A 109,248-nucleotide genomic window follows, 5' to 3' on the forward strand; every position below is an offset into this window, starting at 1 on the left:
ATATACTAACAAGTACGTGACTCACTTAGGTGTATTATTTGGACATGTTGGAAGCCGTATATATACGCGTCCGCTGATATATGGAAGCGTCCCTTGTGGTGTACTCACACGGGAAGTGTCCGTTTTAGTCAAAGACTCGAAGCCAAACGACTAAAACAAGGCAACGGTAAAAGCTGACCTCCCATCCTTGTCACGTGACCCACATGATTCCTCTGCATTTTTTTAATTTTGTCTAAATTATTGGGGATAATTACAGTTTGCTCCTCCTAAATTATTACCATTTCTATTTACCCATTACTAGTTCAAATAGTTGTGTAATTAATTTAAATTTATATTAGTAAAATTTAGAATCTACTGTCTGAATGCTTAGCATAATAAAGTTAAGTAAACAGGTCAGATGGTCCCTTCAGTAGAGGATAATTTTGAGGGTATTTTATCAAAATGATGCACGTCTTTTCTTATATTTCTGTTTTGGATTTTTTGTCTTTTAGAAATATTCAAAAGTTCACTGAAATTGACAAAAAAGTACGACATATTCATTTTATTTTACGAGTAAGTCCTTTTAAGAAGGTATACCTGATGCAGTATTAGTGATAGTTAACTAGAGAAAATATGGGGAACATGATATAAGAACTTAAAATTGGAGTACCAATTGTAAATTCGCAGAAGTATAAGAGGTGAAATGTAAATTTATACAAGAATTAAAACACAAAATCAAACAGTCATCCGAGTGTCAAACATAGTGCCAGAGCTCCAATTGACACGGACGAAAGACTGGTCGTCTGTCTTGTCATATTGCCAGCTTGGGATATATATTGTTCATTGTCTCCTTCTTCCCCCTGGATAACATCACCTAATGCAGTTGTCCATACATTAGTGAAGCATTTAATCAAACAGTTGTCGTACAACGCCCGAAAGCACCATTGCTGTCTCGTATATTCTTATCTCTATCGAGAGTGGCATCTTTGTCACACCCTACCCATCTCTTTCATGATTTGTTTACAAACCTAATGCTCCGAAATCTATACCTCCTTTGTGTGTGTGTGTATATATATAGATAGATAGATAGATTCTTGAGCTAGATACGGAGCATTAGGATGCACTAAAATTAACTTAATATTCAAGAATGCACATCAGCTGGCAAGTTAAGGTATCAAAGCAAGTTGGCAATAAGCCAATAGAGATGCAAAACTGATCTCATCAAGAAAAGTTGGCACTAACAAATGTATGAATGTCATTTTATTGATGAAGTCAAAACAATACAAGTATTCTCCAAAAAGGCCACCAAAAGCCTTTTGTTACAAAGAGAGACAGCCATTTCTTTAGGCTATTAAAGCCTGGAGTTTGATGAATAATACCACTCCAAGCTTTTGCAATTTACATGCATGTGCAAGCAAACACATGCATGATGACACTCCTAAATCACGCCAACTAAAGATAACAAAAATTAAATAGAGAAGATTTCCACCAAGCAAATCTTCCACAAGAGATGAAGAAAATTTTTGGAGACTCTGAGAGGGCCCTTGACCTACTGCTGGGAGGCGTATGGAACATCTTGATCCCCACATTTACAACCCACTTGAATGCAGGAAAAAGAAAAAAGAAAAAAGAAAAAAAGAAAAGAAAAGACCCACCATCACATCTCCTTCATTCATTCAGCATTCAATGCTTCTTTTGATTTGAATAGTCCCACACACTCTGCACAGACAAAGCATAGCAGCATCCCCCACCCTTGGGAATCTGCACATCTGGTGCCAATTGCCATGCCATCATCATCATCATCATCATCATCATCATCATGGCTTATATCAATATCAAAGCCCCCACTAAAATTAAAGAACTTCAGATAAGATGGAAAACAAATGAAAAAATCATCTTGGACACAACCCCACTGTACTAGACTCTCTAAAACTCTCTACTCAAATGCATTTGCTACTTATCTTCCTTCTCTTGGATGGAGGAGGACGAGAAGAGTTGGATGAGATCCCTGAACCCAAGTTAGATGTGGATGTCACTACTCTGAGCTCGGAAAGGATCATTGGATGCTTCCTCTGAGTGCCACCAACTTTAGCTACTCGTTGCATTAGTTGGTAGCAATTGGTGATTCCTTCCTGTGATCAAAAGAGAGGTAGAGAGAGAGACAGAGAGAGTGCGTGTGAGAGAGGAAGAGGGAGGAGGGAGAAAAGGCAAACTCGGGTCAATGGTGATGTGTGAATTTGATTGCTTACCTCTGTCAGCCCAGTGCACCATGAGACTGCTACCCCAGGAGCAATAGATGCCAGAGTTGGTGTCTTCTCTGCAGCACATAGTATTGCAGCAGCTGCCATTATTGATGGGCAGTGATCCAAGAAACCAATATCTGTCACATTATACTATATTCCTTCAGCTTGATATATCTAAAATGCAAAGAGTACCCAAAAAAGAAAATATATGACCTTTACAATTAAATTTGGATCATTTTTATTAGCATTTCAGATCTAATCTAATCGAGTTATACATCACCAGATCACTACTGCTTGTGTAAGAATTCCTTGTTTACTATCTATGAGTTCCGTACAAATGACCAAGTAAATCTCAAAATGTTCTTAGAAAAACATTGAAATTTAGAATTAATGAAACACAAGTCATTTTCTTTAAGAATATAAAGAATGATAGGTGGAGATAAAATCAAACAATACCATGGATTGCAGCTAAAATAAATTGGGTAGCTCTTGAGACAAGAGCTCTTGCATGTCCTCCGGAGGAATCAACCTTGTATGCAAAGAAATCAATAAAAGTAAATGGCGTCACAGATCGAAGCCTCCAATCCAATGCAGTGAGGAGAAGGAGCTCCATCCTCCTTATTGTTCTTGGCTCAAAAACAAATCTACTACCCTCAACCTAGTCATAGTTTACAATTTTACATTAGCTTGATACAAAATTTTCTCTTTTATTTTATTATTCAAGTATAGTATGAAGAAATAAAAAGTAGTAATAAGACTTAAAAGTAAGAGAATATTAATTGCCTGTAGATCCAAAAGAGATGGGACCAAGGTTTCCTCCATCTTGGCAGCTAGTGATAGGCAGGCCACGGATAACAGTTGCAATGCCCATTCATTTGCCTGTTATAAATAATAATAATAAATATAGATATGAAACTTTATTCAAATTTGTCACAAGTGTCCATATAGCATGATAAATGTATCATTCAAATACATCAAAAAATGGAGAGAATAAATTACAAGATCAAAGAGGTTAATATGCATGATTCCCCGTACGTATAAAGATTCACTGATGTACTATATGACTATATAGATAGCTTTATAGTACAATACATATAATACCACATTTGCCTTACATAACATTATAATATTAATAGGTTACTAGGATGAATGGTTTTAGAATTTAGGGTTTAAGGTATAAAATTTCTTAGAATAATTTCACTAAGACTATCCACACGGATGATGGTCTCCTAATTATTTTATACTCACTAACCTTCTAAACTATGAAAAATTAAAAGGAAAAAATATATCTTTATCCTCAAATTTCCTCTTTTTTTTTCCATAAAATAAAAGTAAAATAATAGAGGGTTTTAAAATTGATTAGGTGAGATTCACTTGATATATTTTGAAGGAATATTGTATAAGTTCTAGATACAATTATCTCAAAATTCTTTTTAAAAACGGATATGTAAAATAAAAAATATGTATAAAAAAATGCTTACCGGTAAACAGTGGGAGTAGAGAAACCGATCCATATAATTAACGGCGAGATAAGCGGTTAATGGAAGGAAACGGAAGTACGAGTGCACCTAAAAACCAAAATAATTAGCAAGAGCAAGATAGCGATAGCGAGTAATGCCAATCTAGCACGCGCCGTCCCTCACCTCAAGGATCCAGGCGACGGAATCGGCCCGGGCGAGCGGGTCGAGCAGCCGAGCCCGGAATCGCTCCGGGTAATCGAACCCGGGCGAGTACTCGCCCTCCGCGGCCACCAACTCGGCGATCGGCGGCTGGTCGGACTCGTCCGGCAGCTCGGCTTCGGTAACGTAGCCGGCGGAGTCCTCCTCTAGCGCCGCCGCGTCCTCGCCGCACAAGAGGTCCATCCTCCCCACACACCCCCCTAATCCGACCCCCGCCCTCTTCGCTTTCCCATCACCGCGGAGCACCGGTCCCCGGCCTATGCTCGCCAAATCGCTCTAGAGAGAGTGGAATGGAGTAGTGGGTGGGATGGATGGATGGATGAAGGGATGGAAGGAGGGAGGAATTGGGCGTGGGCGTAGTACTGCTTTGGTTTACGAAGTGGGTGCTTATAATATTAGCAGTAGTGATGAGGTTGAGGTATACAGTAGGGAGGATGGGTTATTAACGGTGACGTGGCGCGCGAAGCGCTTTGAGATTGGCGTCGATGAGTTTGATTCGCCAGGGTTGGAGGAATGCGTTTGGAGGGTGGTGGGATTTGGATTTGGATTTGGATTTACTTCGTTGGGTTTGTCTGGTCGAACCCACTTGCTAGATCGGACTGGACTGGACTAGACTACACGATGCCTTGATCTCCTGCAGTCTTGGATGTAGGGATTACTTTCCTCACTCGGCAGATCAATCCACGGGGTTATTGGTTGAACCGGTACTTCACCTGTCCAATCGCTGAATTTTTAATAATATTTAGATAATACATACATAGTTCCAAATAGTTTTAAAATTTTAAAATTATTTATTTAAGCAGTATAATTATATGTATAGCTCTCAAAACATATGTTATTTGTATAGATACTTTTTTTTGTTATTTCTTAAGCTAAGTCATTTAATAGAAAAATGATAAAAATACCCCTAAGGAATTTTTTTAAGGACATATGCGAAAAAAAAAATTAAAATATAAATATAATTAAATATTTTAAAAATGTTAGGTAACTTTGTAAAAAATAATTGACTTACTTATTTGTAAAAAAGAAAGAAAAAAGGCGATACAACCGTGGGTTCAATTATTTATCCGATGGGTAAGAAAATCGAATTCGTTTGACGATCAATTGAATGATTCACTAGTCTAATCGTCCGGTTCGGGTAAGTATGAGTCAAACTTGTTAGATCTCAACTCAGACCAAGTCCACGGCCAAGTACGTCTCTGCTGCTCCTCTGAATTATGTGACAGGTGCCATTAAAAGGAACCATGGCTGATCTGAGTCTTTAAGACCAGGCTCAGGCTCAGGCTCAGACCCAAATTGGCACAAATATTTATCCGGTCCAACCTGACACTATTGACCCAGTCAATTCTGACACATATCTAGATTTTGGACTGGGAGATTCGGGATCCCAAGGTTAAACTCCAACGTAAGAATGATAGTAACTAACTCATTGCACCACTTTGATCAGATTGGAGATTGGTCCAGTAGAGATTTGCAAATGTTAGCAGACACCATCCAAGAATGGTCCATTTTAAATTTTTGGTCTCTTGTGGCCAAACTTTTTAAACAAATAATTCCTTGCCATCTGCACTGTTTAGATCCATGCTCTCTCTCTCTCTCTCTCTCTCTCTCTCTCTCTCGCAGAAATCTGGGTGCAGTTGTTTTGCTCCTCTGCCAACCTTTGTCTTGTTTCAACTGGAAGACTGGAACAAAATTATTAATAAAGGACTGGGATTAAATAGTAAGAAAGGAGCAAGTGGTGGAAGGAAATGGGGGACTAATAAAAGTTTGGTGGGTTCGATCTACCACGTGAAGTCTCTTTACTCCATTCTTTTGGAGGCTCTCTTTGTTGGTGGTGATGTTTTTGGCAACTTCGATGGTAACTTCTCATCTCTGTGCCTCTGTGGAAGATTCTACCAGCAGCTGGGATGCCATTAGTCTTCAGGTTTACCAATGGGCTCTAAGTTTACAAACATGGGCTAAGATCTTACCTCTCGAAGTTGTGATATTGGGCCTCACTCCTCAACAGTTAAGAGAGATAGAGAAAGATATAAGCATATATCGAATAGTTGTCATTGCAAATGGCACTGTGTAAAGGATTTGTGGCTCCAAATTATGAGTATTTCCAGGCAGATCACTTAACACAATTGTTGCGTTTTACCACACTGCGAAAAAAGCTAACTACTCAGCAATCCATTCTCACTTGTGTTAAAAGAAAAGAACAAAAAACTTCGCCGCTGGAATAACAGGGTTAGCATGTCCAACATTTAAATTTTCATGAGTTTGTTACAATTTGATAGCATTTCTGGACAGAATCCAGACTTGATTTATCAGCCGACCTTGCAAGAATGTAAAGAAAGTAATATAGGCAAGTGATATACAAATTGTCGCTTCTATCTCTAAATCTAAGGTGTTAGTGGTTGGTTTCAAAGAGCCCTGTCGGCCGGAACAAGTTTTACCAGCTTTGCTAGATCATATGACTTGAAATCTTTCCCATAACATAAGCTGAGATCCAATGGTGTCCTCCCATCCTGTAATGCATATTAAACAATGAATTATCATGACAGGCAACACAGCAATCTGACAGTTCAGCAATTATCTGATTCGCAACAGCTATTTGAGATACCAAAAAGAAGCTTCAATTTTCCAAAAGAAGTTTTGAGTATCACAGAAGAAAATAATGATAGATGAGGAAACATATCTTCAGTCATTGAATAAATGCAATAGAAAACACTCACACGAAAACAAATATCTATTTTATTGATGATGCATGCGGCTTTTTTGACACTTGAAGCTTCTGTTATAAACTGCTAATCATAACTTTTAACTACTCTACTGCATTTCTGAGATAAACTCACAAATGCACTCATGTGGTTCAACTTGCTACTTCAAGTCGTGGACAACAACTAGAGGAATCACAGATTTGCATTACTAACAGCTCTAGTACGTAAAGCAGTTGATACAACTTGAGATTCCAGTACCTAGACGATTTACTTTTTGGTTTTGCTGTCGTTGTTATGCCTTTCAGTAAATTCATTCCATGAGAAGAACATGAGAGGCACAAGAACTCTTCTGATATATTGGTAATCTAACACTCAAACCAGAATTTCAGCTAACAATGTTTTCTTCAAGTTCAAATATATATTAATAGTTGCTCTGAAGTTCAACTCAAATGTTTCATGTTGGGTTTTATGCATAGATGTCTGGAGCAAAAGCATATATATTACTGAGTTGATCAAAATTCAAAAGAGAAGGTGACACACTCAAGCAGAAGCGACCGCCACAAAATCAGACAGTCAGAAAAATAAACAACTAGACTACCAATCAGAAGTTAGGAGAACCAGAAAATTATATGGGGTTCAGGATGCTCTCAATTGTCAAAGATAAATACATTCATCTAATCATCATTTTGAGTTTTTGACTGCACGAACAGCAATAGTCAATAAAATCAAGGTTTTAGTGGTTACCTTATTTCTTCTAGTTTTATCAGCACCATTTACTAACAACACCTTTGTTACGTCTCTACTTCTACTCTGTACTGCAACATGCAGTGGTGTCCAGCCATCCTGTATAATAATTGAAAATAAGAAGTAAAGCTACAGGGCCCATTACAGATTCACAAAATAATTCACATTTCACATGCCACTTACGTTATCTGCAACATTAACGTCAACTTTATACTTAATCAGTAACTTCACAGTTTGCATGGCTCCAACTTGAACTGCATAATGTAATGCTGTGGCGCCATCCTGCAACAAGGCTAATCATTGCAATCTACATCTCATTTTGAAGAACACCAAGAAATTATACAGAAGAATAACTTGCTCACTCTATCTCTGACATGAGGATTTGCACCTTTCCTTAAAAGATGGCTAATAACAGCCTCCTTTTTCCCAATCACTGCCTTATGAAGGGGAGCGAAACCATCCTGTGTCAGCAAAGCTAGTTAGTAATAATATCCAAATTCACAAAAAAGTGTTGGTAGAACTATATATTGGATTCGAGACATACTTTGTCAACAGAATCAATACCAGTGCCATTCTCCAGCAATTTGTCCATGAAAGGTATCTGCCCCGACAGTGCAAAACTATGAAGAGGATTCCACTTCAACTGCATCAAATCCCACATCACAACACTAAAAATTCAAACTTTGTTAGAATAAGGAAGGTTAAACAATGTTTACTGGCTTAACTGTTGATGTTTTGCTCAGATCAGGGGTCCCATTCTGATCCAAGATGGCCTTTTCTTCCGGTGTTAAGAGCAGCTCAACCTCTGCATAAAAAAGTTCACAGGTAAAGGAAAGATAATATTCTATTAATACGCAAAAATGTCTGTTTGTTCGCAAAACCTTTGACGAGGTCCTCCTCGTAATGGGCTGTCGTGGATTTGGCGACATGAGTAATGAAACGACTAGATTCTCTCGGGTCTCGTCGTCTTATTCCCTCCTCTTCCACCACCTCCTCCTCCTCCTCCTCTTCTGGACCAGACCCTTCGTACTCGCCGTCGTCCGGGTCTTCCCAAAACCCTTCGGATTCCCATTCGGAGCGGGTGGAAAAGGTGAGCGTCGTCGAATTCGGTGCAAGGGGACGAAGCTTTTGAAAGGGAAGAACGGATGGGTACCGGAGAAGGAGGGAAGTGGGGCTTCGTGGAGCTCGGAGGTGGAAGAGGAAGAGGGAGGGATGAGGGGATAAGGAGGTTCCTACCGTCATTTCCCTTCGCGCCGATCGAACGGAGACTGGAAAGAACCCTCGACTCGGTCTGCGAGTTAGGAAAACGGATCCGGTTTAAATCCAATAGACTTACAACTATACTCACTTTTAGTAAGCTTGAATCGTCCGGGTCGGATCCTAGTTAGATCCGATATCCGCAATTCCAGAGCCAATAAAGCGGCGACCATTTCCTCCGAAACGCAGGAAAGCTCGATTCTTCTCAGCTTATGCTATGATCGGAGAAGAGCAATAAAAGATGATACGAAGAAGCCTTCGCCATTTCCTCTATGCAGCGAGAGGAGCGAACTCTTCTCGCTTCTCTCCACCTCGAGCTCTCTCTCGATCCATCTCTGCCTTTCCTCGGGGTCGCTCGAGCTCGAGCTCCGCTGCCTCCGACGTGGCTGGAGAGGCCATCGTCTTCGGTGAGACTCCTCCTCCTCCTAAGATCGCCACCGTCCCCACCCTCCTCCAGCCACGTGTCCTCATCTACGACGGCGTTTGCCATCTCTGCCACCGAGGTCTTCCTCTACCTCGTTTCTTTGCCGCAAATACATGCTTTTGTGATGCTGGTGAAAAAGAAAACACCCAAATGGGGGCTTTTGTTTTTCTGGTTTTTATGTTTCCATTTATTTTTACATCTCTTATAGGATGATACAGTACTTTCGATTTAGTAACTGGTGGGTATTGGCATCATACAAATCTCATCTTATGCGTTAAGTGAAAGGATAATATATGTCGTAATCCAGGTGCATTCGTTGTTCATTAGGCATTGCTTACTTGTTTTACTAACACTTGATTTATGCTTTTATTTTATTGGTTTCTTTGTTGGATTTCTTCAGTTATTTATATGTATAATCAAAATCATACGATCAATTGGGTTAGTAATCTTACCAGTTTCATGCTTTATGTGATTGAGAGTTCTCCATGTTGCTTTTCTGCCTAGAAAGTTGATTTCCTCGTTTGTTCCTGTAGCATAATCTGTCGTATGTCTCGCAAGTACTTCGATATTTGAATCCTGGGTACGTCTTCATGTAAATGGTGCATATTTTCTCAAGACTGCATGCAAGATAACCAGGTTGCAGCTTGGGTTTGGTATTTGTTTGCTTCTAAATCATGTTTTATGATCATCTATCTCTCTTCCTAACAATTAGGGTCAGAATTCCCATGTCTTCGTTGTGTAACTTCAAAATTCTTGGTTGGAATCACCTGTCCTGCAGGGGTGAAGTGGGTGATCAAAGCTGACAAGTATGAAAAGATTAAGTTTTGCTGCCTCCAATCTAAGGCTGCTGAACCGTACCTAAGATTGGTGGGTGTTGATCGAGAAGACGTATTGCGACGTGTTCTCTTCATCGAAGGACCTGAAGCGTACTATGAAGGTTCCACAGGTTAGTATAATTTTTGTTCTGTGACATTGTGAACAAAATCAAGCAAGCATCATTCATGGATCTCCTATGTGAAATTTCATCCTATATTAAGTATTAGGGATTTAGTTCTTTCCTTCTTCAGCATTGCCAAAATATTTCGTATTGTTATATATTGATTTTACTATTTAAATTTGGTGATCGCTATTTGCATTGAAATGGTCTTCTATTTTGTATCTTTGCCTAGTCATGAAATGTGAAAACCTTACCATTGCATTCTCTATCTAGCATTCATGTCTATAGGAAAATTTGGAAGTTATTTCAAGTATCATTTTTCAAGCTTGTATGCATGTTTCCGGCACATTCTGCAGAGTTATTGTTTTTGCATTACAGGTAGTATGTAGGGAAAAGTGGTAAAACCTCATATTGTGAGAATTCATGGACACTAAAAGAACATTTTTGAATCAATTTTTTGTTGTGCTAAATCTATGGATTTGAGGTCAACCAGGCTTCTTGGTCCAACTTTTCCTCTTTGTCCACCCTCTGTCGTCAACCACCCTAAACAAGAAGATTGAGCTACTTGAATCCAATAGTGAGACGTCAAGACCATCCAAGATTCTTGACACAAGTGATCATCTGCTTCTGCAGATGTCAAGTTTCTTCGGTCTGTTTATTTCCTCTAGAGTAAGTGGCAGAGTCTGATTCTACTAAAAAGATTTTTTTTTAATTGCTAAATATATAGCTTCTTCCTGCAACTGAATGGAGAGCTCAGATCACTTTTTTTTCCATTAATTTGTCACGTAAGCAATCATTTCTTAAGATATCAGTGCTATCTTGATATACCATAAATGTACACATATAATGAGAACTTCCGTAGGATCTTTATTTGGCTCTTTTTGTAAGAAATTTGTCAATGTTTCTAACACTAATTCTTGTGATTGATCTGAGATAGCTGCTCTGAAAGTTGCATCATATTTGTCATTTCCCTACTCCGCGTTGAGCTCTTTGCTGATTATTCCTGTGCCGGCGAGGGATGCTATCTATGACTATATTGCAAAACATCGTTACAATTGGTTTGGGAAAGAAGATCAGTGTATTGTCATGCGAGACAAGGAACTTCTTGAGCGTTTTATAGACAGGGATGAATTGCTGGGAGATAAGGATGGCAGCCAATTCTTTTGATTCTTTGTTCATTTGCCTTTGAAAAGGTGCTGCAGATCAGGCATCTTAGTAATCTACCTCAGAAATTTGTGATCTGAAAACTACTCAAAGCCTTTTGGTTTCATTCCAATGGTGACATGTATTTAATGGAATATCAGCAACAGCAAATAGATTCAAAATATACATATATATACACATCTTTTTTAATCATCATATGTGTTTTCCATTTGATTTGAGTTTAAGTTGGCTTGTGAAATTTTAGTCCTGTGGCTTTATAGAGTGGAAATCTGTCTGATGAATAACATGAGGAAATAGGAAACACATAGGCAGGTCTAGGCTTTGGAATAAGAAACCTCTTCTCAGTTAAAGATATAATGCTTATTGGCATTATTGTAGACTTTGTACTGGATAAGTCCTGGCTGATAATGTTAATTAGAATCGAACTAATTCCGTGGAGAAGCTAATGTCATATTCGGTATTCCACCATTAAAGTTGTTCTGTTTTGATTCCATGAACAAGAGTAAAATTAGTATTAACATGCCATCTCTTCTCTACTCACAAAATACTCAGTAAGCTTATTGTCTAAGAAGCAAATACAACAATCAACTTTTCAGTTTCACAACCCAAATAATATTACACAAAAATCCAAGCAATCAATTTGGTCATCAAATGTTACACTACTACCAACTTATATCACTACTACAATTGGCAGCATCCAACCACAAAAGAAAGAATAACTCAGCACATCAAATGAACTCATGAAAATACTCAAGCACTTTCAGCACTGCCATTTGCTAATGGTTTATCAATGGCTGTATCATCTGGTGAGGGCTTCTTAGTTGTTGTCTCATCCACTAACTGGTCCTCAGTGGCTCCACCATTTGCTAGTGGCTTCTCAGTTGCCACTTTTACTTCTCCATTTCTCTCGTCGAGCTGACTGAAATCTCCTTTCACCATAAATAACTGATAGTGATGGTGTTTGCAATATAGCTTGCTTTCATGGGTTACATAGTTAGATGGTGTGATCACACAACCTCCGTGATGGCACTTGAAGCATGGTCTGTGGTACGAGGTGCCATCAACAGCAACCTGAGAAGATTAAATGAAGTGAAACTTTGAAACATTTGTCGACATATTAGGTTATATTTTCCATTAAGTACTTCAATTGCATTAACTATTAAAAGCAACCGAAATTATGCAGACCTTTTCTATAGGGTACACCGTCTTCTTGCACACCACGCACTTGTCTTGAGTACCGGTAAACATACTACAAACTCGGCTATTAGATTGGCCCTGTATAATAGCAGCATGACATTGCTTAAAAACAAATATATTCTGAATGACTTCCAAGTATCACATATATCTTACTTAATGATTAAGGATGAATCCTAGTAGTAGGGGAAACTGCAGATATCAAATATTTAGAGAATACCTCATCTCCATTGGCTCGCTCTGCTCTCACAGCTTTGGTAGCACCTACATTTACCAAATCTTTATAAGAATTATATACATCAAACAAGTGTTGATTATAAGCACGTTATCTACCTTCAAAACTTTTCTCCAAACTGCCAGTCATCTTAAATAGCTGGTCATAGTGAGGTTTGCAGTATAGAACACCCTCAATGGAGCTATAATTGCTGAACTGCATGATCAAGCATCAGAAACAACTCCATGTCACTTATTATAATTATGTATCCAAGTTCAGACAGATATGATTAGCTTGACCCACAATATTTGTCACTAATGTGTTTTGAGATGACATTTAGCATTTGAGTTAAGTTTGAGCTCTTAATAATACAAGATCCAGAGTTGTCCAACATAGTTTTTTCTTGTTCTTAGATCAAAGTATCTTCTTTTCCCTTTGTGTACCTAAAATCACATGAGACATAAAACACACTGAAATGTCTATACATGCAGTAGAACGTTATATTCTTAAAAACTGAAAGCATTAAAGCAGTTGTTTACTTGTAATCCACCCATAAGGTCCTCCTTGACTACATCAGAAAAGATTTGTCCTTTTGAGAATAAAGAATAAAATTTTCAACAGATTCACCACCAACAAAGAGATCCCTGAGATCCAACACATCATAAAGTAAAATTTCGCCCCATAGTAGTCTCGCAATAAAGGCCCAGAAGCGACTAAAAATTGCCCATATAGAATCAAAGAAACAAGAAGAAAAATTCACCTGGAGCGTTGCCTTGCAGTGATGACATCGAAAGCAAGCCTTGTGATAGACTTTATTATCGGCGGTGAGCTGATCCATCACATACACCGTCTTCTCGCACGCCTTGCACTTCTGGGTCGTTCCCCCATACGTCGCCATCTCTCCCTCCCTCCCTCTCTCTCACCGATAACAATACTAAGATAGCAGAGTAGAACAGAGAAGAGAAAAGAGATGGATCAAAAATTGGTCAAAGACAACGAGAGAGCACAGCTAAGGATTCAGAAAAGTAACGGCAGCACGAGGGAGGAGTTAGTGGTGGGACTCCGCCAGTTTATAGTGGGATAAGAAAGGAGTTATGCCTATTCTTTGTTCTTATTCTAGTATTCTTTATCCCCGACCCACTTTATCCAGCGCGCGAGGCCACCTTGCACAGGCGCTTTACTAGCTTGCACGTTTGCCTGCATACATGGTGGATGACGGCTCCAATCCACCGTTGATCACGGCATTGAGATTCGTGAGCGGGAGAGAGGATGGCGAGATGGGGGTGTTTTGGGTGGCCACTCAGCCATGTGGGTTGTTTTATTAGTTCTCATTAGTTGGCCTTATCAAATCCTACGCAATATTCTTTTTTACTATTATTATTATTATTATTTAGCTGTATAAATATATATAATGCTATACAGTACAGATACATATAGATTAGATGAATCCGTACAATACCGATCACAGTGAATTCAAATAACATATATATATATATATATATATATATATATATATAATGCTCTACTGAAAAATTCAGTATATATTACCTCTAATGTATGTCGGGCTGGGCCGGGACTAAATGGGGGCCATATCGAAGCCCGACAAGTTCCAAACTCCTCTAGAATGGGCGGGCAAACCTCTGTAGTGTAAAACACCAATCTTCGCCCATCCATCTCATCCGCGCCGTCCACTGACCCCTTCATCGTCTCTAATCACGGCTCTCGTGTTTCGATCAAAGCAATTGAAGCCATCGTCACTCTTTTTGGCCATCGCGCACCGCCCTCTCCATATTATTTCGATCCTCGCTCTTCCACTCCTCGTCGCTCTTGCACCATTCGAAAACCTAGGGTTCCTCGTCTTCTCGCGTATCACGAAAAATCTGAGGTTCGTCGTCTGTTTCCTCGTTTCGTATCCCTAGGGTTTCCCCCGTACCCGATCGCCGCCGGCTTCCCCGGCGATGCCGCTCTTCTTGACGGAGGAGGAATTCCGCCTCCTCGCCCATGACGCCTCCGCGGTTGCGGAGCGGGCGGACGCCGCCATCCGCGACCTTCGGCGGCAGCTCGACACCGTGCGCGCCGAGGCTGACGCCGCTGCCATCGCCGCGGAGCAGACCTGCGCCCTCCTCGAGCAGCGCTTCGATTCTCTCTCCGATGATTTCGACCGTGTCCAGTCTGAGAACGCGCAGCTCGCTGCCTCTGTCGACCAGCGGGTTGCCGAGCTCGCCGAGGCCCAGGCCGAGAAGCACCAGCTCCATCTCAAGGCTGTAAGTTCTCCATTTCCCTTTTGCCTTAATCTCTTATTCTTTTGATTCCAATTTCCTGATTCCTTCATTTTTTGGGGGCCTCGGGACACTGCAGATTGGGAAGGACGGAGAGATCGAGAGGTTCATGTTGGAGGTGTCAGAACTCCAGAAGTCCAAGCGGCAATCGTTGGAGTTGATAGAGCAGCGGGATGCTGAGATCCGGGAGAAGAATGTTACAATACAAAGCTATCTCGATAAGATTGTGAGTTTGATTCGAACTCTATTCTGTGTCCGGTTTGCAAGATGCGGTCATCTCCATCTTAATCACATAACGGGGATGGTGTTATGGGGGGAGGTTACCGAGAGTCTGCCATTATATCTTAAGACAAAAGAATCGATGGAATACTTAGAAGTCATGCTACTTCAATTTTAGTGAGGCTGGTATATTCCTACGGTTGTGCTGGTTAGCCTTGAAAGTACTATAAGCGGGATCCAATCTTTACCCAAACTTCTTGTTTGATTAACGTATCTCTGATATTTAGGATGAATAGATTCCTGCAGCCGTCTTTTCAGTCTGATTCGATTCAATGATCAACTGCTTATGAAATATAAGTTTCATATCCAATCTTACAGATATACCAACAGCTTTAATTTTTGTGGCTGGCGGATTGAATCTGTTCAATATGTAGAGATGCGTAGAGTTATTTTAGTCAAATCTGTCAAAGTTGTTGCTAAAGAATATTGCTAACAGTTCCAACTCCCAAGATTCTCTGTTATTTTATCTTTATAATTGCATTCTGTATTGCAATTTTTGCTTCTATTTGAACTATTGATACATGGACATTAGTGGTGGTTGTATCATGCACTAGTTGTATATGCTAGATACCACTCTGTTTTGGTCATCAGAGTTTTAATTGCTGTTAGCTTACATAAAAAGCATTTAGTTTCATCTCAATGTAGTTGAGATTGCATGGATAAAATTTGATGGTCATCCTTATTTTTTCCTGATAGGTGAATTTGACAGATAATGCTACTGCAAAGGAGGTTAGGTTGCATGAGATCGAAACAGAGTTGACTCGTTGTAATGCTACATGTAACCGTACTACTCAGGTACTTATGTAGCAATTTTGATGAATTGAAGAAGAATTTTAATTTGTATGCAGTACACAAGATTGGCAATTTCTTTGTCTTATATACATAATTTTTTTCAGTTAAACCTTGGCTTGCCTTAACTGTTACAATGAGCTAACTTTATGAGATTCTCTTGATGGGATCTGACTTGAGTTTACCTATCAAGTGTTGGACACCTTTTAAGTCAATTTTTAAATTTTTTATTGAATATTATGCAAAAACTTCAAGTAACATATAGTTTGAAAAGGGCAAATTACTTGAATAAGAGAATACTGGTTCTTAACTGGTCTAGATTGAGAAACAAGTTGTCATTAAATGCTGATTAACTTATTCGAAACTTGCAGTTGTCTTGGCTGCTTTGCTTTTCTAATTGATAATATCTAAAATATTAGAACTTTTCTCCCTAATTACGGTTATGAGATAATTGCGTGAGGGTTGAGAAACACACATCAAATTCAGATCAACCTAATCTGATTTGACATTAATTTATTTTGAATATTTTCTAATACATTGTTCTTTTAAGCAGGCCTCTAGAGGGGCCATATTTTACTTACTCTTTTATGAATTTGTTGCATATCTTGCTCTAGCTTTGTATGGTGTAGTGTATGCTGGGAGTCTGCAAAGGTCCTGATACAGGAATCTCAACTCCCTCAGCTTTGAAGACTTATTTTCCTTTTATGTGTATGCCAATTGGTAATAGTGCTGTTACTTCATTTGTTCAGAGTTCATGTGATCCACCTCATGTTAGGGTGGGAATCTGTTAAATTTTATCATAGCTTATTAATTTGTGCTCCTATCCTTGTTTTATATTAATTTGCTTTTTTTTTAAAAAAAATTTATTCCATTGTTTTCCCCTTTCTCCTTCCTGCGTTGTGTATGATAATGATGTTTTATATTTTTCTGGATACAAATGTGCATGACTAGGAGACAGAATTGCTTCAGAAGCATAACTTTTGGCTTGAAGAAGAGCTAAATGCAAAAGTTAACAGTCTCTTTGAGCTGCGGAAATCAAATATGGATGCTGAGGCCAGTATGTCTGCCAAAATAGCTGATGTGAGTCTTCTTCTAATTTTCGTATTGGAGTTAATAATGAAGTGTGGTTAGACAGACAGTCAATTTTCTGACTTATGTATTGCCTTACAGCTTGAAAGAGAGATCAGTGCATCTTCTAGTTCTTTGAAACGAAGTAAAGAAAGAGTAGTTGAGCTAGAGAACAGAGTCTCCTCGTTGGAGAAGGTATTACATTCCTCTTAAATAAGTTATAACTTAGTTTCTCTAAGCATCTGAAGTTTGTTATTTGGTAAAGGAATTACTTATATTTATATTTTGGCCATTTGAAGGAGTTACTGGCATCAAAGGATTCTGCTGCTGCCGCAGAGCAGCAGTTAGGTGCTGAACTGTCAACTGTATGTATAATCCTTAAAAAAATATTACTGGGACTTCTATTACAAGCTTGACCTTCTTGTTTAGACTTTAATAGTATACTTTTGAATATTTATCTTCATCTTGTTGATTTCTGGTTGTAAAATTATGATAATTTATTTGTAAAATTACCATCTTCTCTTAATCTAAAGAGTAAAGACTATGAACATCATTCCTATTTTTGCATTGGAAACAAATATTCCTCGTCATTTTCCTAACTCTGTGTTTGGGAGCAAAATAAGTCGGGGATAAGTATTCTATCCTTGCTTATTCCCCAAGTGACCATTTTAGATAGGGGATAATCTATTCTGGAAATTGTTATCCCTCATTTTTTTTCTAGCTTTTATACAAGGTGCTATGGTATTATACCTCTTCTCCAACCCTTCATACCCAATGGCTACATAATATTTCTTGATTATTTCAATTAGATTATAATTTATATAATATATCCAATATTCTAGAGTATTAAATATTAATGTAATCTAATTGATTACACTTTTGCGTGTAGTTTCCTGTTGAATAAGTATATTTTGATAACTATATTAAATAATCCAGTTACTCATTGAAGTAATTTGTTATTTTGTTATACCATACTAATTTTACAATTGAGTTTTTTTACTATACCACGTAATACTATTAAATAATCTAACTATTAGTTAGATACTTATCTTATTTATTTGTTAAATAACTTACTAATAGGTATTTATATTAAATGATCTAACTCTCATTTTAATTTTTAATATTAAATAGTCTAATTATTAAATATTACATACTTTTTATTGGACACACTAACCATCATTTTTGAATCAAAGAAAATTCTTGGATAGAAAGGCAAACTTGACATTTTATTCTATTTTTTCTGTTTGTATTCCACTGTTCAAGCTACTATGCCCAAAAAAGAAAGAAGATATCCCTGTTATTATCACCTAGTTCCATTTTTTTTTGACAAAACAATCTTTGAATGCTATCTTACTTTATCTCCAGGTAGGGAATTAGCCTATTAGTCTGTATAGTCTAGGTGAGAGCATGGACAATTCAAATATGTTATGTGACAGTAATACATCCTGGGACCCAAGTTTTGAATAGCTTAGTTGGTCTACATTTTTTTAATGTTTAATTTAGTCTATTAGCCTTTTTTGTTTCTATTTTGTTCGCTATCACAGTCTTGCCGTCTTGGTTTTCTTTTCTATATAGGTGAGAATAGATGGTGGAGATTGGAGCATTCTATTTTTTACTATTTATTTGGAGTATAACATTGCCTTTCGCAATATTTGACACAGTTGTTTTTGATGCTTGTGTTAATCATAAAAATTCAGGCAGTTTGTGTTTGTCTCGTGCAATTGAGTGGTTGGTTTGTCTTACTTTTAAATATCATTTTCCATTATTCTGCTGAATTCTTCCTGTCTAATGCTATAGTCTCGTTCTCTCTTTCACATATCTTTAAAGGTTTCAAAGCTTGCGGAGCTTTACAAGGAGAGCTCTGAAGAATGGTCCAAAAAAGCTGGAGAGCTTGAGGGTGTTATTAAAGCATTAGAGGTGATACTCTTGTCTAATACTCCAAATTGGCACATGAAATCATTTTGAATCCTGTAACTGTAATTTCTTAGTAGAGGGTTGTTGATGCATCTTGTGATTCTATTTCTTGCCTAACCAGACACATCTGACTCAAGCTGAAAATGAGTCTAAGGAGAAACTTGAAAAAGAAGCTTCACTCCGGAAGGAACTTGAGAAGGTATGCACTTTATGTTCTTATGGTAACATTTTTGTAAATTCTTTTCTCGTTTGTGGTGTCTTCTTCTCTTCTGTTTCCTTTTTTTTTTTTCTTGATCTACATATCACGGGCTATTTCACACTTCTCAGGTCTATCAGTGAGGCATTGTTGTTTTGGTTTTTTTCTTTTTTTCCCCCTTGAAGTTTTGAGTCTTTTCCAATGTTCGAAAAAAAGATTGAGGTGGTACTATATTTTCGTTCCTTTTTTCACATATTTTTTATTTTGTTTTCCAACATTCAGTGCAAAGACCGCAGAAATTCCTGTAGCAGGAATATCATGTAGTGGTTCTATTTTTCTTGAATATCTTGAAGCAGACAAACAATAAGATTTTTTTTTCTTGATTATTAATGATTTGTCAACTTTTAGTTAGGTTTGTTAAAGTGGTATGTGATAGACTTGTTTAATTACATAGTTTTGTGTCTTCCATGTTGGACTATATGGAAGCTAGATAGCTTAGGAAAAGTAAATTTATATCATATTTTAAGACCCCGTCTTGGGCACAGTCACCTGCCATCTGTCATGTGCTATGAAACCCCTTGACAGCTATGTACCTGCTGCACACTTTTTAGAACCTTTGTTTTTTTCTTTGTGTTTCTTTATCTGATGTGGATAATTGTTGGTGTGCAGGAAGCTGCTGACTTGAAAGATAAACTAGAAAAATATGAAGCTGAAATGGAGAATTCAAGGAAGACTAGTGAATTTAGCATCCTTCCAATGACTAGCTTTCAAACTGACTCAAATATGAAAGAACTGTATGCTCCTAAGCTCCTTTTACCCTATTAATTATTTTATCAACTATATATATGTTTTCTTGATTTGTTTACCTTGGGAAGTAGCACTCTATAGGAACTGTGTTACCTAAGTTTGGGAAATAGTTTGAATAGTGATCAGTTTGGTAAATATTTTATATTTTAGTAATATTTTGGTCAAAAATATAGAGTGGCTCTGATTAAGGTCAGATTGAAATTAATTTCGAGCTTGGCTCTTTGATCAAGCTTGAATTGAAATAATTTTAATTCGAGCCAATTTCGAGCTTGGCACTTTGATGAAGCTTGAATTGAAATAGTTTTAATTCGAGCCAATTTCAAGCTTATTTCAAACTCGAGCCGAGCTCGAGTTTAAATGAGCTGTTCAACTAGTAATTTCAAGTCTTATTAATTCAAGTCATTTTTGAGCCTAAGCAAGCTTGAATTGATTTAGGCTTGAATCTAGCTTGAAATAAAACCTAATTCAACTTTAAAGATATAAATGTTACCAAAATATAAATTTTAAGCAATAAATATAATTGTGTTAGAAAACTACAAACAACCCCCCCTCCCCCAACCAACAAAAAAATATATTAATTATTAATATATATATTTTTGAGCATACTCGGGATCAAGCTTGGCTCAAATTTAATTTCGAGCCTAGCTTCAAGATCAAGCTTGGCTCAGCCTATTTTCGAGCTTGACCCAAGCTCAAGCCGGCTTAATTATTTTGACAGCCCTAAAAAACTCTAGAAATTTATATTGTGTGAAATAAATGTGGACATTCTAATGTTGTAGGATTAAAATGAAAATACGGGCTCTTAGAGTTCAGCTGATCATTTAATAGGAGTGTGCGGGATCAAATTATAACCTTTTGACAGGTGGGTTTGGGTCTATCTCTGTACATCATGATACCCTATAGTGACACTTTTTAGTCAATGCAGCTGTAGCAATTACACTTGACATTCATTCTATTTACTTTTCCTACCTTTTCTTTATGTTGCCTAATTTGGTGGATTTGACATTTTTAACTCCCTTTTGAATAGTGAATAATATTAAAGGTGATAAACTAAAGTTACTGATGTCACAGTGCCTTGTTATTTTCTCCTTGTCTGCATGATTTCACATGATTTAACTGGTGAATTGCCTGCCTGAGTGACATATGTTTCAATAGTTTGTAAGTTTGAAGTGTTAATTTTCTACAAAATATTGATTGAGTCTAACATGAGATGCCTCGATTTGTTTTATAGAAAAAAAAAATTCTATTGGGTGTTCGTATTGGTTTTCTATGGTTCTTGATTTTTTAAGTCATGGTTAAAGTGTTGGTGTCTATCATGGTTGAAATTGTTGCAATGATAGGTTATGGACAAGTATATCTTTTGCATTTCATGGAATTTATGTGGTCGTTGATATTGTAGTATCAAAGAAGAAAGAAAAGACTCAAAATTAATCCTTTGGACAATCTTTTTCTATCAAATCAGATGGGTTCTGACATTGTTATGCTGTTGTGATAAGTTTGACCATGCATTTCTGAAGTTTCTTGTCTGCAATGTTGCTTCCTAAATCAACTTTTCACAACATTGAAATGTATAGAATTGATGACGACTGGTTTGTCCGATTTCTTCTGCACCTAAAGTAGTTCATTAAAAGTTCCATTTATAGATAAGGTGAAATATATTTATATTATCTCATATTTTGCTGATAATACTCTTCATACTATTCCACTTTCCAATTTCGCTTCTAAGCCACATTGTCCCAGTTATTTGTAATAAAATATAGCAGTTCGTAAATTCTCCTTCTCTTTTGGGTTTAATTTTGCAGATTAATTTGCGAAACTGAGAGTACCAAGATAGATGGGAATGGACAGATTATTGTCCCTAAATTTCCCGTTGGTATTTCCGGGACTGCATTAGCTACTTCTCTTATTCGGGATGGTTGGAGTGTAAGACATCCTTTAATATCTCCCTCTCTCATACATACAAAATCACCCCATGCACATGTATCTTGTGCATATATGTGGATATCTATTTATGTTAATGTACTATAATTCCTTCACTGTTGATTATTTGTGTTATTTTGTTTCACTGCAGCTCACTAAAATGTATGAAAAATATCAAGAAGCTGCTGATGCTCTACGACATGAGAGGTGGGGCCGGAGGCACGCAGAAGCTGTTTTGGAAAGGGTACTGCTTTTCTCCTTGTGATTGTGGCTTCTTAATGTAAAATATAAGTGTGAATCTGAAATCAGAATTTTGAATTCTTGAATGTACAAAATATGTGTCATGATTTCTTGTTTCACTGTGAGATTGGGGTTCTTTGCTGATGGTTTGCGACTTAGAGATTCACCTTACATTCTTCCTTAATTATGGTTTGGGACTTGTTATTGGGTAGAAAATGTTGACTTATTCATTCATAGACCTTCGATAGTTTTTCTGATATATTGGTCAACCTTTTGAGGTTGGTCTTCTCCTTGTTATTCTGGTATTGAATGTCAATTAAATATGAAGCCTGATATGTATGCTTTCATGATGTGCTCATTGCTCTTTGTTCATATGGTAATCTCTGTTTTGCTTTTTTCATCCTTGTCAAATAGGTAATTGTTTAATTGTTGACAAGCTACATGAAAAATTAAGTTGAGTTGGAAATGTCGGTCCTATATCGCTGATTCTACCCTTCCTCTTTTTCATTTTATCAAGTTGAAGAAACTACTTATAGCAGTATTCTAAAGCATTCCATATAAAATTGTAAAAAATTTAGATGAGAAATCATTCATAAAATCATGATGTTAAAACTTCATGACTTTAGATGCTATTACTTCAACATGCTTGGTTCTTAGCAACAACCATTGTTCGAAGTATTGGCGATACTGATATGTATTAGTATCGGCTGTGTTATCGATTTGAAGTCGGGGTTGAAACCAGTTTTTTGTTGGTTTCTGTGCAGTATTAGTCTGATATCAGCTATATCAACCGATGCATATTAGTTATATCGGCTGTAAATACAACATTTGATTTTCCTTTTTATGCAAACTTTATGCGGATCACATAATTAGTTGGATCTAACTTGAACCCTACTCAGGATATCAATTATTGGTGTCGTAATTTGTCAAGCTCTAGGTTTTACACTTCCTTCCCACTTTTTTTCTCTTTTCTTCTTTTTGATTCTATTTTTTTTTTTGGTCTCATAATTTACTCCACCCTTTATACCTTTCCTTTTAAATACCTCTTACGATCACTTTGTACGAAAGTTGTGATACAACTAGGGCTGGACCAAGTTGTATCGAAAGGAATAAATTTTATTTAAAGAGTAAAACTTTCTGTTGGAATGCATTTGAACGTCAAGGACTCGCGTTCGAACGCGTCATTTGAATGCCTACATGCGTTTGCACATACAGAGAACATGTTTTGTGCATTCGAATATCTGCATGTATTTGTAAATACGGAGAATGAGTTTTGCCCTTTCAAATGGCCTCAGGCTTGTTCAAACGCGTCGCGGCGATGATGCATTGTTTTAGGGTTTCTTTAATTGTTCTGGTCAATTGGGTAGCCTCTAAGTATTGTGGAGTGCACCCAAGTTAGACTAGTTTTGAATGAATCTTCTTTCTTTTTTTCTCCTTTCCTCTCCTCTTTTCCTCCTCACGCCCTAACCTTCCCGTCGACCCCTAGCCGACGCTAGCTAGACCCTTCTTCTGTTGCCACCCTACTTCTTCTAGGAGCGATCCCTTCTCCCCCCTCGTTCTATCTCTTCACTAACTCGAACGCCTCTCTATCTCCAAGGTCATTCACCCCACCTTCACCTCTTTCCACCACCATTGAAGAGATTTTTCAATCCAAACACCCAACATAATCCCCTTTTTTAATCCAAGAACGTAGCAGGTTGTTTTTAGCCTTAAGTGCAAATGGTTTCCTACCAGCTATTTTTCGAGATGATGACAACAATGAGCACACATATTTATTGGATCCCTCAGGAATTAGATAGTATTCTTAGTATTTCCACTATTTGTATTATGTTCTTACTATCCTATGTGAGTAAACTAAATTTTATATCTTTTTATAAGCATTTGGGATTTTGTATGTTTTATATCATTTTTTAGAATATAAGTAATTAAAAAATAGTCCAAAACCGATATGGCTGATACATGTCCTTTTTTTAAATGATTGATATTGGTACCAATATTTAGAACCTTGGTAACAACACAATTAGCCAAACAATTGTTTTGGATACTAAACTATGCAATCTTTCTTTCTTCAAGATCTTTGTCAAGGTCTGAGATATAAAGAAAATAAAATTGTAATCTGATTTGTTTTGGCTGGTATATTTTTTTCTTGGGTTCCTCCTTGCCATTGGTAATTTCTTTTTTCCATTTCAAATTTGCAGGTTCTGCATGAAATAGAAGAGAAAGCTGAGCTCATTTTAGATGAACGAGGTAATCCCATCTTTTTCTCTATCTTGAAAATCACTTTAATTTCCCTTCCGGCCCCTGCATAGGTGGGAGCCTCATGCAATAGGATGCCTTTGTTTTTGAGAAACCAATCTACTTTTACATAAATCCAAAGCAAATTTCATTTCCTTGCCAATTGATGTCAAAATTCTATCTATTGTTTCTTCCATATGAATGCTGATCTGACACATGGTTGTTATCATACAGTGACTATTTTTCACTATATGATGGTTAAATTATTGTACTATTATTTACAATGCATGTTCTTAATTGGTTGATGTTGATGGATTCTACTTGTATAATAGGTAGACAATGTTTCAAATAGTAAATTAGCCCATTTATTTTTCTAGTTATATTTTGTCCTTATAGTTGGTTCATTTTCCTGCAAACTCCATTTCTGGTCTGTCTGAGAAGTTGGAATGTTCTTAGGGCAGTTAAACTTTTTTGGATTATGTTAATTATTTTTAATATTGATCTAGTTTGAGAATATGTTAAATTTTTGTTGAGATATATTTTGATGAAGTGCAATGTGGCCTTTCGTCAGTTCGAATGTGTTATCGCCAATGTGAAAAATTGCTTTTTTTAATCCTTTTATACTGGTGTCAAATTAGGATTAGTTGTCGTTCCTCTCTGACTCAAATGCACCTTGGAGATGAAGACAAGTCCCTAAAATCAAAAGTTGTCATCTTTCTTTTTCGTATGGACCTTCTCTAGATTTATGGAAGGTTGCTCCTGGGATGCATGGCATTACGTTGCTACTCAGATAGCTGAATTCCTGTAGCTTTATTGGTAGCCTTCTGTTTCTTTATTTTGCTATGGCCTGAAATTTCAAACTAATCTTTTGTCGGTTGATTTTAGGCTGACAGCTGATTGTAGAAGTTTGTAAATTCTTGTGAAGACCATCTCATTTATGAGTTGTGCTCTAGCTGACCCATACTGTTGGGTGAAGGCTTAAGTTGGTTGGCATATTGGTATACATATTTTCTGTCATTGTTGTTTCTGAAACTCATCTGGCACCAAAATTGTCATTGTTGGATGAAGACAAAAGTAGTGACCCAGTTGACTCAAGCTGTTTATTTATCTATTCTTTTCTTCTACTTTTTACCTAAATTTGAAAGTTGTTTAGATATATAGAGTTATATGAGAGGTTTACATGAAATTCGCATGTGTGGTACGTCATATGTTCCTGGATGTTGCTTCCTCTTGAGCATATCACCAGTTATGAACTTCAGTAGAAGATCAATATGCTAAATTGCATAGCTCAATAGGAATGGTTTTCTATCATCTTTAACTTCACTCCACTTGTTTGGTCATAGTCTTATTGGGAATACTACAAGACTGTACAACTAGAGCTATTTGCTGTCAGCTATATGAATGAATGTATCAAGATCTGCACAGCCCCAAGTTACTCTCTTTGGAATCCAAAGAATATCTCCTTTTGCCTTGCATGCTATTTTTTGCCTTTAATTTTTGAGTATTATCTTATTGTGAGGCACTGTTTTGGCAGGCTATGGTATAATTAGGTCTAATCGATAATTCTGTAATTTCAAATTTCATGTTTCTTGCAATTCAGATGTTTGACTCTGCTACTTTATCTATCTCAGCTGAACATGAGAGAATGGCAGAATCATATTCCCTGATGAATCAAAAATTGCAGCAGGCTTTGTTGGAGCATGACAATTTTGAGAATACTATTCGGAATCTGAAGGTATATTGCTCTCAGAATATGTTACCAAAAATTTCTTCTTTAAGATGTATTGTTATGCTATTAGAATATCTTTCAGTCAGAGTTGAAAAGGCGTGAACGTGATTATAATGTTGCACAAAAGGAGATGAATGATCTTCAGAAACAAGTAAGTTGTTTGGCCTACAAATTATTTATATGGTTAATTGACTTAATTCTAGTGTAATTCTTTCTTTATGACCATCTCTACTAGACATAATTTTATTAGAATATTCTCTTAGATTTTATGATGTTTGCGAGTCATTTATTTTATCATGCCACTACCCTAATGGAACTACAGTTTGCCTTGCTGAATCTGTGTTTTATCTGACGGTAGGTAGCAGTTCTTTTGAAGGAATGCCAGGATATTCAACTCCGCTGTGGTGCTAGCCCATTGACAAATGTTGTCGGTTCTCTTTCTACAAGTTCAGTAGATCTTGAAAATGGTGTTGATGCTGGAAAAGAAGTTCACGAACAAGTTAGCTGTTCTTGTGCTAGCCCCTGTTAGTTTTTGTTTTGGACCTTCTCTTACACTTTTAGTGTTGCGTATATAATTTTCGGCAGATGAATTTTAAGGATATTAAGGGATTAGTTGAGCAGAATGTCCAACTACGAAGCCAAGTTCATAGGCTTTCTAATGAAGCTGAAAAGAGGGACGCAGAACTAAGGGTAAGTGCCATTTCCTTTTATTTTCATTTTCTCTGATAGTTATTCACAGGTATCTTATCTTTCACTATTAAGAGAACTGGAGAAGTTACTACACTTGCTAAGCAAGTTAGGCTTATATTTATTTATACTTTTGAGTTTGATTGTTCTTTTCTGATCCTGAAGTAATTAGATTTCTTGTTTTATGTTTGTTCTCTTTGAGTATTTTGTAGGACGGTTTCCAAATTGAGCTGCAGAAAGTCAGTGATCAGGCAGCATCGAAGGTTGAAGCAGTTTTGAGAAGATCAGAGGAGCAAGGGCGCATGATCGAATCACTCCACAGCTCTGTATGTGATGGCTGTGAATCAGTGGTTACTTATCTTAAATGAAAGCATGATTTTATCGTCCATTATCTGTTGACAGAGCAAATACCCATTGCATGATGTTTGATCCTTTCTTCTTGTTCCATTTCCAGGTTGCAATGTATAAGAGATTGTATGAAGAAGAACGTAAGATTCGTACTTCTAGGCCTACCCATGCTTTATCTGAAGCTATTCCAGGTTAGCGTACATTCATGGTTTCTTTTTGTTATGTCTTCTCCTGTGAAATTGTATCCTATCTGGTTCTCTTTTCTTCATTTTCGATTATTTTCTTGTGTCATATAGACATTACAAGATCTTTTGAGGTTGTGAAACTCTATTATATCGTATGGTGATAGTTTGAACAATTTTTTTTCAGATGGAAAGAAGGAGCTTATGCTTGCGTTTGAAGATTCCCAAGTATTTCTCTTAAGGATACTTATTAAATTTGATCATGCTTGTTAAGATCATTAGATATATTTTCTTTTTTCCAGGATGTTAATAATTTATTATAAACATTTCTCTCTCAGGAAGTTTCAAAGAAAGAATATGAGCTACTCGTCAGGCGTGCTAAAAATCTTGAGGAGGATTTGGTTAAACTAAGGTAGTTTTTGGACTTTGTCAGAATAACTTTTGATGCTTCGGTCTTTTTCACTTTGACTAATCCATGATGACGGAGTTATCATGCTATAAATAATTAGTAGGTTTGGAATGTTTGTTTAATCAAGTAGTTTGGTTAGGCAATAATGGCATACAGTACAGTAAAAGAATTTTCTATAGATTGGTTTGTTCTTCCCCCCCTTGGATGAGATAATAACTATCTAATATTGGTTAAACCAGAGTCTTTTCATGAATGCTGGTTCTTTATGATTGATTGTTTGTAGAAGGATAGCCTCTTCTGTGGTCATCTTTTCTTGTGCTAAGATTCTTTTAGGCAAGATGACTAAGTCAATTTTTGGAGGATAGTGGATTTGGTAATATCGGACCCAAGTTACATTCTTGGATCATGCTTATTCAATCATGTTTTGGATAATAGGCAAGCTCTCAGAAATAGTTGCTATTAATGAGGGACAACGGAATATATGTATTTTGAGTATAAAATATACAACAAGAACTTATGGAGGATTACTACTATTATTTATTCTTTGATCCAGGGACAACTGATCCTAGTGATGAATTTGTACTTCTATAAGGTATTTTTGTCTAGAAATATAACAAGACATTTTGTATGATATTTCTTTGAATTCCATGTAGGAGTTGCAGTTATTAGTAATAGAACAACCATAGTTTCAAAAAAGGGCGTTCCTGTGATGAGGCTTACCTCATCTTTTAGAGGCTCTTTTGACAACTAAAAACCTGTGACAATAAAGTATAGAAGTAAGAATACCAAATAGATTTTTGGTCGGCTATGATTCCTGGAACCAACAGTGGACATCCACTACTTGAAACAGATCAAATCCAAAATTTGAGTTAAATTCTAGTCGTAGTATAACATCTTGTATGATTGAGCTCAAATTGTGGGCTGGATGAGAGTGATACTTGGCAATCCAGAATGAGTAGGATGAGTGTAGTACTCAGCAATTTATTCTTCTTTCCTGCATATCCTTCTACTCATCTTCTGTAATTGTATTTCACTATTTATTTCTTTGTTTCTGCTTTATCCTTCTATTTGTCATCTGCAATAATATTTTCCTCAAATTCATTTAGGAGCGAGCTCACAATATCGAGGTCAGAGCGCGATAAGATGGCTCTAGAAGCGAGTTTTGCTAGAGAACGACTTGATAGTTTCATGGTGGAGCTTGAACATCAGGTGGATTGTCTCCTTTCTTATTGTAGCCATTGTTCACCATTTTCATGGTAGTTGTGCTTCATTATAGCTTGTTTATTGTTAGTGGATTTCCTTCAATGCGGAATAGTTCCTGGCTTCTTGTATGTCCACGTTCACCGAATAATTGTTTTGACCTTATTCTACTATGTTTTCTAGAGGAAGGAAGCTACTGCAGTTTCAGCTAGAAATATGGAGTTGACACATTTATTGGTTGATTACCAAAAGAGGCTCCGGGAAAGTTCCGAGTCTCTACAAGCTTCTGAGGAGAACTCACGAAAGCTATCTATGGAGGTAGAGGGAATACATTATTTGATAACAGGTGCATAATCTAAATGTTGGCACTGACACTTATTTGATTACTTTATAGGTGTCTATTGTGAAGCATGAAAAGGAGTTCTTGGTGAACTCGGAGAGAAGAGCTCTGGAAGAAATGCGCAGTTTGTCAGAGAGAGTGCATCGTCTTCAGGTGCTTGCTTATTTCCATTTTCCACTCTTACGTGTTTCAATTATGTTCCAGGGTTGTTGTCATATTTGGTTCAGATTTCTCATGTTTCATAATTCCATGGATTCCCCCTGCTTGTGGCATGTAGTCTCCTGATGGTTAGCTCGTTATGTCTCGCAAAAAAATAGATACTATATATATGTGCTCACTTGTCTTGTTCTTTTCAAATAGTATTATTTTAAGCATGGATATTTACATATAATAGTGGTCATATATGCTTTTGTACTTATCATATATAATCAGATTATCTTTTGTTATTATTCCAGTCGAGCCTTGACACAATACAGAGCACTGATGATGTTCGTGAGGTATGATTGTCATCAATCAACATGCATCTTATATTAATCTTCTCTTGAACTTCATTAGCATTTTGCCAAACACTTTGTGCATGCGTAACTCAGGAGGCAAGAGCTCTGGAAAGGAGAAAGCATGAAGAATATGTACAACGAGTCGAAGTAAGATTTCTTTCCTGCATTTATGGTGGTTTGGTATATCATATATTCCATTGTGGAACGTTCAGTTATTGTTTTGTACACTATAGTTGGCCCTAGGTTTTGAAAAGCTTCAATACGTTGTGTTTCGGCTTATTTTTATGTTGTGAACTTCAAGTCCACTAAATCAGAATGGGAAAGATTTACATAGATTCCAGGTTATTCCAACATTATATGGTCATTTGCTAATTGCTATCTAGCTCCTAGACACATACTACACACATTTTTTTATTTCATCGCACATGATGAATCCTTATCTTGTTATTTTGTGCATGATGTTTGGATTCTTTAACAAGAATTTGATCCATATTATTAATTTCTCCTTCACATATGGTATTGCTATTCGTTTGAAGATTTTTGTTTGATGGGAAATATATGATCCAAACACAATTCCTTCACATTGATATCCTAATTTCTTCCATATCTCATCAAACTCTTTGGGTTGGTTACATTTTAGTTTTTGATGAAACAAAATTATCAAAACCATATATCGATTACTTTTAATGTTAGCAAGGGTTCAATGTTACTGGAGTGATGTTAGTTCTCTCTTATCCCTTCATTATTTCCTACTTCGGGCACATAAGTTCTCTTCTCCTTTGCTATCTTTTTCTATACCACCTTTTCTATTACAATTGCTTATAGAAAATTTGACCAATTTATTCCCATCTTTTTTCTAATGATTCACTTTTGTATTTAATTTCATCGTGAAAAAAAGAAGGCTTCCTTGTGTGTGTGGAACCCCTCTAATTAAGGGTCTAAGGAGGGCAAGATATACACAACACTACTGCTATTTCCTGACGAGTTGTTTCCATGGTTCAAACTAGCCCTCTTGATCGTTCAATGTGATTGCTATCCGTCATGCTAATCGACACCCTCCAATTTTGGTGTATTATGAGCGTTTGGTATGTTTTTTGCAAGGTTCTAAAACTTGAGATTGGGTCAGGATTGGCCTGCCGAAAAAACGATACATATCGGTCTTATCAGTCTCCCATATCGAATTAGATTATTTTTTATTTTAGTAAAATTCTAAATATTATTTAAAAATACATGATTTTTTAAAAATATTTAGAAAAGTGATTGAAGAATATAAATAAGTAAAATTTATTCACATATGAAGCCTAAAAATAAAAAAAAATTCTCATTCAAAACCTTAATAAATTTGGGCTGAATTAGTAAATTTCTAAATCTTGTAAATCGCCGTTATAGAAGTGCAATGATGGCATTGTGACTAGCACAGGGCATGTCGATCGACACTTACCGTGTCGGTGGCGTATCAATACGTGGCATGAGGCATGCTGCATGGTACCCTTCCAAGCAGCGATTCACTCGTTGTTCACCTTCACCCTTTGACGCTTGATGGCAAGCTTGATGACAAACGATGAAAGGTGAATGCTAGAGTAAAAATTGAAAACTTTAAAAAAAAAAGGCAATTGAGATTATCAATTACTGATGTTCCCTAGATCGGATCTAAATATTTATGAAAACCCATTTCAACCCTTTTCAGCTGGATATGATCAAGATGGATTGTTTCGCGTCCCAGATCAAAATCAATCACAATACTAGTTTTAGGTTAGGATCGGGATTGGCTATGGCTGATACTAATCTGTTTTGGCTGTTCCATCTCGAGATCGGATAAAACCGGAATCCATGGTCTTTTAATGATGGTTGTATGTACATCTTTCATATCATTCTTGTGCATACATTTTCTTGTCAAGCTCATTGATGAGTCTCATTATTGTAGAGAGATTGGGCAGAAGCTAAGAAGGAGCTTCAGGAAGAGCGAGATCGTGTACGCTCGCTAACACTTGACAATGAAAAAGCAGTGCAGACTTCTATGCAACAAGTGGAGAAAATGAGAGAAGAATTAGCTGATGCTTGGCGAAAAGTTGCTTCTGCTGAATCAAGGGCTGCTGTTGCTGAGGTTTGTTTGATTAAATTTTACAGACAGCTATTAGTGGATGTTGTTTTCTCTTGTTCTTATTGTTGGATAATTAATGGTCTTGCAGGCTAGGTGCTCTGATTTGCAGGGAAGAGTTACCGGGAGAAAGGTAACATTTAAACCATTCCATATAGTTAAGCTATTTTCTTCTCTGTTTTCCTTTTTCTTCTAACAATCTCAAGCTATCTGGGAACTTCCTAAATATTCATTATTGTTGTTGTGTATTGTGCCTTCTAGAGTATGCCTAATATGTCATGCACATATAATACTATAATAGTCTCGAGTACCTGAAACATTTTTCTATTATGGTGCACAGTTGTTTGGTTGCTTGATTTATGTTCCTGTTGTTTAATATTTTTGTTGTCAGATTTTCAATTTTTTTTAACCATTTTGAATTTATGGAGAATTTCAGTAATTGTAAAATGCTAAAAATTGACTCGGGCAGTTTACTGGAAGTGAATTTTGAGATTAATTGCATATCCTTTATTGGATTAATTGTTATTGGACATTCATCCTGGAAACTTTATTGCATAACCTTGAACTTCCTCAAGAAAGGAACTTGAAATTCGATAAAGATGCACATATTATTGGGATGTTTCAAATATAAATTTGCAATGACTTCAAAACTTTCATAAACTCAGTCTACACCTACAGTTATTCATGAAAGTTCAATTTCACCTGAAGTAAGATATGACTGGCCATAATACAGTTAATTGGAAAATATGTGCTACTTCATTAGATTCCCTTTTTGGCTTAAGTAGTGTTCGTAGTAGGAAATTAAGAATTTAAATAGCCGATCACGATGCCATCTGAAAGTGCCCTTGACGCCTAATAAAAATTTGTGGTCTCTTCCACCTCAGTCTCCTTTACTCATGGTTTTATTGTTTAATAGCGATGAACTTTGAGATATTTTTTGCTCTACTTGAGTTTGGAGAGTGGTTGAGATATAATCCAAAAGCTTAAGTTGTTTGGTAGTAGATCAATAATGTATATAGTACCTTTTAAGTTGCCCCTTACGTGCATCTCTCATGCACTGCAAGTGGATGGATGAAACTAGCTCAAGTGCTATGTTGTGAGAGGAACAACTCTAGGTTAAACCGTTGGATAGATGAAACTAGCTCAATGCCATGTTATGAGAGGAACAACTCTAGGTTCTTTCTCATTATTAAAATGTATATATGCTACAATATCCCTTGAGTATATAAGAATATAGGTACATCAACAGTCACTATGGGTGATTTAAGAAAATGTAGATGTGCTTTTACTACATTTAGTGTTAATTCACTAATAATTATATGCCAACTTCTTTCTCCTTTTCTTGGATGGCTGTTTATTCTAGCTTAGATTGGTGAGATTCCACTTAGTTTTTCTTGTTTATATGCTTTCTTCGGTGCACGCATGTTGGAATTCACTATCAGTAAACTTATGAGACTAGCGGCTGCTTTATTGCAGGCTGCCAATTCGTTTGATCGGATAGGTGTCTTATAACTAACTAATTTTCCTGGTTTACTTTTTATTCCACCCTGATAGATCATTATGAAGGATATCGGCCGTGATGACTCAGGGTTGACTGCCGACGAGGTATGAATATTTCTCTGAGTTGGTTATATTCATTGTAAGATCTCTTGCTCGATTTTTTTTTGGGGGTCGGTTTTTTATACCATTTCTATAGAGGGTTGATGCAGCTTGACAACCAGTCGGACAAAATGTCAATTCTATTATGAGCCTTCTAAGAATTTGAGTTGTGTTCAAAAGAAGGCTTGAATAATGATAATGTTGATGATGTCACAATAATTTTCATCCTTTAAGATCTAACTCGTATGGTATTTTGCTAGATAGCTTTTATTATCTGGCTTTATGTTGATAGTTTTTATCTTCTACCCATGCCGGCACTAAAATGAAAAGAAAAGAAGAGGATTTCTTTCATTTCTCTTCATCACTTTCTTCATCAAAATTGCTATTATGTCACTTTTATCAGATGTGACCAGTCATAGTTTGTTCCCTACTATTGTCAACTTCCTATGAACAGAGAAGCAGAGTTGAACATTATCTTGGGCAAGGATTGCTGTGCCTGCAGCATAGCTTGCGCTGCCACACTTGTCTACTGTGCCGTAAGAATGGAGGCTCCATCGCAGTCCCCATGCAAGAGGGAGAGAAAAAGATAAGGATCCACCACCTGCCACGGAGCCTCCACCACTGACGACACTCTCCTCTTTGCTCTCACTGTCACGCTTTTCTCTCCTCTCTCTTCATAGCCCTAGAAAGGGTGGTTCGGATAAGATGGCTAAATGGGTTGAAATAAAAATGATCTGCTTTGCTGATCTAATTTAAAGTAGTGGATGAGGAGAGGGTGACGGCTTCATAACGTCATTCTCCGCCATTAATCGCCTCCTCTAGCTGCTTCACAATGATGATTCACTAGGAAGCGAGAGGAGGGGTGCCATGCGGTACCTCTCATGCCAGGTGCTGGTACTGAGCAGCATGGCAATCCTTGATCTTGGGAGTAAATGATGTTAGACACTGGAATTTATCATATGACACAGAAGTCTACCCTTTATCTGTTGTATGGTTCAGCTTGAATGTTTCTCTTTTATCTTTGTTTGGAGTTTGGAGATTTTCTTAGTCCTGTATATGATATGATCCTGTTTGTAATGTGTTGTTGACTCTTCCTGGTGGTTATTTCTAAGTTCTAACTATGTTTGTCCATCATCTTGTTCTCTCAAACATTTGGGAATTCTACTAGGTCACTGGGGAATTGTGGAAAGCTAAAGAGGAGATGGAGAAACTGAGAGATGAAGCTCGAGCAAACAAGGATTACATGCTGCAGGTGCCTTGACTCTTGTTGTGACTTCTATTAGTTTCTTTCTCTTAATTTGGCATGGTTCCTCTGATACTTGACATTTTCTTCTACAGTACAAAGAAATAGCACACACAAATGAAGTTGCATTAAAGCAGATTGAGTCTGCACATGAGGAGTACAAGGCTGAGGTAGTATGACTTTTTAGTGATTTCATTGATAGAAAAATGAAAAATCCAGCTGTTCATATTCATTGAATATTCAACAGAAACTTCTGCTTTGTTTCAGGCTGAAAAAATGAAGAGGAACTTGGAGGATGAAGTTCTGTCACTAAGAAATAAGTTGTCTGAACTAGAGAAGAACTATGAACTGAAGTTTGTTGAAGCCCGCTCAGCTGTTGAAGCTAAGGAAAAGGAACTCTGTGCTATCTTGGCTGAAAAGTCGACCTTACAGGATGAAGTTGCTAAGAAATTGTAAGTCTTCTGGTCTTGGGTAAGTTTGGGCAACAATCAGTGTCTATTAGTTTAATATACTCAACATTGTTTTATTTTCCCTCAGAACACAAATAGAGATGCTAGAAATCCAAGTATCGTCCTTAAAGGACGATCTTGATAGGGAGCAGAAACGCTGGAGAACTGCCCAGGATAACTATGAGAGACAGGTGTTATTTCTAAACACCCCTCTGTAGCTGATTTTGCCTGTGAAGATCTGTTATCTTTTTCTACTGTATTGTTGGATCTTCTTGCATAACATGGTCTAGTTGGCCTTAGGGTACTTCATGTTCATCTTCTCTAGTTCCATGCTGTAAAAGCTAACCATTTGGTCCTATAATCCTGTTGTGATCAAATTTGAATGAGTGACATTTTTTTTTTCAATTCCTCTTACAAAGGATCCCATATGAAGCCATCGGTAAGCTGTATAATAACTTGTTTCTTTTGATTGGTGAGCGATTATGCTGTAGTTTCCATGTTTGAGATGTCATTAGGTAGTGTTGCTTTTGATTGGATTCACCATGCTGCTGCTAGGATGCAGTTTGGCATTATGGATGCATTTTCCTTGCTTGGCAGTATGGTAATTTGAGCTTATCGGTCATACATTTGCTGATAAGTATTTTATGATGGATCTTGCTGTATGAGCTCAATTATTTTGATTTTGTTTTCCATACTCCTACATGAAAAGAAAGCAATAGGAGGACCTCCTTTCTTTTGAGACTTTCTGTTTTTAGGGAGTGATTGAAACTCTCTTGAGAGAAGTAATAGAACAAAATGGAGTCAGAAGAATATTCTTAATTTGCGAAACAATATTTTTGATCTTCTTTGATAGTTTTACTAGGGTCTCAACTGGTCAGGGTGCTAGGTTAATATATTACATTACATGTTGTGTCTTTTCATTTCATCCTTGTGGGCACTTGCATAGGTGTACAATTATATGTATTGGCAGCATCTCACTCATCTTGCTTAATGCAATTGATGCTTTCTTGTTGATAAATATCTTTTGAAGGACTTGTATTCGTATAATGACTTGTTATTGAGCTTGTGCCCTAGAACTGGAAATTCGTTAAATTGTATATTTTCACTTGAATGATGTTGATTGCCAAAGGAGCTCTCAGAGCAGGCACAATTAAATTTTTCGTTGCATTTAACTTTTATCTTTGAAAAGCTAATTGTCTATTTGTCATCCTGTAGGTTATTCTGCAATCTGAGACAATTCAGGAGTTGACAAGTACTTCTAAGGAGTTGTCTTTGTTTCAATGTGAAATAGCAAAGCTTCGAGACATTACAGAAACACAAAAGGCTGAAAATGTAATTCACTATTCTATCTACCGTCTTAAGTAAAGCCTTTTTTCTGTCTTCCCTTCAAAGACACTTTGTTAGATTCTCTAATTCTCTATTGGTGTAGTATTATGCTTTTGATCTGTTCACCAAGTTTTGTGCCAAACTAAGGTCCTTATCATGAAAGTTCTAATTGTTTACGTAAATCATTTCATTCCAATAGGAAAGGATTGATATAAGAATTGTTGTGGTTATGCGCAAATATGCTTAATTGTCATTTTGACATTTCTCTAGTTATATTTGTCTGTCCTAAAACATGAATAATCACTGTGATTTATTTTGTATTTTAAACATTACATTACCATTTTGTGGTTATGTTTCTTTGTGTTTGTCTTCTCATATCAATTTTTGTGGGGCATAATTTTGGCTAAGCATGGTGTCAGTTTGTAAGGATTTGATATTTCTACATAGACAGCACAATGAGTCTTGTTCTATCCTAAGGATGCTTGTACTTATGTGAAGGCCTTTTGTAGGTGCTTGGCGGGGTTTATTTTATTATTGTGCAATTGTCTTTTTTTTTTTCTTCTCACGTGTGTCTTAGCATTTACTCTAGTCCTTGCTGAATTCTTTTTCAGGTTGCTCTAAAAGCATCATGGGAGTGTGAGAAAATGGAATTACAGAAAGAAAGGGATGAAGCCCAGAGGAAGTACAGTGAAACAAATGAACAGGTTTGTATTTCATTTGGTTTTGTTTTTGCATAAAAAGTGAACAGAAGGCATGTCCTAATGGCTTGTATTCTGTCTCTTAATCTTTCTTACATCTTTCAGAACAAAATATTGCATGATCGGCTTGAGTCTTTGCACATTAGATTAGCTGACAAGGATCGAAGTTTTGCTGGGCATTCATCCCAAAATGCAGATTCACAAACAGAAGGCGATCTACAGAATGTTATTAGCTATATACGCAGATCAAAAGAAATAGTAAGTGTAATTTGCCAGCAATTTTGGGGTAAATGGAATTTTATTAGTATTCATGTCCACTTTGCTGTATTATTTCAGGCGGAGACCGAAATATGTTTGCTAAGGCAGGAGAAATTGCGGCTTCAGTCGCAGGTATGTTTCATAAGGTTTTCCCTCATTATTCATAAGCAATTTTATATTCCTGTATTAGCTCAGTCAGAACTGAATCTTTTTTTTTTTGGTTTGGGTGCTTTTGTGCTTCTAGTTGGAGAGCGCTTTAAAGGCATCTGAGGAAGCTCAAGCATTGCTTCATTCCCAGTCGGAGAATTCTAGAACAACAATGTTTAAAGATGAAGAGTTCAAGTCCCTTCAGCTTCAAGTAGGAATTTTCTTTTGTTTTTCCAGGATCCTGATTTATTTTTTCCCAATTTTTCTTTAGGGTACAATACCCGTTATTATGCTGGTGATGATACTTTTTCTACTCATTGTTGATGAAGGTAAGAGAAATTAATTTGCTTCGTGAAAGCAATATTCAGCTTCGAGAGGAGAACAAACACAACTTCGAAGAGTGTCAGGTACATATAATGATAAATATGTCACGTGCATATAATGATAAATATTTTTTCTTGGATGCGTCAATGTATCATTTGTCTTAGATAAGCATGAGGGCTAGTATTTGGTTGTGAAGCTTGGCATATCAGGATGGACAGAGGAAAAAAATGTGCAGTTCTTACTTGAATCTTTTGACTCATGAGAGATACTGTTGCTCTTTTTATAGAAACTCCGTGATAAAGCACAGAACGCTGTAATTGAAGCTGAAAAGTTGCGTAATCTCTTACTAGAGAAGCAAATAGAGACTGAGTCTTCCCAGAAGGAGGTTCAGACACTAAAATTGGAGATACAACATCTCAACAATAGGATTGCCGAGGTAGTCTTTAGCATAAATTTGAAGGAAGTTGGTTTGATTTTTTTTCCACTCTCTTAGTGGATATTATCTGTTTATGTTGCAGTTAGTTGAAAATTGTAAAAATATCGACCCCAAGGAACATGAGCTTATGAAAGATGAACTCCAGAAGAACAAGGTTAGTAGTTTTTTAAACTTTTTATGTTTTTAAGGTTATTTCGGTGGTGTATTCTTCTAATGGCACTCTAGATCATAGTCCTATGCCTGATGAACTTGGCTCATGGACCTGTTCTATTTATTAAATATTGTTAGTTGTACTTTTGACATGGATTGATGGTTTGTCCAAAACCGAGACATTTCAGTCCTATCTGATCTGAGACTGTACCCCAAAACCAGCATCCAACTAAAACGACTCTAATAACAATTTTTTGTAAAGCATATTTTAGATTCAAAGCTAGATTTGACTTGAATTCAACTTTTACTTAATTCAATATCAACCCTATGCCTTAAGTGCTATTAGATCTTGTATGATGCATTGAAAATAAGATACAGAGTGTTTTTTAAAGAAGGCGAAAACCAATAGTATTAAACTAGAATTGAAACATTTCATTTTTTTAACAGAGCCAAATTTTGAAACAATTTAAACATTTAAGTTTCTAATCTTCAGTGGAACTCTTCAGACCTTTCATTTAGATGCATATCCTTTGCAAATTAAGAAGTAGCATACTTTCTTTGTGAAATTTTTTTTTTTTCATGATGACGTGTGATGCACCTTTTCCAGGAGATTCCAAATGATGGTAATGCTGAGGCCATCAATTGTTCAATAGTTGCCAGTCTTGATTTTGGTATTTTTGATTTTCTTTGGTGTCCGATGTAGTAATTAATAATTTTCATGTGGTGTAGGCACTTCTGAGAGAGTATGGGGTCGAACTTGAGCAGGCAAAAAATCTTGTTTCAGAGAAGCAAGAAATTATTTCAAACTTGGAGCAAAACCTTGCCAGATATCAAGTAGAATTAGCTGAACGGGAACATAAGTTAAATGCTGCTCTTCAAGTTGAGGTGGAATTTATTTGGGTGCTTTTGAACAATATATTTTTTTCTCCATTTGATTTGGTATTAATCAAACAATTTGAACTTTCAGGCAAATCTTAAAATGGAAACTGAAAAGCAAAAGAAGGTTCTTACTGCTCTAAAGGTTGTAATTTCTCTATTCATCTTTTAATTTTTACCAGATTGGGCAGAAATTATGATATTTCACTTTTCTTTCCTAGATCTTAATTCAATAACTTGCTGTTATTTTTATTATTTTACTGTATTGAGTACTCCTATCTGATTAATTTACCTGTAAATACTACAGAAGAAATGTGATACAGTAGCAAAGGAGAAGGAGGAACTTAACAAGGAAAACCAAGGCCTTATGAAACAAATAGAAGATCTTAAATCAAGTACCAACTCATCTACACAGTTGAATTACTTTTTATTTTTCTTTTTCATGTTTAACTTAACCAATTTTGCAGGCAGGAAGACCTTAGCTGAAACTTCAGTTGACCATACAGCGAAGGAGAAGGACACCAGGATACAGGTTTGTCTTGTGCACCATTAATTAGTTGCTTTTTTCTTTTAACCTATGTGAATGTCGGTCTCAATGACATATGAAAGTCAGATATTGGAGAAAACTTTAGAGAGGGAGAGGGATGATAATCGGAAAGAGAAACTAAAGCGGCAAAAGACTGAGAAGACAGTGCTAGATCTTATTCAGACGGTTAACAAGGTTTATCCCTATTACTCAACCATATTTTTTCTGCTTGGCGATAGTTGTCCTTCTGTATCTCTGGCAGTTGCCTTTGTCCTTGTTCTTAATTTTGATGTTTGACTTTGAAATTTATGTTTCTAGTTTTCCTCTTTTCAGTGTAACCAATTATTTTGTTCAACAATCTTTCTATTCTTGTGAGGTGTCTTCTATTAGTCTTTGGTCTTTCCCACTGCACCTGCCACCTTTTTTTTTTCTTCTAACAATGTTTTGTTTAGCAACATCTCGATATTTTGTTACTGTTGCTACCAATTTTAAGGTGTGGTTTGATAATCTGATGAGCCGACTAAGTCATTACAGAAAAGTATCTCTGTTTCCATAACATGTTACTAGCCTGGTTAAAGTTATGATAGCTTGTAGAGGATAGTGAACTGCAATATGGGCTGTGAACTTCTCTTTGTGGTCTTTTTGACTGAGATAGCATCAGATCAACTAAAAGAAGAAAACACATGCTTAAGATGCACTAATTTAAGGAGTTCCAAGTGAAGGCTGTCAATTTTGCCTTTATGGAAACAGTTTATTACTTGATAGGATACTGATACTTCTTTGGTGGTCTATGAAATTAGTTGGCTCTTTTCAGTTTCTGGACTTCATCTTTTAACATGGCATTTTCTTCTAATTGGGTACTTTACTTATAAACAAATTATGGATTGTTCTTTTGTCAATTGTAAGAGATCTATAAGAAAATGTTGTGGCATGCATTTTATAGTTGTAGTCACATATGAACTGCTGTATCTTGATCATTATCAATTTTTCTTGGTTCACATAAGCAATGATATTCTGGTTGAATCTTTTTGTACTTGTTCTATCCTATTACCTTGTAGATTTTTAATGTACTGTTCACTCCGTTCAATGGCGTTCAATGTCAGTATCATGTAGTTGTTCATGATTCATGAAAAAGTGAATATGTTGTTTCTTCGTGTATTGTAGGACAAGAAGAAAGTTGAAGAAGAACTTGCAAAGCACAAGCAAGCCATAGTCACTATGTTGGAGGTATATTTATCCATGACATTTAGTGTTGCAGGTTTATCAATCCTTTTCTGTTCTCAGTTTTATGTTGTAATACAATGTCTTGCAATTATTATTGAAGCCATCTCTAATTTGGGGATAGAGGTGTACTGTGCCCATGCTTATATAGTAATATGCTCTGGTCTACCATATTCTTTGCATGTTACATTTTTTTTTGGAGAGAGAATTTGTTTGTTACATGTCAATTTTTAACACAATGTCCTATTTTTTGTCAGTTGCACAAGAGAAATTTGCCTTAAAAGAACTGAAATTAGTTGATGTGATGTGGGAGATACAGTTATGCATTATTGTTACATTTACATAAGGTTACTTGTATGTTACTTTTGCATTAAACTGTAAATATTCTAGTCAGTTAATATGTGGTATTACTTTAGTTATTCTTATTGGCTGGGTATTTTGTTTTTCAGAAATGCATGATTAGTCTATAATCAGGTTAGACATTGTGTTCAAAAGCATTATCAGCCAATTGTGGGACATATTACCTCCTTTATCTGAGTTTTTACTGCTGCAAAGTATATACTGTTAAGCAGAGAAAGATGTAGTCAGGAAAGCATGTTTCCATTGGAAACATAATGTAGTTATTGTTCCCAAGGGGCTTTCAAGTCTATTTTATTGGACCAGATGAACCACCATCTTTTTGTTAGTGTTTAGTAGGATCTTGCTTACATATGTTTTACCTATGTGGATATTTTTTTCTGGAGTTTCATGTTTGTTTGCCCATGTCTCCAGAGTGCAGGAATAACATCTTCTCAACTTCCATCCGGGAGCACACTTGATGAGCAAACCTTTGCTTACTTCTCATCTGTTGGTAACTTTGAAGAAGCAGCAAGCTCATTCCAAAATAATGGACAGGGACTTCAGCCCCTTCACCCTGAAAGTTCTACAATGGATACATCTGCATCTGCTACAGGTTCTCTTGAACTCTGGTTGAAATGCTGTTCTTGCAATAAAGATTCACTGTCTTAACAAGTCTACTTATGCTTTATGCAGGTAGGCAGGTTTCCACTCCACCATTAAGACCATCTGCGTCTCAGAGTAAAACATCAGAGGAAAGAGTTGGGACTGTAGTCAAATCAGTTACTGAAGCTCGCAAGTCTGGAAGACGCCTCGTACGTCCTCGTCTTGAACGGGCTGAAGAGCCTCAAGTCGATACAGAAATGCCAGCAGTTGAAGTGTCTACAACAGCAGAGGAGGGAAAAGCTGGCTCATCTCAGGAACCAGAACTTTCAGGTGGCTTATCTTCTGCACTTCCACCTTCTGCTCGCAAACGTTTAGCCTCATCATCAGTCTCAGAGCCAAAAGAAGAATCAGTTGCACGAGATGAGGCTGATATTGATGTTGCACCTCCACTAAAGAAGTCCAAGGATACAGACTTGGTGCAAGAGAGTTACGAAACCTTGCCATCTGCAGAGAATCCAGTCATAGCACAAGAGTTGATAGTTCCAGCTAATGTCATTTCTGATGCACAACCACCACCTGTGGAAGAAATGGATGCTGATCAGGCTCCTGTATCGGCAAGTGATGAGATTTTTGAGACAGCAAGGGAAGATGATGTTATTAGCAAGGGAGAAACAGAGGAGCATCAAAGCCCACCACCGGATGGCGCACATCAAGAAGATGATGTCCAATTCGAAAGTTATCCGACTACAGAGGAGTTGTCAGACAAATCGAAAGCATTAGTAGAAATGCTAGATGAATGCCCAAAAAGCGAGGATGTAAAGGAAATCATGCATAATCTAGGTGCTGATGGGGAAGATGATAGGGAGGAGGGGGAGTTGATGCCAGATGAACCTGAACAGCAGCAGGAAGATGCTGCATCTGGAGAACGCCACTGTGAGTCGACTCCTAGTGATGGGCTTGTTATTGGTGATGAAACTGGAGAGGACCTTGAATCTGCCTCTCCTGAAGCTCTAACTGAGAAAAGTGAGAATAATGAAGTTTCAGAGGAGATTGCAGAAGGTAATAATAGCACTGAACCTTGTGCTTCTGAAATTGAGCGAAGCCCTCAGAGAGTATCAGGTTTGCGGGAAGGTTCACCGAGTATGGTTCTTCAAACATCATCACATGTCCGGGAGGGTTCGCCAACTTCTCTTCTGCATAGTGCAGCCTCAGACCAGCCAAGTTCCAGCACCGGTACAGAGATGGAAGAATCACGGGTTGGTAGAACAATTACTATAGCTGAGAGAGCTAAACAGAATTCCCTTCTGAGACAAGCCCGGATGACGGCCCAAGCTTCTTCCAGAGGTCGGGGCAGAGCACCTGGTGGCTTCAGGGTAAGGTTTTCTCCTTTTGGTGAATTCTATGATTGCTACTTCCATGGCTCACTAGGATGTCAACTTTAATATTCCTTTGAATGAATATGCCTGATATGCTTTCTTTCCACTCTCACAACAGAGGGATGGCAATCGTGGGGCTCGAGGTCGAGGTGGGCGTGGTCAATCATAGTCGCTGTACCATGTTAGGCAATGACTGAAAGCTTTGGTGGAATTTTCAAGTATCTTCTTCAAGAGTGCTAACTTGCCATCCATATTTGTCTTACATATACTTCTCATATTTTATTTGTCAAATTCGTGGACCAGATATTCCTGTATATTTTGGTGTGCTGAAGGCACGCGAGGGAAGGAACAATCTTCATTTAGAACTAGTGCCCATTTGGTTAAGTTTGTAGATCGAATTACATTTTCTTTTTTAGTTGGCAACATATAATATCTTTTTCCTTTGTCGAGGACAGCAGAATTGTTTGTCAAGTAACTTATGCAGTGCGTGTACATGTCCATCTCGATGACTGCGGATCAGTTGATCATTTTACAATTGAAGATTTACAAGTGGCTTGTTGGAGATATGTTGAGAAAATATATGCAAGCAATGCAAAAATTGGCGCGAATAATTATTAAGCTTGTGTTCACTTTGTAGGATAAAGGTGGAATATGAATAATAATTATAAGCTTGTGTTCACTTTGTAGAATAATAATGATTTTTTAAGCTTGTGTTCACCTTGTAGAATAAAGGTGGAATATGAATAATTATTCTAATAATTAGTTCAATACTAGTATAAAAAATAATAATTATATTTGACGTGAAATAACTGTTGTTAAAGTATTAAAAAATAATGAAACTATATTAAAAATAAGTGATAGTTTAAATTGAACGATAAATTTTACTTTAATTATGGATTAGATGTATGGTGATCTCTTTTCAAATGGTGTTCATCCGAAGGCAAGATTTGAGAATGAAAAACCTCGAAACTTTGATATACCCTAGCTTTGTGAAACCTCATGATAAGATATGGGGTATATATAATATATATAACGACTGGCTTGAGCTTTTGTCACAAATTGCAAGCTCAAGCGCAATCAAATTTCAAAAATTAAGAAACCAATTTGAAGCAAATCACATACAATTTACAGTACAGCTGATTTCCCGATTGTATCGAGGAAATTGTTTGAACCTCGAAGTAAATTTCGAATCAAGCGGTTACTACAACTAGATTTATTCTGCATTAGAACCAAACGAGGCGAACAAACTGAACAGAAGAAGTGAAGGGAATGAGTCAGGTGATCATTCTTTTATTTGTACAAACTGGTTGACTGGTGCTGCCCCTAATTTTTTGCGGTTGCCACTGCATAAATCTCGTAGCTACATGCTGTGAAAAAGAACAGCCAAATGAAACATCTTACAGAAATTATATATTCTGTAATAAATCTGCAGATTAATTTGGGTTTAATGGGTATGGAAAATATACACAAATTATTTATAACACAATCTTGAAACATGTTAATTAAAGAACCACCTCACATGCAATAAATGAAATTTCAAGAATCAAAACATTGTTGACCGTACAATATCATTCCATTTATTGAAGTTGAGCCCTGATTGAACAAATGCAATTGAAGGTCAAAAAAGCATCTAGCTGTTCCTTAAATTTGACTTCTTTTTTCGCAAGAAAAGGAGAGGAGCCAGCAAAAACACTTGTATTGTATTACCTTTTAATTTTAACTTAGCCAAGCTTGATATACTGCAGAATCACATACCCTTCAGAGATATATAACTGCAAATCACCCATTTCAAAGAGCTGAATGCAGTACACACTGACTACCGTGAAAGGAGTACAAATCCGTGCTAACATATAAAAAGGGTCAATTTGATAGGAAGAACAAGCTAACAAAGTAACAATGTAAGAGGTTTACCAAACAAATATTTACTGCAAAGATGACAAAGCATCTTAATAGGAGAATCCTTTTCTGCTATCATGATAACCATTTGATTCTAATATAGCGATATCAGAACTTGATGCTAGAACATTTTATTAAAAAAATATCAGCCATACCAGCAACTACAAGAACTGTAAGGGCGGTCCCAATTTTTGTTGCCTGCTTCACATTATTCTTGTATGATTTGAACCTTTTTAAAGCAGGATCCTCTTCCAAGAGCTGTGATACAAAGTATTAACAACAAGATGACTAAGTTGTAAGCTGAGAGAGAAAGAAGGAGGTCGGAATTATATCCTAGCATCCCACAAATGTTACCTCAGTGAAATTTCTCAAGAAAGAAAATGCATATACCAAAATCTTTACCAAATCTTCTCATGGTATAACGATGTGATGAAGAAATATGTTATTTCACAGTATAAATATACATTAAGCTGAACAAGAAAGTGGTGACATTTTCAGTAGATACTCCATATTGCCAACTCCTCTTGATGAACATGGTGATCAGCTAAAGTACTGTCATTATATATATCTAAATTTAAACATGATAACTCATTTATTGTGTGCCAGTAATACAAGTGAAAATATTGGTCATTCTATGATTAAATGACAATTGCATGAACACTCCTCTAAGTTCCAAATCAGAAAGCATAAGTTCCCCAAAGGTCATAACAACATTTGAGACATAAGCATAAACAAAAATTAGATCATTTGAAGCAAGTTGAACTAGTGGAATAGTCAAGTCATATATCAACAAAGGACGACAAAATATTGTAGTAAAGGACAATTGGCTGGACCATTTCTTGTATTATCACTTCAAACTTGGTATACCGCAAGAAATTTTATAGCACAGTAGTACACTAGATTCTAAATTGAGATTCAAGCTAAACATATAAACAGGAGGACGTTTCATTATAAATGATGAATCCAGCTACTGTCTTCTAGAGTTGATAAGGAGAGACAAGTCACCAAGTAATACCAACTCAACATAGAAATCTGTTTCTTCAATGTGCACTCATGCCTTTATGTCACGCCATCAAAGGACATTTTGAGGAGGCCAGAACTAGTGGAGGAAAACGGTCAAAGGGTCGACAATAGATCTTGTGAAAAAGTATAAATTATAAAAGGGAAGCAGATATGGTGGTATAAAGAACTGAGATAAACAAAGGAGCAAGAAGTAATAAATTGGCATATCGAAAGTGATAGAATAATGTTCAGATGGAGGGTATTGTGCCAAATATAATTACCTGATGGGTTAATGAAAAGCTTAAACGTGTTGATTTTAAGGTTCTTCCTACCAAAGAATGCATGCAAAAGAAATATAGCCCCAATAACACCTTTCCACACCCTGCCTCTGAGTACTAGCGACATTCATTGCAGGTACATTCACAGAGTCAACGGTATAATTATTCATCCCTCTGCTCTATTTTTCCTAGTAATAGCCAATGAAAGCACTCTCCATAATGTAACAAAATATTATTAGTTTTGAAATGACAAGAAATTTTATGTCCAGCCAAGAGAGGAATCCAAGTCAAATAACAAATCGAAAGGAACAAGAAACTCCACCTACATGAGCACTGAGAAATAATTCAGAGCAAGAATATATTTGGCACACTGATCGAGATCACTCACAATCTAAATTGCGAAGAAAAAAGAAGGAAACACTAGTAGGAAACCAAGGTCGATTAAAGGAAAAAGATATTGAACTAAAAACTCTCGTAGAATGGAGATGGACCGAAACGCTGATTTCGATCCGAACGAAAGCAAGAAGTAGACAAAAAGAAGGCACAGGAGAAGTGAGCGCTGACCGCCTTCTCGCGAACTCCGAGCTCGATGTGGTAATCGCGGCGGGGGAGATTAGGAAGCGGCCGCTGCGAATTCTGCGACGAGAAAGTGATCGAAGGTTAGAATGATGGCGATCGATCCGAAGAAAGAGAAGAGGATAGAGATATAGAGATGGATTGACCTGAGAGTTTTGGCGTAAGATTGAGAAGAGGGTGGTTTTGGAGTACGAAACCGCCATTCTTGATCGGAAGAAGAAGAGGGTCGATTAGGGAAGAAGAAGATGGTCGATGTATTGAATCCTATGGGCGGCATTTTATAGAGAGGACTAACATGCATATTCTACAGAAAATGCAGGGGCGTAATTATGAATAAAAACATGACAGTGTTTAAACTGAAACTTTACATAAATTTTAGGGTCTCAAATGCAAATATTTTTCCCTCTTAGTGGTGTCCATGGCATTGGCACCATGAATAAAGCTCCAGTCTAAAACCATATCACCGACTCCGAGTCGAATCACCGCCGGTAAACTAGCCCCGCGCACCAAGATGCACCATCTCCGCCACGCGCCTCTCCTTCACCACCTTCGCGGCCACCTCTCCTTCCACTCTCTCTCCTCCTCCTCATTCTCTCACTGCTTTCTCATTCTTCCTAACTCACCGTCACTTCGAAGACGTTTCTCTCTCCGTTCTCTTTCGCCATCGAAGACCCTATCGAGAATCGATGCGAGGTTGCGTTCGAGAACTCTCGGCTCGGCCGCGGTGGCAGTAGAAGACGGCGGGGAAGGTAAAGACGGCGGCGGCGGCGGCGGCCATGACGACTTCTTTGCGCAGGAGGGGGTGTCGTGGAAGTCGCTGGGGGTATCCGACCGGCTTTGCGGAGCCCTCGAGAAGGCTTCGCTTTGTAAGCCTTCTCTCGTTCAGGTGGAACTTTTGCCTCTCAAAATGTTCGACGAAATGCCCCACCCCAGAACTTTGCTTTTTCTTTGTTGGAATTATTTGGAAGTTTGAAGCCTAGTATAGAATACTAAAAAATTTAAGCTAATTTAAGTTAACAAGGCATTATTTGCCTGAGGAATAAGTAGATAGACAATGTTATTCTGGTTGGGTAATCCTGCCAATTATGCCAAAAATTGGCGAGTGGCATGCAAAGTAAGCTGTTTGTGTACACCAAACAAGAGTTTTTTTTTTTTTTTGTCACTACTTATGGAGAATCCGATGAAATGAAAAATGTCTAAGACTTCTGCAGAGATATAACTACTGAACAATTAGTAATGGCTCTTTTTTTTGACATTTCTTTACTGCTCCTCTTTTGCATCATGACAGATTAACCTTGTTGAATTTTCCATTCTTATAGTCCTCCGTCCTTTTTGTTTATAAGTTGATGAACTTCTTTTAGTTCAATCGGGATTAGTGTTTCACACACCGCTTAGCCTTTCATGCCTACCAACTGAAACGGAAATACGCGACATTGATTAGCCAAACTGCTTCTTATGGGATAATTTGAACTAGGAGCCTGAAATACTCCAGAGAAGGCGGTAAATGAAACCTTCTTTCTCTTGCTTTCGGGTTTATGTCTCTCTCTCTCAGGGGTTCCAATTTCTTTGCTAGCTTTGGGCAAGACAGTACTGATACTCTGTCAATGTTGCTATAGCTACTTTCAGCTTAAGGGAAGGTCGACTTTTCCATTCCGTGAAGTTTTTGTTTGAGGCCTCCTTATTCAATGGACTTGAGAAATTACTCCATTTGTCGAATCTGTAATTTGAATCCATTTGACTTGCCTGATTATTGGGTGCATCCAGACCCAGTGTTGTCTATGATGTATCACATGCTTTATGTTAAATAAGTGGATGCCACATGATACATTTTCTTTATGGACTTTTTCAATCTTGATACTGTATCATGATTTTATTGATAATTGTTTTGATCTGAACTTACAGTTTGAGGATGCATAACATAGATTGTATTGCAGGCTGCTTGCATACCTCGTATTCTTACAGGGAAAGATGTGGTTATTGCTGCAGAGACAGGAAGCGGCAAAACATATGGGTATCTGGTGCCATTGATTGATAAGTTGTGTGGGATGCCCAATCCCTGTGAAGAAGCTAATGTTTCTTACAAGATTCCTGAATCGCATAGTATCTTTTTGGTCCTTTGCCCAAATGTGATGCTATGTGAACAAGTGGTTTACATGGCGAAGTCTCTACTGAATGAGTCCAGTGAACCACTTCTGAAAATTGCTGCAGTCTGTGGGCAAAAGGTGAGATAGTACTGTGCCTTTCACTAAATTTACATTAACTATTAGTCAATAATTCGTAGATGTTTTAGCTAGCCAATACTTACCAGAAATTACCATTTTAAGTAAGCTTCAAGTTATAGAAGCTAAATGGGAAAAATAATTCTCTGAACCTGGTAACTGACATCATGCGCTGTAAGGCCAGTATTTACCTTGGATTGCATTTGCTCCAAAGTAGGCAACACCTCTTGATAAATTGAAGCTTACCAACTAAGAGTTTTGTCGTCCAACGAACACATTATAAAGGTGAACAGACTCAATGAAATTATGATTTTAAGTTATGATCTCAAAATTTTGTAACATTGACAGGGATGGCCAGCTGCTCGGCCTGACATTGTTGTATCCACTCCAGCTGCTCTTTTGAATTATCTTTTTGAGTTCGATCCAGAAAAGAGGCATCGGGAGAGTTTCTTACGCGATGTTAAATTTGTGGTAATTATCTACATCTGAAATGTTATGATCTTATTTACTTACTTGATATTTCTCTTTAATTGACTTCTGTGGAAAATTTTTGTTCTGGCCAACATTTGTGTTATAGTCTTTCAGCCATGAAGAATTATCAAATGCTATTATCCAAGTATCTTTTTCATGGATAGGTTTATTTTTCTTTAGGGAGGATACACAATTTCACCTTTTATGTAGACACTAGACTGACATTTTCTACAAGATTATGGTTCTTTAGTTTATCTGTAAATAAAATTTATGGTTGCTCTCTATTGCAGGTTTTTGATGAAGCAGATATGTTACTATGTGGAAGCTTCCAAAACCAGATCATTCGTTTGATAGATATGTTCCGTTATGAAGAAAAGCTACTTTCTAGGAATGACGAATCTTCAAAAAGTAATTCAATTAATGAGGCCAGTGGATCTCATGCAGAGTTCCATTTTGATGAAGACAAACTTGTGAACTATAACCTGGAGGTTGAAGTTGACGATGCAGATGGTATAGAACCTTTAGCAACGGAAGACAACAGTATTGAGACAACTAGAACTAAGGACTGGAGGAGGGTTAGAAAAGTATATAGACGAAGTAAGCAATACATCTTTGTTGCTGCCACTCTTCCACAAAGTGGCAAAAAGACTGCTGGCGGACTACTGAAAAAAATGTTTCCTGATGCTGTTTTGGTCAGTGGGAGTTATCTCCATCGGCACAATCCTAGGTGTGCACCTGGTTTCTCCTATTATTTTCCATGGTTATATAGTTTGAAGCAAATGGATGACCTTCCAACCGAACATACAAATGTTATATGGCTACAAGATGTAATAAGCAAGGTTGTCGAGTTATAAATGTTCCCTGGCAAATAGATCCCAAAATGCCTTGGCACAACCTAGGAAGATTCTAAGGTGGTCCACTCTTGTTCGAATAATAATGTAGATTTAGAAATAGAAAAAAAACTAGTCTTTTCTTGCTCTGAGTCAACTATTTAGTTTACTCGAGTACAACAAAAGATGTCATCTTATTGGCCCAAACACCTGTCTCTTTTAGATGATCCTTGTTGAAAGTATAAGTTTGATTTCTTCGACGGTCTCTCTTCTTTAATCAGTTGTCTTGTATTGTTCTTTTAAACATCTTCAAGCTTTTCAAATATTTCTTTATTGCGGAAAGATCATTCTTTAGCGCATCACTGTCCAAGTTCTGGAACTTTTTGAATCTCATTTATGACGACTTGGTCTGTTACCCGATAAACTCATGCTATTGTTCTGTCACCTTCTTAAATAGGACTTTATGAGTATTCCTGAGCTGTTGTAGAGATTGTCGGTAACATGATAATTTGTAGTTGCTTGATGCCTCTTGTTAAAATTTAGATTTTCTTTTTCTTAATCTTTTGTTTAGCAGCTTTCGTTGAATTCTTTTTCGATGCTTTTATAGGTATCACTTGCCAGAAATCTTTCTTTTTACATCCATTTGCCTTATTGAATGTACTTAAAATATAAATCTGGTGTTTCTTAGATTGGAACAGAGATGGATAGAGGTTACAGCTGACACACAAGTAGATGCTCTTCTAGATGCTGTAGAGTCCAGCTATAAAAATAAACTGCAAGATTTTGATGTCAGTCCAAGTCGTACAATGGTGTTCACAAATACTGTTGATGCCGCTGAATCAGTGGCCACGATATTGCAAAGAGTTGGCACTCAGTGCATTTTGTACCATAGTGAAAGTTCTCTAGAGGAACGAATGAATAATCTACATCTTTTTCGAGCAAATGGTGGAGTGCTTGTCTGTACAGATGCTGCTGCTCGGGGATTGGACATACCTAATGTTTCACATGTTATTCAGGTACTAGTTCCTTATTAATGGGCTCTGCCTTCTAGTCATGCTGCACGCTTGCATGTCATTCTGTTGAAGACATTTCTAATTAAGGAAATTGCTCAACTCTATTATCTGACATAATCTTTCCTGCTTTTCCTTAAGGCGGAGTTTGCAACTTCTGCTGTAGATTTCTTGCACAGGGTTGGACGCACAGCAAGAGCTGGCCAGTCTGGAACTGTCACAAGCTTGTATACGAAATCAAATCGTGATCTTGTGAACGCAGTCCGCCAGGCAGAATCATTGGGTCAACCTGTGGTAATTTCATCTCATTTTTTTACTGATTATGTCTCAAAGATGAATTTCTTGCACTTTTTACTCCTTACTCCTAAGATCAGAGAAATGATTTTTAGGATTGTCTTAGATATTCTGAGAATGCTGTACTAGTTATTGATCAGATAGTATACCTTAATTACCCTTGGGATTATATGTTAGAGTATTAACATATTCTTGCTTACAGGAGAGTGCATTTAGCAGGAAAAGAAGCTTTCGAAATAAGCTAAAGAAGAAAGGTATGCTTTTGATGCATGCATATGTTATAGAGCAAATCTCAGTAGTCTTCAGTGTTACTTTTTGGCTACTTACAATTCTGTCTGGCGAAACTGCTGTTCCATATTGTTGAGAAATCTAATATGCCATCAACATAACAATGTAAGTATAGATATCACTTTCATTTATTAACAGCTTTTATTGTCCTACTTTCGCAGGTCGGGCTGTGGCTGAACATAAATCTAGAGCTCTAGCATAACTTGTACAAAGATAAGAGTGACTCAATTTCTCGATCTGACTGTTGGTTTTGAAGTTTAATATCTGTAACAACAGTTGTATTTCCTCTCATGCAGAAGATATCAACCATATAAAGCATTCTGCATTTTGTTATATTAATCTCCTTTATGTCTCATATTTACATGTTAAATGGAACTTGTGCGTTATCTTGGCCATAAATCATTTAGAAAGAAACACTTGGGATTTCAATCTTTCTGAATGTGTAAGAGAAACCACAGCTTATGTTCTTCTTTTGGGCTCTCACTATCTGACTACAGCTGAAAGATTTGTGATATTCTCTGGTGCTGTTCATCTTTTGTCTTCTTTTCTTTTTCCTTCTCTTGATCAAAGTCCGTAGACACTGCTCATCTTTTGTCACTTACCTTCAGAGAGGTCAGATCCAAAACTTTTTTTCTTGAGAATTTGCATCTATGAGTGGGTGGGGCACACAATTTATTAGTAGTATACTACTTCAGCAGGTAATTATTGCAGTCTGATCCAAAACTAGTTTTTTTTTTTTTTTTTTTTTCTGTGTGGAAAATTTATGCATTTTCGTTTTATAGTTGTCTAAATGGATGCAATAATTTAAATATGACCCAAGGTCCAAGGAGGGTCGAATTAAAATAGTTGGGTGAACTGTAAACAATAATAATAAAATCATTGAGGGGCTAAGATAAAAAATTTCCCAGTATCTTTGTGCAGTTTTCTCTAGGCAGGAGGAGGGCGCGACATCGAGGGAGATAAGGGCGAAACGAGGCGGAGAGGAAGAAGCTACTAGAGAAGGTCTCAAATTGGATGGATGGATGGATGAAATGCTTTTTGAGCTCGTCCGACATGGCCTCGGGCAGTGTAATACTTCCAGACACGCATGCACATGCATCACTTACTGCTCTCAATGGGATGCAGCTCAGCATTAGTACCACCACCAACCCCCTCCCCTCCCCATCCCCATCCCCTTCCCCTCTCTCTTCTCTCATCCCAACACTGGTCAAACTTCCCCAGACGACAATGGGACAGAGCAACTTGACCCATTTTGTATTAACAGAATTTTGCAAATACCACCCTTAAACTCTTTTAATTTTCACCAGATAGAGATGGAAAGTAGAGAGAGGTTAGTGTAAATTAAAGATGAGCTGGTGATTATAAGGGGGTGGGTGTTTTTTTTTGAAAATTTCCATTGAGTAGAAAGTAGAAACCCCTCCCCGAGGGGGGCAAATGCCAGATTGTCATGTGTTTATCGTATTAATTAGGTGGGGGCCATGGCAGAGAAGACAAGGAGATTGGAAGCAGCAGTGAGTAGCTAGTGAGATTAGAGAAGCAGGGTCATGTGCTTACTTGTCCTTTTGACAACAATGCTCACCCTCCCCACTTACCCTCTCTTTTACTTGCTCCCTTCACTCCCCTCTATATAAAGCCACTACCAGCTCTACAAGTGTTGCTCACCAACACACCACTACCAAAATCACTTCCCAAGTTCCACTCCCAGTTTCCACAATAATATGGCTATCAAGGTGGCAATCTTCCTACTGGCATCCTTCATCTTAGTCACTACCAGAGTAAGACATACACTCATCTATACTTCCCTCGTCTGTACTCCTCATAAACCTTTGCTAGCTCTAAGCCTTGCAAGTGGTTCTTAACTCACTGAGTGCTCTTCAGGTGTCATCGGATCTTGAGGAAGCTCTGGCACAGGTAGCTGTGGATGTCTGTAAGCTTTCACCAGAGTTCAAAGTGTTAGTATAGTTGCCTGCTAATCTTAAAGTCCGATTCCTTTTGCATGCAGGCTGCTCCAGTTGCCGGTCACCCTGGCGTCGCCCCTGCCCATGCTCCTGCCCAAGCTCCGCCGCCTCACAAAATAGTGGACACTAAAGGTTCGCAGTTCGTACTTATATTCCATGGAGTATCTAACACTATTAACACCTCCTTATTAACACTATTAACACGGTTTAACGTAGTTAAAAGAGGATTTTTTTAAATAAAATAAAATGTATATATATATATATATATATATTTGATTGGGTGGAAGTATTGCAGAGTGCTTTGGAGTATGCAAGGGGAGGTGCAGCCTTCACTCGAGGCCCAACTTGTGTGGAAGGGCGTGCATGACGTGCTGCAGCGTATGCAAGTGCGTCCCAGCGGGCACGGCGGGCAACCGGGAGACTTGCGGCACGTGCTACACCGATTGGCAAACCCACGGCAATAGAACCAACAAGTGCCCTTAAATTTAATTAATTATGTAATTAGGCTTCTTAATTAGCCCCAGCTTTAGCTAATATTTGTTTGTTTGGCTTTGGACTCTCTTCCTAGTTGTTTCGCATGAGATGATGGTGTTGGTTTTGATCTTCGATGTAACGTCGGATCTTTGTTTATCTGATCGGAAGAATAAATAAAAAAATTTTGTCCCCGGTTTTTGTCCATGTAATGATGAATAGAATACCACCCAAAGACTGGTAGTGGTGGGTGGGGTTTTAGTCCATTTCAATAAATACTACTGTTTGTCTTCTAGCTGATTTAGAGATATTGTCTCCCTAATTAAAGCTCCTCCGGCCTTAGATCTAAATATAAGGGACACAAATGCTATTGCTCGTACGAAGAATAGTAATACTTGCACCTGGCATCTATAAATTCTAGTTGTTTAGTGGCATTCGAATTGTGCATAAGATAAATCACTTTATATCAAACACCAGATTTTCTTTCAGTCATAATTATTTGCCACGTGCTAATTCTAAGAGATTACTACAGTAATGCATAACCACTAGGTTGCATTAATTACGAGAATACCAAGTACCATCTTAGTGGATGCGCTACAGCCGAAGTAGTACGAGTACAAGCTAGCAGACAGTAGTCATTCCTATACGTAGATACATACGTAGCAAAAAGTAGAGCACGATCGTCCTCGAGATTCGGGCAGAGCACTCGATTAATCTAGGGGCACTTGGATCGGTTACCGTGGGTGGTCATGGTAGTATAGCACGCGCCGCACACGTGCCGGTTGCCCGAGGTGCCCGGGGGCACACACTTGCACCGGTAGCAGCACGTCCCGCACGCTCGCATGCACACGTTTGGCCTCGAGTGTTTGCTGCACCGCTCTCCGCATCGTCCCGGGCAGTCTGATCATAGATATTAGAACACACCATCACTTGCATTGCTGTCTAATATACTAAAGATTAAAACTCAAGAGAATAGTTAAGAGAGAAAGCCCACCTAGCACAGGGGCTGGCTGCTTCCCGTTCCCATATCTTGCATCCAACTGCAGTTTTGAAGAAAAGGTTGAACACTAGGCATATAAAGAGAAGGAACAAAATAATTCCATCATCTCGATCTTCTATATATATATATATTTATGGCCTTACCAAGTGAGCATCCACCGCCACTACCTCATGGAACGAATCCTACATGTATGCAAGAGAGAGATCTATATATGGTCAGTAGAAACTCGAGCTTGAAGACTACGTAGAAAGAGAGATGAAACCTTTGCGAGGATGCAGAGAAGAACCACTGTGAAGAAGAGAAGTCTAAGAGCCATGCCGAGTTGGTAGGGGAAGTGAAAGTGGAAGCGACTAGCGAGAGGCGCTTTTGTAGTGGCAGTGGGAAGTAGCGGACGAAAATTTAATTACCCGTGACCCCTTTGTCGCTTTCCTTTCACTAATCCTCGTCCTTTAAGAATTTTAATCTCAACATTGAGACGAGTCGTTAATTAATATTTCAACTCAGGCCTATTGTTACTCACTATCACATTACATTTACGAACATGTTTAAAAAAAGTAAAACGTACAATTTACCCACTTATTACCTATTTAAACAAAACGTTACTGTGATGCATGCCCACTACACCACTTTCTTGAAGTAATCCCCAATGTCAGTAATATGACAGCTAGATACCCATTGCCACAGGAAGTGGGGCAGTTTTCTCTACTTTCTCGCGGCAACTGTGTGGAAATTAATAGTTTCGACCTTGCTCCCCTTATCACAATACCTCTATAGTATCAATAATTTATTTTTCTTATGTAAATATGAATCTTTTTAAGATGATTGCATTTCTTTTATTCTATCATGATATATTTAAAATGACGGACAGTGTGAGAATTAGATAATAACTAAAATTTAAGACTCGTAATTAATAGAAGAAGATAAAAGAGATTAAAAGTATATATTATTTTAAGTTTGAAGACTTTTTGTAATCGTGAAATTTAATTCATATTATCTTTCTTTTTTTTAAAAAGAAAGAAAACTTGATAGGTTGATTTCAGTAATATACCCTTCAGGTATTACTAATCCGTAATTTCAAAATTCCACGTCATCTGCTCTTTCTTCTTCAGCCGTCGGATCTCAATCATACGGTGGGATGCCTCCACAGGTGGGTCCAGCTCTTTTATCTGCCAACGAACGTCTACGACCCTTTGCACTAACCCGACGTTTCGAAATGTGCACCGCTAGATGGAGCGCCAAAGTAAATCGAGATATAGGATGTTGCCACGTCACCTTCGTAGACTCCGTCGTTGGAATAGGAAAGGGAATGGGATTCCTAATTGCGAGTGCTGTACACAGTACGGCTCTCTTTTTAACGCTCACCTTTCCATTTTAAATGCTCTTTATTGCATCCCTTTGTGTCTCTCTCCATCTTTCCCCTCTGTCAAGGTAAACCCTCGCTAAACCCCAAATCCCCACGATTTTCTCGTTTATTCTAGCACTCTTACGATTTCCCGACCGAAGTTTGTGTAGTAGATGCCGACATGATGCTTGGCACTAGATTTGCTGATGATTTCCTTGATTAGGGCATCGTCTCTGTTTATTGATGATATAGTGATGTTGTGATGATCGTAATGATCGATCGATCTTCTACATCATGATGAGCAATGCCGGTCGTTGGATCGTATGCTTTGCTCTTCGTCTTTTCGATTTGGTTAGATGATGGTTGTAGCTACAACTGTACTAGTAGATTCTAGCACAATCTTCTATCCGATGGAATGCATTTCATTAATATTGTAGATTTTGAGCAATGGTCTCTATGTTTTTGTTTTGCCGTCATGTGATTCGGTTAGATAATTATTGTAGCTTCAAGTGCATTAGTATACTTTAGTTCAATTTTATGAATTTTAATGGTGGATTTTGTCTCTTGCATTGTGTGATGTTCAAAAGGATTTTATTGGCATTATAACCATCAATTTCTATACAAATGGTAAGTCCCTCGATGCCTTAATTGAGCCAAAATGACCCCTGGAAAGGTTATCTCCGATGGCTCTGGCGACTCACTTTAAAATCTGTTAATCAGTTGTTTTTCAGGTATTTTATTGTTTCATAGGCTTTACTTAGTTACCTTTGTAAGTGATGGCAAATACTTCCATACAGCTCTATAATTTCCAATTTAATCCAACGTTGATTATAGCCATTTTTTGTTGGTTTGTTGACACTGATTTCATGATACTGAATAAAGATATTTAATATTTAATTATATATGTGTAATACTTGATTCTGCTTAAAGCACTAACACACTGCTTCCTTCTGTTTCATTTCTCCTTTGCTGCTCTAGTTCTGCAGACTTTCTTTCAATGGACAATAATTCAGAAGAAGAATCTGAGGTAAGTGACTCAGAGATTGATGACTATGAGGCCAAATTTTACTCGCAGTTAAAGGCGGGTCATCTGATAGTAAAGAACACAGACAGCACATATAAATGCCCTTTCTGTTCTGGGAAAAAGAAGCAGGGTTACAACTACAAGGATCTGCTCCAGCATGCCTCTGGAATAGGTGCATCTAATAGGAAAGCAAAAGTAAAGGCAACCCACCGGGCAGTTGCAAAATATTTGAGAGATGATCTCAGTGAAACCACAACGCCATCTCTACAACTGGTGGTTGTGGAGTCACATACTCCTAAAAACAAAGATGAGCAGTTTGTTTGGCCCTGGATGGGCATTCTGGTGAATGTCCCAACTGAGTTTAAGAATGGACGGTATATAGGTGAAAGTGGAAACAGGCTAAAGGAGCGCTTGTCACTTTTTAATCCACTAAAAGTCCATTCCTTGTGGAACTACAAAGGATTCACTGGCAATGCAGTTGTAGATTTTTCAAAAGATTGGATTGGTTTTAAGGACGCAATGGCATTTGAAAATCATTTTGAATCAGCACACTTTGGAAAAAGGGACTGGAATGACAGGAATAATAGAGGCACAGAAATTTATGGTTGGGTTGCTCGGACAGAGGATTATAATTCTCCTGGCCCTATAGGGGATCATTTAAGGAAAAATGGAGATCTGAAAACAGTCAGTGATCTTGCAAATGAAGAATCCCGCAAGACTGACAAACTTGTTGCAAATTTGGCTAGCCAGATTGAAGTGAAGAACAAGCATCTACAAGAACTTGAATGTAAATATAATGAAACTACTTTGTCTCTCGATCAGATGATGGAGCAGAGAGATCAGCTGCTTAATGCTTATAATGAAGGTCTGTGTGATGCTTGGTGTTTTACTTTTACGCATTAATTCTTGTATCCGGTTAACCTGTACTTATGAGTTCAATTTTATTAGTCCAGCTGTCTTTTTACTGCTCAACATACCTTTTCTATTTGAACGTATTGCGATTTATATATGGTATGCAGAATCATTTTTGCTTGCTTTTCTATTTAGATATGGAGTTTCTCAAGATGGGGACTTCTACTGAGTACTGATAGATTGGCTTTCTGTTCTAGAAGCCATATATTTTCAGATCCCCTCCCACTGTGAATGGGTGTTTTCTTTTTGTCGCTTTTTTGTGGAATCATCACAAATGCTGAAGATGAACTAGGACTGGTTGGAACAGGTCTCTCAGATAGGGACTCTGTTTATCTTGTTGTCCAACTTCATTGTACTAGATTAACAAGATAGCTACAAGAACAGGTTTTCTTTCAGTTTTAAATCAGTAGTTAGGAGATGGTCCACTTATTGTTTAAACAATGTGATGAATATGTTATAATTATACTGCACAATTAGCAAGTTTTCTTCTATTAGACCTGACTGGTAGCTATTGTACTCATCATTCGTTAACTACATTCCTAAAGTTTCTACTTATGCTGTGTCAGAGATCCGAAAGATGCAACACCTTGCTCGTAATCATTCACGTAGGATATTTGAGGAGAATGAGAAGCTGCGGGAGGAACTGGATTCTAAACGAAAAGAACTTGGTTTAAGAAATAAACAACTCGACAGTCTAGCTGCTCAAAATGATATTGACAAGAGGAAGTTTGAGCAGGAGAAGCAAAAGGTAGTGATGCTTATTCTAGTACTTGTTATTACTCTTACTGTATCTCTTTTTCCCAGATGGTGGAAGTGCTAATAGCTGTTATCTTGCAGAACAAATTCACAACAGTTCCCTTATTTGCTTCCAAGTTCTTTTGACTTTGTTGATTAAAGTTGTGTATGTATTGTTTGAAACTTTTGCAATGTATTTGCTCATTTATATTTTCAATATTGTGAAAAGCTGTTGATTTGTGGGTAGAAGTTATCTGACTTTTTGCTCCTAAGGCAGCATCTCGATATGGCAATCCAAGTAGAAGATTTGTTGTCATTCAGGGAAGGATTACACTCATCATAAAACGCAAATTGGGGAACATATTCATGTCATGTTTATTACAATTAATCTGTCTAAGCTTTGTCATTTTGTTTAAGTGGGACAGTGAATGATATATTTATTGTGGTCATTTGGACTAGTAATAAGGGTAATTTTACTCTTTACAAGTTACAAGTATCAATTTCTTTAATCATTCTTAGCCATACTGGAAAAGTTTACTTTCTGCTGTGAAATGGGCCTATAGTATTGTATGGTTTTTCTATTTTGTTCCTGCCACCACTTATCTCTTTTGCTATTTAAGCTGAGGCGAAGAATTAACGCTCTAGATTTATATCAGAGATAGAATTATGAAGTTGATTCAGTTGCATCATTTGTTGTCTTTACAGAATGCTGTAAAAAACAGCTCTCTTCAGATGGCAACTATGGAGCAACAGAAGGCTGATGAAAATGTGTTGAGGCTTGTGGAGGAACAGAAGGTTTGTTTATGGTCTCCTTGCTTTTTCCACGAAATTGCTCTGAAAAAGCATAGTTATCTCTGTGTACTGTTTATTGTTTATCTTACTAAGGAGAACTGCAGAGGGAGAAAGAGGCTGCCCTCAAGAAGATACTTCAGTTGGAAAAGCAGTTGGATGCAAAGCAAAAGCTTGAATTGGAAATAGAACAGTTGAAAGGGAAGCTACTGGTCATGAAGCACATGGGAGGAGAGGAAGATTCCACAGTAAAGAAGAAAATGGATGAGATGAGTGAACAACTTAAAGAAAAAATTGAGGAAATGGAAGATATGGAGGCTTTGAATCAGACATTAGTTGTCAAAGAGCGCAAGAGCAACGATGAGCTTCAGGAAGCTCGGAAAGAGCTAATAACGGTACCATATATCAACCGCTGACTGAAATTCATTGACGTACTCTTGATTTTGATATCTATATAGTGCAACAGTATGAATGTTCTTATTTCACATCCTTCCTGATGTAACTGTGGGGGCACAGGGTTTGACTGAGATGTTGACTGGGCGTTCGTTGATTGGAATCAAGAGGATGGGTGAGCTTGACGAAAAGGTATTCCAAAATGCATGCAAACAGAAATTCCCGGGAGATGATCCAGATGTTAAATCTGTTATCCTTTGCTCAAAATGGCAAGATGAACTCAAAGTGTCAAACTGGCACCCTTTCCGAGTTATCATAGCTGATGGAAAGGAGAAGGTAATCCTGTATTGGCGCTCATAATATTGGTTCTAGAATGGCTGCGTAGCTTTATAGCTCTATCAACTAACATCCATGTTTTGATTGGTGGTTCAAGTTTGAGAACTTGAATCTGATGTTTAGACTTTCATGTGTTACTTCTTTTGCACTGTATAATTTGTACCTATAATTTAAGATCTCTTCCAGCCTCTTTTCCCCTCAAGAGTAGCATTATTGGAGGTAAACAAGGAATAAACAGAACTTATTTGATTTGGGAAATTTGAACTTATATGAATTTCTTTACTGGTTTCTATTTCAAATTCAAAGAATTACAGACCTACTGCTCCTGAATATTTGTAAGGAAAGTACTTATCATCTTTCTAACATCACATATGTGGTGCAGGAAGTTATAAAGGAAGAGGATGCAAAGCTACAAAGCTTAAAGGAAGAGTTGGGGGATGAGGTCTACAAGGCAGTGACTAAAGCACTGATGGAAATGAATGAATATAATCCCAGTGGTAGATATGTAGTCTCAGAACTTTGGAACTACAAAGAGGATCGAAAAGCAACATTGAAGGAGGTGATACAGTATGTACTGAAGCAATGGAAGACTCACAAACGAAAGCGGGGAGCAATGTAAATTCTATCTATACATAGTGTTAATCCATCCAACCGATTGAAGAATGCCAACATTGTCTAATTTTTAGAAATTGAAGAAAAACAGAGCATGGTTACCAGTGCAGATCAAATCCTTAGTGGAGCTCCTAAATCTATATGTTATTATGATCTTTTAACATTTCACAAGTGTTCAATTTTGGTTGTCCTAATTACAGAAGCTGATCAAGTACTTCAGAGAAAGGTTCTGGATCTGCTTGTTAGACTCTTCATACAGCTCGCAGGATAAATTTTGGGTTTTTCTTTTAACCGTGATAATGGTAAAGTGTGAACTGTTCCATACCTGTCTGCATTTCTGGTCAACCTTAGGTTTTGGATTCCTTTGATGTTCTGCGTAAATGATTAGAAGCAATTTGAGGGCAAAGATAGCCCTTTCAATTAGGAGCCACATGCCATTAGCATTTATGATTACTTGGAGACCATAATATGTGACACCATATTGCGTTATCCTTTTCAAGCATGGTCATATATGCTCTTATTCGTCTTTATATTTAAAATGATTACAATTTCTTTTTGCGTACTAGCTTTTACCATATTATGTATTCTTTATACTGCATTCAGGTGGTAGCACAGGGAATCGTGCTTTATCTCTACAATAATCATAAGTCAAGTAATCATTCTTAACTCGTTCATATGCTGCAGCCTGAGATGGAGTCAGTTCCTTGTACTCCCCAGCATTCCACCAGAGGCCTGGAGATGCACAAGAGCCGGCGCCGGATCCCCCTTGGGCGCAGCCATCGACGTCGAAACCCTGGAATTGGGCCGTGAATGGGGCGTCGGCCCAATTAATTTTTGTTCGTCCACCATTAGTGGCCCAGCTCTCCCCGTTCCACAGGCTCACTATGATGTTCATGGCTTGTGATGGGTACTCCACTCCATTACTTGTTAGGTTGTTGAAGACCCTAATTGGGATTTCGTCCACATAAAACCTGCAGTATAAACAATAATTGGTAGGATATTAAATACTTTATGGGGGTACAGATATTACTTTGATATCTCTTAGATTATATGGTAAAAATCTACCATGATATTATCGTACTTGGTAATAAATCTTATTTTCTACCATATTTACCATCTCATATTTAGTGTAAATCTATCAGTACCAATTATGATTGATTCGTATTATATTTCTCCATTATTGTAATGACCTCATTTAACTATGAATAGGCCACCACTTAATTACATCTTAATATACAAAACTACGATCAATCTTTCCACCATTACTCTTCTACCATTCTCTTAATATTTTCTCCAATTTCTATGTGGTATCATTCATCTGTATCTTCTAACTCAAATTTATAGCATATTTAGTTGTAAAAGAAATAAACCAAAACATTTTTGGTCAACTTACACAACATGATAAGGGTTCCATAGGATCTTATAATCATGGAAGTCCGCAGTTGGGTCGAACCACAGCACTATCCTCTGCTCTCTGTTTCCCTGTCCATTGGTGAAGATATTGGTCTGGAGAGAAATAGGCATCCCTTCTACGTTCCCCAAGAACTCGAAGTCCAGCTCGTCATGGTTATTTGAATTAGAGGATAGCTGTGGAGAATTAATAAGTAATTGGATTTTGTTTTGGGTAGCCTGAGAGATTTGATCAAAAGGAAATCATAGAAGCTTACATAAAAGGCTGTGACAACTCCAGCTGAATCTTTATTAGGTAACTTTATTTTCAAGTGAAAGAGTCCTGAACCATAGACCAATTTGGAGCTGAATCCAGCACCTAGCAGAATCATCGTGAAGAAGAATCACCATTAGATACTCGCAGCAATGCTTTGAATTATAATTGGGATTAAGCTTGTAAAGGCGAAAGAATATTAATATGTGCAGTACTTGCATCTTTCTTGGAAAGTTGGAGGGGATTATGCTAAACACTGGTTAATACTATCATATATAGTCTTATACGAATATTATACCTATTAAGTACTCAAACTTAGCTTCTTCAAGAGACATCACAAAGTGCAGCCAAAAAGAATTATAAACAGAAAGAAAGAAGACTAAAAAATCTATCAAGCATATATAATAAACACAGTGTAGCAAAACGACTATATATATAGCTAGATGGTTACCAGAAGAATTATCCATGGAGAGTTGGATCTCTCTCCCTTGATCAAGAAAAGAGACATGGTTTCCTCCCCATGTTATGACATAGTTCTGATCAAAACCAGGTTGCTGATCATCAGCTAAAATCCTCTTCCCAAATGCTCCTCCACCATTGCAAACAACTACTAGAAGAAGAAGACTCCACCAAAGAGTTGAAGAAGCCATCACTCACACCTCTATGACTCTATTCCCATTACGAACTCCATAACACCGATTTATATAGGTGGTTAGCACCAAAGCCATCTAAGGAAAGCAAAAAGTGTATGTACGAGTAGGACAAGAATACCCATCCACCTCTCCTCTACCCAACTTGTTTCACCATCCTTTTCCACAAGGTTCTTTTGGTCTTTGTGCATGTACGACTAGGTGCTCAAGTTTGGTATATAGTCTATTTGTATAGGAGAAAAGATTGAATAAAATTTACGTACGTAGGTGGGGGAATACGGGTGTGTGTTACGCCATGCAAAGATGCATGCATGGGTGTGGTTGTAAAAAGAGACCATATATATATATATATATATATATAGCAATCTTGTCACAGGTTTGTACGTCAGAAAAATTGAGCTCCATGGATAAGATCATGAGAGCAATGATACATATGATGACATCCATGAAAACAACATTAAAGACTAGGTAGATATGAGTTATGGTTCAGAGATGGGCATGCTAAAAATATGTTAATGTTAACATATAAATTTTCTTTACATGTAACATCGAATCTAGTTTAATAGAAGATCGAATGGATCAATAATGACAGTGACAACAACTTCAACATCTTTTAGGGGCTTCCTATCAAGATATATATATATATATATCAAGACTGTTACTGTTACTAATTTGATATCAACCTTCGTAACTTGCGATATTAATTTTGAGTATGCACTTGTAAACTGGAACCACTAATCAAGAAAGCCTATTAAGAATGTTGCTGAGGTGATGGTGCCAGATGAACAGATTACTTGGTAGTTCTTGAGAGATGCATCAGTGCCTCGCTGGCATTTTTCCAGCTCGATTCGCAGACGTGGACTGGATATTAATAGACTGCAAAATAGGACATATTTTATAATCCACAGGAGTCCTTAAATAAATCCAGCTCAGAAATACTCTATCCGACTATTTGGCACTAGTGAGTGTTATTATCATGGAATGGGCAGCATATATAATGACGAGTAGGCGATTTATTCCATTAGGATTAGGGAATGATAATGATAGAGACCTGCAACTGGCATAGAACTGTGGATGGGATACTTGAGCACATAACTTTCAGCTGCAGAAGATAACAAAGTTCGTTGTTCTTATAGGCATTCACTATAGAATTCGTGCAACCATTAGCCTTACCATGACATTAAAAACCAGACAGAGATGATAAAAGAGTAGTTGATGTAATGTAGAGAACGAAATGGCACCTTCCAACTTTAGCTGTTGTGAGGTCACGTCTAAATAATGCCGTCAAAGAGTTATGGGTCCTCTACAGGATAAGAGTGTGTTTTCTTCGTAGTAATGCCGTCAAAGAGTTATGGGTCCTCTACCAGATAAAGAAGTGTGTTTTTATTTGTAGCTTGTTCGTTACTGAGACTTGAGAGAGAGTTTAAGAGGAGAAAAGGAAACGTCCACTTCGTTAGTTTTTGGATTATATTATGGAATACGACGAAGACGAAACCCAAGGTTTGAGGCATTTCGTTGTAAATTATGAGAGATGCCAGAAAAATAAAATAAGCAACAGTAGCAGAGCATAATTCGATCTCAAAAAGTCTATGGCTGGGAAAATTAAATCACAATGCCTAACATGTTGAACATGTTCAACTAGGGGAGTTTGGCAGTAGTGTCGAGTAAAGATCATTAACGGGAAACAATCCCGTTAGATGATTACAACTAGATCTGTGAAGCCTCAAAATGAGAGAAAGAATAATGATTACATAACTTATATTGCCCACTACTACGAAATGTACAAAGTTGCTATCAAAACATTGGACCTAACATCCAACTACTTACTACTTGTACGTAAACCAGTAGCATAAACAAAAAAGAATTCTTCGTTTGGTATCTCGACCAATCTCTTCATTGTTGGACTCTCACTTTGGTTTTTGAATAATAAACCCGCAACAATAAGAAGCCTTCTCCTCAATGATGAATTGCCTCACCTGGGCTGTTAATGCATCTATGTGCACAAGCAGGAAGCCCAATGTATATTCAACTATTTACCATAAAGGAAAAGGAGGGAAAAAGGAAGAAAATAAATAAGAGAGAGAGAGAGAGAGAGTTAAATGCAGCTAGAAGAAGATATTAATCTCCTTCTCACTCATCTCAAATACATGGTCTCGAGCCTCGGATAGAGCAACCTGTCCATACAAATCAAGCAGCATGTAAACATGAATTCTACAAGTTAACACCAAGAGATTATATAAATTCAAACCTGTCCATATTTGGTAAGGAAGTTGCTCGTAAGGTTTAAGGATGTGACTGCAATATCTTCATTGGCCTTAAGTGCTTGAGCTAAAGCAAATGCTCCTTTATCCTGTCGCGACAGAGACATTACAACAATATCGATGCTCTCAGAAATGTTCTTAGTGTTCACAAAAGTGCTTTTTCTCCTAGACTTACCCTTATCTCATTAAATCCCAAATCAAGAGATGTCAAAGCTTCATTAACAATCTTTAAGCTGCGTGCTAAGCAGACTGCCCCCTACAAGAAGAAAGACAAGGATAACTCCAATGAGAAACAATCAGAAACACCAATAGTATGAATTCCATAAGATATTTATTTAAGACATACATCATCTCCAAGACCATTTGCTCGCAGGTCCAAAGTTGATAATGTGGTATTGTACTTCAAACAATCTGCAATGTATTCAGCACCCTTTGCTCCTATCTGCAGACCATACAACTCAGAAATGGAGGAGATACGCTGAATCAGCGTCATTTTAAAATAAAAAATTACCTGGCACCAACCAAGCTTTAATGTTTCTATTTTTCCATGGAACTTCAGTACTTCGCACAGAGCCTGTGCCCCATCAGGTCCCATAGGATTGTAGCCTAACTCCAACTGCAAGACTCGTTATGCATCAGCCCCAGATATCAGGGAAATGATTTAATGCGCTAAAACATCTAAATCTTTTATGACTTACTGTGGTCAGGACAGAATTATCTTTCAGGACTTTGGCTATCGCACTCACCCCACTTGAATGGATGTTATTACCACCCTGGAAAATGTTAAACTTTGAGAACACAATATGACGGCTAGGATTCTTGACAGCTCCTAGTCATCGACAAAACAGTGAAGATATAGGCAAAGAGAGGATGACAGAAATATTAAAGAAATAACTCTCACCAGATCTACGGTAGTTATTGTGCGATTCTGCTTCAGAGCATCTGCAATCTTTTCAGCTCCCTGTCAAAATTATAAGTTACAGTTACAGTTGATGAAGACAAACAATAAATGGTCGTACATAAGAAAACGTATACATCCACAAGCACATGTTTACACATAAAGATGGCTATGCAAAATACAAGTGAAGCTGTGAGGGCAAGTGCATGACACATACAGAGCCATCAATTGATGAAGGTGTATATGGATGTGCATGCATAAACACCCATAGAAGGGAAAAATGTGGACAATTTTAGTCTTCCAATGCATAACCAACCGTTATGCCACAAACCACAATGTGGCATGTGACTCAATAGAAAAATACTGTTCCACATATCATAATTTAGACAAAAGTTTAGGGGTAATTATTAAGCACAATCATCCCCATGCTATTGAAAATCATTCACTTTGTGAGACCACTCTGTACAGGTAACAAGTCATTAAGACTTTCTAAAATTTGACAAATGGTTCAGATGCATCCAAATGAGCTTTATTCTCCAGCCAGAATTCAAGTTGTTCCTTCTAGGAAAAAAGCAATATAGCCAGCTGGTTCATATGCTTGTTGCCTTTGGGCATTTTACCAGCACAGGTGTTGCAGTAAAAATGCTAGATACAAAATTCCTTTGAGTACAAACATGGGACAGATCTACCTTGACAGATGGTTCAAGAATATCAAACACATAATGGTTTAGGAAAAGCAAAAGGTGACATCTGGTTGACAAAAATTATACCTCGTCGCCAATATCATTCATGTAAAGATTCAACCATAGTAAGGACTTGGTCTTCTTGATATACTCAGCAACATGAAAAGCACCCTTGGAGCCAATATCATTATTCCCAAGATCTAAAAGTGTTATCTTCCCTAAAAAAAACCATGAAAGTCAGACAAATAAGACTTAATAGAAGAGAAAAGTATATGTCACACTCTAAAAGTAGACCTCTGTGAGAAGACAATCCCGACATTAATGCCCGTACACCCTCATTACCAATGTCATTTCCATGCAAATGAAGTTCCTGGCAGCAATTTCAATGAAGCATTTATTTAAGGTTCATCAGATGTTGCATAACTGACATTCTACATAATGAACCATACTGGTAACTACCTACAATCTACAAACAAGTGAACTGCATAAAGTTAACTAGAATAGAATTGTACCCTTAAAGATTTATTTCCTTCAATTCCTTTTGCTAAACTTGCTGCACCTAGTGCTCCACCATAGTTGCCACTAGATGTGATCCAAACGAAAGTAATATTATTTCAATTTCAAAGCATAGCAAGAAATGCAACTATATGAATATGTAAAGCATGACATGCATATGTCAAATAAGCAAGTAAGCATCAGAGCAAAGTTATGTCTATCGGGCAACTAACTTGAGATGTATAGACCGAATTGCATTATTCTCAAGCAGGGCTCCAGCAAGACTTGCAAATCCCTATTTCAGTTTTCCAAAAAAAAAAAAAAAAAGGGAATGTATACCAAAATAAATACACATGTCATTAAAAAAAAATCTTGAAGAGAATGAGCAAGAAGCCCGCCATACATTGTAGTCAATCATATTGTTATTAAGTTCCAATACACGTATCTTGGAATTCTTCTTCAGCATTTCCGCAATCGCCTTTGCCCCCTGCATTGGAATTTTTTTCAGGTACATCTAAAGTGCTGAGACGTGGTATTCCATCAAGAAGCAGTTATCAGATTAAATAGACAGAAATGGCCAATTAGAACCAACCTCATCTCCAATACCAGTACTGTTCATCTGGAGTTTCTGAATACCAACATTTCCCACCAGAATATCTGAAAGACACTGTGAGCATGATGATTGTTATACTCAGCAAGTGAATTTGGATTTAAGAAGTCAAAAGGAAGAAACATCCTATAAGGTTTCCTCCTGAATCATAATACTCAAAAGGATATCTTCCAGAATATACAAAAAGAGAAGATCAGGTACTTCACAAAATTGAAATCATAAAAAGAAAATGACTGCCCAAGTATAGTGGAACAACCAGGTACTTCACAAAATACTCTCTTACATATGGCACACCAGAAAAATAATAGAGGTAAATATGGGTAGTAGAATAACTAAACAAATTTCTATCAATTGACAAAATATGGGATCTGTTTCTTATCTGGCTCGCAACATTTAAATATTGATATATAAACGAATTTACCTTAAAAAGAGAGAAAGATATTAAGGAAAATGGTCAATGAGAATAGCTTATCAACCAAGCAACCACAACAAACAATTCTAAAAAGTGCATCAAAATTGAGAGAGCAAAATTTGAGAAGTGACCTTGGCTCCTTCATCACCGATCGTATTTCCAGACAGATTGAGAGTTTTCAGAGCAGTATTTATTTGAAGAATGCCATCAAATGCTTTTAATCCAGCTGCTGTTATCCCATTGCCCGAAAAGTCCACTTCCTCAGCACTCTGAAACATAAAAGTATTGCATCTAAGAATTTTTATTACCAAATCATTTAATAAAGCCTTCAGTAGAATGAAAGGTTCTAGATCTGAATATCTTGCAGAGAAGTTATATAACATAACACAATAATGAATATGAAGTTGTGAGAAAACCACTATACAAAAGCTCTGACCTGATTGTAACCTAGGCTTTCTGCGAGAAAAAACAGTCCATCATCCCCAAAGTTACGACCTGTCAAAACAACAAAGAGAGGAGACCTACAGTTTTAGCCACAGAAATGGATTATGTTCAGGAACAATCAAGAAACTTGGCCTAGCAAGCTATAAGACTGCTGCTGGAGGTTGACATTTCTAGCATGCAAGATACCAAAAAAGGTTTTGCAAGTCATCTTATCCAAAATTCTAAGTGTCACAATTTTCTTACAGATAGTATAGCATGTTTGCCACAGGAATACCATAATAGAATATGACAACAATAATGAGAAGATCAGCACCAGCATCATCCAAGTCTCTTCCAGTACATACGGTATTAAGTATCGATTATAGAGCGTCATAGTTAATAAGACTAAGTAAAGGGATTCATTCACATCTATATAGGATTTCCCTCTATCTGCCAACAGTTTTCATTAGAAATAAGTCTAGCACAGAGTCCTAGAGGTCTGACAACGACTAAACGTTCAGTCATAGAAACTTCCTCAATTGTAAAATCTACTAAAGGAGCCTTATTCAAGATTGATATGAAATGTCTGGCGAAGGTTTAATTCTAATAGTTTAAGATATCTGTGCTAATCTATGACATAGAGAACATAAAGTTAAACACTTAAAATAACACAATAACTGACTCACCTGCCATGTCAACGCTTCTAAATGACCTGAGTTCTTTTGCAAACTCATTGAGCCTCTGCTTGGATTCCCTCTCAAGCTTGAAGCTAGCACCTGATGATAAGTTTGAACCAGGAGCAAAGGACCATTTCAGTCCTGAAGAGACTGTCCCCTGCTCTCTAGAAGTGGAGCCCTTTGGTTTTCCCACAAGTACCTTCTCAACCACCTTCCACAAGACTGTCCCCTGAAAAGATAAATTAGTAGTCTGTCCAAATTACTAAAGCAATATACACATTCCTAGACGTTGAACCGAGAGAGCATCTCAAATAAAAATCTTAACTCAATTGGATTCTTACATTCTAGGTCTAAGCCTAATTTTGATTTGGATTTCACTTTCGAAAACGAAAAGAATGAGAGAAATAAAAATAAGAAAGGACGACGCTAGGCGAAGCGCAATCCCTTACCAAAAGTAACAGCAAGAAATGCTCCAGCGGGGAGAACGAAGGACGCGATCTCCTTCACGGGCACCGGAGGCAATGTCCTCTCTGCTTGGGATTGCCGGTAGACTTTCCTACCTCCTTGGCCTCCGCCTCCTCCGCTTCGGCTCGGCCTTCCGTCAAGCATATCAGAGGAAGCCCTGGGAACAAGAGAGGTCAAACCTCTCCTCCTACTCCTGAACTGCGATGATGCCGGAAGAGGACGGAAGAGGAAACCCGAGCGCCGTGTCACGGGATGGTGCGACGAGTGAGAAGAGGAGGACGAGGAGGTGGAAGAAGAATCGAGGAGACGACCGCTAGGTTTGAAAGAGTAGGAGAGAAGGGTAGAGAACTCCATTAGAGGGAGGGAGGAGAGACTAGGGAGGAGAAGAGGACGGAGAAAGAGAGGGCGAGGACTTCCGCCGAGTCTGCTTGCTGTCAGAGTAATCTAGTAGCTTTTTGGGAAGCGAATGGGGGATAGAGGAGGTTTAAATAGGTTAAGGGGTTGGAGGGATTGGGTTTGGTCCGACCGAGCCAGGATTGGGTGCTTCGATAGTTCGATGTCGTTTGGTCAAACCGGTTTGCTAAGTTGAGTTCAATAGCTACGTGACCAGATCCAATTTAACCCTTTTTGCAAGTTACGTCCCAATAGGGTTTATAGGAACTCTATTGCAAAGCGAAACCCCTCTTAATTCACAAAGTACAATCTAAATATCAAGTATTTTCGGAATATTTCTGTTGATATGATATGCCATTTCTTTTTCCTGGTAAGTTTCAGGAAGTCCTTCTGTTTAGTTCCTGGCTTTTCAAATATGACACAGAATAAATAGGCAACAAAGTGAGACCAGCTGTTAAATTCACAATTAAGCCAAAAGAAGTCACAATCTAAGACCAGCAACAAAAATGTGTCAGTAGTGTATATATTGGACAGCAATGTGAGACCATCAAATGGAACAACAATATCATTATAATGTATAAGTGTTTCTTTTTCCAACTACCTCTATTTTACTTTAACAAAAAGAATGAATGATAGTTTGTACATGTGATAAAGAAATTTAAGTTACAAATAGCCACAAGCCACAGTAGCCAGCCACACTACAAGTTCTCTGCCTACAGGAAGTTGAATCGATGCCACAATCATCGTCAGCTCTGCATCTGTGATTCGGATGGGCATCAGGGACATGACATGCGCTCTCGCAGCGTAGACCAATATTTCCTCCAAAGATTGTTTCTGGACACACTTGGGATGATAATGCACTTATTTGAGATGCTTGATTTTCATCCTACAGGAAAATAAGCGCAACGCAATTTGGTTAGAGTTGTATTAAACAACAGAACATAATAAGGAAGCCTTGTCATCCATCTGATTTGCCAGTTTATGCACTACTTCTAGGGAGGCTAGATTCATTAAATCTTCTTCTTTCTAACAAATCTATCTTGCAAATTTCTGTACAAATTGAAGAGGCTAATTTACAAAAATAAAACCACAGGATAAACAGTCCCCAGTATCATAAAACAATCTACCGAACGAACTTGCTAGCTTAGCATAGCATACCAGTCTACCACATTCATACATAAATACATACCAATATACATATCCAACATAAATCCCAAGTGCTAATATTATTATCTTGTCAGTGTTGAAAATTGGCACTTCAAACATCAACTGTATCTATACTCAGGATGAACAGCTATATTGGTACTTGTGACTAAGAATTTTTCCAAATATTGAAGATAACTAGTATAAAGTTCTCTCTAACACATCCAAATCGCAGTTGGACCTGATAATTCACATTGTGCTCGTGCAAGTGTTACACCTACTTGAGCTCCTTATCCAACCTTTTCTTGATATCCCATCACTTTATGATTATGGATGTACTCTTAAATAAATGCAGTTCCTGCCTTGGCTACCTCTTCCCTAAGTGAACATGGGGTCTTTCCCCTCCACATCAGATTTGTGCATTACTTAGCTACTTAAATAGCCATCCAACATTATCCAAGAGCTTGAGGTTTAATATTAAATGAGAATCGTCAAGAAACAATTCCAGAAAACTATATAGTTTATATAAGAAGTCATATGACCAATGAGCTGATCCCAAGATTCAGGGATAATGGAAAGATAATTTTATTGAGGTTTAATATATAATGAGAAACATCAAGAAACAAATACAAAAACTATAGACAGTTTATATAAGAAGAAATAATATGACCAAAAAGCTGACCCCAACACGATACAGGCAAAATAACAAGATACGTCCTAGATTTTGGAAGCTAAAGAGAAATTTGTGTTGAATAGGTAAAAAAACATGAAAACAGTTAGTCAAAGACACTACGCTAAAAGACAACCAGTTGCAGTGATAGAAAAGAGGAAAGGATAAAGATAATACCTTCACTGCCATCCAATTACTGTACATATCTGGAAGTTTCTCATGCCACAGACCTCTTACAGGAAGGGGATGGCCCTCAGTTGTGAATATATAATTTTGATCAGCCAAGAAAGAATCATCATAAAGAAGATAGAGATATTTGCATCTGAAAAACAGGACTGTCAAATATTAACTCATTGTAGTTAGAAGCTTTTAATTATCAGCAATGAACAAGTTCCAATTGAATAGAAGGTTATTTTCCTTTATAGAGACAAAAGTAAGCTACTCACGTTTCAGACAGAAAGTAGCTATGCTGATGATCTTCAAGTTGCATAGTTGAAACATCTCTAACGCTTGCAAAACCACCATCTACTTTAGTATGGTAATTAAGAGACCCAACAATTGTTTCACCCACTTCCAAGTACCAAGGATCTGATATCGAAATATGTTAGTAAACTGAAATACAAAGGAACTGGGAAAGAATAGACATCTTTAGCATAATCTCTATGGATAAACTAAGAAGACTTGAGATTTTTATGAACATTAGCAGTCAAATGTTAATAAGAATTTCTGATTTCCCCCTTTTTCCCTATTCCATTAGCTCCAGTCCACGTAGAGCACAATAGCAGTGCAAGAAAGAAGACGCAAGTGAATTGTTCATTCATAGGTGCTCCTTGTTCATCATACTTAAGTAATTAGGAGATGAATCTCTTACTATCCTTCAATTTTTTGAATATATTAGCTTTAACAACTAATGTACCCAAACGGAGGACAATGTAATACCGGAGATATAGAAGTTATAAAAATGTACTAGTTTGCAGTATTTTGACGTGTTCAGCATCTAATTTAAAGTCTGTTGCCTACTTTTTATTACTCAACCTCTAAAATATCATCCCAGATACTGTATCTAGATATAATACTCATCAGATATGCACCAAATACCTCCTCTAAGTATCTGCTTTTCAAAAACAAACAATAAGAAATTTGGATACTCCAAGCAACTTCTAGGATGCTTTAGATAATCCAAAGATAAGTCAAACTGAAGATTTCCCATTAGGCCAGGAAGGTTCTATTTGTCATTAACAATGGTGGTTGACATGGGTCCATATCATGTCCTATCTGCAGCCTAAACAATATAGCACATTCATGCGGAAGTGGACAAATAGGTAGGTTTAAAACAATTTCAGGACCATTAACCGTTTAATAGAGCATCAGGGAGGCGGTCTGCCATATGATGTTTCTTAGTAATTTTTGAGATTTAACAGATGACAAGAGGGATTCACTGGCCACGGTGCATGATAGCTCTAACTAAATTGCATGAACCTAGGAGCAGTTACTTAACCTTTAGTTGCTTGATAAAGGTAAAAGGTAGACTCTGCAAGCTCAGGGCGCAACGGGTAATATCTCTCTGTGGGATGCAGCATGTTATGGTCTAGAAGATACCTGCAAGAAACAAAAAATGTCTTGAGATATGTCATGTAACACGAGGACTGTCTTTTATATGCATTAAGTATTGAAAAGAAGGATGGTTTATATGCAATTAATCTGCACATGCTTAGTGCAACTACTAGAGGAGTTAGAGGAAAAAGGTACAGTGTGCAAAAGAACAGACAGAAGAAAGAACTTTAACAAAGTAGTCAAGTGAGAGACTAAGTACCTGAATAACTTTTACTTAATTACTCCCCATAAAGCATTTTTGTGTAAGTTAAAAAAAAATACTCGTGTTAAGAAACTAAGCATTTCTGCAGATTGCCAAAGGCATTGCTAACTCACTATGACTTGAAAGCTATAAGCAAAGGAATGGTAGGAAAAAGTTGAACACACTAGATTGAGCTATAAAATTATTCTTTAACTTCTTATAGTAGTTGAATTAAATTAATACAGCTCCCTAAACTGAAAGATATCATCTTGATCCTTCCTTTAGATTATTTCCACACCTTGTTTCATGACAAGACTTGTTTCATAGTAAATGTTGTGATTCTCATTCAATGAAAATTATTCAAACAAACATTATGTACTCTTGAAATTTTAATTATTTCCTCAGAATTTAAACATCAAATATACCTCTCAGGCAGCACACCGAAACTCTGCCATACATGAAAAAATTCACGATGTGACAAATTTGCAGCAGCAACATCTCCTACAAGAGTCTTCTAGCGACAAAAATACATCAATAAAATACGAAATTCATATGTATTATTTGTCCAAATATATGTCTAATAACAACCTGGAGACCAGGCCAGAATGCTTGAAGGCTGGTTAGTTGCCAGTATGTTGGTTTTCCAGTCCTCATATCTGCTTCATGATACCTGACATGACAAAAAACAGGGTTCATGCTAATTCTCAATGAATAAACAAGATCCAAGTAAGCTTAGAACTACTGGAAGGAGATGATTTTGAAAGACAGATAAATATATTAGCATCAGCATTTTGTAAGGTCTCTATACATTACAGGTTGAAAAATTGACAGAGCAAAGAAATATCTTACTCCTTTTCACCTAAAGAAACACAAAATTATAGCATTTGGATTTTGTAGAATTTTTTCAAGAAAACAAGTCTCAGATGAAGAGAAAAGAGAGGAAGCAACAGTTGTGGCCCGCCCAATAGTAATATGAAAACTTGAAAATTTTCATTTGTGCAAGATCATTAGTGAAGCAAACTGCAAACCATCATTAACTCTAATGTGGGATGAATGAAATCCATTACATCTCACAACCTAATGCATAAACAATTTTCTAGGGATGAATGAATCACTATGACAATGACAATGTTAATAATAAATTCATGTTAAGCACTTGATGAAAATGAATAATCCAAAGAATTTAATATTAGCAACCATTAGGATGCCATTCTTTATGGCATGAAGAAACCAACAAATTTCTCCCTCCTTCCCTTTATAAATGTATATAATTGACAAGTAATTGAAAGTTTGAAACATATCACTCCAAGAGAGTAGCTTGAAAGAGTAACTAAATTTCAAAGACACCAGAAGAGAAATGCTCAAGGCTGTACCATGGGCCATGGCGGAAGTATTTCTGCACAGCAAGATAAGCAGAATGAAACATATCCCAATACTCATCGCTTCCAAAAAGAACGTAAGCTTTCATCAAATATTCATAAAATGAATCAACTCCTACAAGAGATCACAAAATAAGATAATAACATAACTTATAACCACACACGCGTGCGCACACACACATATAATTGAGCAGCAATATCGACAGAACCAAATATTGTTGCATCACCAATCTTTATGTTGTAGATACCAATAGGAAAATAATAAGGCAGCACCAGATTCAAAAGAACAAGTTACTAGCAAAGATGATTATGACCTAAACATTATCTGATAAACCATTGAAGCAGATAGATATATGTGAAATGGAAAGTACCAGCACCAATGCCTGATGAGTACTCTATCCATTCTCCAGTCACAACATCAAGTGTTGTACCTAGAAGATTCAAAGAACTTCTCATACTCCATAATCTACGGAGAGCACGAAGAGCTGCAGCTTCATATCTAGAATCACCAGTTAAACGCGACAACACTCCCATTTCAAGAATAAGAGAACCTGAAATTTGTGAGAAAATCTATTCATATATACTGATGCAGAATAAGTTCAATTCCAAGAATGAACATTCAGCACTCTCACCACATCCTGATGTGCTAGTTTCAGTTGTCTCATTCTCCATCACTCCATACTGCCCAAATGAAAACCCTCAGAGTGGGAACTAAGAAATAGCATTTTCAAGAAAGGCAGACCACATACTGCTAGAATAAGAATGACTGGAGAAACATTGATATTATGTTCAGTGTTCATGGATCTCAAAACATTAAGGTAATCCCATAATTTTAAATTCATATTCAACTTAGTTAAATAGATTGAGAACTGCACGAGGCTGCAATTTGCAATTAAGATTACTACAGCAATTTCTATACTTATTAGATATGCCTCTCTTAGAGTCCTCAAAATCTGTGGTTGTTATCTTCATATTCTTCTGTCATTCAAACAGCAATCTATATAAGTCAGTATATATCTTTTCAACCTGTTTCTTGTGTAAACCTTCTCTTTGGATGAATACTCCGACAAGAAAAGACTATAGAGTAATTGAGATACAATTTTTCATTCATAAGTCACAACTTTATATAATTAATCTGCAAACTTTAATGGCTTTTTGGCTCATTATTTATAGCCTACATGTTAGAATGATTAGATGATAGTAAGTTCAGTGCAATCCTATATATATAATCATGATTATACCATTCGAGAAACAGCAGAAGAATGTGCAAAGGTTACAAATTCTCTTTCACAGTTTCAGACTTCTTTGATCTGAGACAAAAAAACTTGAGTCACTTGCTTGATAAGCAAATTTTCCCGTTTCTCTGCTCAATTTTCGATGCAGCTACTAGTTTTTGTTCTTTAATGTATCTAAACAGTAAAATGTTAAGTCACCACCCACTCGGTCTTGCTTATGGGAGGGAAACTGAGCATGACACAAGTGCTAGTTATTAGGCTAGTACCACACATCCATTACATCCTCTAAAAGAACTAAATATGATTTGCAGGAAAGTAGAAAAAGGTATAAAACTCTGAATGAATTTTGTAAATCAAATTTGATTTCAAGATGCAGATATTTTACCTTCAAATTGATCCATGCATAAGGCAAACCAGTAGGAGTTTCAAATGCTGGTAGGAAGCGCTGACCTAAATCTTCAGCAAGGTTAAGTAACTGATTCTTGTAAAATCCATCTGCTAGCCGTCTTTTATAATTATCTGCTAGAATATGAGCAGAAAGAAGCCCTCCAAGAACTCTTATGTTACACTACAGAAGTAACCAGAACAGGAAATTAGAAACTGTTAGAGAATTTATTGATTATCTAAATTTACAATAAATATATATACTGATCAATCATATAAAGGAATCCTCCTGGAAACATAGTTTTGTAAGGAATTACAATCAAAATATTCTAGACAGGTACCTCAAACAGATTTATCCGAGCATCTGCATCGAACGTAAGGTTATCTGAAAGCCAAAGAACTCCTTTTTCAAATTCAGTGAAGTTACCTAAGACAACAAGACTGCATAAGCCAAACAGAGAGAGCATCATCTATCAACCTTATTGAATATGTCAATATGATATGTACCTCTAGTAATATTTTGGCATCGTAAAAGTATACTTTTACAGGATAAAAGGATACAAACACATGCATCATCTTTTAATCTAGTTAGTCAGGAAATCATAGCCATACAGTTAAATAACCTACTTATGACTATCAGTACCAAAGACAAAAGATATAGTAGAGACTAGAGTCACTAGACGATGCGTCAAATGTCAAAAAGTAGAATGGTGTGTCTACATTTCGGGTCCTAATGGAAATTCAGAAGTAAATTGAGAATTCAGATCTCATCTTAAAGGACCATGTGTAGATATAATTCAAAAGTCAACTTACATCACTAGAGGGAACTTGTATTCATCTGAAGCTACATGCAACAGTCAACAGTTATTGGTTATAGCTGAGGGAAATTGTTATGTATCTTTAAGTCAACTAAGTGAGTCGTTCTTGAATTATACCTGGATAAAGATTCAATAAGTGTCAAGGCTGATCCATTATAGTTCCGCGGTAAATGTTCAAGCTGAAATTTGAAAGACAAATATATTCAATATCACATTTAAGTATCCTTAACTGTTAGCTTAAATTGTAAAAATCTTAACTTGTCAGTAGTTCAATACATTTAGATTCCCAAGCTCACTAAGGGAGTCGGTAAAAGAATTTGTAAGAGGCTTTAATTCATCATGCTGCAAATTAGGGAAAAAAGAATACTCATTAGTAAAGCCATAAGAGAAAAAGGAACTCAGAATACCTTCAGAGTTCTAATAAACCAACCGGGAAAGCATGGGCCATGTACTTCTCATAAGCATGGTAAAACCTGAAAAAGAAGACAAAAACATCGTATAAAGCTATAAGATAATTTTTTCTAAACAAATGTAACAGTTAGCTAATAGTTTGTTTGCAGAAGAAGTAAAATGTTCCAATCAGTCAAATGAGCAAGTCTCGGGATTGGGTGTTCAAATGCCCTCAAGACTGTTCAAACGCATTTACTCGATAGCCAAAAAATAAATTAGATATTCAAACGCCTCAAGACCATTCAAACGCCCGAAGGCAAGGAACCCCAGTTTGGGTATTTTAATTGAGTGTTTTTGCTTATGTTAGGCAATAAAATTCGAGCATGTTCGATCTTATTACCAAGTCTGGTCAAGTCAGAGAGCCATCTATAAATAAATGTGGTGTGCATCTGATTAGTCATATTAGATTATTGAATTATTTTCATAAGATCATCTCCTTCCTCTTTGTTCGACTACCTCCAATCTGTGGAAGCCCTAGCCACCACCTAGGCTAGCAACAGCTGCCTACCTCCTCGTATGGCCGCACCATTTTGACTCTAAGGAATGACCCTACTTCTTCTTATCCCTTCTCAATCGATTTCATCGATTTCCACCAGTGTCATTTTTCACCATCTTACCATAACCTTAGGCCGTTCACTACCACACCTCCTCCCCTTTCTCCATCCTGATAGATTCAATCTCCATTATGAATCTATTTCAATCCCAAAAGCGCTTGGCCATCTAACCGTTTGATCTCGGGTTACCTATTAATTTTATAGATCCAAAGTAACCCTAACTTTATGCTTGTGAGTCGAGATCTAATTCTGTCTTAGGATTTGAACTCAAAGTGATCGCGGGGTTAGGAAGGTGATCATTACAACAAACTAAATAAAGAACAAGTAGATTACCTCCGACATACATTAAAACTGATTCTTTAACTTCATATTGACTTAAGATGAACTATTTCAACCAAATTTAACATCATTTCTCCTAACAAAGCAAACAAAAAAAAAAACCTTGATATCGAAGATACGAAGACACCTGGACTGCGATCAGTATACAGGAGTTCGGTCAACTCGATCAAAATCTACATCGTTACTATTACCCGAAGGTCAATGAGCTAAATCAAAACTACGAAAAGCTTATCCTTTTCGGTTCTAACACACAAATACCAATTGCAGATAACGCGAGAATTCCAGAACAATAAAGAGGGAAAAACGAGAGACTCTACTCACATCTTCCGGACCTTCTCCCTCATGTACGTCTTCCTCGAGTACCCAAAGGCGGTACTCCTGCCATTGGAGAACGAATCGAGAAGCAGCAAGAGGAAGACAACGCATTTCGCGAAACCTTTCGCAGATCGAGAAGCACGCATCGCCTGGTAAAAGAGGGGGTAGATATTTGGAAACAGGAGAGTGATTTTACGACGCCTGAGAGGGAGGCGGATGCCGCCTTCCGACTAAGATAAATATCGATCGATGTGTATGTACATTATTGATTTAATAGGGAGTGACGAGAACGCCGAGGAGATAGCCAATAAGAAGAGCCGGAGCTGCTGACGTGGTTTTGGTCCAGACTTAGTTGAGATAAAAGTTTTCATAGCAGGAAGATCAAAGTGCAATTTTCCTTTCAATTATTATGAATTTATTCGACACTATAGTTGCAAATAACCCAAGCATATCCAGAAGTTTAAAATCTCTCTTAATGGTACCATAGGGTTCATAAGATCAACTTTGTCAAAGAGAATTTAATGTTCGTGTAGTGATTTCACCACTAAACAATCCAAGACTCGCCACTGTACTTCTAAATAAATTGTAAGCATGTAAGACTACCTCTTTGTTAACCATAGAAACGATTACTTATTAATGAATATAAAGCTTAATTAGTACATACTAAACTACCTCATCTCTACCATTACCATTAACCCCTCCTCTGACAGACTATTTTAGATATTTTAGTTTTTTTATTTGTAAAATATAATAATTTTTAACTTAAGATATTTTCAAAATAATAAAAGCAATGAATGTGTCTAAATATATTTTATGTTATGTATTTTGGACGAAAAATTTTACAATTGTTTTCTATCACTATAATTTTGTTATTACAAAGTAAAATATATTTAATCTTAATTTATATATATGTGTGTGTGTGTGGATTTTTTGCATGGGGACATTGGAGACAGCTGTTGCTAGTTAATATTTGTCTAGTTATACCAAACAAAGCAACGGCCATCTATAAACCGATCCCACGCCATCGCGTGTGTATCACTGTTGCTCGTCGCTTTCGATTCTACTCCCTGCACAACCATACTTTACAACCCATCATCTTTGGGGGACATACATACACTATTTACGTTCACGTTTGTACCTTCCGACTGTAGTCTCCGAGATGCCTCAACAAACAAAGATTAATGCTGATATTAATACTTGTCTAACTATATATACTTAGACAAGTGTCTGGTGTTCGAAGCCGACCATGCTATATCCTTCCTAGATCTAACATTAGAAAAGATAGAGTAAAGTTTAGTCTTAATCTGACGCCTAGGAAATAGAGAAGGTAATTGCGATCGTGATGCTAAGGCGTTGTAAGCCTAAGCAAATCTATCTATCATCTTGGGTCACGAGGAGTCGTAGATCATGCATACGCACAAATCTAACGGTAGTTTATGAGCCTATTAGCACGCCGCGATTCACGCTCACTTTTCACTCTGTTCCTTCCACTTCGCCTTTCTCATGATCACTCACCACCGTCTCGAGACGCCAAAATTTTACACCCCAAATAAAGCCCACTTCCCTATCTCGGCCTTCTCCTCTCCTAAAACCACTCCCCGCCTCACCTTCCTCTTCCCTTCCCACTTCCCACTTCCCCCATTCCCCATTCCCCATTCTCTCTCCTCCATTTCCTCCCCTCCGAAATCCCAAATCGATCTGCTTCTCCTAAATACTCCACCTCACCGCTAGAAGCAGATCACCATTTACAAATAAAACTCCGGAAAAAAAAATTTTAAAAAAATGAGGACCCGATCCATCCTTTACATATCTATCTTAATTACCTTGGCGATCCTATCCTCGTCGGCTCCTCCGTTCGCCTCGGCGAAGCTGACGACGGCGTATTACCAGCGCAGCTGCCCCCGTGCGGAGCAGATCGTGTCGGACGTGGTGACAAGCAAGCAGATCACGAACCCCACCACGGCGGCCGGCACGCTCCGGCTCTTCTTCCACGACTGCTTCGTCGGCGGCTGCGATGCCTCTGTCCTCGTATCCACCACCGCCTTCAACCGCGCCGAGCGCGACGCTGACATTAATCTCTCCCTACCCGGCGACGCCTTCGACGCCGTCGTCCGCGCCAAAACCGCCCTCGAGCTGCAGTGCCCCGGGATTGTGTCCTGCGCCGATATCCTCGCCCTCGCCACCCGCGACCTCGTCTCCATGCTCGGTGGGCCCTTCTACACCGTCCGCCTCGGCCGCAAGGATGCCCTCTCCTCCCGCTCCGCTTCCGTCGACGGGAACCTCCCGCGCCCGAACATGACGGCGACACAAATGGCCACCATCTTCGGCTCCAAGGGATTCTCCGTCCGCGAGATGGTCGCCCTCTCCGGCGCGCACACTGTGGGGTTCTCCCACTGCAAGGAGTTCGCGGATCGGATCTACAACTACAACAACAAAGGCCCGAACGCCTTCGACCCGGCGCTGAACCCCAAATACGCCCAAGCCCTACAAAAAGCGTGCGCGAATTTCGCCAAAGACGCCACGATTTCCACCTTCAATGACATCATGACCCCCGGGAAGTTCGACAACCTCTACTTCCAGAACCTGGCCAAGGGTTTGGGCTTGCTCGCTTCGGACCACGCGCTCCTGTCGGATCCGAGGACGAAGCCCTTCGTCGACTTGTACGCGGCGAACCAGGCGGCGTTTTTCGAGGATTTCGCCAAGGCAATGCAGAAGCTGAGCATTTACGGGGTGAAGACGGGGAGGAGAGGGGAGGTGAGGAGGAGATGCGATGCGTTTAATAGCATGTCGACTTGATGTTGTGAGGTGACGGGGTTGCGTTATTATGTTAATTTGTTGTTGTTCGACGTTGGTATCTCTTTTGGTATTTTTGTTATTGTTAATGTTGGAGGGTGGGGGGGAGAACGTCATGGAGTCTTATTTTATTATTCTGGGAGAGGAGAGTAGAGTGGAGATGGGCGTAGTTGTGGAATTGGAGGGGGAATGGGGGGAGCGTGGCCCTTCGTTCGATCTCCTCTACTTCACTGTTGATGGATTTGAGAACGAGAGGGAGAGAGTATATACTATTGTGATCATATTCGTATATCACAAATTTAATATAATGGTTTTATACTTTCTTGACTTTTTTGGTCATGAGATGAGTCAGTTGATTCATTGTATTATTCCATCGGAGTGACCGGCAGGCAATCTGTGGCGAATAAACGACGTTGTCATGCATCAGACGTGACAAATCTGTAGACGGACTTGCCAGTGATATCGTGTAATGGCAGGCATGCACACTGCGGCATTTATTTGATTGAATGACTCACTGCATCAAAACCGTGGTCTCAAGAGGGATTGGGTGGCCCTCGTGACTCGATCCAAAGAAACAGATGTCTCTCAACTCTTTTTGACTGTTTTCTATGGACATATAGGTAACTCATAGCAGTATATAACAACAAAAAGGGGGCTGATTTCTACCAGCTTTTACCTTGCATTTTTGTAGCTTTTTAGACTCGGAAAAAACATACCAGCTGGTGTAGCTTAAAACAACGGTAACGTAGTAGTTATCAAGCATGCTGTAAAAATTGGACACATTCAAAGTTTGGAGCCTTTCTAGGTGATGCTTTGCTTCAAGCTGATGGCATCGGTCACCTCTGATCATTACTCTTCTTTGTATGTAGAACGCAGCTGATGGCACTTCTCTTATGGTTCTATCAGCAAACATAGCGAACTGTAACGTTCCTTATATTCTGCTCCTCCAAATGATCTATCACGCTGGTAATAAATATAGCAAGGCAAGAATAATACCTAGCAATAGGGGGAAAAAAAGAAAAGCTTAGCATCAGCAGCAGCGGCGGCGGCAGGAAAGAATAAGGACTTAATTATGGAGGTGGACTAACATACTAGAATTTATCATATACATGCAGAAGCAATCGCTTTCTGAACTAAAAGGTGCATGAGGACCAAAAACGCCAGAAACCTTTCTTTACATCATTTCTGATCCCGTGCAAGTTCCACTCTTTCCAGGAAACAAATTGTAGCAATAGAGGAGGAAAATAAAATAAATAAAAGTAACAAGATTAAGGCAGGGATGAGCAAACTTAAGCAAGCCGCCTGTGTTACTCAATTCAGTGCAATCCTATAGATGAGGAACAAAAGGTAGTAAGCACGAGCAAATAAGTTTCAGAAACTCTACGTAACTGCACTATTACTTACTTTGTAAATCAACAGGGCTTCCTCTTGTCCATCTTCAAGCGGATGTTGAACCATATCTTCTTTTTTGGCCGATCCCTTGACTTCTTTTCCTTTCTATGGTGATCTCCGTCACTTTTGGACCCCCTCGAGGATGTTCTAACTTTGCTGCTACTAGAACTCCGCTTCAGAGGTGGGTTGGCAGTGTACGAGGCATGAATCTCATTCCTTTCCTTGATAAGATCATCTATCTACAGAAGTCCAGACGGAGGAAAAAGTGTCAAAAGTTAGGAAGCATAAAACTATGCCAGACAAGTAGATCTTCTCCTGCTGAACCTACTTCTTGCATTTCCTGGGCATATCTGCTGGTCATCTCAGTAAATTTGGCCAACACCTGCCACGTTCCTTTATGTTAGAGTTTGGAAGGAGATTTGGGGAAAAAAAAATGTAAGCAGATTGAAGAGGCGAGAACAAACATCTCTGTATTCAGACTCAAATTTTGAGAGTTCTGCCCTCTTGGTCAATAACTTTGCCTCCACGGTTTGGAGCTTTTCCTTTTCTGCTGGAAATGGCTCAGCACACATAACCTCTATAGTGTAGCTCACACTTTTAAAGAAGTTGTCACCTGAATTGACATAGGTATAAATAAATGTTCCAATGTGGCATAACTATATAAATTATTAGTTAGAGAATGCGGCGAACAACTGGTTGTAATACAGGAACATACCATAAACAGCAAATATATGAGTTCCTGCTTTCAGCTCATTAATTTCACATGGTTGGAAACCATCCAATTTTTTGAAGAATGCAGTGTCAGGATCCTTAGCAGCTGCAATCTGAAGGAATGGAACTTCTGTAATAAGAAAAGGTCTGCAAGGGAAGCACTTTGACCAGTTGAAATTCACTTAAAACTGTTGACTTACCGAAGTACTTTGGTCAAATCGATACACAGGAAAACCAAGAAAGAACATCCCACTAGAGGTAACCTTTCCAGTTTTTGCACTGTCTTCCTGCAGCAGACTTGAAGTTAGACAAGAACATATGTACTACTACCAATTATCATAAATAGTTGGGTCAAGAAAAGAAGCAGCATAACTATTATATCAGATATTTTTACAGAAAATGGCAACCTGCAATGCAAGGCTCAGTCCACCAGTTTCCTCCTGCTCAAAGTACAGCAGCTGAAAAAAGTAAAAAGAAAAAATAATTGTGGTTTAGTTAAATATCCAGTTATTGATAGCACAATTTTGGCAATAAATTCGGCAAACTTGCAGAAATTCCTGGAAAAAAGATTTAGTTTAGATCCACAAGCATATGCAGCAAGGAAATACTCCTTCACACAAGCATATGCAACAAGTAATTTCAATAATTATGCATATCCATCATGAGATAATGTGCAAGGCAGCAGAGCTCATCAAATTCTTGAAACAGATAAAGATCCTTTCCACTAGATTGAAAAGAGAGATTGAGGATGAAGGAAGTTGCGTCACGGCAAGAAGACTGAAACATCTATCTTAGTGCAGTACAAATTTGAGCGTTACTTTTGCTGAAATTATCAAACAGCTTTTAGCAAACACAACCAACAGATAAAGATCCTTAAAGACATTCTGCTATGTGTAATTTCATGCATCATAAGCACACGAGGTTAATGCAAAGATGTGGATAATCCCAGTATTTCAAAAATACCAGTGTTGTTCAGAAGATGATTACCTCAGAATAAAAATATGATGGAAAATTTCATCTAAAACTCCAGAAAGGCATGCAAATCTATATTAGAATATGTTTTGAAAAGCTTTCGTACAACCTTGAATTTGCTTCTATCAGCTGATTGCACTCGACACACAAATCCCATCTGGACTTCCTTTTCTGTTATTTCCACAGAATAAAAATGAGCAGACTGCTTTTCCACCTGTCAACATTGGAATACTTAATCGTTAAATAACTCCGTGCAGAAACTTGCAAAGAGAATACAGTATTGTCTAACCTTCCTAGAAAGAGATTGTCCCAGCTGAAGCGGACGAACAATCACCATGCCATTCAGCGCCTCCTCCAAAACAGTTGCTGACACAGTTGTTTTTATTGGTACACCAAGTTTACTAATAGGCATACAAGAGAATATGTGGGTTAGAAAAATGTTTATGTAAAGTTGAGAATTACCAATGGATGATAAACATGTAAGTGCATACTGCCTTTACCTAAAGAGAGCAGCAAACATTGTGTTCACAGTATTTAAGCTTGATAAGTCAAGCTCCAATTCTTGGCTATCAGATTCAATGCCCTGGTTAACGGATATTGATTTAGTACAAGGATATGAATAGGGGTATACAATAGACTACAAATGGCAGAAGTTTTACAGCCAAAAGCAGATATAATTGTGACAAAGAATTGCAAAGCATTATAGCACTGTAAAATTCAGTACACCAGCCTAGTGGTTAGTAAGAAAAAAGACCATAGCATATCATGAACATTACATACACATAAACAAATTACCTCAAATCCAGATGAATCATATTGACGTCGTTTATCAGGATCGGACAAAATATTATATGAGAATGTAACCTCCTTAAATACATCAGCTGCTACAGGGTCATTTGCATTTTTGTCTGGATGGTACCTGCATAATCAGAAGCTCAAAACTTTCTCATTTACTCCATCAGGCCTTCATTAAGGAGCAAATGAATCTGAAAAATTATCACTAAATTTTAGTCATAAGCACGCCAATCTTATTTTTGCTTACCAATCCTATTCTGCTTTCCATCTCATAACAACAACTTCCCTATGTACACCCTGACTGCTGGATCAAGCATTTAACTATTTAAGTATTGATTTTCACAGTTATTGATATCCAAACTTACTAATCTGGTCAGATGTTAGCATTATTCCAAGAGAAATATTAATATTAAAGACAGAAGAATACTGAAAGCAATATCTTCGCAACTGGTACAAGGATGAAATATCACAGGCAAGTCAATTAATCCGAAAATATTAGGTGAATGGATCTGCTAAACCTAGTGCGTAATCAGCACAGTGAGCTCGTTCAAAGTGTACGAGCCAGAGAGAGCAGGATATAAGCAAAAGTGCAAAAAAGATCACAAAACATCAACTTGTCATGTTTTTGTTGATTACTTAATAACAAGTCATCACTACTGATTAGTGGGGTAAGCTCAGTACTGCAATCACAAAATTTTCGTTCTTTCTACCTCTCTTTTCATCTTTTTTCTAGATATCCCAGGATTGCGCTACAGACACCATGATAGCAGTTAAGTAATCCTCATTTTATATTCTCATTCAAATTTGCCTCCTAAATTACAATACATAGACTTAAGTTACGCGCAAATACAAAACAACGGATCTGCAAGAGGAGAGAAACAAGCAAACAGCAATCTAAAGAAACACTACGTAAATTTAAACAAGACGAATCAGAGAGCAATCTTTACCTGAGAGCCATTCTCCGGTACGCGCCCTTGATCTCCTGATCCGTGGCATTGCGGCCGACGCCAAGGACTTCGTACGGATCCTTCCTCTGGTGCAGCGGCTGCTTCCCCGCCGCATCCCCCTTCTTCTCCGACCTGGAAGAAGAGGATCCCGAATCGGGCATCCTCTCCCGCGTTCCCTGCCTCTCTCTCTCTCTTTCTCTCTATCTCTCTCTCACTAGCAAATAAAAACCAACAACCCTAACCCTCAAAGCTCAGATCCTACAAAGACCCTCCTCACAAAACGAATCCGCATCGAAGCCACCCATCTCCCCTTCGATCTCCAACCGTTCCACAGAGCTCGAGCTACTCGAAAATGGTGGAACTGGGTTGGAACAAGGAAGAGGAGAGGCGAAGCCAAGAACTCGGGAAGGATTCGCAAAGATTAGGAAGGGAGGAGGGGGGGAGTTGTGGTGTTCCACCGGTGCAGTACATTTGGTTAAACTGTCCCTATCCCTCCCATTTGGCCCTATGGCCCGTCCGCATAGGCTCAATACTTCTATGAGGAAGCTATTCCGACCGTCCGATGAAACTAAATCCTAAGCATGGACGGTACACATGTGATGTCGCATATAAAATATTTTATGGGGGTAGGGACTGCGTTAGTTGTGCCAACGAGGTTTGAATTGTCACTGGGTTGGTGGTCCCCTTTATGGTTCAACAACTAGGGAAGATCTGGGCCGTCCAACAGCGTATCCAGATCTTTGAAAGCAAACCGGGCAGTTGGATTGATTGGATTTCCTTCTTGTCTTTTTCTAATTAAGATTTTGCCAGATAGATATTGCCACGTGTCATGTTAGGTGGTGGCTCCACGTAGCACGTATCTCATGTTAGATCTCTTTTAGGGATTTATTACTATGCTAAAATTATTGTTTACTCTGTGACAAAGATTTTTTATAAATATTCTAAATTCAATTAATTACTTAAATTAATATTAAAATATGTCCTTTTTTTAAACGTAAGATATAAAGCTTCCTAAAACGTTGATCTAATTAGTACTTTATTCATATAATAAGTTCATAGGGTGAGAAAATTGCTGATTAATTTATATTTATCTATTAATTAGATGAATAGAGAAGATAGACTAAAAGAAATATATTAAATTTATATATATTTAAAATAAAACTCTGAAAGGATCGGTGCTTTACATTTTATTTTTTTTTTACATTAAACACTGAATATTTTTTTTATTTTTTTATTGATAAAAATGGATTTATTTTTTAAGTAACAAATTTATAAGTTAGGGCCATTTGGGTGAGAAACCATAGTTGGGTCAAAATCTCTATATATTAAACAACAGCATAAGATATAAGGTATTTTATAATTGAGACAAGGACATTTCATCATATAATTGAGAGAAGGACATACTATAATGTTTTTATTATTATTTTTTGCTTATATTACCCAAATCAATGAATTTGATGTCCTTGTTATGTTTTTATTTTTAATCTTTTCTTTGTCAAATCTCAGACTCATTCATTCATGCATGCCTTGTTAGTTGTTCCTTGATGGTTACATCAAATTTATCCCGTGAACAAGAAAAGGAAACAGAGGAGAGAGAGACAGAGATGGTGGTTTTATAGTTGTTTTGATTTGATGTCATAAGGTTGAAATTAACCTCTTTTTAATATGTAAAAAATGTTTTATTGTATTTATAATACGAACGGCCATTTAGTTTCTACTATATCTATTATAAAATGCATGCATTTATAGTTGTAGTATTTAGAGATCTAAAATTCTAAATATATTGATGCCAATAAATAAAAATAAAAATAAAAAGTGTATATATATACATATATTGACAATAATATTTGGTCCACTCTTCCATAGATAAGCATTTTGATATGTTGTTAAATGAGTCTGCTCTTCTAATTTGGATCAGTAAAACTATTGCGAATGATATTCACTTTCTTCTCCGCGAATATTAATCTTATTGAATCACACAAATTTGTTATGAAGCCAATAAAGTTGTCAATTGACTAGCAAACTTAGGTTTACCAACTATGCTTCTTTGATTTTTGAACTCCAATCTTAGTGGGGCTTTTTATAGCCGTGGAAACTAACCTAGCTTAAGCTCGGCCGGAGCCCGAAGCTAAGCCGTTTGAGCTCGGGCTAAGTCGGGCTTAGACATAGATGGGCCCTCAAAATGGGCTTTTCTAATCATCTTATTTCTTGTATCTTATTGGGCTGTTATTCATTAATATATGTGAGCTTGAGTTTCGTTTTATTTTTTTTCTTTTTTTTTCCCAGAAAAATGAGGAGTTTAATAAGCTTTATAAAAAAAAAAATAGTTGATAAGAAACAGAGGAAATGAAAGTTTCTAATAATGTTATTCTTAATAAGTAATCATGACTTTATCAGTGTTTGATAAAACTTAGAAGTATTTGCAGTAGTTTGAGGGAAGCAGAGAAATTTATGAAGTTAATTTTTTTCTTTTCTATTTCCCATCAATCAAAGAGGTTTCCTACAAATTTTAAAAAAAAAAAGATAGAAAAGGAAGTAAAATCAATCTTACTTTGAGAAGGGAAAAGAAAGGACCAGCTTTTCTAGTTAAATGCAAAGATCCAAAACAATACCACCAGGGGTCCAGGAGTAAGCTCTTTCCAGTGATACAAAGATCTTCTCTTTTAATTATATATATATATATATATAACGCAAATGGTCACTCTCTAATTTTATAGGATAAATGATAAGAGGTAGTGATATTTAACAAGAGATATATTGGAAGTCAATACAGATGTTTTTATACTATGTAAATATCAAGTCTCCAAATCATAAAAGATCCATTTAATTTTAAATTCTCACTGTTATATAAAAAAAAATCTCAAGCCATTTAAAAAGGATACCACTCACACTCTGGATCTCTTAAAAAGGGAAGATCCAAATGGTGACCAGGAGATAGAAAGCCCTGAGATAAGGTGGAGCAGAACCCCCAATCATAGACCATTTAAAGGGAAGGAAAAATATTCTGAGGGGGAATGTGGAGTTCACTTTCCTTCAAACCTGCATCTTTTTCCTCAGTGGCTTTGCTAGCTTTCTCAAACCCTTTTGGGGCCCAAGGCACAAATTAGTACAAGGGAGTTCTCTGATGCATTCACACAGCTCAATTAAGTCTCCTTTCTTTCTCACACCTTTTGAGACATCCCACACAAACTTCTCTCCCCCACAATGGGCATAGGGCAGCTCAAAACACTTCACACCTGAGAAAGAACATTAATAATAGAGCTTTGCTGTGAAGAATAAAAGATCTCATATATGTTAAATAGGACACAGAGTCTCTGTAAAGCTATTGCTATTTTTTATTACTCTCTGTTTGTGGTGATACCAATGGAAAGATGTAATGGTTCGCTTGCTTTACAGTCCAGGAAATAATTTATCAAGATACCAATGTGATGAACATAAGGTGATTTTTTGCAAATGTTAGAAAAGGAGAGGATAATTTCTGCAGTAATACTGAAATATAGCTAATGGTAGGAACATCAACCCACATAAAGAATACTTTTGATGTACTACATCAATAAGCCATTTGTACTGTATAAAGCTTTGCCACCATATGCCAGAATGGCAGGATATTTTTAAGGTACCAAGCTCATGAAGAGTGTCCTACTTTGAGGACTAATTCAAATCTCAACAACTTTGTATCACATTACTGTAAGGCATGCAAGCCATCATGCTTGACACCAATTCTAATCCCACAAAGATCTCATCATGATCGAGTTGAAGATTTAAAGTAACTAGATACATGAGCTGGAGGAAGCAGTAGGAATCTTAACCTTGGCTTGGTCAAATAATTGAATAGGTGTGAGGAGAGGGACAAGTTGTCTTACATGACCCTCTTGTCATTTAGAAGAAGCCTCTCTTCTTTTCAGTGAACAAGCTCCCATTTGTTTTTAAAAAAAAAAATACTTCTCCACCATCCACTAACTACCATGTCATGTGATACGACACTTGCTAACAACAGCAGAATGCACTAATATGATGTATTAAACCTATCAAAATAGGACTGGATGACATTTTTATGAAGCAAAAGAGACAGGATAACTAGAGCTTTGCTTTAAGCAAATACAACAGAAGGCAGTGGATGCCTCTTCCTTGCCTTCAAATGTTTAACAATGTATCACAGAGCAGAGCAAAAGCTTTAATAAAACTTAGTTTGATTGAGCTGAAAGTGTTGTATTTTGGTAGCATATTGCCATCCCACAGGCTTTTCTTATCTTAAAGCATGAGAAAAGTCTGGATCTAGATTGTTATTTTTCTTTTTCGTACAATTCTCGTTGTTCCTTTGTCAACATTTCCTAATTTCCTTGTTAACATATTTAGAGGTTGAAATAATCCTAATGGTGATGAAACATCAATGGTGAAAAATCCTTTCTCCGCACAAAATCAAGTCTGAAATGGTCAAACAGATTAAAAAATTGATGGAGAATTATCCAAATCTGATGAATAAAGTACATAATTCCTCAATCTTTAGGTCGATGTCAGGTTGGGCCTCAAGCCGTCTTTATCATCTATATCTTTCAAGAGAAGCGCAGTGATTCACTCATCTGAGCTCTTAATTTAAAAGATAAAATGATACCGCAACTTCTAAATGCCTATTTGCATCTAAATTGTTGAGAAGAGCAATTGATTTTGAGGCTTTCAGCAAACTCTGTATCATACGCTAGTATAATCTGTCGAAAAAAAAAGAAAAAAAACTCTGCAGTGTTGTTGAGGAAACACAATACATAAAATAAGCTATAGAATAATTCCTTAATCCTTTATCAATCTTTTATACATGGATGTCAATGACTTGATTGGGACATCCATTACCCATTTAAACATTTCGCCAAAACATGGCTTGCATGCCTGTGACTAAACCCAATAATGACCACCATTTAAGTAAGCTTCTCTATGATTTCATGTGGCTAATTAATTCCATCAAATTAGACAGCTTACACTAGTCTATTGTCCAAAGCTAGCTGTCTCAAGATGTGAGATCCAAGTTATTTCTTAATTTCGTTACAACAAGTGAATCTTTTGAATGAGTCAAGATCAAAACATCTCAGCATTTGCAACCATTCATCACTTCATCATAACAAGGGCCCATGCATTGTAGTCTTTCATTTTTATCTTTTAGCCGGGCTTCTCTGCAATTGCAACTTTGATAATAGAGGATAATTTCTCATGATTTTAGGTATGCATGTTTAGCATGAGTTTGACTTGATGACAAATTGATTAGTAATAATAAGATTGTGGTCCAGAAAAAATAGCATAACAAACAGCGCCTATAAGATTAAAAATTCAACACCAACCTTCTGACCAAAAACCAGAGGTCATGTAGAAATATCAGCATTTATTGAGCAATTATTTAAACATATGAAAGAATATGCACATAGATTAAAACCTTTTTTTCTTTTCTTTTCTTTTTCATTAATAAAATCAACATAGAGTCTTAGAACTGAAAAGGGAAACAAAATGAACATCGAAATAGTACCTGATTTCTAAGCTTTACGTTTTCACTTTCAGCCTTCTCTTTTTGCGTTTTAGTCCCTCTTCAGTCTTCAGTCTTCCCCTTAAGAATCAAACACAGTAGAGGGAGGGAGTTAGAATAAATGGTCTTCCTCTATAGACAGACAGAAGAAGGCTAAGAAGTCACACCAATGGGAACGGGGAGGCCGCGTTGGAAGCTGACCTCGAGCCCGCGGAATTCGCCTTCGCCATCGACCTCTCCGTCTTCCTCTTTCGTCACCAGCGAGCCCCCGGCGGAGTTCCTCTGCCCCATCTCCGGCTCCCTCATGGCTGACCCCGTCATCGTCCCCTCCGGCGACACGTTCGAGCGCAGCTGCATCCAAGCCTGCGCCAGCCTCTCCTTCACTCCTCCCTCCCTCTCCTCCTCCTCCTCCCATTCCTTGTCCTCCTCCCCTCTCTTCCTCATCCCCAACGTCGCCCTCAGGACCTCCATCTTGAACTGGTGCGACCAATTCCACCTCCCTCGCCCCACCCCGCTCTCCCCCGCCACCGCTCACGACATCGTCCGCCGCCTCATCCCGCAAAAGGAAGCCCCGAAGGAGACGCCCTCCCCTATTGCCCCTCCCCCCTTCTCCGTTCGGAAGAAGAAGGAGGAGAGTATTCCCTATCTCTCTCCGCCTACTTCTACTAGATCTAATAAATTTCCTTCTTCTTCTTCTGTGGAGGATGAGGAGTACATGTTCAACAAGTTGATCAGCTCTGAAGAGGAATCCGAGCAGGAAGAGGCGGCGGCCTCGCTTCGGCAAGCCACTCGGGAGGGCCGGGAGCGGCGGGTCTCTTTGTGTACTCCGCGGTTACTTGCCGCGCTCCGCCCGATGCTCCTCTCCCGTAACGCCGCGATCCAGACCAATGCCGCCGCGGTGGTGGTGAACCTTTCCCTGGAGGCTTCGAATAAGGCCAAGATCGTCCGGTCCGGCGCCGTCTCCCCGCTCATCGAGGTGCTGAAGAGCGGGAACCCAGAGGCGCGAGACAACGCCGCCGGCGCGATCTATAGCTTGGCTCTGGAGGACGAGAACCGCGCCACGATCGGGGTGCTCGGCGCGATCCCGCCGCTGATCCAGCTCCTGGCGAGCGGATCCGACGGCTACCGCGCGCGCCGCGACGCCGGGATGGCGCTCCACCACGTGTCCCTCGCCGGGATGAACCAACCCAAGATCGCTAAGACACCCGGGGCCGTGAGGTCCCTGCTCACTGTGATGGCAGCACGGGACGCCGCGGCACCGGCGGAGGCGGCGGCGCTGCGGCGGCTGGCGATGATGGTGGTCGCAAACCTCGCTGTGTGCGCGGAGGGGAGGGCGGCGCTGATGGACGGCGGCGCAGTGGCGGCGGTGGTGGATGCCATGAGGGAGGGGACGGCGTCGAAGGGGACGGCGGAGGAGGAGTACTGCCTCTCGGCGCTGTACAGGATGAGTCGGGGGAGCCTGAGGTTCCGGGGGCTGGCGAGGGCGGCGGGTGCGGAGAGGGTGCTGATGAGGGTGGCGGAGGAGAGCGTCGGCGGCGGGGGAGGGGGAGGAGTGAGGAGGGAGACAGCAAGGAAGACGCTGAGGGCGATGAAAGGGGAGGACGATGCGGTCGGCTTCGGAGATGAGTACGACGACGGGAGCGTGGTTTCCGAGGGGTTGATGTCATTCCCGATGCGGTACAGGGATTACGGTGCTTCCTCCGGTTCCAACACCGCGCAGTTCTGATCACTGTAATTTTTAGTGTTTTTTTATTCCTTTTTTCCTTTTGGATTTTATGGCATATTTGTTTTTACATTATATTTGGTTTATGAATTTGTCGAGCATATTGTGATAATTTGTAATTATTTGGAAGTGGAAATGGAATCTCTCCGTCTCTAATTCTTATCATTTTTTCCGAAATTTAAAGAAATTTTTTTTTGATTTAAGGATTATATTGAGGTTAATGAGATGTTTTGTACTCCAAACTTTCCATCTTTCTACTTCTTCTTCCCCCTATTCCTATATCTTGAATCCTTCCTTTCCTTTCCTGCACGTTATTGAGGAAATACTCGAAAGTCAAACCTGCAATTTTATTACTTTATTATATCCTGATAGTACGTAAGCGTCAGGTTAATTCTCAAGATTATCTTTGGCTCTTGGATTCCAATAAGATGAATATAATACGGTTGACGTTAAGACTTTAATTAGTTATCGAGGGCTGGAAGTAAGAACTTCATTTTCCTGTGGTTCTCCTAATCGTTCTTTGCTCTTAGAGATTATTGTTATTAATGTTTAGTTGCGTCATGAAATGAACTCAGTTAGTAGTTGAAAATGGGAGCTTGGTTGTGCAATAGTCTTCCTCCTTAAAATGAATAAAATATAAATAACTTTTTATTTTCAAGTACAAAATGAGAGATTGACCCACAGCTTTGCTGGTACGTACGAATTGTCACGCCATCGTGAATAAGCTATAACTACTATCCATTCAAATGGTTGACTTTGACTATAGATATTTTTAAAAATTTTCTACCTTTTTTGTTATAAAATCTCACGAGCAAAGATTGACCAAAAATTAACTCTTCAGATTATTATTGTAGATTAGTTATTGAGTCTTATTTATTTATGAGGTCGTAAATTTAATTTTTCTTGTGAACATTAAAATTAGCTTTAATTTTTTTTAATATCATATATATATATATATATATATATAATTATTCGTGATTTAAGTTCATTTACGTCCCTATCTAACCTCTAAACTTATTTAAATCTAACCAACACGTAATTATAGAAAAGATAATCCCGAAATTAGACAAGTAAGACGAAGAAAAGGATTATACCTGGAGCTGTGAGGAACCCGCGCTTTTCCAAACCAATTCTATTCTTCCATCCCTCAAACCTCCAGACCTCGCCGTCGCCGTCAAGGAATGGATGACCCACCGAAGGAGTTCCTCTGCCCCATCTCGAACTCTCTCATGGCGGATCCCGTCATCATATCCTCTGGCGAGTCCTTCGATCGCCCCTGCATTCAAGCCTGCGTCGACCTCGACTTCATCCCTCTTTCCCTCTCCGACCCTAACTCTAACCCCAACCCTAATTCCCCTATCGTCCTCATCCCCAATACTCGCCTCAAGAACGCGATCCTGAACTGGTGCGAGCGCTCCGGCCACCCTCCCCCGCTTCCTCTCGCCCCACACGCTGCCCGCGAGATTGTCAGATCGTTCATGGCCCCAAGAACCGTCGGCACGAGGAGGAACCAAAAGGCCACCTCGACCGAAGAAGATTGCACTGAGGAGGAAATCCTAATCAAGTTAATGGACTCGATCCCTTCCGACCAAGAAGAGGCGATGATTTCCCTCCGCGAGGCAACGAGAGGCGGCCGCGAGCGGCGGCTCTCCCTCTGCACGCGGCGATTGCTCGAGGTGATCTCTCGTATCCTTTCCTCTCCCGACCCCGGCGTACAGATCAACGCCGCCGCCGCCATCGTGAACCTCTCGCTGGAGCCGGAGAACAAGGTGCGGATCGTCCGATCCGGCGTCGTGCCGCCTCTCGTCGCCGTGCTCAGAAGCGGTCACCCTGAGGCGCGCGACCACGCCGCCGGCGCGATCCACAGCCTCGCCGTCGCTGACGACAACCGCACCGTGATCGGTTTCCTCGGCGCGATCCAGCCGCTGCTCCAGCTCTTCTCCGACCCGGTCGAATCCCCGAGGACGCGCCGCGACGCTGGGATGGCTCTCTACTACCTTTCACTCGTGGGGAATAACAGATCCAAGCTCTCGATGATCCCGGGGACTGCGCAGATGATGCTGGACATGGCGGCGGGGGAGGACGCGGCAGTGGCGGGACTGAGGAGGCCGGCTGTGATGGTGTTGGCGAACCTGGCGGGCTGCAAGGAGGGGAGGGCGGCGCTGATGGACGGCGGGGCGGTGGCGGCGCTGGTGGCGGTCATGGCGGCGACGGCGGGTACGAAAGAGGAAGAGTACTGCCTGTCGGCGCTGCACGAGATGAGCAGGGGGAGCGTGAGGTTTCGGGGAATAGCGAGGATGGCGGGAGCGGAGAAGTTGCTGATGAAGGTGGCAGAGGAAGGAGGAGGGATGCGGAGCGATATGGCGAGGAAGACGCTTAGAGCTATGAGAGGGGAGGCGGAGGAGGAGGAATACGATAACGCAAGTATCGTATCGGACGGCTTAATGTCGATTCGGGGCCGGCACGGCAGGAATAATTTCTGGTATTCTCCCGATCACAACACCACCGAATTCTGACACAAGATGATGGTTTTCTTTTTCCCCATCTTGTTTGTGTTTATACAATTCGTTTTCATTTCTTTTTTTTCTTTTTTTTTGGGGGGGTTTGAATTGTTTGTACTTTGTTAAATGGATGGATTTGTGTAGCTCAAACCTTGTGGGATTCTCTTGATTAGAAAGAAATGGGATTGATGTTTGCTGCATAGTTTGTTCGTCAGATCTTCTTCTTCTTTTTTAAAGTGCTTTAAGCCTGTAATGAATGAATAAATCCTTATCAAACGTTGGAAAGGTTGCAGTAATGCTTTGCTTCATCTAAACTGGCTAATTTTGGATTGATTTTAATTTAGTTATATTAGTAGTTATAAATTTAGGATTTTATCTCTAATGATAACCTTATATGCATCTCTTAGATACACAAATTAGGTACCTTAAAGTATGATTAATAAGATCATTTTAAGATGAAATACTCTTGTAAAGATAGTGTGAAATTGAATTGGAGAAATAAGAAGTTAATTAGTTATAATTTATATCAAAACCTATGTAGCAAATTGAGGAAAGCAAATCTAAGCTTGCACGTTGGTGGAAGTTAAGAATAGAAGAATATATTGTAATTAATTTATTAACAAAAATTTTACTTAAAAGATGTGTATGCACTTAATTTATTTTATATAAAATTGGACCAAAACAAACAAACAAACATAAATAAATATTTATTTATAAGATATATTTATAAAATACAACCTTTTCATGTAGGATATTCTAATCATCTGTCTGGTCAAAGTTTGATACTCTGTATCTACAGCCGCAAATTGTTATACGGTATACTGATACTGATGGGTCGCTAGATCTAATTATTCTATTAATCATTTATTCTCTAAAGATTGTATTAAATTCAAAGGACGAGGAAGTCAAGAAGCAAATGCACAATAATATAGTCGAAGCAGTCACTAGGATTACTCTGCTTGTTTTGTTTTCCTTCTTCTTCTTTATTCCCAGCTGGCTCGATTCATACGATACTCGCACGACTCCTCTTCTTATAAAATGAAGAAGAAATTTGCTTTCTTGCTTACAGGAGAAGATGAAACTTTGAACGACAAGGCCATATTTATCTACAGCTAATGAGAGTTTCTCTTAATTTTATTTTATCAGATTATAATATTTTTAATTATAATTTTACCTTTAATTTAATTAAAGTTATTTCGTATATTATGCCAAAAATTATCTCTATATATATTTATATAACATCATAGATAACTATTATATAATTATTCTAGCTTAACTTACAATCAAATACTATATTTTTCTATGTTCTATAATAGAGGTACATGTCGAGTACTCATAGCTTAATTCTGTAATAAGACTACAAGTTTTAATATCCACTCTTTAAATTATATAATAAAGAACACATAAAAATATATTTGTGTTAATTTAGAAAAGATAAAAATAATTAAAAAAATAACTTTTTATTCAAGAGATTTCACCAGATTTAAGCCTGATTAAGTTTTAATCAGCATATTAAGACCACACAATCTTAGTTTCAAGTCACCCCCACGGCTACTGCTAAGCTAGTGTTCAAAATTCGAAAGGAGATAAAAACAAATGAGACTTGATTAGTTAACTGACACATTCCAAGAGGACAAGTTAGAGTTTGATTCGCAAAACGACCCAAATTCCAACAAGACAACTCCCATGCAGAGAAATCCGACCACGTCGTACAATTCCTGATGCCATTTTTAGCATCACCAATAATTCTCAACTAGATACTTCCTACTCCTCAAGTCCGAACACGATCTATTCATACGTCATGGTAAATAATGATATTCATGAACAACGAATGCATCTGTACTCAAAAGGGCTTACTGTTAAGTTACTAAGTGCTCCATTTCGGAATAATTTCACTTTATTTTAAGAGATTTATTTGTCATCTTCATTACCAAACCCATTAGAATATAATATAATCATAATAGACTTGGCAATATATTAGATTGATATAGGATGTTTTATTTGGTGATGTATTTATATTATATTAATTATGATGAATTATTTTTTTAACAGAGAATTCTGAAAGTAATTGTGAAATTAGATAAAATTTATATTTAATTTTTTAGACATATTTTCTATGTTTCTAAAATAAAAAACTAAATGTCATCTTTTTATTTCAACACTTAATCTTCCTTTTTCAACTAACACTAACTTTAAAATCTTAAAAAATATATATCTTTTTTATTTCAGAATAAATCCTCAATTCTATCCTAATTTTATTTTATTTTATTTTTTTCTTATTCCACAAACAAACAAGCTAATTATAAGGATGAGTAGATGGTGCTCAGAGAGTTTTATCTAATAATCTAACATAGTATATTCTATGCATATTTGAGAGAATAACAGGCAACTAAGACTTATATGTACATAGAAGAACTATCTATACTGCAATGATGAATAAATAACAATACACTAAGATTGGATTGATGAATTAATGGATACATTCAACAGCACCTAGTTTTCTGAAGACAAGACACTTGTATTAAAATATACTAAAGTTGCACAAGATTATTATCCCAGATAGTTGACAAGAAGCTAGGAAGTGTCATCAACCAAAGGAATCAATCATTCATTTACTTCATTATTCTACTCTCTAAGTTATATATGGCTGACAATGAAAGCATCAGTAGTTTAATTGACAAGAGGTGAAGAGCATCATAATATATAGAGAGTCATCCATGCCAGTTTATTTAGATCTGATGAGCATCATATATATTTTGAGAATTAGTACAGTGGATTAAAGGAATATTGTACCTCCTGCTCAATAAATACATATAGGATCATTCAAAAAGCTAGGGTTTGATAATTATTATCTCTACTTGGAATCCTAAGAATTTTTAATTCTTGTTTTAAAAAAAAAGGTTTATTATATTCATCTTCTCAATTGAAACTAGTGCTGTTATCGCGTGAGTGATGAGCAAGAAGACAGATCACAGTGAAAGAACTAACGATGAACATCTATTTCAATGAGGCATAACATTAAGATACTTAATATTGCAAACACAAACAAAGATCTAGATGCGAATCCAAATAATCCCAACGACACCATTAAATTCTTCGAAAGACAAAGATCTAGATGCAGACACCAATGGAGTCTTTCAGCAAGCACATATGGCGAGGGAGCGTGGTCGATAAACTTACTGTTATGTGCTCGAGAACGGATTCATTACTTCTCCTTTCACTAGGAGTAATAATATCACCAACCACGCAGTGGGAAGAAGAAGGAAGAGGCAATAGTAGGAAACCCCATTTCATTTATTCTCACACCCAGAACTCTTTAGAGATCTGGTCAGATCTACCAGTATATATGCGCAGGATCTCAAAACCCATGTAAGCCAAACAGATCCAAAGAAGAATCCATGTCACTAATCAACAAAATAGACAGCAAGAACCAAAGAAACAGATAGGATCATCATCCAATAGTCAAATAAATCCAAACAAGTGAAATAATTAGAATACATAGAAGCCATAGATAATAAATAGCAGGTACTACACTAGTTGTTCTCCTTCCATAGATGTAATCAGAAGGATCGATCGGACCAAGAAGCTTGATTCCCCAGAGGCATGCAGTTGAAGAGAGAGAAGGCAACCAATGATACTCTCTTTGACTTGCATGAAGGTGCTCACCAGTCACCACAAAGCCATCACCATAAACATCATCATCTCTTCTCTTCCATCCTCTTTATTCCTCCTCAGGATCTCAACCATCATCATGATCTCTGAGCTCCATCACTGGAATGGTGATGATGGTGAGAAGAAGAACATAGTAGTAGTGCAACTACTACTACTAATACTACTACTATTGGTGCATCACCTAGCTTGTCACAGGGAGGATTATGATGAGAACCCAAGACACCATGCTCATATGTCTTATAAATGATGTATATAAATTATGACAACAGTCTTGGTGACAGGCCCTGCCCAATGATGAAAATCTTATGGTACACATTAATTTCCCTGTGCTGCTTGAGTTAAAAAAAAACAACTTGGATAGGTGGGCAAAAGTTACTTCGAGTGATTTCGAGTGAGATGCTACTGTGATCTGGCAGCCCAGTCAAGAGCTGCCAGGTGCTAAGATTGTTAGAAATTAATATTTAGAGTTAGAGAATAAACTCGTGACCTTAGGAACAAAAAAAAAAAACTAATATGATACTATGTTAAATAATCAGCTTAAACAGTAAAATTAGGGTTACGTAGGTGTCGACGTGACCCATGATATAAAGAGATAAGCATAAAGGATATTATAGTAAATCTATACAGTCTCGGAACTATATTTATTTATTTTTTAACCTTGAACTCTTTCTTGGAACATTGCATAAAGATCAATCAATGTAATATAATATAATACTAGACAAAATGTGATGTAGAAGATACAACTAAGGAAGAAGAAAAGAAAAGAAAAGAAAAAATTGTGTAGTGCCTCTCTCTGCGTATCTAACAAATGATACAAAATTAGTGATTATTCCAAAGGAATTTAGTGATTTATCTTCAGGGATTTGAGAGATTTGATGTTTTCTTTTAATCTAACGATCCCCAATAGAATCAGAACGGATTCTTATAGAGCCTAATACAAAGCTTTTACTGGGTGCCCAAAAATGATACCAAGGATGAGATGCTGAACTCTATGAACACACCTAAACCAATCTAGCCTAGGATTTCTGGTCATGAAAGAAAGTGAGCTTGCGAAGACAATCTTCGAGAAAATTATAAAAAAAATCAAGCATGAGCTTATTAGAGAGTCCAATTTTCCCTGTTAAATCTGTAACCAGAGCAGAGAATCAGAAACCATGCAACAGATGATGCTTCACATACACATGAAAAATTCGCCATCTTCATCGGTACGTAGTAAAGGAATCTCAAAGAAGAAAAGAATCAGGAAAAGATACTATGGCAAGTTTGGATCGACAATTTATACAAAGCGCATGAACCTTTCCAAACCATGAGATTTATTGCCAACTTCAACTGATAAGTTCAGAGAGAAGATTCAATTATAATGACCAACAGATAGTAATATTTACAAGATAAACACACAATATTTTCCACTGCTTGTACAGAGAGAAGATTCACATGTATAAGGCTGGGCTGGTTGAGCTTGCTACTAGAGATTCACGCTCGACTTCATGTCATGGATATCAAAGGAAGCTGGCCCCTGTGTATTAAGAGGTCCCCATTTAAGGGGAAGTGCATTAGCTATAGTCTATAGATTGAAGATGATGCAATAAACCAGAATCCACATTGCAACAAATTCTATATTTCAGATTTATTATATACACAGACATGACTACTCACGTTCCAAGATTCAGGTACTGAGCTGGAGATATAGGTTTGGCACCACCAAACCAGTCAATCAAGAATATATTCTCAATATCTAATTTGAATATCTGGAAGTCGTGATCTTCCGGCCAATCTACACCCACCATTAACAAGAGCAGTTACTCAGAGAGATTTTGTTTCAGCTTGTGTTTCTGACTTATCCAAACAAATTAAAGTTGCTTGAAAGAATAAAATCGATGTAAGATTTACTACATACCTTCCATTTCTGAATGCTTGGAAAATAATGCCCGTCGAGCGAATTCTGCTTCGGCTGACTGGTTGTCGACCAATTTCAACTGTAAGAGTAAAATTAGAAGAACAGATAGATTACGCTGCCAGAAGGATATACAATATCCAAAAGTATGAGGATGAAAACTCGAACAATGCTGTATAACCAAACAGATGTAAATAATTTCTCCAGAATGAGACTACCTAAACAACATCTCAACGATCATTTTCGTAATTACACAAGATGTATGCTGAATCTGAAAGACAAACTCAAAACAAACCTATACTGATGACATAACAATGTACCTTTCCTGTAAGTGTAAGTTTTGCACAAGTGGGGTTCTCAGGGTCTCTCTTGCCGCAGGTTCCTAGAGGGAACTCGCTAAGAGTGAACGATGACCTTTCATCCTCTAATGCATTCCTTGCAGTGGGATCTAGTGTTGTCAAATAAAAGTAGGGGATGCCGCGTCCTTGGCCAGGTAATCCATCACTATATGAAACAACATTCCTATACACACCAAAAAAATTATAAAAGAAAAACATCACTATAGGATACAACCATTTATTCCAATTTATCAAAAGATGCAGCTCTACACGATGAGGAAAGAAGGAGTACCCAAACGGAGCTCCTCCTAAATCATTTGAGATGGTGCTGCAAAACAAGGGAAAGGACATCTCAGGAATTTGCAGAACTAATACCGAAAGAATCAAGATAATTGTTCCATTTCACATGGTTGCATCATAATTAATCCTGAAATTTAGGAATTGGCATTTTCTTAAGAAGCAATCTTTCAATTCTACAATTCTGTTACGATTAGCTTCGGGTTAACTTGTCAATTGATTGTCGTTTATAAGAAAGATCTCAACTTTATAATTCCAAATGCCACTACCCTTTCAATCTATTCTACCATCATTAATCAATCCATCTTTCCTAACAAAGACACCAACATATCACTGAGATCCAACAATAGTACTAAATTTAACCAATCAAAACGGACGGGAGAAACAGACAAAGGAAAAGGGGAAGACCTGAGGACGCCCCAGGAGTTCTCGGCCGCGAGCCAGCGAGCGGTGGCCGCGGCGTCGGAGGGCTTGGGCTTAGGTGGTAGGAGAGGGCGGCCGGCGGCGGAGACGGAGGAGATGAGGAGTATGCAAGAGAGGAGAGCAAAGCAGACGATAAGATGAAGCGAGGAAGACGACATTTTTTGGTACCTCTCCCTCTCTCTCTCTCACCTGGACTTCTCAGGCCGATGATTGGTAGCGCCCACAGCAATGATATATTTGGTCCTTTTTTTGCTAAAGTTACACTAAGACCCCGAATAATTTGGCTATTCTCAATTAGCCCCCTTTTATTTGAAGAGTAGTCCAATACTCCTATTAGCCTCCGTTAATACGAATAATAATTAACCATCCTAATAATTACACTCTAAATATAAATACTATTTATTAATATTATATTTTATACGACACACTAACCTAATTACTAATTTACTCTTAAAATTCATCCCATTAATTCACTTTATATTAAATCAAAGAGTATTCATGATAATTTTATAAAAAACAAAATATATTTTTCTATATTTTTTCAATTTATATCAAATTAAAAATAATTATTATACTATATTTTAAAATAAGTGTGAATTTAAGAGAAAATATTTACAAAAACTAAAGAGTTTATTTTGAGAATAAAAAAAAAGAATACATATTTTAAAATTAATATTACTTTTAATATTAACAATGTGAGAATAATATCAAACAATAATTTTATCCTCAACTTTTTTTTTTAAATGTGGGTAAAAGGTATCTCTTAAAATTGATCGTATCATAGTCGTATATTACTTTTTAATAAAATTTAATAGATAATTAATAAAATTGATGTTTTAAACATTTTTTTATAGTTAATGAGATTAATGTGTCACAAAAATAAATTAACCAGATTCAGATGAAAACGGGGAACAATTCATGGAGTCGGTATTATTATCTCCAATTTTTTAGATAAATAATAGATGACACTTTATATTTTTATAATATTATAAATAAAGTCCTCTTATGATATTATATATATATATATATGTTGTGAGTCGGGCTCAGGCTTAGGTGAGTTTATTTGTAGAGATGGTGGTAGCAGTTTGGTAGTAAATTTAATGAAGATTATGAGATCTATACGATTAGAGTGGAAGGGATAATAGCGATAATGATGGCAAAAGGTAGATCTATGTTTTTAGACAAGAAGGGAGAGAAGATGGTCGGCCCTAAAGAAGAAAAAGGATCGACGAATAAGAAAGGAGGAGTTAGCCGGCAGTTTAAGAGAGGAGGGAGAAGATGGTCGGTTCTACTAGACTAGAGGGATTAGTAGTTGAGAAGGAAGAAAATTGTATCGGTCTTAAATCAAAAGAGAAGATTAAGAGAGACGAGGTACAAGATGATAGAAATATCAATATCTTTTTTTCTAATCTCAAAATGACTATTTTCCACATATTTATAGGTTAAATAAAATTTAAAAATAATTAAAATTAACTCTAACACAATAATCTCCACGTTCGAACGCCATTGAACACACTCTTAGGTTCAGGTGTTCCAAACGTATGTGTATGTGAGGTGTTATTTGTAAAAGAAAATTTGTTTCTTTAATCATAAGAGAAAAAAATAAAACAGGTGGATATAGAAGTCGATCGCGGGCCGTTGTGGGTCAAATGAATTCGGCCCGTTTCAGCCTATATGAATATGGCCCAAATTTAGAGTACTTAATATGCTGTTTTTTTTTTTAAATAAAAAAAAAATCCTGGTCTACCATAGTTTGACTAACAATAAATATGATCTTAAATTATGATGAGGAGTAAATTCGAATGTCCAAAGGTAGTATAAGAATTTATTTATCATCGTAGCATCTAAACTTCAAAGTATATTATCTTACTCTAAGTTCCATTAGTGATATAATTACTCTCCCAATGTCTTGGAGGGAAAATGTTTAAGTTAGGCAGGCATTTCTTTTAATTTTTAATTTTTAATTTGTTGGTTTAAGGTTAGGCAGAGAAAGAAATTGAATAACATAGAACACAAGATGCCAAGCTGCAATGTGTATAGATTTTTGGCCCTCCTTGGACTCACCTTGTTGGTCATTTGTACATTAATTTGGTAAGTGGGGTCAAATACATCATGGGCTTTGGAAGAAGATTAGGTTTAGGCAGGCCTGCCTGCTTGCCTACTTCACAACCTTTCTCTTTTATAATAGAAAATTAAAATTATATTAATAATTAGCGACCATGATTATAGATTAAATACATTCGTCAGCATCAACATCAACATCTACATCAATGGCAACCAAAAGTAATATAAAAGGTTAGAAATGGGAGATGAGGCCCTTTTTTTTCCACGTACAGCCATAACCTATAATTCTAATCCTATGCTTGGAAGTCAAAGAGTTATTAGCTGAAATTTAACTCACCTGGAAAGATGGAACTAAGAGTTTCCAAACCTTTACATCACAATCCATCCCTCCACTGCAAACAAAATATGCACTGTTGGTCTCATGACCAGAAGAGCCATCGGTGTAGAAATCAGCAGCAGCTCCAGCCACTGCCAAGCTCTTGATGGCTCCTCCATGGCCTTCTAAGACTGCTAAGCAAGAGTAGCCCTTGTCTTCTCCCCTCCTCCATAGTCTCACAGTTCTGTCTGCCGAGCCACTGCAAACTAATTCTCCGGCCGTCGCCAGGCAGAGGATAGCCTTTTTGTGGCCTCTGAGCACCCCGGTGGCCGCCATTTGTCCACCGCAGCCGCGGCCTTCCCAGACTATGACCGACCGGTCGCAGGCGCCTGAGTAGAGCACAAAGCTGTCGGGGCTCAGCGCTAGCGCATTCACTGCCGACCTGTGCTGCTCCAATGTGGATACCAAGGAGTGTTTCCTCTCTCCGTGGGGCTGCTTCCATACCTTCCCATTAACAGAAAGTAATTTAATAAGGTTTTAGAGTTTTTATTTTTAATTATTAGAGAAACTAATAAATTATATCTTAGCGAGCTATGTGAATTGACGCACCTTGATTTTAGTGTCGGCCGAGCCGGTGTAGACATAACCATCGCGGGAGACGGCAACCGCGTTTATCGCGTCGTCGTGCGCGGCGCCGACCGACTCCATGCACCGGAAGTCAGACGTCCGCCAGACCTTGAGGGTGCGGTCCCACGAGACGGAGTAGAGAAACACGGCGTCGTGCGAGAGGGCGAGGGCGGAGACGGCGTCGACGTGGTGCACCCACGTGCACCTCTTGTGCCGCCGCACCTCGACGTACTTCTCCGGGGACGCCAGGCTCAGAATCCGGTCCGTCACCGTCGGCAACACCGCGAGCAACTTACCCTTCCTCTTCCCGCCGATCCGCCACACTCGGATCTTGTGGTCTTGATGGGAGGAGAACAGATAATTGCCATTCGAGACGAGTAGGGACTTGATTGGACTTTTGGTAACTGCGACCGTGGAACTCGAGGGCCCATCTTGGAGCGGAGCCGGTTCTAAGGGTATGGGTAATTGCCATAGTCTGATCTGCTTGTCGGAGGAGCCGGTGTACAAGGAGTTCCCATGGATGGCCAGAGAGGAGATGTAGGAGGAGTGGCCTTTGAGGGTGGTGACGCATTGATGGATTGATGATGGTGGTGAGCTTGGGATTTGGTAGTCTAAGGAGGGGAGAGGGAGGCTTGGTTGGGAGGATAAAGATAAAGATTTGGAGAGTCGAGTAGTGTCGGGTTTCTTGGTTGTGTGATCATAAGATAAGGCGGAAGGTGTAATGTCGTCCATTTTAGAGAGAGAGAGAGAGAAAGAGAGATGGGCTAGAGAATAGGTGATAAGGGAGATGGTACTTTATACATATATATATATATATATATATATATATATATATATATATATATATATGAGCTGTTAGGTAATCACTATCAGCAGGAAAGTCTAAGTATGATAATTAAATAGCTTTCAAAGTCTTGAGATTGCCTGTCTCATTTAACTAGTTAGTATTAAAATAATTTGTCTTGTTTAGTTCTTGGATAAGATTTTTTCAAGAATAATTTTATGGGCATATCTTAAATATAAAATATAATGATTATTTTAAATAAATTTATGTTCGATTATTAAACTGTAAATAAGTATGTTAACTATATATAATATAAATTTTATTTAAAGAACGTAAATAATTTTGTCACGCTAATTTATTAGTTATAAGATTTTATACATAATTTATCGCGTAACTTGATTTATATAATTAAAATTATGATAAGTGAGTGTTTGATAATAAATTAAAATTAATTTATAATTAAGTATCTTTTTATGCAGGAACTAAACGCCATCAATCTTTGGATAGGCATATGTGAATTAAGGAGAAATGCATTTGGCCATTTGCATGCCCATTAAGATATCATTATCAGTTAGTAGCAGAAGCTGGACACTATGGATGCAAATCACCGTCCAAACCCTACCACTGAGGCAACTGTATTGCGTGCAGTGAATTTAACCCCACACGGCTTCTTTCATTCATTCTTTCTTTTTTTTCTTCTTTTTTTTTCTTTCTTTCTAGATCCAATCCACTAGACCTTTTCCTTACCACTTTCCAGCATTTAGATTCCTTCAACGCAAAGGTGATCTTGTAATGATATTGATCCAAACTCTACTATATGCTCACCTTCACCTTTGCCCAATCTTGCAACCGTCGTTCTACTTAGATATTTCCAGTACTCACTCTGCAGCTGAGTAGACCCTCAAAATGGTAGTAGTTGGATCCTGTACTCCAAGTTGATCATCTCTAGCATCACAACAAGACCATTGTGACAATCTATAGCGTATAAACTAGCTAGTGTGGTCTAGAAAGAGTCACTGC

At 37.8% G+C, this 109,248-nt stretch overlaps 19 protein-coding genes across 25 annotated transcripts; 8 read left to right on the forward strand and 11 right to left on the reverse strand.

The window, feature by feature from the left end:
• Window positions 1–1,210: 1,210 nt before the first annotated feature.
• Window positions 1,211–4,289, reverse strand: LOC140760188 (cyclin-D2-1-like). Its single transcript, XM_073097034.1, has 6 exons — window positions 3,866–4,289; window positions 3,704–3,790; window positions 3,006–3,101; window positions 2,679–2,880; window positions 2,229–2,359; window positions 1,211–2,111 (listed from the first exon to the last, which is right to left on the reverse strand). Exons 1-6 carry the CDS (start codon window positions 4,082–4,084, stop codon window positions 1,920–1,922), a joined length of 927 nt encoding a protein of 308 aa, XP_072953135.1. The 5' UTR covers window positions 4,085–4,289; the 3' UTR covers window positions 1,211–1,919.
• A 1,810-nt stretch (window positions 4,290–6,099) lies between these two features.
• On the reverse strand, window positions 6,100–8,673 carry LOC140760591 (uncharacterized). The gene is made up of 7 exons (XM_073097614.1): window positions 8,229–8,673; window positions 8,073–8,152; window positions 7,892–7,990; window positions 7,710–7,808; window positions 7,531–7,629; window positions 7,348–7,446; window positions 6,100–6,411 (listed from the first exon to the last, which is right to left on the reverse strand). The coding sequence occupies exons 1-7, from the start codon at window positions 8,587–8,589 to the stop codon at window positions 6,307–6,309; spliced, it is 942 nt and encodes a 313-aa protein (XP_072953715.1). The 5' UTR covers window positions 8,590–8,673; the 3' UTR covers window positions 6,100–6,306.
• A 109-nt stretch (window positions 8,674–8,782) lies between these two features.
• Window positions 8,783–11,327, forward strand: LOC140760592 (uncharacterized). The gene is made up of 3 exons (XM_073097615.1): window positions 8,783–9,107; window positions 9,807–9,974; window positions 10,903–11,327. The coding sequence occupies exons 1-3, from the start codon at window positions 8,846–8,848 to the stop codon at window positions 11,130–11,132; spliced, it is 660 nt and encodes a 219-aa protein (XP_072953716.1). The 5' UTR covers window positions 8,783–8,845; the 3' UTR covers window positions 11,133–11,327.
• A 331-nt stretch (window positions 11,328–11,658) lies between these two features.
• LOC140760180 (LIM domain-containing protein WLIM1-like) lies at window positions 11,659–13,611 on the reverse strand. Its single transcript, XM_073097024.1, has 5 exons — window positions 13,298–13,611; window positions 12,657–12,753; window positions 12,544–12,587; window positions 12,315–12,404; window positions 11,659–12,200 (listed from the first exon to the last, which is right to left on the reverse strand). Exons 1-5 carry the CDS (start codon window positions 13,433–13,435, stop codon window positions 11,880–11,882), a joined length of 690 nt encoding a protein of 229 aa, XP_072953125.1. The 5' UTR covers window positions 13,436–13,611; the 3' UTR covers window positions 11,659–11,879.
• A 618-nt stretch (window positions 13,612–14,229) lies between these two features.
• On the forward strand, window positions 14,230–43,891 carry LOC140759856 (nuclear-pore anchor). Its single transcript, XM_073096521.1, has 49 exons — window positions 14,230–14,801; window positions 14,896–15,042; window positions 15,792–15,890; window positions 16,836–16,964; window positions 17,055–17,147; window positions 17,252–17,317; window positions 18,780–18,869; window positions 18,988–19,065; window positions 19,732–19,856; window positions 21,672–21,792; window positions 21,941–22,033; window positions 24,228–24,276; window positions 25,896–25,999; window positions 26,076–26,144; window positions 26,352–26,492; window positions 26,579–26,683; window positions 26,893–27,006; window positions 27,135–27,219; window positions 27,398–27,438; window positions 27,549–27,622; window positions 28,726–28,828; window positions 29,003–29,137; window positions 29,214–29,312; window positions 29,615–29,656; window positions 29,750–29,803; window positions 31,581–31,760; window positions 31,846–31,887; window positions 33,309–33,359; window positions 34,522–34,605; window positions 34,692–34,766; window positions 34,864–35,048; window positions 35,134–35,236; window positions 36,261–36,377; window positions 36,983–37,075; window positions 37,175–37,327; window positions 37,406–37,459; window positions 37,572–37,685; window positions 37,804–37,881; window positions 38,085–38,234; window positions 38,317–38,388; window positions 39,114–39,269; window positions 39,352–39,405; window positions 39,568–39,655; window positions 39,728–39,792; window positions 39,874–39,981; window positions 40,951–41,013; window positions 41,779–41,959; window positions 42,040–43,322; window positions 43,444–43,891. The coding sequence occupies exons 1-49, from the start codon at window positions 14,496–14,498 to the stop codon at window positions 43,492–43,494; spliced, it is 6,162 nt and encodes a 2,053-aa protein (XP_072952622.1). The 5' UTR covers window positions 14,230–14,495; the 3' UTR covers window positions 43,495–43,891.
• A 516-nt stretch (window positions 43,892–44,407) lies between these two features.
• LOC140759853 (succinate dehydrogenase subunit 7, mitochondrial-like) lies at window positions 44,408–47,357 on the reverse strand. The gene is made up of 4 exons (XM_073096519.1): window positions 47,224–47,357; window positions 47,066–47,137; window positions 45,377–45,479; window positions 44,408–44,692 (listed from the first exon to the last, which is right to left on the reverse strand). The coding sequence occupies exons 1-4, from the start codon at window positions 47,278–47,280 to the stop codon at window positions 44,649–44,651; spliced, it is 276 nt and encodes a 91-aa protein (XP_072952620.1). The 5' UTR covers window positions 47,281–47,357; the 3' UTR covers window positions 44,408–44,648.
• Window positions 47,358–47,493: 136 nt separating this feature from the next.
• On the forward strand, window positions 47,494–52,603 carry LOC140759849 (DEAD-box ATP-dependent RNA helicase 22). Of its 2 annotated transcripts, none has more exons than XM_073096514.1 (8): window positions 47,494–47,963; window positions 49,012–49,299; window positions 49,645–49,767; window positions 50,058–50,494; window positions 51,286–51,613; window positions 51,749–51,901; window positions 52,104–52,155; window positions 52,351–52,603. In XM_073096514.1, exons 1-8 carry the CDS (start codon window positions 47,589–47,591, stop codon window positions 52,389–52,391), a joined length of 1,797 nt encoding a protein of 598 aa, XP_072952615.1. In that variant the 5' UTR covers window positions 47,494–47,588; the 3' UTR covers window positions 52,392–52,603. The 2 variants fall into 2 exon arrangements, with proteins under 2 accessions (XP_072952615.1, XP_072952616.1); XM_073096515.1 differs by having other exon boundaries at window positions 47,822–47,963; window positions 49,064–49,299.
• Window positions 52,604–53,808: 1,205 nt separating this feature from the next.
• LOC140759851 (gibberellin-regulated protein 14-like) lies at window positions 53,809–54,816 on the forward strand. Its single transcript, XM_073096517.1, has 4 exons — window positions 53,809–53,964; window positions 54,068–54,100; window positions 54,192–54,279; window positions 54,443–54,816. Exons 1-4 carry the CDS (start codon window positions 53,908–53,910, stop codon window positions 54,628–54,630), a joined length of 366 nt encoding a protein of 121 aa, XP_072952618.1. The 5' UTR covers window positions 53,809–53,907; the 3' UTR covers window positions 54,631–54,816.
• A 268-nt stretch (window positions 54,817–55,084) lies between these two features.
• On the reverse strand, window positions 55,085–55,966 carry LOC140759852 (gibberellin-regulated protein 11-like). Its single transcript, XM_073096518.1, has 4 exons — window positions 55,881–55,966; window positions 55,762–55,800; window positions 55,613–55,658; window positions 55,085–55,518 (listed from the first exon to the last, which is right to left on the reverse strand). Exons 1-4 carry the CDS (start codon window positions 55,932–55,934, stop codon window positions 55,334–55,336), a joined length of 324 nt encoding a protein of 107 aa, XP_072952619.1. The 5' UTR covers window positions 55,935–55,966; the 3' UTR covers window positions 55,085–55,333.
• Window positions 55,967–56,993: 1,027 nt separating this feature from the next.
• On the forward strand, window positions 56,994–62,585 carry LOC140759848 (factor of DNA methylation 5-like). Of its 3 annotated transcripts, none has more exons than XM_073096510.1 (8): window positions 56,994–57,046; window positions 57,939–58,849; window positions 59,463–59,644; window positions 60,337–60,426; window positions 60,528–60,815; window positions 60,937–61,149; window positions 61,532–62,063; window positions 62,446–62,585. In XM_073096510.1, exons 1-7 carry the CDS (start codon window positions 56,994–56,996, stop codon window positions 61,766–61,768), a joined length of 1,974 nt encoding a protein of 657 aa, XP_072952611.1. In that variant the 3' UTR covers window positions 61,769–62,063; window positions 62,446–62,585. The 3 variants fall into 3 exon arrangements, with proteins under 3 accessions (XP_072952611.1, XP_072952613.1, XP_072952614.1); XM_073096512.1 differs by lacking the exon at window positions 56,994–57,046 and adding an exon at window positions 57,092–57,311; XM_073096513.1 differs by lacking the exon at window positions 56,994–57,046 and adding an exon at window positions 57,092–57,281.
• Window positions 62,248–64,308, reverse strand: LOC140759850 (putative xyloglucan endotransglucosylase/hydrolase protein 1). The gene is made up of 4 exons (XM_073096516.1): window positions 63,876–64,308; window positions 63,429–63,529; window positions 63,155–63,348; window positions 62,248–62,732 (listed from the first exon to the last, which is right to left on the reverse strand). The coding sequence occupies exons 1-4, from the start codon at window positions 64,072–64,074 to the stop codon at window positions 62,339–62,341; spliced, it is 888 nt and encodes a 295-aa protein (XP_072952617.1). The 5' UTR covers window positions 64,075–64,308; the 3' UTR covers window positions 62,248–62,338.
• A 1,329-nt stretch (window positions 64,309–65,637) lies between these two features.
• LOC140760552 (uncharacterized) lies at window positions 65,638–71,455 on the reverse strand. 2 transcript variants are annotated; one of them, XM_073097556.1, is made up of 17 exons: window positions 70,983–71,455; window positions 70,543–70,755; window positions 69,870–69,928; window positions 69,565–69,702; window positions 69,004–69,078; window positions 68,815–68,898; window positions 68,645–68,706; window positions 68,429–68,498; window positions 68,211–68,286; window positions 68,004–68,134; window positions 67,237–67,296; window positions 67,034–67,108; window positions 66,847–66,951; window positions 66,682–66,777; window positions 66,511–66,591; window positions 66,323–66,424; window positions 65,638–66,248 (listed from the first exon to the last, which is right to left on the reverse strand). In XM_073097556.1, exons 1-17 carry the CDS (start codon window positions 71,350–71,352, stop codon window positions 66,180–66,182), a joined length of 1,866 nt encoding a protein of 621 aa, XP_072953657.1. In that variant the 5' UTR covers window positions 71,353–71,455; the 3' UTR covers window positions 65,638–66,179. The 2 variants fall into 2 exon arrangements, with proteins under 2 accessions (XP_072953657.1, XP_072953658.1); XM_073097557.1 differs by having other exon boundaries at window positions 70,543–70,762; window positions 70,983–71,123.
• Window positions 71,456–71,880: 425 nt separating this feature from the next.
• On the reverse strand, window positions 71,881–80,724 carry LOC140760275 (alpha-mannosidase I MNS5). Of its 3 annotated transcripts, none has more exons than XM_073097175.1 (15): window positions 80,480–80,723; window positions 79,246–79,288; window positions 79,092–79,157; window positions 78,933–78,994; window positions 78,339–78,438; window positions 77,999–78,181; window positions 77,011–77,059; window positions 76,750–76,929; window positions 76,373–76,493; window positions 75,588–75,669; window positions 75,425–75,510; window positions 74,703–74,803; window positions 73,651–73,792; window positions 73,382–73,526; window positions 71,881–72,277 (listed from the first exon to the last, which is right to left on the reverse strand). In XM_073097175.1, the coding sequence occupies exons 1-15, from the start codon at window positions 80,617–80,619 to the stop codon at window positions 72,050–72,052; spliced, it is 1,728 nt and encodes a 575-aa protein (XP_072953276.1). In that variant the 5' UTR covers window positions 80,620–80,723; the 3' UTR covers window positions 71,881–72,049. The 3 variants fall into 3 exon arrangements, 2 of the variants coding, with proteins under 2 accessions (XP_072953276.1, XP_072953275.1); XM_073097174.1 differs by having other exon boundaries at window positions 75,425–75,513; XR_012104351.1 differs by having other exon boundaries at window positions 72,138–72,277; window positions 73,382–73,539; window positions 75,425–75,513; window positions 80,480–80,724.
• A 985-nt stretch (window positions 80,725–81,709) lies between these two features.
• On the forward strand, window positions 81,710–83,545 carry LOC140760206 (peroxidase 31-like). The gene has a single exon (XM_073097059.1). The coding sequence runs from the start codon at window positions 82,256–82,258 to the stop codon at window positions 83,267–83,269; it is 1,014 nt and encodes a 337-aa protein (XP_072953160.1). The 5' UTR covers window positions 81,710–82,255; the 3' UTR covers window positions 83,270–83,545.
• An 800-nt stretch (window positions 83,546–84,345) lies between these two features.
• LOC140760510 (chaperone protein dnaJ 16-like) lies at window positions 84,346–88,523 on the reverse strand. Its single transcript, XM_073097497.1, has 12 exons — window positions 88,084–88,523; window positions 87,137–87,260; window positions 86,842–86,924; window positions 86,631–86,742; window positions 86,451–86,555; window positions 85,777–85,827; window positions 85,570–85,656; window positions 85,374–85,482; window positions 85,123–85,271; window positions 84,987–85,040; window positions 84,671–84,897; window positions 84,346–84,593 (listed from the first exon to the last, which is right to left on the reverse strand). The coding sequence occupies exons 1-11, from the start codon at window positions 88,242–88,244 to the stop codon at window positions 84,679–84,681; spliced, it is 1,254 nt and encodes a 417-aa protein (XP_072953598.1). The 5' UTR covers window positions 88,245–88,523; the 3' UTR covers window positions 84,346–84,593; window positions 84,671–84,678.
• A 5,174-nt stretch (window positions 88,524–93,697) lies between these two features.
• LOC140760325 (U-box domain-containing protein 39-like) lies at window positions 93,698–95,468 on the forward strand. The gene has a single exon (XM_073097247.1). It carries the CDS (start codon window positions 93,759–93,761, stop codon window positions 95,313–95,315), a length of 1,557 nt encoding a protein of 518 aa, XP_072953348.1. The 5' UTR covers window positions 93,698–93,758; the 3' UTR covers window positions 95,316–95,468.
• Window positions 95,469–96,385: 917 nt separating this feature from the next.
• LOC140760326 (U-box domain-containing protein 39-like) lies at window positions 96,386–98,013 on the forward strand. Its single transcript, XM_073097248.1, has one exon. It carries the CDS (start codon window positions 96,494–96,496, stop codon window positions 97,826–97,828), a length of 1,335 nt encoding a protein of 444 aa, XP_072953349.1. The 5' UTR covers window positions 96,386–96,493; the 3' UTR covers window positions 97,829–98,013.
• Window positions 98,014–102,760: 4,747 nt separating this feature from the next.
• Window positions 102,761–104,648, reverse strand: LOC140760231 (uncharacterized). The gene is made up of 6 exons (XM_073097097.1): window positions 104,423–104,648; window positions 104,010–104,045; window positions 103,700–103,901; window positions 103,383–103,461; window positions 103,142–103,259; window positions 102,761–103,001 (listed from the first exon to the last, which is right to left on the reverse strand). Exons 1-6 carry the CDS (start codon window positions 104,593–104,595, stop codon window positions 102,971–102,973), a joined length of 639 nt encoding a protein of 212 aa, XP_072953198.1. The 5' UTR covers window positions 104,596–104,648; the 3' UTR covers window positions 102,761–102,970.
• A 1,806-nt stretch (window positions 104,649–106,454) lies between these two features.
• On the reverse strand, window positions 106,455–108,224 carry LOC140760201 (protein JINGUBANG-like). Its single transcript, XM_073097052.1, has 2 exons — window positions 107,427–108,224; window positions 106,455–107,321 (listed from the first exon to the last, which is right to left on the reverse strand). Exons 1-2 carry the CDS (start codon window positions 108,174–108,176, stop codon window positions 106,830–106,832), a joined length of 1,242 nt encoding a protein of 413 aa, XP_072953153.1. The 5' UTR covers window positions 108,177–108,224; the 3' UTR covers window positions 106,455–106,829.
• Window positions 108,225–109,248: the final 1,024 nt, after the last annotated feature.

The sequence above is a fragment of the Typha angustifolia genome, chromosome 5 (assembly GCF_048772165.1).
Source record: "Typha angustifolia cultivar Huaian chromosome 5, ASM4877216v1, whole genome shotgun sequence".
NCBI lineage: Eukaryota > Viridiplantae > Streptophyta > Magnoliopsida > Poales > Typhaceae > Typha > Typha angustifolia.

Coding starts and splice junctions, on each gene's coding strand:
- LOC140760188 (XM_073097034.1), bottom strand. CDS start 4,084: ATGGACCTCTTGTGCGGCGAGGACGCGGCGGCGCTAGAGGAGGACTCC. Junction 3,791..3,865: donor CCGTCGCCTGGATCCTTGAG/GTGAGGGACGGC, acceptor TTTGGTTTTTAG/GTGCACTCGTACTTCCGTTT. Junction 2,881..3,005: donor CATCTCTTTTGGATCTACAG/GCAATTAATATT, acceptor AACTATGACTAG/GTTGAGGGTAGTAGATTTGT.
- LOC140760591 (XM_073097614.1), bottom strand. CDS start 8,589: ATGACGGTAGGAACCTCCTTATCCCCTCATCCCTCCCTCTTCCTCTTC. Junction 7,991..8,072: donor ATCTGAGCAAAACATCAACA/GTTAAGCCAGTA, acceptor GATTTGATGCAG/TTGAAGTGGAATCCTCTTCA. Junction 7,447..7,530: donor ACGTTAATGTTGCAGATAAC/GTAAGTGGCATG, acceptor ATTATTATACAG/GATGGCTGGACACCACTGCA.
- LOC140760592 (XM_073097615.1), top strand. CDS start 8,846: ATGATACGAAGAAGCCTTCGCCATTTCCTCTATGCAGCGAGAGGAGCG. Junction 9,108..9,806: donor TTGCCATCTCTGCCACCGAG/GTCTTCCTCTAC, acceptor CCTGTCCTGCAG/GGGTGAAGTGGGTGATCAAA. Junction 9,975..10,902: donor GTACTATGAAGGTTCCACAG/GTTAGTATAATT, acceptor GATCTGAGATAG/CTGCTCTGAAAGTTGCATCA.
- LOC140760180 (XM_073097024.1), bottom strand. CDS start 13,435: ATGGCGACGTATGGGGGAACGACCCAGAAGTGCAAGGCGTGCGAGAAG. Junction 12,754..13,297: donor ACTGCAAGGCAACGCTCCAG/GTGAATTTTTCT, acceptor TTGATCATGCAG/TTCAGCAATTATAGCTCCAT. Junction 12,405..12,543: donor AGCGAGCCAATGGAGATGAG/GTATTCTCTAAA, acceptor GCTATTATACAG/GGCCAATCTAATAGCCGAGT.
- LOC140759856 (XM_073096521.1), top strand. CDS start 14,496: ATGCCGCTCTTCTTGACGGAGGAGGAATTCCGCCTCCTCGCCCATGAC. Junction 31,888..33,308: donor GAAGAGTTACCGGGAGAAAG/GTAACATTTAAA, acceptor CCACCCTGATAG/ATCATTATGAAGGATATCGG. Junction 39,982..40,950: donor TTATTCAGACGGTTAACAAG/GTTTATCCCTAT, acceptor CGTGTATTGTAG/GACAAGAAGAAAGTTGAAGA.
- LOC140759853 (XM_073096519.1), bottom strand. CDS start 47,280: ATGGCGGTTTCGTACTCCAAAACCACCCTCTTCTCAATCTTACGCCAA. Junction 47,138..47,223: donor TCTTACGCCAAAACTCTCAG/GTCAATCCATCT, acceptor TTCTCGTCGCAG/AATTCGCAGCGGCCGCTTCC. Junction 45,480..47,065: donor TCGGAGTTCGCGAGAAGGCG/GTCAGCGCTCAC, acceptor TTTGTATCACAG/CTCTTGGAAGAGGATCCTGC.
- LOC140759849 (XM_073096514.1), top strand. CDS start 47,589: ATGCACCATCTCCGCCACGCGCCTCTCCTTCACCACCTTCGCGGCCAC. Junction 47,964..49,011: donor GTAAGCCTTCTCTCGTTCAG/GTGGAACTTTTG, acceptor ATTGTATTGCAG/GCTGCTTGCATACCTCGTAT. Junction 52,156..52,350: donor AAATAAGCTAAAGAAGAAAG/GTATGCTTTTGA, acceptor CTACTTTCGCAG/GTCGGGCTGTGGCTGAACAT.
- LOC140759851 (XM_073096517.1), top strand. CDS start 53,908: ATGGCTATCAAGGTGGCAATCTTCCTACTGGCATCCTTCATCTTAGTC. Junction 53,965..54,067: donor TCATCTTAGTCACTACCAGA/GTAAGACATACA, acceptor AGTGCTCTTCAG/GTGTCATCGGATCTTGAGGA. Junction 54,101..54,191: donor TTGAGGAAGCTCTGGCACAG/GTAGCTGTGGAT, acceptor TTTTGCATGCAG/GCTGCTCCAGTTGCCGGTCA.
- LOC140759852 (XM_073096518.1), bottom strand. CDS start 55,934: ATGGCTCTTAGACTTCTCTTCTTCACAGTGGTTCTTCTCTGCATCCTC. Junction 55,801..55,880: donor TTCTCTGCATCCTCGCAAAG/GTTTCATCTCTC, acceptor GCATACATGTAG/GATTCGTTCCATGAGGTAGT. Junction 55,659..55,761: donor TGGCGGTGGATGCTCACTTG/GTAAGGCCATAA, acceptor TCAAAACTGCAG/TTGGATGCAAGATATGGGAA.
- LOC140759848 (XM_073096510.1), top strand. CDS start 56,994: ATGCTCTTTATTGCATCCCTTTGTGTCTCTCTCCATCTTTCCCCTCTG. Junction 58,850..59,462: donor GCTTAATGCTTATAATGAAG/GTCTGTGTGATG, acceptor ATGCTGTGTCAG/AGATCCGAAAGATGCAACAC. Junction 59,645..60,336: donor TTGAGCAGGAGAAGCAAAAG/GTAGTGATGCTT, acceptor TTGTCTTTACAG/AATGCTGTAAAAAACAGCTC.
- LOC140759850 (XM_073096516.1), bottom strand. CDS start 64,074: ATGGCTTCTTCAACTCTTTGGTGGAGTCTTCTTCTTCTAGTAGTTGTT. Junction 63,349..63,428: donor GAGTTGTCACAGCCTTTTAT/GTAAGCTTCTAT, acceptor AATTCTCCACAG/CTATCCTCTAATTCAAATAA. Junction 62,733..63,154: donor TGGAACCCTTATCATGTTGT/GTAAGTTGACCA, acceptor TTTATACTGCAG/GTTTTATGTGGACGAAATCC.
- LOC140760552 (XM_073097556.1), bottom strand. CDS start 71,352: ATGGAGTTCTCTACCCTTCTCTCCTACTCTTTCAAACCTAGCGGTCGT. Junction 69,929..70,542: donor TAGAAGCGTTGACATGGCAG/GTGAGTCAGTTA, acceptor TTGTTTTGACAG/GTCGTAACTTTGGGGATGAT. Junction 68,707..68,814: donor ACAATATGATTGACTACAAT/GTATGGCGGGCT, acceptor AAACTGAAATAG/GGATTTGCAAGTCTTGCTGG.
- LOC140760275 (XM_073097174.1), bottom strand. CDS start 80,619: ATGCGTGCTTCTCGATCTGCGAAAGGTTTCGCGAAATGCGTTGTCTTC. Junction 79,289..80,479: donor AGGGAGAAGGTCCGGAAGAT/GTGAGTAGAGTC, acceptor CTTCTTTTTCAG/GTTTTACCATGCTTATGAGA. Junction 73,527..73,650: donor AGCTACTTTCTGTCTGAAAC/GTGAGTAGCTTA, acceptor CCTGTTTTTCAG/ATGCAAATATCTCTATCTTC.
- LOC140760206 (XM_073097059.1), top strand. CDS start 82,256: ATGAGGACCCGATCCATCCTTTACATATCTATCTTAATTACCTTGGCG.
- LOC140760510 (XM_073097497.1), bottom strand. CDS start 88,244: ATGCCCGATTCGGGATCCTCTTCTTCCAGGTCGGAGAAGAAGGGGGAT. Junction 86,925..87,136: donor ATGATTCATCTGGATTTGAG/GTAATTTGTTTA, acceptor TCCGTTAACCAG/GGCATTGAATCTGATAGCCA. Junction 85,657..85,776: donor GACTGAGCCTTGCATTGCAG/GTTGCCATTTTC, acceptor AGTCTGCTGCAG/GAAGACAGTGCAAAAACTGG.
- LOC140760325 (XM_073097247.1), top strand. CDS start 93,759: ATGGGAACGGGGAGGCCGCGTTGGAAGCTGACCTCGAGCCCGCGGAAT.
- LOC140760326 (XM_073097248.1), top strand. CDS start 96,494: ATGGATGACCCACCGAAGGAGTTCCTCTGCCCCATCTCGAACTCTCTC.
- LOC140760231 (XM_073097097.1), bottom strand. CDS start 104,595: ATGTCGTCTTCCTCGCTTCATCTTATCGTCTGCTTTGCTCTCCTCTCT. Junction 103,462..103,699: donor AACTTACACTTACAGGAAAG/GTACATTGTTAT, acceptor TTACTCTTACAG/TTGAAATTGGTCGACAACCA. Junction 103,002..103,141: donor CAGTACCTGAATCTTGGAAC/GTGAGTAGTCAT, acceptor CTTAATACACAG/GGGCCAGCTTCCTTTGATAT.
- LOC140760201 (XM_073097052.1), bottom strand. CDS start 108,176: ATGGACGACATTACACCTTCCGCCTTATCTTATGATCACACAACCAAG. Junction 107,322..107,426: donor CGGCCGACACTAAAATCAAG/GTGCGTCAATTC, acceptor GTTAATGGGAAG/GTATGGAAGCAGCCCCACGG.